Source organism: Rattus norvegicus, chromosome 14 (assembly GCF_036323735.1).
Source record: "Rattus norvegicus strain BN/NHsdMcwi chromosome 14, GRCr8, whole genome shotgun sequence".
NCBI classification, from domain to species: Eukaryota; Metazoa; Chordata; class Mammalia; order Rodentia; family Muridae; genus Rattus; species Rattus norvegicus.
In genome coordinates this window covers 82673292-82795338 of record NC_086032.1, presented here as the reverse complement: position 1 = coordinate 82795338, position 122047 = coordinate 82673292, and the positions used below count along the sequence as shown (strand labels likewise).

Sequence of the window (122047 nt, the reverse complement as noted above, 5' to 3'; positions counted from 1 at the left end):
TTAGGAATCAGGTAGTAGAGAGACTTATTTTTCATGTTCAGCCTTTTATAGTATTTGAATTCTTACCATGTCCACTGTTACTTAGCATCTTAAACCCCATCCTCCTCCTTTAGGGCCAGTGAACACCTTATCATCAACAAGTTCCAGGTCAGCTATTCCCCCAGGAAAGACCCCACACTCAGAAAAGGTGAGGGTGGATTTAGCACATCCAGGGAAGCTAAAGCTAAAACATCTAGGAAATGCAGTTTTTCTGTGTCTGTGAGTATTAAGCAAGTGAGGCCAAAAACAAAGAGTGGAGATGTAACAGAATGAAGAGAAAGGTCTTGTGTCTCACATAAGAATGTACTGAACGCAGGAGTCTCACCAGTAGAAATTTATAGTAATACATTTTGATTACATGTGTAAGTAAAAAAAATCAAAGTGAGTATTACCTGCCAATAAAAATGCAGGGCCAATTTCCTTTTAAACAGTGGGTTTACGGACAAAAATGGACCACACCCTGCCTGGATAGGGTCAACAGAAAGTTGGATGGGGGCGATGCGGGGGTGAGTGCACCAACTCAGAAAACCCATCTATTGGAGAATGTTTCAGAGAACTATTCTGAATGCTACCCCCTAAACATGATGGCAGAGCTCAAGCAGGCACTTCCAGCCACGTGTGCAGTTCCCTCACCACCACTCCCCCATCTTCTGCAGAGACCACGGGACACAAGGTGGCAGCCTCGCTTTGATGGATACAAATCCCAAGGTGGTTTGGGTCAAGAGTACAAAATCAGTCTTGAACAGAGGTGTGAAGAGTTGGGACTGGAACCAGAATTCTTCCAGCAGCCTTCAGATGAAGCTCTTGCCTTTCTGGCTCTGAGTAGTTGTCTGAAGCACATGGTCCCTCCTCCTCACTTCCAGAGCATGGGAGGTGCAGGGCTCTCTGGAGCCCAGAGAGTACATAGTAGAAAAGCAGCAGCAAAGGCTCTCCAGGAACTAGCACCACTGAGGAAGCCGTCTCCTCCAGAGAGCTCTCTCACACCTTGCACACCCTGAGAATCTTTGGAGTTCAACATTCAGAGCCATCTAGCCCAGGGTCTGACCAGTCAGAGCTGTCTATGCTTGAGCTTGGATAATGTGGTTGACTCAGGAAATGGCTCTTCCAGTACAAAGTAGGTGGTGTATTGGGAAATTTGAGCATTAACAAACATCTCCAAGCTGTCTGGATACTGCCACATCCAGGATGACTGACAGCTGCTCAGGTAGCCTACAGACCTTCACAGCCCTGACTGGACACCAGGAGATCTGTTACAGGGAAAGTCTTTCTGATACTGGGCCTGTTTTGATTACCCCTGGAGGGTCTTGCAGAGCTGAGTCCCTGGGGCCATATATCTTTCATATCCCATTGTTGATGCCCTTGGAGCCTCTCCAACTTCAGGATGGCGCTTTCTTCATCCTATCTTGAGGTGCCAGGAGCTGAATGGCTCAGACTCTGTGCCCTTTCAAGAGTCACACAAAAAAAGTACGGTCTCACAGCAGGCATTAACATCTTCTCTTTTAAAAAATAAATATTTATGTAAACTTAGGGAAGAAGATTCAAAGAATCTCCTTCCCAAAGCACAAATGTCTCACATGACTCAAACCAAGATTAAGTCCACCAACTCACAAATGAAATTCCCCTCCCCAGAAGCTGCTGTGTTGAGGGGTGGGTGTGCGAAGGAGTTGATCTTACTCCCAGCTCCTCAGTCCCCTTTGGTGATGAGGTCTTCAATGTAGGCATCCAGCTCATCATCTGTGTTGATGTCTATGTCCTGGAACAGAGTGGGGCGGGAGTCAGATGGGGCAGGAAAACAGGTTGAAGAATAGGGCTGAGCTGGAATCCTGTTATCTTCTCCCCCTTGCTGTCAGCTTCTGTTTCTTGCTCCTGCCCTGCTTCTAAATCTCAGTTAAATCTGCATGCCCAAAAGTATGGGAGCTTTCTCATCAGGTTCCCTGGTTCTAACCGGCACACCTTCAAACTAATTAGTGTCTTATATTAAAAATTGGACTATGCCACATCCCTTGTGGTTTTCTACTCTTGGGCTCAAACCACATACTTAGGTCTCCAAGCTCTCCTACTGTCCACAATTCCCTACTATAGCTTAGTGAACTCCCAGTCTCAGTGCAAGTATCCCTACCCTGAGAAACCTAGTCAAGTGGCTCCCCCAGGATTCGGCCTCTCATTATTTATTTCACAGCACCACCCCATTAATAGCTCCAGCTCCTTCACCAGCCTGTCCGTCCCCAGAGATCAATCAGGTTCTCAGTGTCTACTGTGGAGAAAATATATACCAGATCCCTAAGGGGCAATGTCCCACTTCTACTCAGGCACATCTGGGGTATCATTTAGATAAGGATTTTGCTGTGGCTTAAAGGGCTCTCACACAAACTACACTGCCGGGGGGTCTGGTTGGGACAAGGCCCGGCAGCTCCATCACCCTAAGGCCTCTGGTCAGGGCTTTGAGCAGCCAGGATTGGAAGCAAAGATTCCTGTGAGTGGTTGAGTCCTAAGAGACGTCCAGTCCTTCCCTGAGACCAGTTGTTCTAGCTCCTGAGGGGGCTCCTGGCTCACCTCCTGCACTTTTTGCAGGAGAGCTACAATGTTGGTCCTCAACTTCTGTAACTTCTCCTCTGTCTCACGAAGCTTTTTCTCCGATGTGCGTAGGCTCTCCTCGGAGGCTTTTGCCCGTGAATCAGCACGGCTCTGGTAGGAATGGCACAGATTCTGGAGCCCTACCTCATACTGCTTGAAGTATTCTTTCTGTGGAAGGAAACAAGATATGGGGTACGAGAAGAGGAGGGGAGGGCAAAGAGTTCATAGGATGCTTGGTTTTATTTCACTATAAGGGGAAAGCAGTCTTCTAGAATCATGGTAAAGTGACCTCAGTGGCAGTCCTTTGGGGATACGATGAGGATGAAGACACGTGCATTCAGCCAAGTGCTCAATACAGGAAGGAAGTCTTACCTTTTACACATGACAAAAAAAAAAAAAAAAAAAAAAAAAGACGGTGGGATCATTCTAGTTCAAGCACACCTATCTAACTCCAAAATAGGACAGACTTACCTAACAGTGTTAGAACCAAAGAGCTACCAAGCACCAACCAACAGCAACTATCCCCAGCTTTATACAGTAAATAGCTGCACAGCAACAGAACCTTCACTACGAAGTAGTTAAAACAATTCACGTAGTACCCCTGTGCGTCTGCTCAGAAACACCCACTGACAAAGGGAATCATCTTCAATGACAGACCCACCACAGGCCCCGCTGCCCACTGAAGTCTAAACTCTAGTACTCATCTGCTTCTGTGGAAGTTAGATAAGCTGCTGCATTGAGGGGTTTCTGACTGTTGTGTTGTGTGTCAAGACAACATGATAGCAAGAGCAACTTCACATTCTACATAAAAAATACCTTGGTTGCACAAAATAAATTTTAAGTCAAATTTAAATGAATCTCCCCCCCCCCCCCCGAAGCTGCGGACCGAACCCAGGGCCTTGCACTTGCTAGGCAAGCGCTCTACCACTGAGCTAAATAAATCCCCAACCCCTGAATATCTTTTTTTTTTAAAGATTTATTTATTATATATAAGTACACTGTAGCTGTCTTCAGACACACTAGAAGAAGGCATCATATCTCATTACAGTTGGTTGAGAGCCACTATGTGTTTCCTGGGAATTGAACTCAGGACCTCCGGAAGTGCAGTCAGTGCTTTTAACCACTGAGCCACCTCTCAGCCCCCAAGTGAATATCTTGAAGGCAATTATATTAAACGTTTAATTGTGAAAATACTAGCGGACACCATTCACACACCGGTAAGGACAAAAATTAATGCAACTAGAAGACAAAGTTGTGCCTTAGTACTGGTATGCACTTTTACAAAAACAAGCTAGATATTATTTTCAGACGTGGACAGTGCCTACTCCTAAGGTTCTGCTGGGTCATGGCTTTTGCTTTGTATTTCACAATTTGATGCCAAAAGTAACAAATCAAACTGCAAGAAGATGTCTGTTCTCCTAGAACGTCTGGAGAACCTGGTCTAAACAAGGGCAAAAGCCAAAGCCAGGCTGGGCTTACTGTGTGACAAGAATGTGGTGGGTCTTGTGCCCCCATAAAGGCAAGGGCAACAGACAAAATCAGCTGAATGCACATTTCTATAAAGCAAGCCATTTGCCAACTGCCTCTGGCTACTTTCATGCTGTGATTACAGAGCAGATTAGACACTAGGCAGCCTACAAACCCATTCCTTGCTATCTGGCCCTCAGCATTAGTTCAGATCAACAATTCCTTCAGCACCATTTCCTACATAAAACTGAGCTAAGACTGATACTCAAGATGTACCATTACCTCCAACTCCTTCAGCCTATTGATGCTCACAAGTCTCCTGCCCCACTTCAGAGTCCCCTGCACTTGAAGCCCTGGTTGAGTTTTGTTTGGCTGGTTAGGTTTTTAGACAAGGGTTTTTCTTCTCGACCCAAGCCGCCAAGACGCTCTGGACACTGCCTCTCAGCAACGTTTCCCTCAGTCCCGTGGCCAGCTACCTAGAAGCAGCAACTTCACCTCTAGCAGGTTTCTAAGTCGGTGAAGCAGAAAGCCAGCAGGAGGTGCGCTGGGCTACCAGGCCCTCATGCTCATCTCTACCTGCCACTAGTCTCACTTTACCTCTCTGCGATCTCACATTCTAGCACAGTGAGTCTAATCCCATCAATGTTACCTAGGACGGGTTTGACAAAGAAGAGGGAGGGGGAAGTGCATCTGTCCTAAATCCGAGGTGGAGCTGCCTTCCTTTTTTGCACAGCAGTCCTGTCTACTCAGATCTTCCCAGCGAGAGGGAAGCTGGTGACAGTAAGCACGCACGGGCACGGTGTAAACAGCAAGAGTTAGGCCTGACTCACCAGAGGAAAGGATATTAGTTCTTCTGAGTTCATAACACTCAGCTCCTTCTTGGAGATCGGGAAACTTGGAGGCAAGAAGTACCGCAGGCAATTCCTAAGTAGGAGAGGAGGACGGAACTCAGAACAGCATGGAAAGAGTACAGAATTATTGTTAGCCCAAGGAGAAGGATAGAGAAACACAAACCGAAGAATCTGGACAAGGAGGTCAATAGTCTCATGGCTGGTACTGGTGGCAGTGGTGTCAGGCTCAATGGGAAGACCATCAGAGGTGGAAGGCTCTGGCAAGGCCACAGCCTGCTGGGCCACCATAGCCTCCTCCTCCTCTCCACCTTCTTGCTGCGTGTCAGGGCTCTGATGCTCTGGGGAAGGTGGCTTCATCAGTCGTACATCTTCACTGCCTTTCTCCACCCTATGGGGGACACAGAGCTCCTAAGAGGGTGCCAGGAGGGGACGTGGGGGTACCTCCTCTCTTTGCCCTAGCTGGCTTCTGCTATTTTGATCTCCCAGAAGAGGGCATTACCAGCGGTCTCTTGGTGTTGTGTCTGTGGGCACATAGTCAAACTTCACTTTCCATCGAACCACATTCTTGCCCATCTCCACAGCTGTGACACGGCCTGTATACCACTCCCGGTTCACACGGACCTCTACATGCAGTCCTTTATCTAAGAATTCAGACACAAGTGAGAATCAGAGAACTGTATCCGTGTTCCCACCCCAGCCAGGGCTGTATGTGTAAAGGTAGTCCACAGGTGGACCCTAGGTATACACCTAGGGTTAGCAATGCTGGTTCTTCCAGCTGTCATGGAGCCAAGGCATAGGATGAACGATTTGCCAAGGGCAAACACCAAAGAAAAACTATTAAAAAGGGCAAAAGCATAAAACAAACAAAAAAATAAGCCAGGCAGGGTGGCACATGCCTTCAATCTCAGCACTTGGACAGTGTTCCAGAAGACTACAAGTTCAAGGCCAAACTCTAAACTATACAATCAGTGTCTGCTCAAAAACTTCTAGGACCATGAATGAAACATAAAAAACCAAGAAGGGGCAACTGGACCAATGATGGAACAGAGCCCAAACCCAGGAAGCTGATAACTTTCAGGAGAAAGCTGCGACAGTGAAGGTTCCATTTCCATCTCCATCACAGCCTGACAGGGATCGCCCCAAACTTGCCTTTCTGAGCCTTCTTGAGTTCAGCCGGGTCATCTTCCCCAGCACTGTCTGAGAGCTGCAAGGAGAATAGTCTATCAGAGGCTTCTTCAATGGCCCCTAAAACATAGCCTTTTGTATACCTGGCTACCCATAGTCATCAACTATAACATTCATGCCATGTCTTATCTACTCTCTGCCACCTTTATAAACAAAACAGCAGGCAAGTGGCACGTTTGAGGTGATTCTGGGCGCCGAGATGCACACAAGTGTATGCTGGCCTGTAATTAGGACGTCTTAGGATCCTACCTGGCCCGTATTTCTAATCATCTGGGTAACAAGAGTCCTTGAGAGGTCCCACTAGGCTCAAAGCCTCAGTCATTAACTCAGTGGGAGCTGGCACAGGCCCAGGGAGGCAATCCCTGTGAACTGCATGTGACTACCCACCTCGTTTGCCTCCTTCTTCTCCTCCTTCACAGCAAGTTTGCCCCGCTTGCATCTCTCTTTCCTCTTCTCAGCTTCTTCTTCAGCCTCTTCCTCATCTGAGACTACGAGACTCCGCTTCCGACCTGAGGATGCCTAGAGCAGAAGAGCAGAAGCATGAACTGACCATGCTCAGTTCCCAAGATGCAGAAGATTTTATGCATCCTCAAGGAACTATTCCGAGCAGCTATGCCAGTCCCCCTTGGGATTCCTCAGTACACACATACGCAGCCTCCTGGTCTGACCACAGGAGAAGTTCTCAGCTTACTTTCTGCTTAACCTGCTTGTCGGCCAGTGGAAACCTCCTTGACGCTCAATGACTATGACCATAACCTACCAAAGCCATCTGTCATCAAGTTAACAAACTATGCCCACACCATGAGAAGCCAACTCAAGTTTTCTGCAGACCAAGGCTGGGTGTGCTGAGTGAAAACAAAAAGTTCCCTGGGTAAAGATCTTGCTGTGTTAGTCCTGAGCAAGGCTCTTCAGCTACGTAGCCTTCTTTTCTTCAGGCGCATCAGAAAAGCTTTAAGATTCAGTAATCCTGGATTCCCCCAGGATAACTTTTCCTATGGTCCTGCTAATGAGCTGGAACATGGAGGAGGGAAAGCATCTATCTCACCATGGACTGTTTAGCAGGCGGCTCCGGCTTCTTGACCATTGGAGTTTTGATGGCTTTTTGAGCAGGGACCTCCCGGAGGTTCTTGGAATTGGGGATTAGAGATGGTGAGGGAGTCTGGACAGTAGGGGTGGGTCGGGGTACGGTCTTGATGGGAAGGTTTGCAGGCTTTCGGGGTGCCTCAGCTGGCTGGAGTATCCTGGAAGTACTAGTTTCTCCTCGGGCTGCTGTAGCAGGTGGTTTTGGAGAGCTGATAACAGACGTCTTTCGGAGCTGGGTAGCTGGTCTGGGAGTCTGAATAGAAGGGGGTCTGCTAGGAGCATTCTTGATCACTGCAGGTAAAGGAGGTGACCGAGGACGCTGAGGTCTCCGTACAGGTTCCTGAAAAAGCCCACAGTGAGAACATTGACCTGAGCTTAGACACCAGCAGAGCCCTGCTTCCCTTATGTCCCGGGGCTTTACTTCAGTAGAAGGTCTTGTAGTCACTTCTAAGGGCAGTTTCTTCAGGTCAGCTTGTGAGCGGATGGGCGTGGTTTTCTGCAAAAACAAATATAACAATGAAATTGTATATCTTGGTATAATGAAATAGTATCTTTCTGAATCTTCACTATGTGCCTGGGACAGTGATCAGTTCTATTTCTGAAAACTTTTATTATCGCTAGAAAGGCATTACACACAGACACACACACACGAAGGGTACCTATGTGATTGATTCAACAACTGAGAGACTGGGGAAGTCTTTAAATTTCCTAAACAGAAAAACCAAAAAGGTGGGAAAGGACTGGTAAAGAAAAGTTGTCATGAGGCCAGAAAACTGGATAGGATCAACATGCTTAAGACATTTACAGATTGTAAGTTTAGTACATTGTACAGACAGAGAAGAAGGAAAAATGCTTTTGTAACAAATATGAAATTGGGGGCTGTAGAGATGCTCATTGGTTAAGAGTATAGATTAGTCTTGTAGGACTCGCAACAAGGATCTGATGCCCTCTTCTGGAATATACAGGTATCTGACTCAAATTCCTTATGCATGTGCACATGAGCACACACACATATGACTTTAAAATAATAAAAAAAATCATTAAAAAAACATGAAATCATGAAACACTGGAAACATTAAATACACATAAAAATTTGATCAACCTTAAAAATAAAAATTAGTCAGATGATGGTGCTCACCTTATCCCAGCAATTAGGAGGCAGGGGCAGGTGGATCTCTGTGAGTTAAAGGCCAGTCTCATCTAAAAAGTTCCTAGACAGCCAAGGCTATTACACAGAGAAACCCATCTTAAAAAAACAAAAATAAACAAATGGACATTAAAATTAATCTTTGCTTACTTTTCTCAACACTGGTAAAAAGTGCAAAATAATACAAAATAATACATCTTTTGCAACGCAAAGATTTTTCTTGTTTGGTTGGCTTTTGTCTTTTCAAGACAGGGTTTTTCTGTGTAGCCCTGGCTGTCTTCAAACTCAAAGATCTGCCTGCCTCTCAAGTACTGGGTTAAATGAGCATGCCTTGAGAAAGATCTTGTAAAGAGACTTAATATTTTGCGAATTCTTTTCCAATTTTACAAATTACCAGGAAATTATATACTAAAAATAACATGTGCATGTATTAAATGCGAGTGCTTCCCTATGACTATTACACATTAGACTTTTTTTTTTTTTTTTTTTTTTGGTTCTTTTTTTCAGAGCCGAGGACCGAACCCAGGGCCTTGCGCTTCCTAGGCAAGCGCTCTACCACTGAGCTAAATCCCCAAGCCCCTAGAGAGACTTTTATGTGTAGGTATTTATGCAAAACTGGAAACAGCTACTTCTGCTGATCTTAGCTACCAGAGAAACTTAAGTTCTTCAGATTTAAGTTGATCTCAGTGAGACACTGTACCAAGAAAAAAATACAATAAAATGCAAGAGCAGGTTAGGGCTACAACACAGTGGCAGTGCCTGACCGATACATACAGAGCCCTAGGCTAATGCCTGCTCTTGGGGGTGAGGATGGAGGTGGGGGTTGAGGAGGAGAGGGGGGAGGAAAAGTTTTAAAACTCTTGAGTGAGTTAATGGTGATTTCTTTACGATAGGATATTTATTTTCTAGAATGCTTATATATTCTAAATACATTGTATAAACTTTGGATACACAAACAAAATAGTTTGTTATCTAAATAATTAATAAGGTGTACTGGAAGTTTTTGGACTAAGAATTCAGGGCTGAAAAATCTTGGTGGGAACACATGGGGAATGGAAGGGACAGGAAAACCACCAAAGGTTCCTGCCTGGACAAACGCTGCCACAGGCTGGCTGTGCTCACTTGCCCATGACCTCATACCTGAAGAGCTTCTAGCTTTTCCTGCTGCTGGCGAATTTTCTCTGTCAGCTGCTTCTGCTTTTCTTCCTGGGACTTTGGGTCCTTTTTTAATGTCCCCAAGGGAACCTTTTGCTTCTGTTCAGAAGCTTCACAGCTGTGAAAAGAGAGACTGGTAGCAAAACAAGGCTCCAACAGGGAAGAGACTCGTTGTCCTGCAACCACCACAGAGCTGGAGGGAACACTGGCAGGCACAGTGAATGTCCAAGTTAGCTTTAACTATAGACTTGATTGAGGAATTGCCTAGATCACATTGGCCTGTGGGCATCCCATGCCCATGGGGGACTGCCTTGTTAGACTGATGTAGGAGGGTCTGGCCCACCGTGGACAGTCATATGCCTAGGCAGGTGGTCGGGATGTATAAGCATACATAGCTCTAAGCATGAGCCAGAGTTACTGACCTAGTATATAGAATTTCTTTATGGTTCTACTTCAAGGTCCTGCTTCAACTCCTGTCTGACTTCTCTAAATGATGGACTATGCTTGGAAATGTAGCTAAATTGCTTTTGTTCCTGATGTCTTGGACAGTAAGAGAAAGAAAACTACCACAGGGAGGGAAGAGTACCCACAATCCTTGTTAAAGAAAGGCTCACCGGTCCTGCTCAGGATCAGGGTTCATGGAGCAAACCCAAGTATCAGGGTAATCTTTTTCTACTGAACTCAGCTGGAAGGGAAGAGTCCTCCATTTCAAACACAAATCTGCAAGAGAAAAATATCCTTCAACAGGTCACACACACCTATCAACAATTACTGGAATCCTGGCTCCTTATATCTAGGCTCATAGCAAGGATGTCCTTGATTTTCAACCTCTTTATTATTACAAAACAGTGATTTACCTTATAGACAGTGATTTTAGCAAGGATTAAAAATATCACGGGATCTTGATGCTATCAAGTCCTATCTAGGGCTGGAGAGATGGCTCAGCGGTTAAGAGCACCGACTGCTCTTCCACATGGTGGTTCACAACCATCTGTAATGGGATGCGATGCCCTCTTCTGGTGTGTCTGAAGACAGCTACAGTGTACTTGTATATGATAAATAAATAAATCTTTAAAAAAAAGTCCTATCTACCAGCCCTTCCCATCTATCAGGATCTAGCAGTCCTTCCTTCCTCTGGGCTCAGTCCGTCATTCTAAACCCTACATGGTACCAAACCTACTGAGCCTGGCCCAACTGGTATGAAGTGTCTCTGAGTCGTGGTGACTGTCTACCTAACTAAGAGAAACAGGAGGAACTAGCAGGCCACAAGACTGTGCTCACACAGCCACTGCCAAACAGATCCTGTCCCTTGTGGAACCCGAGTTCATGAATATTAGTCAAGTCAGAAGGCCAGCTGAGACTAAAGACAAGAATATCATGACAGGAGTCTGGAGACCACTCAACTCACCACACTGGATGGTGGTTGGAATTTCCATAGCCCTCCGGCGTTTGAAACGCAGCTCACTGGACGGGGGTTGGTTCCAGTTGGCGGAAAGATAGCCAAATTCATCCCAAAACTTGATGATCCCACGCTGGGCTAGAAGACAATGCCCACACATTAGGAGGGAAGCAGCTGTACATGTGACAATGTGAAACCCTCGTCCTAACTAAATCACCCTCTCAAGCCACATAAGCACCTTAAGGCTCATAAAGATAGGCTGAGGCCTGGTGGCCTGGTCACATTACCGATGGCGATGTCCTTCCAGTACTGTGCCAAGTGCTCCCCCATTGCTCGCAGCAGGTGCCGGTACTCCTTGGCATCAGCAAAGTCCTGCTTGTTATGCGTAGGCTCCAGAACCAGGTAGGGCACATCGACAACCCCGACAACCCCACCGCATGCCCTGCAAAGACAGAGCGGTCACAGCTATGTCACCAAAACACTCCCGCCACTCAGCAGGGCTGGCAGACTCTGCTAGAGCACTCACATGCCCCCTTCCAGCTGTGGGCCCACTTTCTCATACATCTTGATCAGGCGGCTACAGTTGTAGATAAACATGCCATCTAAGTCCCGGTGTTCAATATTGACCCCAAAAACAAAATTCAGTTCCTTGGGTTCTTTGAGTGCTCTAATAAAGGAGAAGGAAAAAAAACAAAACAAAACAAAACAAGCATATCAACTCACTAGCAGAAAAACATCATGGTGACAATGGTATGTTAAGTTTAGTTTGAGACATGTTAAAGTTCACATCTCTATTCAATATGTGATGTTAGACTTGATAAGGATCGGCACAGCTCATGACCCTCTGTGTATACATAGAACTTCATGTAGCAAAACAGGGATAGATTTAACTGTGACACTGCTGCAAATCTCTGCAGAGTTACATGGTAGAATAAATATAACATCACAGTCTTACATTCCGCAAAATCCCAGTTACATATATAACAGTAATAGTTCAGCCTGGTTTGTTTTTCAACATAGAGTCCTAGACAAACTACTCTGTAGCCTAGGATAGCCTGTCTCTGCCTCCCAAGTGCTGGGATTAAAGGTGTGAACCACTGCACCTAGCTTATATAATAGCTTTAAAGGCAAAAAAGTAACAAAAATACAGAAGATACTCATGACATGTCAAGAAGATCTCGGGACAAATTGGAGTGAAGTAAGCTGAAACTGTGTGAGGAAACCACCGGAGTCTAGCTAGGAACTCATGCCCCAGAGGCTGAGCCACACAATACACAGCTAGTGGGATGATGATTTATACCACACAGTACCTTCTAAATAAAACTGCACAAACCATAGTATCATTCTCTATAGCCAGTAGGGAGAATGAACTATGAGCATAGAAAAAATTCAAATGCATATTTTCAGAAGAATAAGGGAGTTTCACACTTTTTTACTTAAACAGTTTACACTTTTCAAGTTTTATTACAACGGGCATTCTTGGCAACCTTAACAGAAAAAAGTAAGAGAAGTACAACAGTGTGAAGGAAGTGAGTTTAGGACTTCAAGTGTCAACCTGCCTGCCTTCCACAAGTCAGTAGAAGCCCTTCAGTGCATCCGCAGGAACAGCACAGACTGCTTTCTCTAAGTACACTTGGGCCAAATGGCAGCCTGTCTGTACGAATGCTACATAATTTTAAAAGACTAACGGGCTGTCCAAGTGCTCACCGCTGCTTGGCATCCTTGATCCTTTTCTTGACATCGGCTTCTCTACGCAGGGTGATAGCTGCATTCTGCACCTGCCGCAACATCACCTGCAAATGTGTGACATCAGGTGAGTGGAAGAGGTTTGCTCTGCCACAGGAAACAATATGACATTTTTACACTGCTATTACCTGGATGCTAAAACTCACCTCCAGATTACTTCTTTCCACAGAAAAGTGACCTGACGGGGACACTTCATCTTATTAAGCTAAGGGTAGTGGATCCTAGTACCACATAAGCCATAGAAGAGAGTTTGAGTGTAAAGACTTACCCTGGAGTCCCGTGTCAGGTCCCCACCCATGCGTACTTCTAAAGTCCGAGCTTTGCTCTCTGCCTCCCGGGCCTTCTCTTCAGCTGAAACCGAAAAGCAATCAAAGGTTCAGAACTCCACCATCTTTCCTTTCTTCACAGAATGGTCCCTGCTGCACAAGGAATATATGCTAACAGGGAAAAGGCTACCTAGAGGAGTGATGGCCACATGGGCATCTCTAGGCTTGGACTAGAGAACTGCTTCAGAACAAAACAAAAACAGACAACCATCACAACAAAACCTGACATTCAAAACTGTCATGGTCAAGATATACACGCCTGTAATTCTAGTACTTGGCAGGCTAAGGCAGGAGGGTCACCCAGTTTGAGGCCAACACGGGACAGAGATAAGTCTATTAAATAAAAATTATAACCCCGAGGAAAGCATTATTTATACCCTGACATGCTTTTCAAGCTTTACAAATTAATTATAAGAGTCGATGGGAATTCAGCCATCAGCATGAGTTGGAGCCTGAAGAATGCTGTAGACAATCACCCTCATCAAACAGCCAAGAGAACTATGGTTATTCTGGGAGAGAAACCTTGTGATTTCTGCTTCAGGACAAGCAGTATGCACTATAAGGTATTTCAACCAGTCAAGCCAAAGAGTTGGTTTGTTAAAGAAAGACTCTATAGGTGTGTTTAATTCCACTGCCGCCCTTCGTAAAGTCCTAGAAACAGTGGGAGGAGGAGTCAAGTGTGGAGAAAAGTACTGGGAAGGTTAGATAGGGGGGACCTGGAGAGGAACTGACTTATGGTAGGAGAACAGCCTTGTGCCCAGGCTTCAGATAGAAGCAGTGCCCCCAGCTCCATCCCTCCTCCTAACACAGGGAGTAGCATTACCAATCCGGGCTACATGCTCTGCTTTCTTCACTTCCTGTTCTGCCCGAGTCTTGAAACGACTTGATGTATACTTGTACATCCTGAAGAGTGGAAAAAGCAACCTGAAGGCCAAGCAGCAGTGGGGCAGGCAGCCAACTTGAGCAGCTCAGGAAGCACCCTGCCTCCTCCCATGTGGTTACCCTGGTTCCTTGTGATGGAACAAATCCAGGCTCAATTCCTTACTTAATCTGTCTTTGGTGTTCAGCAGGATAAGGAGATTAAAGATGATCACCAGTGTTCCTGAGAAGAGGAATTCTCCCTCTCTGCCAGCCAACCCTGGCTCACCCTCCACATTACCACAAGCTCCATCTAGAGCGCCCAGATCCTCTCACCACTGTTCCCAGGAATCGCCATCTAATCTCACAGCAGGAACAAGTCTCCTTTCCTTTCCTGTAAAGAGTCTACAGGCTCCTGAACTTGAGACAAGACAGCTCCCTGTGCCACTCTCCACATCTCAGAAGGCCCTTCCCTTAAATGGCCTGGTCAATTAACCCAACAGCCTGTCAATCACTTCTGTCCTCCAGAGAGAAGTGTCTCTGGTAAACAGGTACAGTCAGCAGTCTTAGATGTTTCGCATTGCACCACCCTCACAATACCCCAGAGAAATGTGGCCAGGCTCCCTTTCCCAGTCCAGACCATGGTAGCTAGGCCCTTACCTGGGCTTATACAGGCAGCAGGAGAGTCTCTTGGTCTGCACCTTGTGTCCATGGATGAAGATCCTCATCCGGGGGTCAATATAAAGTACAGCAGCATAGGCTCGGAAGGAGCGTCGCTCTGGTTTCCTGGAGAAAGCAGGAACTGAGACATCCTGTGCCCACACCACAGTAAGCCCAAAGATAGGTATAGACTTCCTCTCATTCTGGCTCATGCCACTTTGACATGGTCCCTCACCACAGGTACTCCATCCTGCCGTGTCATGTCCCTAGCACAGGTGCCCCACAGACACCTCACCTGGCCGTTACAGGAACCCCAGTGCAATTTCGCTGTCCCTAGACCCAGACCTCAGTCTCTTCTGTCAATGAAAGAGTTAGAAAAGGAAACCACTAATCTTTGCTTTAGCCTGGCTGAGGAATCACTGCCTGTGATTAAACAGGCAGGAAATCTCAGACTTCCAGATCAATACTGCTACTACCAAGAGAAAGCCAGGAAAGGTCTCTTCCAGCTTTCCCTAGAGTCATCTAAGGAAGTGAAGACCAGTCCCAGGTCCTGCCACCCTTCCCAGCCATACTCACGTGCCCTCTGGGGAGGTTTCTGCCATCTGGATATCTTTTGGATTTGAGATTATGTCTAGTTCTGGCTCTCCATTATCCATAAGCTTGAGATTAAAGATGATCACCAGTGTTCCTGGGGAAGAGAAATCCTTTCTCTCTGCCAGCCAACCCTGGCCCACCCTCCACATTACCACAAGCTCTATCTAGAGCTCCCAGATTCTCTGGGCTGCAGGGCCAAAGCCCACTCACCACTATTCCCCGGAATCTTCATGAACTGGTTCATCACTTGCTCCTCAGTGTGGAAGGGGGAGTACTTGTACACAAGTTCTGTCTCAATGGCAAACTTCTCCACATTGTCTGTGATAGGTTCCCGTGTTCGAGCATTCCAGGTAGGCAATGGGACAATCACCTGTGTTTGGGGTTAGCACAGAAACACACTGTGACTGGGGCTCCAGAGCCACCTCCTCCAAACATGCTGCTTTCTTGTCCCTGCAGCTATGTAGGATGGCATTAGGTTTGTAGCTTTAGGTCCTTCCCCAAACTCCTGTCACTATGCTGGTTTGTGTCTTTAAAGTCTGTGTGCCTGTCTGAGTTGTCTTTGGACATTTCATTAATTTGGTAAAAATTCTAACTTTTACCATTAGGGAAAAATATATTTGCAATTATCCAGTGAATCTAGAGATATAAACTACACTCTACAATTTAGCAATTCTACTTCTGAGTAAATACATCCAGAGGAACTTTTGCACGTACATACCAGCAAACATAGGAATAACCCAAATACCCACTACAGATGACTACACTGAAACAGTCTATGGTAATAAAAGCAAGTAAAGGCACAGTCACAAATATGAATGGATCTCACAAACACAGTAGTATTATCTGAAAGAGATACAAATGAATTTCTATATTGTCAGTCCACATGAACAGATACAAAACCAAATTAATACACAAACATCAATGAACCAAATTAATACACAAACACCAATGACAGACAATGCCCCCAGCCCACATAAAGGAAGTGATCATCCTAAAAATTACCAGTGGTGATTTCTCCCAGGGGTATGCTGAGGACAATATGGGTCCGGTGTTCATAGGGGACTTCTAACTTTGGGTTATAATTGTGGCTACATGGATGTATACTTTATTACAACAATTCCTCAACATATCTGGAATTTGATTTTATGTCTAATTAGAAAAGAATCCCTTTTCTTCAAGTCTTCCTTAGTGGCTTCATCATCCCTTGTTGGCTAAAGGGATCCTCTCTGTGCAGAAACCAAATGAAGCACCTCATGGACTCAAGCCACACGGCACACACATCAGACAAAGGGGAAATTCAGTACCTCGCACAGGCCTGGGTGAAAACTCCTTAGGAGTTCTAACACTCTAGTTTCTGAAAAGCTTCATGCTGAAGTCATATCAACCACAGCCCTGGCTTGGACGAAATTCCTCCTGGACTGAAAATGATCCTATTTTGAAATCTTGGCAGAGTTTTTGCACTAGAGTACGATCCAAAACAGTGACCTTCTAGCACCAAGTAAGGGAACAGTCTCGATCCAGCCTTTCCCTCAAGGGAAGCAAGTCACATGTGCATTCTGTGAGCTTGTCTCTACACCTTCCCAGGTGAGAACAACACCTCTCTAATCTGTAGGCACTAATTTTCACTGTCACTCCTGCTTGAGCTCTTATGTCACCAATCTCCCAGTTTTCCTCCTAGACTTTCTCCGGATCCACACCTTTTAAAGTTGGCCTGCTTAGGTCTCAAGTTCTTTTTTTGTTCCATTTTCTTTTTTAAGTGATGTTATCTGCTACTAACTATTCCAGAGTCTAGGACTAGGGATGTAGGAAGAAAAGGGAGAGAGAGGGGAGGAGGAAAGGCAGAGGCAGGCAGGCAGGCAGGCAGGCAGGCAGGCAGGCAGCCAGTCAGCCAGCCAGTCAGTCAGCCAGCCTAGAGCTAATATTGACTCTAAACTCCAGACAGACTTCACTTTACATGTCCCAAACTAATTTACACTGTACAATGTCCTCCCTCCTCATTACCTCTCTTCCTTTTTTCCAGCCCCAGAAGGCCCACTAGTTCCAACCACCAGACCAGAGTCTACAAGTCTCTCTAATCCCTTTCTTTTCCCCCTTCAATAATCATCAAATAATGTATCAGTCTCACTCTAAAAGTAACTTCATTTCTCTTAGCTCCCAGCTTGCTACTATAGACAGGACCTCTTGGCTGGTCCACCCCAAATCTTTCTAATCCAATCACTGCAAAGTAACCACATGGACTTTCTAAAGAGAATCTGATACTAGGAACTGCTTTATTAAAATTCCATTCACTCAAATAAGGCCCCAAGCATTGGCCCAACCTGGCCTTGTTCTCCCAAGACTCTCTCCCCAGCACCGACCTCGAGGTTTAAGGATGTTTTTACTGACTGACGCCAAGACTCCTTCCACCAGGTGACATTGCTGAGTACCACAGCCCAGGCTGTCTATCTTCTCTAACAGGTTTGCTCTCACTGCATCTCTCTCCAATATGCTGAATAAGGTGACAAACCTCATCCAGTAGGTGAGTGAAAAAAAATCCATTCATTGGATAACTAAAAATGGTAGAAAAAGGTTCCCATTTTAACATCATCTAGTTTGCCACAAATTTATGCTCAGATCTCAACAGGACTAGTACAAATTCGATCACTGCTAACCAACAGAGGAACAAACTGAAATTCTCAACTGGACTATCTACCTAAGTGACAACTATGAATTTCTTTCTACACAGGTCTCTCTCAAGCCTCTATCACTCAGACCTGAAAGGACACTGGACAGACTTTCCCTACTCTGTGTTTGTCCCGCTCTTGACAAACACAGTGGTATATGTTCTTAAATGCTACATTCAGGAGGCAGAGGCAAGTGGATCTCTGTGAGTTCGAGGCCATCCTGGTATATACGTAACAAGTTCTAGCCAACCAGAACCACAGAGTTAAACCCTGTCTCGAAAGAGAAAAACTGCTCTTTAGTCTGAGCCACTAGACCACAAAGAGAATCAGGTAGGTTTTTGTTTAGCTCACGCATTTTTTTTTCTTTCTTTTTTTCGGAGCTGAGGACCGAACCCAGGGCCTTGCGCTTGCTAGGCAAGTGCTCTACCACTGAGCTAAATCCCCAACCCCGCATTTTTTTTTTTTTTAATGTATAAGGATGTTTTGCTTGACTGTATGTCTATGCACCAGAGAGGCCAGAAGGGGATATTAGATCCTCTGGAACTGGAGTTATAGACGGTAAGTAGTAAGTTGACACATGGTGCTAGGAACTGAATCCTGGTCCTCTGGGACCAGTTCTCTTAACTGCCAAACCATCTTGCTAGTCCCTATTACCAATATATTCTAGGAAGTTAAGATTTATTACTAAGCCTGTCTTCCAGGACAGTAATAATTACGGGGGCAAGGAAGCATCTGTTAATAACACCAGGTGGAAAGCGCTATTAACAAAGATCATGCTGATGTCTTCCTACCTGCTTTACCACCCGGTTAGGGTCTGACTCATGGTTTCTGATATAAGTTAGATCAACACACTTCCTCAATAAGAAAATGTGTTCACAACATACTCCATAAAATAATCATCATTGGGGAAAGACTCTGATGTTCTATTATTACCACCAGCTATAATTTCCCATCAGTTAGGGAAGCCCAAAATGAATGCTCTGGTAACAGTTCTCCATGGAGACACCCTCCACAGAAGTGGAGTATCCTGAAGATATGGAAAAGCTTCAAATCCAACTCTTATTTCTTACCACTTCGCAGTCTCAGAAGCAGAATAGACATTGTCTGAAGTACCTGGAGATTTTACTTCCTCTCACATAAAGGTATTATCTGCCTTACCACCTTCCAACCAACCAATGCATCCACCCATCTCATCCTGTAATAGCAGGCACTGCTCTAATTCTACAGCTCCAAGGAGCCCAGAACCACAGACAAACCCAGTAAAAGTCAAGTAGCAACTCAGGCCACAAGGATAAAACTTACTTCATCAATGCCTTCTTCCTCATGAAAGGTTCGAGACAGGAAGAGGCAAGTCATGGTATCTTCCTTCTTAGTGAAGAGGATAAAATCCTTCCCAATCCGCATTGAGCCCCTGAAAGGGAAACAGAAAACAATTATTCCCCAAGGACTTGAAGCTCATCTGAAAAGGGAGCACACCTTCCAGGCATAACTGAAGCTGATCAGAGAGCTCTTCTCAAGAGCGCCAATACCCCAGAGTCCCAACAGCCCTTGTTCCCTGCCACTCAGCAAGCACTCCAGGCCGTGCCTTCTTTTTTTTTTTTTTTTTTTTTTGGTTCTTTTTTTCGGAGCTGGGGACCGAACCCAGGGCCTTGCGCTTCCTAGGCAAGCGCTCTACCACTGAGCTAAATCCCCAGCCCCCAGGCCGTGCCTTCTTAAGGGTCTCTAATTCCTTAGTCTATAACCTATAACCCCCTTGAGCAAACTTCCCTCATTCAGGATTTTGGGTTACTCACAATCCCTCTAGAATATACTTACAAAGGCCCCAAGCCCTGGCTTAGCGACCCTCCCAGCTTACTGCCACAACCCTAACAAATGAACATGCCTGATCTCTGGGCCCATGTGGTCTTCTGTGACGTTATCAAATTTCACTCCTGCAGCTGACACCTTCAATTCATCATCATCTTTTGGGGCCACACCCTCTTCCTATCCTGTCCTTCCTTCACTAACACAAAATCCCTTCCTGTCCACTCATCAAATACCAACACTGTCCAGAGAAGTGTCAGAAGTCTTTCAAAACTTGACTGAGACACTTACCAAATACAAATGCTAATTTGATCTTTGAAGAGCATGGCCTATATCCACGTCTAGTAACTCTAGCCATTCTCTGTCTCAGAACTGCTTTGCTATTTTGAGCTTACTCTATAGCCCTGAGTTTGTCTTCAACAAGGCAGAAATTTAAAAAGCTTGGCATAGAGCAGAGTGGTGGAACCTTTGCCTAGCATGTGCAAGAGCCTGGATTCAATCCCCAAAATCAATGGAAAACAAAATTCATCTGGCAAAAGTCTAAATGGAACCAATGGCTTCCTTCCTGTTAGGCCATGTTAATCCTTCTACAGAACAGGTAGAGACAGGCTTTTCCTGGCCGCACAGGGCAGGGCAGAAGTATGAAGCAGCAGTAGAAAGACTATCTACTCAACAATGAGGCTATTTAGTTCCATATTTTTCTGAACAGCTTCTAAGTTTTATGGCTATTATCTCATTAGTCCTTACAATGCCCCTGAGAAAAGACAATGGTAGAAGCCTCATTAATCTCTACATACAATCCAGCCTGGCATGTCAGGCATACAAATGAATGTCACATCCCATTTCCCAGGCACTCTTGAAAACTCCCAAGACACTCCATAGATACCCTCAGGGCTGTCAATTCTCTTTCCTGATGACAGGACTCATTTTCCTTAAACCTCAGTATGCTCCTTCCTTCCCCACAGCTTGTGGACAGCACTGCCCTCACACAAATTTGGCAAAACTTTCTTCATACCTTTTTTTTGTTTGTTTGTGGTTTTGATCCTGATTATAGAGTCTGATTACCAGAAACTCTAAAACATCACCTTCCTTGCTCAATCGATCCCATGCTTTCCATAAATCACCTCACCTAACTTCTGAACTTTGAACACTAGATGGCTCCAATTCAACGAGACCTTCATAAAAACCTCCTAAACATGTGACAACTGCATTCTAACTCTGTACAAGTCCCTTCTCCGTCTTCTAAGCACTTCTCAGTCACGTTTTACTGGCCCCTGAGGGAGAATTTCAGAAGTTAGAACCTCATTTTTTAGGTTAGGAAACATCAGAAAGTTAAAGCTAAGTCTGCGAAGGACTATCAAGACCCCAGGTTCATAGGAATTAGATAACTTTTTCAGAATCCTCTGGGGAAAGCTCCCACTGTGATCACAGATTAGGAACTCTCAAAGCAGTAAGAGCACTTGATCCTTAACTCTTGATAAGTCTGATCATATACAAGAAGTCACAACTTTAGTGACTAAATGGATAGATTAAGATCTGAACCTTTGTCTGACCAAAGTGAAATGGACAACCACTTCCATTTTCTAATCAGAAAGAGCTGGCTCATATCTCCACTCTCATAGGAACACCTGTACACTCAGGCAAGTCAGTTCCTATACATCTCAACTTTTTTATTTGAGAATGTTAATAAAGCCCACCCAACATGGGCTAAAGTGGTATCATCCATATGAAGTTTAGCACAGTGCCTCCTCGTACATGAGTAAGTGCTTATTATTAGCATTTGGTTCCTGTGCTGAGAAATCAAAGCCCAGGAACCAAGCACCTGGACTCTTTGGAAGCACTCTCTCCTCCACACCCAAAGCACAATGCACTTGAGGCCCAATCAAGGTTGTTGACAGATCAAACCACGACCTTTTCCAAAATAAACAACATGTTTCCACAGCAGGACAGGAACACAACTCAATTCCATCTGCACAAACTCCAACTCCACTAACCCTCACTCCACCAAAAGGCTCTGTGCAGATGGAGATAGCGACTTCAGAATAGAAACCCCTTCTCTCAGGGCTCCACTCCAAAACAGAACAACACACTCTAAGCACTAAACAATGGAAACCAAGGTCTGAGGGATCAACAGATTAAAGGTATCAGATGGATCTCCTGCTATATGGCTTTGCAAGATGTCCACATAAGACAGTTTGCTCCAGGAAGCCTGTATTTCTGGCACAAGCATACTGATAAGATTGTGAAGTGATTCCCTTGACATCTCGGATATGCCCCAACCCCAGAAGAAAACCACCCATACCTTCAACCACAGATATAAATAATATTCAGTAATAGGAGAAAGAGAGAGAGCTCTAGAGAATAATGTTTTAGATATTCGTACTAATCAATATACTGAGCAAATTCAGCTACGGTTGGTTAATTACCCGCATTACTACTCCTTTCTGACTCGCCTATTGCTTCAGATTTTATAGTCCTAGAGGGACAAAAAGAAGGACAGCGAGAACGCACCATGTGATTTTGTGCCTAGCCCTATGCCAAGCTTCCAATATACGTACGATTTTAATCCATTGCCATACTGCCCAATTTGGGTGGACTCGGGAGTTCTTTTGGCTGACTTCCCAAACTGGATCACACTAGCAGCATCACCTCAAATGGTAGACAAGAGAAAATAAAAAGTTAGCATTAGTTTCTCGGACCTCTCAAAGTTAGCAACATGAGTCAGGTTAAATACAAGCATGGCTATATGCCAGCAAAACCTCTCTCCAAGGAAATTTAGTCATGAGGCATAAGAAGGACATCCTTGCTTGGCCCATCAATACCACCAGTGTCCTGTGTTGTTACCAAAACATGGGAAACAATCTCAGGGGAAGAAGCCTCAGTAGTTATGGCTCTAGGATGTTGGACAAGCTGATTAATGTATTGTCAAGAGAACAGTAATCTAACTGATTTCAGGTTGACACTCATGTTATCTGAACACCTCCCCTGTTAGGACAAGACCCGGCAAACACACAGTGTAATTAAGCTGAGATGTTGCAACAGGCTTTTCATTCCCCAGGTGGATCCTCTAGCCACAACAGTGAGGTCACAAAAAAACTTTAATAATAAATTGTTATGCTCCACAAAACAATCATCATATAACCACTTACTCGGATCCATTCCTGCTCCATCATCCAAAAAGCAAAGCATAAATCCTCCTCGAAGGTCTTCCCGCCTCTCTATAAAAGAAGCGGCTGCCATTATTCAGCTGTTACCACTTACAGGGCGACAGCCTGGGTATGAACAGAAGGTGAACCAAAGTGAAGCCTGGTAAAAAGAGTTAGGTCAAATCTAGTTTCTTCCAAAAGTACTAAGCTAGTATGAATTAAACATCAGGGCACTTGAGGATGTGAAGCTTCTCTGGGGCTTTCTAACTTACAACAAAACTCCCAAAAATCTATTGGAAGGGGCCAGTACTGAACCACACTCGACTACTGAATATGCCTATCTTTTATATATGCACGTCTCCTCTCTTTACAGCTCTTACATCTGCCCAATGCCATGTACCTCAAGTCATCTGAGTAGTCTACTCTGTACTATCCTCACCAACTGTTCAAACTCAACAGTTTCTTCCTGTGTGGTTTAAGTCTGAGGTAATATTCAAAATGATGCCAGATGGGGATGAGTACAATGGTGGCAGCTGCCACCTAAACAATGAATTACTATGTTTACATATGATCACTACTAGATTAAATGCAGATTGTGTCATATCCTCTCCTAGATATAGGCCCTTGAAAGGAAGAGATGATGTAAGACGCAGCAAGAGGGGTTGGGGATTTAGCTCAGTGGTAGAGCGCTTGCCTAGGAAGCGCAAGGCCCTGGGTTCGGTCCCCAGCTCCAAAAAAAAAAAAATCAAAAAAAAAAAAAAAAAGACGCAGCAAGAGATTCTTGGTTCTGGGCAGGACCTGCCGATCAGAACTACAGTCCTCTAGTGAGAAGATACAGAGCTGCTGTGGCAGGGCTTCCTGGCTAACGGGAAAGAGACACAACAGGCTGTGGCTACCAGTAAGCAGATGAGCAATGTGCTTAGTGACTGTCTTATGCAGCGTCGAGTGGCAACTCAGAGCAGGTCGTGACAATGGAGAAGACTCTTAAATAAGGGGAAAGACCATACCAAGTATCAAGGTGCCCTTTAACTCAATGAAGCCTACCTAATCAGTGGGAATCAGATCTGTAGATATAAAATAGAGAAGGGAGTGAGGCAGAAGTGGAAGCAGGGAACGCAAACAAACCATGTAAAGAACACTAACATCAACCTCTCAGTAGACATGTTGCTCATGGTCCACTGCTCAGCACAAGAGTAAAAGTTGACAAGAACAAATCTAATAAAAAGGAGGAAGTCTGTGTAAGACAGTCAAGCCCAAGGCTACTTTGGAGCCTACTCCCTAAAGAAGAGCCCAAGCTTCAGTTCACGTTGTACAATTATCTATCCTGACAAATCTGTTTTAAATGGTTTTTGTCCTCCCCTCAGGGTAAAACTAAATGAGTCATGACTACCCTCTGCTAAATGAACAAACTAATGTGAATTAAAATACTGTTTTAGATGGACCATAAAGCACAGAGATTTTCAAGTATCACTCAATGTTCAGGAGGCTGAACCTTCATTAAAATGCCTCTTAAAAGTTCAAGAAGGAGGGGCTGGGGATTTAGCTCAGTGGTAGAGCGCTTACCTAGGAAGCGCAAGGCCCTGGGTTCGGTCCCCAGCTCCGAAAAAAAGAACCAAAAAAAAAAAAAAAAAAAAAAGTTCAAGAAGGAGGCTCTTCCTGGAAGATCCTGTAGACGAGAACATTTCTCCCTAAGGTAGTACCTCTTATCAAAACCTAGGTAAGCCAGTGAAACGTGGCAAGTAGGAACACGGATTTTTATTGCTCCTGTCTTTAAAGTATTAAAAGTCTTCCAATTTTCCATCTATAAAAAGCAGTGTCTAATGAAGCCTCAAACTGGGTAAAGTACAGAGCATGATGGTAGCACTGTCTCAGACCCGTCCAGAGATGGACACTACACAGACTAATGTAAACTATGCTATAATTATGTGAAGACTGATTTGGGGTTTAAAAACTGGAGCCATATAAATTTGAAAAGTCCCAAGACCACTGAAATTCCTTGAATAATACCTAAGAAGTTACTTTCTAGACCCTTGTGTTAGGGTAACTGCCAAACTATTTTAGCAGAGGTATAACTTCAACTGTGGTTTCAAGTTCTCCCAGTTCAAAGATTTATCTCAATTTTTTTTTCTATGGGGCTAGAGGGATAATTCAATGGTTAAGAGCATATAGTGTCGGGGTTGGGGATTTAGCTCAGTGGTAGAGCGCTTGCCTAGCAAACGCAAGGCCCTGGGTTCAGTCCCCAGCTCCGAAAACAAGAAAAAAGAAAAAAAGAAAAAGCATATAGTGTCTTATAGAAGGCCCAATTCTAGTTCCCAGGAACCACAATGGTGGTTCACCAACCACCTAAAACTCTAAAACTCCAACTCTAGACGATCTAATGCTCTCTTCTGCCCTCCATATGTCCCCATGCTGTGTGCATATGTGTGTGTGCACATGTGTGTGTGTGCGCGCGCGCGCGTGTGTGTGTGTGTGTGTGTGTGTGTGAGAGAGAGAGAGAGAGAAAGACAGAGGAGAGAGAGAATTTTTTTTACAAGTTTCTTCATGCAGCTTACAAGTGCTGTATGACCACAGAGTCAGAGTTGGCCTGGAACTCTCCATGTAGCAGAGACAATTGAAGTGATCCTCCTGTCTACCCCCAGAGAGCTGGGATTAATGGCATGAACCACAATGCCCAGATTCTTTATTGGGTTTCTTTTTTTTTTCTTTCTTTCTTTTTTTTTTTTCAGAGCTGGGGACCGCTGAACTAAATCCCCAACCCCCCAATGCCCAGATTCTTACTGTCATGATTGCTCCCTAGAGGTCTAGTTATCTGTCTGTAACCATTTGTAATGTGCTGTTTCTTCAATTGGATATTAGGTTCTTAGAGCAAAGGCTTCATCTCACCCTCTGGACTTTTCCAAAGGCAAATAGGAAGCACACTGAGCACTCTATTTATAATCTAATTTTTCTGGATTTCCTTCTAAAATTTACCCAAAGAAGGTGGTCGAAGGGAACAAAGATGATCTTTTCTTTATAAGAACTCAAGCTATGAGGATGTGTCCCTTCAGTAACACTTGAAGTAGAGGCTCATTTTTCTTAATCCTCAGGACAATAGTTTGAATATTCGCTGTTTCTTTGAGAGCTAACTGCCAACATTCCTACAAGCAAACTCAGCTATAGCTTGGGAAGATGGCACCATGTAGGAGATTTGGCAATCATTATCCTGAAGTCTCTTACTGTACTACTTTTTCTGTTACTTTCATCTAAGAGTAAAAAACTAATTAGTGTGTCCCTGTCTAAAACCAAAAACAAGTAACAATAACAAAACCAATTTGGCACTCTTTAACAGAAGGCTTTCAGAATTTGGGCAGGATAGCTGTTATGTAGGTATTCTGAATGCTTTGTTTTCTCCAAATAACTTAGTCCAAATGCCTCATCTTTTCTAGAAAGTCTTCCTAATAATACAACTCTAATGGTTCTGGGCTTTATTCCCACTATCAAGTGATTCCATAAAGAGGGCTATCTGATAACTATGTTCCACATAAACACAGATTTCCAAAAGCTAAGCATTGCTCAAAACATGACCAAAAACCTTCCAGATTTCAGAAAAGAATATCAATAAAATATATCACATTAACCAAATTGGATTTAAGAATGGATTCGAGGTTGGGGATTTAGCTCAGTGGTAGAGCGCTTGCCTAGCAAGCCCAAGGCCCTGGGTTCGGTCCCCAGCTCCGAAAAAAAGAAAAATGAAAAGAAGAAGAAGAAGAAAAAAAGAATGGATTCAATTCTATTTTTCAAGGTTTTAGTATTAAAATGACCAAAAAGGGTATTGCTATAAATACTGAATAGGCAGAACACAAACTATTTAAAAATAAAAGGAGAATGATAATGCCTATAAGCCCTTTCACTGTTGCCATCACTCTGGGAGAAAGATGACCTTAAAATATAACAGCAGAGCCAACTAAGCAAAATAGCAGAGGCTGCCACAGTGTCCAGTTTTAAGCCCAACACTTCAAAGAGGTGGTCTATGATTTCTATTCCAGTTACTTCCAAATATATTCAAGTTGAATGCAGAAATGAAGAGCATACTTGTGAGGGATTTCCTGCTTGGTTTAAAGTGGGTAGATCTACTTCTAGTCTAGACCTTTGAGGTAGAAAGGCATCTGACTTTGATCTGAATCTTGAAGCAGGGACACATACCTTCAACCTGGGCCACACCTTCTATCTGGAAGCCTATATAAGGACATGGAAGACAGAGCTTTTGATGTCTTTTGCCCTGACTAATACAAGTTTTGGTACCAGAAGTAGCTCCAGAACAACAGAAGTATAAGGATGAAGTAAAGCTTCTCCAACGGTCCTGTCTCCTAGGGGGGTGAAGGGCACTAAAAGCCCATGGTATGAACTATTTATGAACTTAAGGAGATAAATGCATTTGACTATACTGACCTTCCAATTGTGAGTAGTAATAGATTTGGTGACCCTGTATCTAAAACTGTGACAGTTTGGGGAAAGTAAGGAACAGGATAATGCTGGTTGTTATGCAATTTATCTACGGGTAACTAACAAAGGATAGGGCTGCTCCATGATAAAATCAACCAGCTTCTAGATCTCAGAATACGGTGAAGGGCAAAAAAGAACTCAGTGATAAACTGACCAGTTCCAGATGTGCATAAACAGCCTAGAAGTTTCTAAGTGTGCCTAGAAGAAAGTTTTCTCTCCAGAAGCCACAGAGCTCAAGTTAGGGAAAATCAAACTGAAGCCCTCATTATAAAGTTGGCAAGCCAACAATGAAAATTTAAGTCCCAGAGTCAGAGGGTCCATAGTTAAAGGGCATTACTTAGTAGAGAATGGGATCCTTTAACTTCGGATTGGGATGTGTGGGAGGACCCTATTGAACCTTCTGATTCTCAAGGGTTTTTTTCACTTAAGTGGTACTCTTAGCCTCACTCCTTAAAATACTGCCTTTTCACCCTAGACTGAGAAAATTAAACCCTCATTGTCTACTAAACCAGCAATGACTTTCTCTGAAGGAGAAATAGAAAATGTATAGTTGCTCATTGTAGCCAATGGACTGGCTGGATGATCAGGGACCTGAAAAGAGCATGATTAGAAAATTGGTGAGAAAGACATCTGGGGAAGAAGTATATGGCTAGATCTCTCCAAATGACAAATTATATGAAGATACTTCTGTTCCATGTAAATGCTCACCAAAAGGTGAGTTCTACAGAGAAGAAGCTCAATAATCAAGTAGACAGAATGACTGTCCAAGTCAGCTTCTTTCTCTAGCCATTCCTGTCATTGATGAATAGGCCCACAAACAAAACGGCCTTGGTGGCAGGGATGGGGTTACGCATGGGCTTGACAGTATCAATTACCATTCAACAAGTGACCTTGCTACAGCCACTGCTGAGTGCCAGATCTGCCAACCACAGAGATCAACACTGAGCCCCAGATATGGAATCATTCCTGGGGTGACCAGAGACAGTGACCTGGTGGCAGGTTGACTACATTGGACCCCTTCCTCTGAAAAAGACAACTTTGTCCTTACTAAAGTAGATACTTATTCTGGTTATGGATTTGCCTTTCCTGCACATAATGGTTCTGCCAAAACCACCGTACATGGACTTAGAGAAAGGCCTTAACCACCATCATAGTATTCCACACAGTATTGCTTCTGATCAAGCAATTCACTTCACAGCCAGAGAGGGCAACAATGGGCCCACAACCATGGAATCCACTGGTCTTACCATGTTCCCTACAATACTGATGGAATGGCCTTGGAAGAATTGCACTGTCAATTAAGTGGCTACAGCCTGGAGGGCTGTGGCAAGGTTTCCAGAAGGCGGTATATGCTTTGAATCAGTATCCAATACAATATATGGTACAGTTTCTCGCACTGCCAGAATTCATGGGTCCAGGAATCAAGGGGTGAAAAGAGAGTAATAGTTCCACTCACTATCACCACTAGTGACCCCATTACAAAAATTTGTCTACTCTTCTTGCAACCCTAAGTTCTGCTGTCCTGGAAGTTTTGGTTTCAGAATGGGGAATGTTTCTACTGGGAGATAAAACAAACACGTCATTGAACTAGAAGCTCATTCTTCCTCCTGGCCACTTTGGGCTTCTAATGCCTTTAAACCAACAAGCTAAAAAAAAAAGAGTAACATTGTTAGGAGAGGTGACTGATCCAAATCACCATGGGGGAAATTGGAATGCTTCTGCACAATGGAGGTCACAAGAATTGTGTCTGGAATGCAGAAGATCTTTTAGGGTGTCTCTTGGTGCTACCAGGTCCTGTGATTAAGTCAATGGGGAATAACAACAGCTTAATGCAGGCACAGATCCTTCAGGAATGAAGATATGAGTCACTTCTTCCTTCAAGAGGGAAAAAAAAAAGCAAGACCCAATGAGATGCTTGATAGGGGTGGAACAGAATGGGTAGTAGAAAAAGGTAGTTATAAATACCAGGTAAGGCCACATGGCCAATTATGGAAACAAGGGTTATAATTGACATAAGTGTTTTTATCATATTTTGTTAAGAATGTGTTCATTCAGATATTTGTGTTTTCTTTCAATTTTCTTATCCTGCAATGACTTCAATTAAGAAATACTAATGGTTATTATATTTAAGTTTGAGATACTAAAACAATGTCCCCCAAGGGACATCTCCACCTATTCTAAATTTATAATCAGTTTGAGGTTTTACAAAGGATAGTTATATCATTTTAGGTGTAATTATGACCTTGTTAAATATATAATATGCTTGCAATTATATGTGGGATAGTTATGATTTAGGCTATTATGACCTGGTTATTGTTTTCACTTGGAAATTAATCACAACATAAAGAGAGATGAATGTGTGACAAGTTGACAAGGGTGGACTTGTGATGGCTGTTCTTGGTTGTCAACTTGACTACATCTAGAATTAACTGGAATTCGAAATTAGAGGTCACACCTGTGAGGGATTTTCTGCTTGGTTTGAAGTGGGTGGATCCACTTCTAGTCTGAACCTTTGAGACATAAAGGCACATGAATTTGATCTGAATCTTGAGGCAGGAATATACACCTTTAATCTGAGTCATGCCTTCTGCTGGAAGCTTATATAAAGACATGGAAGACAGAAGAAACTTTTGCTCTTTGCCTGTTTGTCCTCATCTTGCTAGCACATCCATTCCTTCACTGCCATTAGAACCTACCTCTTTGGGATTCCAGTGTACACTGAAAACTAGCGAAGACATCCAGTCTTGTGAACTGAGAGACTACTAGATTCTTGGATCCTCCTTCCATTCACAGTCAGCCATTGTTGGATTGGGATTGTTGGACTGGGGGAATCCCAAAGAGGATTGTAGCCTCTATATCATTTTATCATTTTAATAAATCCCCCATATATATATATATATGTGTGTGTGTGTGTGTGTGTGTGTGTGTGTGTGTGTATTCCTTCTATTAATTACTATCACTCTAGAGCATCCTGACTAATACATGGTCTCGACATCTCTATAAACCAATTACAAGTTATTGCTGCTACATCGGCAACTTTTCAGGGAGGGACCTCTGCTACCAAGAGTAGTGAGGGATTAATTCCAACAATATCTTGCCTTCTAGGAAGATGAGAAATACTGGGTCATTTTACTTCCCACTATTTTGTTCCACTATCCTCATAAATCTTCTAGGTTCTAAGACATATATGATCAGAAATGCGCCATTTCCACCTATAACACGAAGAAATTCTGCCATCTCCAGGCTCCAGAAACCTTAACCACAGTAAAAAAAAACAAAACAAGTACATTAAAAAAAGAAAGCTTAGCAATGTAAGGTCTAAAGTCTGGCTTACCAGCATAAATGTCTATTCTGGTGGCATCAGCATCTCTGCAAAATTAAAGGGGGAAAAAAACCCTTGAAATACAAATGAGAATATGAACTATCAATCAGCAAATGCACAGTGCAATGCATACTATTTTGAATTATTCAAGCTATAAAAGACTTTTTTTTTACATGATTACATAATTTCCCTGACATATGCATGAACTATTTCAAGCACTCCAAATTATTTAGGATACATGACACATAGGACCTGGATACATTATTAACAGTTTCATACATCCTAGCAGCTCCGTGTTCACTATATAGCCAGGAATGGCCTTGAATTTCAAATCCTCCCGCTTCAGCCTCCTAAGCACTGAGAACACAAGTGTGCACTACCATGCTCCATAGATACACTGCTAGAGATAAAACATAGGATTTGTGCGTGTTAGTGCACATTCTATAACTTGTACTATGTCAACCTCCCTAGATATATTTAATGTTGATTTCACTATAAAAATCGTTCATTATTATATATGTATATGTACACAGCATGTATATGTTCATGTATGTGTGAATGTACCTGGGCAAGTATACATGTGAAGACTGAAGGTTGATACCGAGTGTCCCCCTTACATGTGCTCTCCCTTTTCCTTCTGTCTACATTTACTTGTTGTGTTGTGTGCTACTGTGCATGGTCCTGGAGCACAGAAGTCAGACAGCAATTTGGAAGAGTGGTTCTCTCCTTCTACCGTGTGTATTCAAAATGGTCATCAGCTTAGCGGCAGACTGAGCCATCTTACTGAACCTTCTACCTTATTTTTACTGGATCTTGAAGACTCAACTAAAGTGGCTAGCCAGCAAGTACCAGAGGGTTTCTTTTCTCCTTTCCTCATCCTCAAGCATTGGAGTTACAAGCATGCACTCTCAGGCCAGGCTTTTATGAGTGCTGGGACTCAGGTCTCATTCTTGAACAGCAGTCACACACATCACACCCCTGTGCACGCACACACGCGCAAGCACACACACCAAGATCAAATATTTGTTTCTTTCACTCATTTTACTACAATCATAAAAAGATGTTCCAACATGTGTTTTTCCTTCTTCTCAACATTTGAAGAAGTATAACCCACCAGAGAACCTTGATCTGTGACAAATATTGTAATGAACAAATCAGTCCTGAGACCACAATTTTATCTTCCCTAATCTTGAAAGAAATCTCATTAGATTCCAGCAATCAGTTGAAGTATGCAAACTTGTCATAAATAATAACCTCTTTAAAGGCCTGGAATTACAGTTCTATTAAGTACAGACAAAAAGGCAGGCATACTTTTATTGGTTTTAAATGGAAAAAAAAAATTCCACTAAAACTTCACATAGCTCTGGAGATGTAGATCAGTGGTAGACTACATGCTTAGCACATGTAAGGTCTGGGTTCAATCCTAGCACCAAAAACATAAAACAAAGAAGATACGCATACCTGCATATGTACCTATTCTCAAAGGCATAAACATATTTTAACATACGAGGCTGAGGAAGTGAGAATGTAGTTCAGTTGGTACAGTGCTTGCTTATCATGCACAAAACACTGGGCTGGATCCCTAACCTGACATTGGACATAGCGACGCGGGCCTGGGAACTGAGTAACCCCAGTGCTCAGAAAGGAGCAGGAGAATTGGAAGCTTAAGGCCATCCCTAACAACACACGAAGTTTGACACCAGTCTGGGTTACATGAGACCCTATCTCAAAAAAATTACCTGCCACAGCAGCACATCATAGTTCCACTAAAGTAATAAGCAGCAAATGCAAACATAATTCTATGAAGCTACATTTTTTAACTGAATGGTAAAATTATGAACTAATCAGAATTAAAACAAAATGGGAATTTTGTAGTTGTACAATGTGTCATCTAGTACATCTCCATAAGCAGGTGTCAAACAGTAGTAAAAGCAAAATTAAAAAAGTATAACACATATCTGTAATGCTAACACTCAAGAGACTGAGGCAGGAGGGTCTATGCTATACAGTAAGGCCTGTTTCAAAAAACAAAAAGTACTAACAGTATATGTCTGCTGAAAAGACATTAAGAATTAATTCATCAGTTCACTAACTGAGGATGTTCCAAATTATACAATCGACCATTACCTCCTCTTCCTTCACTAGTTATCAACACTAGTCAATAAATAATACATCTGAGTGTTAGTTTACATTCAATAAAACTAATATTATATTTTTATAATATAACTATAAATAGAATCTTTATTTGAACTAGTCTTTGTGAACAAACCCCAACTTTTATTTGGTCTTATACAGTAATATGTATATTCGTTTAACACTAAGAATACAATATATGAATGCTGAAACATGATTCCTTCCAAACACTGCTGCTAACAATGGAAGATACAAGACCAGGCATAATAGCACACAGCACAAGCACATGAGAAGAAGAGGTCAGTGGAGCACTGTAAATTCAGTCACCCTGCTCTGTCTTCACAGTGAGTACCAGGCCAGCCAGAGTTATACAGTGAGGTCCTATTTCAAAATGACCAACAAACAACCCACAATGGAAGATTAAAGCTACCTGCAATGAAACCATGTATTTGGGAGATGTAAAACTCTGGCCTAGTTTTAAAGGCATTCAGTGGTATAACATCTTAGCAGCACAAATATAATGTGTCCCATCAGTTTGAATCTCCTAACTTAACTCCCTACTTTTCACAATTATCACACTCTAATCACAAGGGAGGGTGGTTTAGAAGTGGATAGTTTCCTATTTTTAGGTTAGATCACAAAGAGCAATGAATGAATTTAAGGTAATCAAGAAAAGTATCAATTACTGTGCTAATAAAAATACTTCTTGCTAACAAGTCTCTTAGGAGTTACAACAAATAGAACAAAAATGTCTTTCTCTCAAGTCATCTGAGAGCAAAAGTATTGATGATACATAAAGTCCCACTCTAAGCAATTATAGGTTAGAAGACTACGTACCTTGCATTATCAACCAGTTCAGCAAGAGCACCAAATAAGAATTCATGAGTGGTTCTGAAATAATAAATGTTAAGAGTCAACAAAAGTATTATGAACTGAACATGAGTTTTAAAGTTATAAAACATTTAAGAGGCTTTAGAAAAAAATTCCAAATCCCCACGTGTATTAATGATGCATAGTACTAAATTTAAACTTCTCCATAACACAAGCCTTGCTAGAGCTAATTCCTCTCAAATTATCAAGTCCTGCCATTTGCTAGAAATGTTCTTTCTTCCTGTGTTTAATTGAAAAACCCACCTTAAGGAATCTTTGAATTTCTATATGCACTGTTAAAAGTAGTGATAGTCTTCCTACGGGGGAAAATGCCTGTATTTTATCTTTCATTGCTTTAAGCACCTGTCAGTTTCTACATAGAAGGAATTATAAACATATAATCCCAGAAGTAAATAAGTATCTTGAATTCTGAAAAGATATGATTACTAAACCCAAACTTTCAGAAGCTTCCAGGAGATAACCACTGAAGTCTCTATTTAAAAAGCTAATTTCCTCCTAGATACCCAAAAGACATCAAATTCCAGAAGGATTTAAAAAAAAAAAAAAGGATCTAGACATAGACTTGGTTTTTACCCAACATCTGAGAAAGTCAAAAATAAGTATTTTTGCTTATAAGCTGCCCAAGAGGATGAGTTTTCTCTTTTCACTGGTACAGATCACACTCAGGTATTTATAACACAAACTGCTAAAAGAGATGATCAGTTTAACCCTGTCTTAATTCATGTATTTTCTTATAACAGTCTTCATTAATCATAAAGTAGAACAGGTCCAGGAAGAACCACCCAGAAAACCAGCTTGACTTTTAAAGGAAATAGAGAGTAACAGACACAAACCATAATCAATTTTCATAAATTATTCTTGCTTTTTTGTTTCAGTCAATAGTCAAGATGATATTTTCTAAAAATTTAGATTGAAATATAACACTAATACCTAGCATTTAAGATCTTAAACCACTTATTATATTGGTCTAAGCAAACTATAAACCATTGGTGTTTAACTTCTCCTAACTGAACTATCCAGAAAAACTGATTTTTGTCAATTACTCTTCATTTTTCCACTGTGAATTTTTAGTAAGTAAAATTATCACTTCCTAGAATTTTAGTAAGAAATTTTCTCCCATGAGATCAGTAAATATATCTGTTGTTAATCCAAAGGTAGTAGAACCAAGAGATACATTGTAGCAAGACACAGATTCAGACTTTTTTTTTTTTTTTTGATCACCATTTCACTTACGGAATGAAGTTCAAATTATTCTTTTGGCTAAAATCCAAATGTTAAGTATTTGACCTGGAAACATTAAATTTCTAAAAGAAACCTTGCCTTTAAAAATCATCTCTTTACAAATAAGTGTCTACAAGTTATGGCAGCAATGCCCATATTTCTATCTCCTTGTATCATTGAAGAGAGAGTAAGATGAAGAACTCAAGGCCAGACTATGTGGCAAAATACTGTGCAAAAAAATAAATAAATACATTTCAAATTTCAAACCTATGGGTTGAAACCCCCCCTAAATTACTGGAAAACACAAATATTTATGATTCATAACAGTAGCAAAATAACAGTTGTGAAGTAGCTTTAAGAATAATTTTATGGTTGGGAGAACTGTATCTAAGGAAAAAACTGAGGATATAAGCATGTGTGGTATTTGTCGAACATGCTTAGGCCCTATACTTAATCCTCACCAAAAAGAGAGGCAGGCAGGCAGGCAGGCAGACAGGTTGGAAAATTAAAGTGAATTGTTAAAGATAATGTAAATTAAAAGTCAACCCAGAGACCCAGACTGTAGCTCAGTGTCTGAGCACTTGCCTTGGTTAGATCCCTACTCTAAAAAAACAAAAAAGCCAATCAATACGCATTATGGCACAAACTGTAATTCCATAGTGCCAAGGGAGGACAAAGAAAAGTTTTAGGCAAGTCCAGGTTGCATAGCTAGATCCTATCTCTAAAACAAAATTAAGAGGGGAATCTAGGTTTGAACAGTGGCTATATCCTAAGTTTTCTCTGAGGTGTAATTACTGCTAACTGAATTATCCCAATACCTCACCATGAAGACTTAAAATATAGTCAGCATTGGCAATTCCTGATGATCTCTATAGAGACTCAAATTATTTTTTTAAAAAACAGGATTCAAATATTTGTTCTCAAGTTTTCAGTCATCTATCTTCCTGTTAGATGTAAGCCAGATAATTATATCAAATTAGTTTCCTATACAATCTAGAATGTGTATTAGAAATATAAAATAGCCAACTCTATTTTTAATAATTTTCATTTATTTAAACACAAACATCTTTAATATACGTCAATGAATCTCAAAAAATTAGCCTTTGGAGTACAACAATAAGACATATCAAAATATAGTACCAATTCACTTATAAAATAGAGCTCAAATTCTTCTGTCTTAAAAAAATGATGTTTCTAGGTTGGGGAATGTAGCTCAGTTGGTAGGGTACGTGACTAACATGTACAAGATAAAACTAGGTATGGTGGTACATGGCCATAACTCAGATGTAAAGACAAGAAGATCGGAAGGTCAAAGTCATCCTTGGTGATTTACCAAGTTCCAGGTCAATCTGGACTATGTGAGACCTTATCTCAAAAAAAGAAAATGTTTCTGGTCTTTGATTGTAAAACTGTAAGTAAGAATTATGGGGAAGGGATTGGAGATTTAGCTCAGTGGTAGAGCACTTGCCTAGCAAGCGCAAGGCCCTGAGTTCAGTCCCCAGCTCTGAAAAAAAGAAAAAAAAAAAAAAGAATTATGGGGAAAATTACAATACTGTTTTCCATAAGAACAAAAAATACCATAAGCACTACATCCAATCGTTTCATATAATCCTCAAATTTTGCTGCTACCAGTGAGAGTGGTATTTTATACATACGTATTTCAGATAAGCTGATCAACATTAAAATGTTGCTAAGGAGTATTTTTGGATAGTAGTACGTATCATTAAAGGGCCTTTGTGTTCTTGGTAAAATCAGAAACAATACTCAGAATCTCAAATGATAGGAACCTATAAATGCTGAAGCCATTGTTCTAAATATTTCTTAAAAATCATAACAACACACAAAAATGCAAGTTTCTTTTTTTGCCAAATATTTCAAAGGGCACACTGTACATATTAGACATAACAAATAAGTATTTTTAAAAATATTTCTCGGGGTTGGGGATTTAGCTCAGTGGTAGAGCGCTTGCCTAGCAAGCGCAAGGCCCTGGGTTCGGTCCCCAGCTCCAAAAAAAAGAAAAGGAAAAAAAAAATTTCTCAAGTCAAGTCTGGTTGTAGACATTTTAGTCCCAGCACTGAGGAGGCAGAGGCAGATGGATCTCTGAGTTTGATGCCAGCCTGGTTTATATACTGAGTTCCAGGACAGCTGGGGTTACCCTGTCTCAAAAATCACCTGACACCAAACCCCCTTCTTCACAGACCTGTTTCATTTGCACATTATCCAAAGTCAACTAATAGGTACACAAAGGCTTTTTACAAACTGATACTTTCAATCCTGATTTTACACTTGTGACCCAGAAGAAACAGTTTTCCAGCTCAGCATTTCCAGCAACAAACTAATATTTTGCTCGTTATGTAAAGAAAATGGTTTCTCTAGTTAGTCAACCTGAATTTAAAGAGTTGTCCACAAGCTCAAAGCTATTAAAATTTCTGCCGAGCTTTTTTTTTTCACCCCCGGAGCTGAGGACCGAAACCAGGACCTTTCGCTTGCTAGGCAAGCCCTCTACACTGAGCTAAATCCCCAACCCCATCTGCCAAGTTTTTTAATTTGTTGACAATAGTTAATTGCCTTGATTAGTAGAAAATAAAGCTAGTGGCACAAACCTTTAATCTCAGCACTAGGGAGGTAAAGAAAATCGCAAATCTCTATGAGTTCCATCCAAGACAACCAGAACTACATAGTGAGACCTTGTCTCAAAAGAAAAAGAAAAGAGGAGGAAGAGGAGGAAGGAGTGGCAGCTGAGAAATTCTGGAATCATTTTATATTCAAATAGTGTGTGTGCACATGCATACATACATACATACATACATACATGGGTATATACACACACAAATATATAGTCAACCTATATTTCAGCAGGCTTATAAGTCATACGAAATACAGAAGTCATATGGAATACAGAAGTCTTTGATTTGACAGGTCCCTGTACATTTCTCACATTGATAAAACTACCCCAAAATACTATATGCCAAAGGCAAGTCACAGAATGTTCCAAGAGTAACAGACATAAAAAAAAAAGTTATCTTATATTAAACATTATGCTCACTTGACTACATAAAAGTATAACAAATCAAATGACTTAAGATCTGCATCTTATGTCAAAGGAACATTACTACTACCACTATACCGAAGATGGCAGGCACAAAGCCTACCACCAAAGAGTTTAAGATTCCTTTAATTGGAAAACCCTAACTTGTATAATCTCATAAAACAAATGTGTAGCAAAAGAAACTAGGTTTCTCAGGCTGAGAACTTGCACCTGTTTCCAGCCTTAATACAGATATAACCTAGAATAACCATCAATAGTTAGGTATCATAGGACTTAATTTTCATGAAAATTGAAACCTGTTTACTCTTTCCAACATATCTTTCTGAATGTACCTGCTTAGGTACTGGAAATGGCTCAGTGCATTAGAATACATACTGCTCTTACACAGGACTCAGGTTCAGTTCCCAGTTCCCACGTGGTGGCTCACAAACATCCCTAGCTCCAGTTCCAGGGGCTCTGAAGCCCTTTTCTGAACTCTGTAGGTATCAGGCAGGAATGTCCTACATATTCAGACATGCAGATATACACATAAAACAAAAAATATTTTTAAAACTTATCTAATGTCTAACACCAATGACAGGCTCCATTACTCTACATAAACAATATAAAGAAAGTAATAAACACCATTTGACTGTTATATAGCATAATCTTCAAACACTAACATATTAATTAGCTCCATCTTACAAATGAAGACAGAGATGGCTCAGTGGTTAAGAGCACTGACTGCTCTTCCAGAGATCCTGAGTTCAATTCCCAGCAACCACATGGTGGCTCACAACCATCTGTAATGGGATCTGATGCCCTCTTCTGGTGTGTCTGAAGATAGCAACAGTGTACTCAAAAAAAAAAAAAAAAAGCTGCCCCGTGTATAGGCATGGAAAAGCAGCATTCAAATATAGGGTTGTCAGATTTCTAAGCACAGGCTTTTCACAAAACCACAAAAATTTCTACCCTCTAACCAGGGCCCTGCTTGCAAGTCTACATAAAAAGAAAAATAAAATGCTGTTAATTTTATAATTCAAAATATGGTTAATTATAACATCTGAAATTGGCATTTTACAATTTTTAACAGAACAAAGAAGGTACCATCAGACCAATCTTTCCTTCTCTGGAGTTGACTTGTTGAACCATTCTACTATTCTACTATTACAACATATACAAAATTTTAAAGTGTTACCCTTCTCTAAGAATGAACTTCCGGGGTTGGGGATTTAGCTCAGTGGTAGAGCGCTTGCCTAGCAACCGCAAGGCCCTGGGTTCAGTCCCCAGCTCCGAAAAAAAGAAAAAGAAAAAAAAAAAAAGAAAAAAGAAAAAAAAGAATGAACTTCCAATCAAGTCATAATGACAAAAACAAAACAAACAACAACCAAAAAACTTGACCAAGGCCCACACTAGAAATCCCAGCACTTAAGAGGCGGAGGGTATGAGGATCCAAACCAGCCTGAGCTACATACACAGTTATGCCTTGACTAAAAGAAAAACACCCTCGGGGTTGGGGATTTGGCTCAGCGCCAAGGCCCTGGGTTCGGTCCCCAGCTCCAAAAAAAAGAATAGAAAAAAAAAAAAAAGAAAAGAAAAGAAAAGGAAAACACCCTCATTGTGGTGTTCTACATTTAAATGTTTTCTTCAAATAAAACAAGACACATTCAAAGTAGAATCATTTCAAATATCAAATTTGTGGTCCAGGTAAGAAACTTTTGGAGTTTCCAAAATGATATGCCAATCCTTCTATGTTGAAGCAAGCACTAATTTCAATTCAACATGGATAAAATTCACAGAAATTTTTCAACATCACCTTATTCAAGTAACTCAGTTTACTTCCTTGCTTTGGGAGTGTTCACATACTACTAATAATGTATACAATAACAAAGGAGAGATAATCCTCAAAAGTTTAATGAAATAAACCAAAATGGAAGACTAATAAATCAGGAAATTAAATTCTCTGCCTTATAGACAGAAAAACCTTCAAGGTAACAGTCAATATTGGGTTAAAAATATTAAGTACTATAGTCAATTCATACTATCTTAAATCTGGGTACCTTTAATTTGCCTTTCCAGCTGCCTCTCTGTAAGCCTTTAATTATTTTGAACCTTAGTTTTCTCAAATGCAAGGCAAGAATAATTCTAAACCTATAGATTTGTCTTAGAAATTACTTTATAACTAAAACAGTAAGAAGCTGGAGGCAATGAATTGCTGGTACTACTGTTATTGCAGAAAGTCTATAGTGATGCTGGAATAAGACAGATTCTGAAGGCCAGTTTAGGGTCTTCCAAGTTTCAGAATATTTATAATTCCAAATTTGTTTTGTCACTTCAAAATTCAAATCTGACCCCTTTATAGAACACGCTCAGCCATGAACAGTTAAGTGCTTTCACCTGCTTATTCTTACTATGTAGCTCAAATATAAAGGCCGTGCTAACATCTTTGATCAGTGACCTAGGTTCCAAATTCATAATCTGTATCCAATGTACTATCTCTAAATTGATCTGCCTCAATCAAAAGAAACAAGCCTTCCTAAATAATACAAAATAAAACCTCTCAGCATTACAAATCACCGCTCAGAAAAATTTTCTATTCAGAAGTTTGTTTTGTTTTGTTTTTTTAAGTATTATGGAATCACAAAAGACTAGAAAATTATTGTACTATTATGATACGTGAAGTCTAATGGTCCTACTCTGCAGATGGCCCTTCTAACTAGACTGTTTAGGGTTTTCATTACGTCCTCATCCAAGTACTCTAATACTTACCTTGAGCCCAAAAGTAACAGGTAAATGGAAAGATTAGATTTTGACAAGATAACTTAATGAAAGGCTTGGTGGCACACACCTATAATCCCAGCATTTAGGAGGCAGAGGCAGGCAGACCTCTGGTCAGTAACAGTAAGTTTGCAGCCAGCCAGGGCTAGGTAAAAAGATCCTGCTTCCAAACTAAAAAAAATAAACCCTAAAATATTCCACACCATATGATGTTATCTCTTCACTTAAGAACCATGAACACACGCTTCCATGATTTCACATATTTGGGAACAGACTACCTAAATCAAGGCCTTTAAAGAAATTTCAACTCCTCCTTAGCATATATAAACTACATTGGATGTACTGCCAATTTGCCAAAAAAGATAAAACAAATCATTTGCTGAATGTTAACAAACGCTTTCTTCTTCCAAGTTGGTCATTTATATGTCATCATTATCTTGGTTGTTGCTGTTGTTAGAAACACTTGTTATAAACCCAGTTGTCTAGGTTGTTACTAAAGATGTGCAACAGTTGATGCTAGATGGTCCAAATTTTGGTGATCCAAAGAGCAGTTCTGTTGAATTCCTATTAAACGCTTGGATGAAACAACTCAATATATCACTTTGATCCAGTAAGTGAAAACAATTTTCTTCTAGATTACAAACAAATATTTCACTGATCTCAGTTCTTCAATACAGAGCTCAAGACATCCAGTGATACATCTTACTCCAATGACACATGCCAAAGAAAAAAAGCCAAATTTTCTGGAGACAGGATTTCCTTATTAACATCAAGGAGTTGTTACTGGTTACCTCAGTGTCACCTGCAAGATACTTACGAATTTGTGTGGAGATATTCAAAGGTTAGTTGGGCTCGGTTGAGACTGCTGTAATTGGTGAAGGCCATGACTGCGATGAGTCTTCAGTCTTTGTCCGTAAACAGGAAAGTACATATAGTGAAATAGATTTCCCCAGGATTCTGTCCAGTAAAGGGTAAGTTTGTCCTTTCTTAGTGACACATGAAACAAAATTTCCCAAATATCTATCCAAAATATTGGATATTAGTCAGATATTTGAAACTGCGAGTGATTTACGTACTTCGATGACTCTGATGTATTACTTTGGAAAGTACTATATTCTAAACTACAGTCGTTAAAGTGCTCTGGGGATCAAGCTTCCTTCACACAATTCCGACGTACATCAAAAGTGAACGGTTCTGAATGGTCTTCAAACTTGGCGGTTTATTACAGCTTCAACTTCACGTTCTTCAAGTCCTTTTCTGTTCTCCTAAATTCAGGAAATTGACCTACTTCTGTCATAAAGCTGACGGTCCATCTACATCATTACCACCGAAGACTTTGTCACCACCGAAGACATCAGGCTCCTCAAAAAAAGTGCTCTACTGGACAGTGCAATGGAGAGGATGCTACTTCTGGCTTCACGGCTTCTCAACAGAAAGGTCCTTGGTGCTGACTGACAGATTTCTTTTCCCAAACCCCGCCCCAACACAGCTTGCTATTATGCCACAATCACCACAGGTAGCAGGTGAAATTACTCACAGTGGCCCACAGAAACACCTCACAATGTACCCTCCAGAATCACCTCAGGCGCGCCCTTCCCCCACCCCCTTCAGAAGATGGCCTCGGGCCCTCAGGCCTTCCCAAGCCTGGGTCCTGTGGCCACCTCCTCGCTACTGACAGAGAGGAGTTAGTCCCAGATCCTGGGAGAACAGAGGACAGTGGCGAGTGCACCACCAGATCGGATCGGGCGTTGCCTGCAGCTCGCAGATGCCTTTGTCCCTCCCCGCGGAATTGGAACTCAACCACCGCAGCGCGCTCTTGGAACCATGTGCTGTCGCTGCCTCCGCCGCCGCTGCCGCCACCACCGCCCGTGCCGCGACACGCCGCGCCAGAAAAGACGATGACAGGACGAGCGTCACGAGATTCAGCGTTTAGAACGTCTCAGAGTCCCGTGCTGCGGCCGCCACCGCTACCTCAGGCACCGCTTTGTCTCCGTAAGCGCACGCAGCGCGAATCACCTCGCTCACTCCCGACGGCCCTGCCGCCGAGGCCTCCACCGCACCTTCGGCCAATCACAGACCTCGAAGTCTTCCCGCCCCCGCCCTGAGACTCCACCTTCTGATTGGCGGGCAACGTTGATCCACGTGACCGGATCTTGTTTAGCCGGTCCGCCCCCATCACGTGAGGGCACACGCCTCTCTTCCTGCTTGCCTGACCCTCTCCGCCATTTAAAGGCACAGTACCGGGGGCGGGCCGAGCAACGCAGCCGGGACGGTAGCTGCATCGCAGAGCGGAGGAGCCATCTTGTCTTGTCGCCGGGGAGTCAGGCCCCTAACTCGAAGAAGCCCTGGCGCGCCCTCCCCCCCTCCCCGGTCTGGTAGGGCGAAGGAGCGGGCGTGCGGTCGATCGAGCGATCGGTTGGCGGCTCTTTCTCCTGCTCTGGCATCCAGCTCTTGGGGCGCAGGCCCGGCCGCCGCGGCGCGCGCCCGGTGGCCGTTGGCGCTCGCGCCGTGTCTTTCTTCTCGTACGCAGAACTCGGGCGGCGGCCTATGCCTTTGCGATCCGACGAGGGGTCGTCCGGGTGGTTGGCGGCGGCGGGCAACTGCTCCGCCCCGCTCCCGGGGAGGCGGCGGGGGAGGCTGGGGTGGCCGGGACCGGCCTGGAGGCCTGGCGCCACCCTTCAGGGCCTGCTAGGACCCAGTTGGAGGGTCAGGAGGGAGCTGGAGGATGGTTGGTGGTGGGCTTTCTCCTTTGCCTTTTCCTACTTATGCCACCTTAGTAGGGAGCGAGAGCTCTGGCGGCAGCTCCGGGGTGGGGATTCGAGCCCCGGAGTCGGAAGATCTGGGTTTGCTTCCGGGCCTAGCCACTCGCTGGCCGAGTGACCTTAGGCAAGTCACTCTGTAATTTGTCTGCGCCTCAGTTTCCTCCTCTGCCTATCAGTGTGTGTATGGAATTGGAAGCTCTCTTCAAAAGCGTCGGTTTACATAAAGATGATTATTGTTTTTATTTTTCTTTGAGTTGCAAGAAGACATAGCAATTGCTCATTCCCTGAAATTAAATCCGGAAACCTTTTATTGAAGTTGGAGATCGGAAGGTTCCCTGAACTTCTGTACAGAAACACATGGGAAAATGTTTTCCAGGGGAATGAGTAGATCCTTCAGTAGCAAGTTTTGAAAGGGGGCTATGACCCAGAAGAGTTTAGAACATTTTTTGCCACCAGGAGGAAACTGAGGCCTACATGTCATTTGGGACCCTTCACAACCAATATGAAGCCCCCATTTGAGTCCCTGGTATATGTGAGCTGCTTCTTAATGCATAATGGCTGTTTCGGGTAACATCACTTCACTGCTTGGCTTTTATTCTAAGCCCTTTCCTCTCACCATAGGGTGCCTGAAGGGTCGCTGAGGCATATGGTACAATGGCACCCAATATAAAGCAGCTACAATTAGGAGTGAATGTGTTCTCTAGTAACAAGAAGTGTAATCTTTGGCCCAGCGATTGTTTTCTGCTGCTCGTACTGGTGCCTGACTACTTTTCTTTCATTGTTTTTTACAACCATGATTGACATCCATTATTTGCTCCTATTTTGTATCCCTGGTTTGCGTGATTGGTAGTGAACAGGCTTATTTTTAAACGGTGCTGCCAAAACTAGCTAATGGTGCACATGGATTTTTAGCAAGCAGGCTCCTTGGAACAGACTGAACCAGGCGTTGGATTCCTGAAGATGTTTGGGTTTTTGTTTTTGTTTTTTTAATTGAAGGTTAAAGTTACCCAAAAAGTTTTGTTGGACTCTGGCTGAACCACAAAATCAGTATATTCGGAATCATTTTGAAGCTTAACTTTTTCCTAGCCAGCCTTGTATTCTAGTTGCTTGCAAATGTGAGACTGAATGGCCAAAATGCCGTTTCTTTCTTTGTTGTTTGTTTGTTGTCAGCTGCTTTTATCAAATTCCAGGCCATTATCCAGCAAACACTATTAAAATGTTTGAACAGTTGGGTTTCAAACATTTTCGTTTTGTGGAGTGGTGCTTATCAAGTGGTACAGCTCTCTAAGCAAGTGAACACAAACATATTTAAGTGTATTTTGTATGATTAGATGTTACCAATTCTGATATTTTATTCAAATGTCTAAAAAATAAGTTGACTATTCCCTTTACCAAAGGGCCAGACACAACTGATTTCCTTTCAAGAGAAATGACTGTTTTGAAGAAAAACTGTGTTGGTCTTAGCTCTTTTGTAATTAAATCTGGATGTACCTCAAAAGACTCTATAAGACTGTGGTGTTAAAAGGCTTTCCTCTGGAGAAAGAGAAACAAATCAACTGGAACTTAAAAGCTTGAAATTCCATGACAAAACACAGATGTCCAGGATTGGAGTTCGTGAAGTATCTGCAGTAATTGGAGTGGATACGCTTTTCACTGGAGCTACCACCATGAACTCCAGGGTCCCAGATTTTCAAGAAGTGGACCTGTGACCCAGAAGAGCTTGTCAAGATATGACAGAACTCTGGAGGTGGACGTTTTGTATTCGATTTTGGAACTGCTGATCTTGCCGTGAGTAAAGAGGCAACAACTCACCCAGCACTGCCACCAGCACTGTCACTGGGAACTTGAAGACCCAAGCTTCTGTCCAGACCCTCAGTGCAAACTGACAACACTCCATCCAAAGTGAACTACGGTACTTGCCATTTCCCAAATGCCTTACTTTTCATTTCTGCACTTCTACTGTTCATACTCTTTACCCTGGAAATACACTTTTGTGGTTCTTCACCTGGCAGATCTCTGCCATTTTCATACAACTAAGATGCTCTCTTCCCTGTAACTCTCTTAATATTAAAAAGAACATCTTTAGGATAACTTTAATCTCTTATATGCAAAGTCTGGTTCCTTGCATGCATTTATTCTCTTTCCATATAGCAAACACTGAAAGTAAGAGTCTTGGTTTTATGTATCTTTGCCCAAACATACCACCATTTCTAATGAAGCCTTTTTAAAAGCAGGGATCCTTAATCTTCAGTGAGTGTATAATTGCTACATTATAATTAACATTACTCTAGATAAAAAGAATTGGTTGGATTTCATGTTTTATTTCTTAGTCCTAGATTTTAAAAAAATCTAGGGAACCATATGACCTAAAAAGGAACTGAGATTCAAATTAGGTGTGTTATAACAAGAATGGGGACCAAACAAGGCCTTACACCGTCTTGCTCAAGATAGAACTTGTTGGATGGCATTGACTGCCCTTCCAAAGGTCCTGAGTTCAATTCCCAGCAACCACATGGTGGTTCACAACCATCTGTAATGGGATCTGATGCCCCCTTCTGGTGTCTGAAGACAGCGACAATGTACTCACATACATAAAATAAAAATATCTTTAAAAAGAAAAAGAATTTGTTAATGTAAAGTTAGGGCAGTGTTTAAAGGACAAGAGCATAAGACAGCATTAGGACAGCACCAGGAAAGTTAAGGGTACTTTTTTCATTGTTCATTCAGCTTTTATTTTTTTGCTGACCCTCTAGCAATTTCTCTATCATCATCTAAGCCAGGCCTAGGAATACCCATCAGACAGTAGATATGCTGACAGTGGACCCCCACCCTAGTGTTAAGACTCCTCTGTTTATAATTCCATGTGTTTGTTACCTGTTTTTTCCCTGCCCCTTCTAGTCCCGTGCCTCCTGATTGCTGAATGTTCATTCACCTGGACCGTCCAATGACCTTCCTTCTGCTACTCCATCAGCCTACAGACCTGGTACTTGGATTTTTGTCCATGGTGATTCCTACCACCTTACTACTGAAGAAGACACCATTCCAGTGGACCACTGTGACCCAAGAAGCATTCAGCCATCATGATGTGGCCTTTACCTCCACTCCTGTCTACTCTGCCCAGATTCAGCACAGCCCTTTATAGTGCAGTCAAGAGTCTTCAAGCCAAATAACTGAAGCTATTTTATCACAACAAAGGCCAAGTTTATTCCATAAATGTACAGTTCATTTCTGCAGTTTATTCTTCAGAGACACATAGTAAACTTGGACCAGGGGATTTTGTTTTGTTTATATTGTCAACACTGAAGAAAGGCATCATCTCTGAGAACTCCACAATCTCAAATGACTGAAGTTTCATGAACTGCCTAGGATCCTGTCAAGGTCACTGGACTCTTAATTTTCCTACTTCAAATCTATAGCTGTCTACTGAATGAGAAAGCAGATATTCTGACCCATTGGGATTGAAACCAAGGCATATTGAATTCCTCATAGTATCATCTGTGGGTTACTCAGGAACCAAAACTTTTAACACCAATTTAAGAAATTCTACTGAGGAATCCCTTTATCTAACCATCTCACAAGGCTTCAACCAGATTCCTGAAAAGACCTCTTGATATATCAAGATAGAACTTACATGGTAATCTCCTCTGTTTATATAGCACTTTACAGGTTTAAAGCACTTTCATATACATTTATACCAATTACCAACATAGTCACACTACTTTTTGAAATGAGGGAACAGAAGTTTAAGTACTTCAGCAATTCTAAGGTGGCACTGTGGTAGAAGTTAGTCCTTCTGACTCCCAGTCCAGTATTACTCTTGGCATTATCTTAGCCTTCACTTTATCCACAGTATTAAAATGGCTAGAGACTGAAAAATGCATCTGCTTCCGATTTATATGGTGCCCTTATTAGGGCACAATGTTTGAAGTGCAATTGTGATAACTACAGCTAGACCAGAATCCCTTGATAACATCCCTAAAGTGCAGGAATAAGCAGTCTCCATGGTGGTTGGTTTTTAGATTTTTCTTGTTCATTTTCATGGTCTCCCCAAGAACTATTTAACTACAGATCTGCACTTGTTTCTCTTAATTTTTATTAATCTTCTTGGACACAGAAAGTTTACTTGTAGTCTTCTGTTTCCAAATTAATAGGTAGAATGAGCCATTTGCTTTTATATGTGTGTATAATTTATAGTTTTTGTTGTCCAATGAGGTGATAAGATATGTAGTATGTGTAGTGTATTTAGGTCTCAAGATGTGCAGCAAGACTTCATTTAACCCAGTGTGTATACATCATTCAAACACATGGAGTGCTGCGTGGTTTTTTTTTTTCTTTCTTTCTTTTTTTTTCCTTCCCTACATTCTTTTTAACAGAATGGGAGACTCAGCTGTATAACCAGTGAGTCTTAATTATTGACAGATTGGCCTGGAGACCCCATAATAAATTCATTGTCTTTGAAACACCCTTTCTCATACTTTGTCGTTAACTGATTGAATTAGTGTGTTACATCTGAGGATTACACATTTTAATTATTACCTTTTTTTCAAGGGAACCTCTAAAATATTTGTGGGATAATAGGAAAGAATAGGGGGGAAATGACTTTTGTCTTAGTTGAATTAGCAATAACTTCCCACTGAGTCCTGTAACTTTTAAGGGGATTGCTCCTCAGGTATCTAAGAAGAAAAGAGATTTTTCATAGAAGTAGAGTTGTGGCCCTCTGAAATCTTACTGCTTAAGTGAAGTTATCCAACTATGGACTTCTCAAAAGTAATGTTTGCAAAGAAATGGATATATTTCCCAGTGTTAGAACTTAAAAAACCAACAATCTTGTTCCCTAGTAATCATTTTTTAAAAAAAAATACATTGGGAATTTCATGCAATGTATTTATATTCCCCTAACTTCCCCAAAACTGTCCCCTACCCTCTTTCAATTTCATATCTTTTTCTTTTTTTTTAAATCCCCCAGTTTGTGCTGATCAGATACTTAATGAGACATCCACTAGGTCATGGTTCACTCTTCATTTTTAAACCCAACTTTAATCAGAATTTATAATAAAGCTTGTTGATCTGTAACATGATCCACATTAGAGAAAGACTAGAAAAACTTTTGTCTACTTTGTCTTAGCATTGAGCTTGCTTACCCACATTCTGGTTTGCATGACCTATTTTTTGTATTTCAGCATTTTGTGAACAACTTATCACTGATTTAACAAAGGCTTTGTGCTCATGAAGTTCTTTGAAGGGGCGCTCTATGGAAGTCCAGAGTAACGTGAAGCTGCTCTGGATGAAGAAGTGAAGTGGGAATTGAGGACTGCAACCTGCCACAACCATCTTTACCACCATGGTGATGCCTAAAGGGACTTCCTTATGTAAAATTCTTCAGAAAATACTGCTTGAAACCACTGCCCTAGAAAAACGTGTTTGACATGAATGGCATTCTCTTCTTTTATGTACTTCTAACTCAGAACAGTTCATATTCAGTTGAAGATGCTTTATCCAGAGAATGATAACTACAGCATTGTCTAATGAAGTTTTAATAGCATTCCATCCAAGGTGGACTTCCTGGAGTTGGATATAACCAGAGAACAATTCATATGTATCCTACACTGAAGAACCCCATTAACTTTCAGAAACCTATAACTAGTGGTACTGGAAGTACGTGACTTGGAAGTCTGTGTAAATTGCCTGAGAGCTGGTATTGAAGCTGATGCCTCCTCGAGGCCATCTTAGACCAAGTTGTTCGGTTGTTAACTATGGTACTCCATGTACAAAGGATAACCATTAACTATGAAGCAGAATTGAAATACAATTTTTCCTAAAGGGACTTGCAACCTGGTTATTCATTGTCTCGAGTTTCAAGTCATTTTGATGCAACTAGTAGTTATTAAACTGCTCCATGTCTTTTTGTTATTTAATAAATACTCTTTCCAGGGCTTAAAAAACCAAAACTAAATTTCTCCAACACGTCTGTACTTGTCTATTCAAAATTAACTACTCACCACTACATGGAAGAGATGATTCTGAAGACACGCTCTTTGAGCATCTTTTATCATACATGTGACTTAAAATGTAGCTGGACAGTTTCCCTCTACCCAGTGAAATATTTAATGATTAGCCTTCATTCATGCCTGATACCATCGATATATGTATGTGGTGGGCAAAGTTTGACATAGGCATTTGACTCTAGGATGTGATAGCTTGTTAGTCGCTTCAAGTAGCATATTGTCAACCTGTTTGCTGGAAAAATAGACTAACTTGGAAAAATCTATAAATGGCAGCTAAGAATTTTTTTCAGTATTCCTGAGTTTCTGTCCTTGGGATATTTCAATGGAATTTCACCTGTCCCTTCACTGAACAGACTGACTTTATTCCTTACTATGAAGTATTCTTAAGACATTAAGATTACTTTTATAGAAAGGATAAAATTCCTGACTATCCAATCATCATAGTGAACAAGACTTCAATTTGTGACCTGTGAAAAATCTCATTTCTCTACTTCATAGTCAATTTAAGGGCCAAACGCCATCAGCTACTCTGAGTGCACTGGGTAAACGTTGGAACTGCCTTCTTTATATCCTTGTTTCTTCTCTAAACTAATCATGATTACATGATTCTTACCACAAATCAAATCACTCAGATCTGGTTAGACTGCTCACAGTTAACAAATCAAACTCTGGATGACTTCTGCTTGTATATGCAACTACTATTTGTAAAGAAATTAGAGGTTCACTTTTTGATTCCTCTACATTGCTAGCTCTTTGTGTTTGTATTCAAAACAAAACTAAGCTACACTGCCAATTATTCCCTCCTGCCATACCCAGTTAAAATGAAGAATCGGGAATCTAATCAGTAAGCGGATAAGTAGAAAAAACCAAAACTTAAGGCAAAAAAAAAAAGCCTTAATCTAGGGCCTTTTCTACTATCTTCATGTCTTGGATTTCATCTAAATCAACAGTATCACCCAACCAGTCTGAGGTCTTGACTTGCTTTTCAGATGATTCTTAGAGATGGGCTGTATTACAGAAGGTGAAGACTTGATTACCAAAGAAAGTAGAGCCAACTATGACAAAACCTGGCTCTACGATCCTATTGCTCCCAGATGTAGCATAGACTCAACTAGAACCTCAAGTCTGCGTTGAGGATATAGCCTTCTAAGCTGACAGTTCTTGCAAAGATGAGCAAGAAAATGAAAGCTGCTATACCCAACTGGCCCTTTAAGATCCAAAAATAATGTCTGGAGTAAACCCTGTGGAGTACCCAGGACAAAAACTAATTTACAGAGCTTCATTATTAATCTGCCTGTTCTTCTAGATTATAGTTTAACTATTGGTGTGGCTGGCCCTGCTGAAGTTGTTTGCCTGCTTACCTGTCTTCAGCTCCTAACCTACCTTTTTTGACATGCTACTGCGATCAGACTGACTGACTTTGAGAAAACTACACTTTCAGCCTCTCGTGCCCAATTCCACCAAGGAAGTTTGACTAGAAGGAACTCATACCTTACCCCCACCAGAACTAATGTTCGTAACAGAAAGGAACATGCTACATATTCCTTGACCAGCAACTCTAGAGAACAACCCTGCTTATTTTCAACACCTGATACATCTATTTGATCTAATAGGCGTATAGAAGGTTGGCAGCAGAATACATTGCTTCTCTCTTTGGTAACTCAGAAATGAATATAATAAGTTCAACTTGACAAGAATCAGAAACACCAGAAGTTTACTGCTGAACTTCATTTGCCACTAACTCAAATAGCATCACAGACCTGCTTGCCAAGTAGGCGGCTAGTTTTCCTGCTTCATATCACCACTGCAGTGGGGCTTTGATGAAACTGACTTGGAAGGGAACCTTATGTTGAATCCTAGACTATGATGCTAAGGAAATTGTTTATTCAAGTGAATTGTAGGTTTCCTGAGGACAGAACAGACATCACTCCTGGTGATTTTTAGAATTTGATTAACCAAGGAAGAAATACCAGCTGCTAAAAGTCAACTTTATGGGCAAAGATTAAGCTCTCTATATCTGATCTTATCCTGGATGCCAGTTTTTTATTGCCCAACGACCATTTCCATCTCACTCTTAACAACCTCCTGGTGTTTTTTGGAACCATCTCTTCCAATTTTCAGTCCTTGTGGTTTAAACATTCTTTTCTGTGCTGGACATTTTGTTGCAACCTCACCAATCACAGTAAAGTCTATCTTGACTCTGGTGATTAGTTCAGGAATGGATGCATGATTCAAGTTTGTCCAATGATAATCAACCCTAGGTGTTCTCAGTTGTGGAGAAGTTCTCTTAGATGCTTTAGCTTTGTAGGAGAGAACTCAAACCATCAGGGCCTACTATGTTGAGTAAGCCAGGCAGAAAATGAAGCCAATACAGAGGGAAATGGAGCCAAAAGAGGAAGAGACTTGAGTTCTGATGACCACATTTATGCCCCTGTATCCAACTGTGCCTGAAGCTAATAGTACATCACCTGGACTTTTCAGTTATGTGAACCAATAAATTCCCTTTTTTGTTTAAATTACTTTGAGTTGTGTTTCTATTACTCAAAATTGAGGGCTAACGGTAATTAGCAGCAATGAAATCTTGCTTGGAACGTTCAAGATATTAAACTAGAGGTCAAGGCCACATTGAAATTATTTTCTAAAGGCAAAACAATACAATACAGAAACATAAAACTTACAGGTAAATAAGTTCAAGCAAAACTTGGTGAATACACTGACTCAGTGATAAAATCTACATAGTTAACATAAGGTACACTTATTGTGATTGCACATAGAAAAATGACCACAGTGGGCTAAGTGAAACAGTTGGTAGAGGTGTGTCTGGTGTGAATTCATTTAAAGGTGTGTGCTTATCTTTGTAAATGCAGAGAAAGGTTTTGTTACTGGCTCGAGCAGTGTAAATTACATGAGATTCAACTTCTATATGACTATTTTAGACTACATCTTAAATTTTATTTAAAAATAAATAATTTTAAAAATAAATGCCCACTGTTTGACATTGGCAAGTTACTCAACCCTGAATTTATCAAATGATTAAAAAATACCCCCTAAGTGAATCTAATACATATATTCTTACATTATGTGAGCTGACTACTTCACATTAGGAAGCTTAAAATTTAGGAATTGTTCCTTAGTTTTTAAAGCATCCAATTTAAAAAATCAAGATTCAACACTTGATAGCTTCATCGTACATGAAAATTTACCCCAGATTTTAAAGTGACGGCTACTAAATCCTGATTGCATTGCAAACGTTAGACAAAGAAATGAGTCACTTTTTAAAATCACAGAAATATCACAGAAATAAAGGTCAGAAAGGCCTTTTGGGTTGCTAAATCTTACACATGTACCTTGAATTTTCAACTTAGACAAACTTCCATATCTTAAAACACTCTTGACTGCTGTGACAGTATACATTTACATCCTGGTTACTGGTCCACTGAAGAGTGTCTTCTCCATTTAAACATTGGGCTAATGGACATCTATTGCTTTGACCTGTCCCGAATCACTTTTGTCACTAACAGAGCTCTCTTCTTTGGAAAGCTACCCCTTTGCTTCCCAATGCTGTGGCTTTAGTGGAACAGTTGATGGCAATACACTGACCTCGCACTCCTGGCGAAGATTCAAGCAGTCTAAGCATATACTATCAAAATTACTGTTACACTAGGATTTCAGATTTGTTTTTGATATTTTGAGACCATTTGTGTAGCCCTGGCAAGTTTTCCTGAAACTTGCTTGTAGACCAGGCTGGTCTCAAGATCTATCTACCCCTGGCTTTCAAGTGCCACCACTGTTTGGCAGTGGTGATTTTAAAGATTTATTTATTATACATAAGTACACCATAGCTGTCTTCAGACACCCCAGAAGAGGGCATCAGATCCCATTACAGATGGTTGTGAGCCACCATGTGGTTGCTGGGATTTGAACTCAGGACCTCTGGAAGAGCAGTCAGTGCTCTTAACCACTGAGCCATCTCTCCAGTCCAGAACTTCTGATTTAAAGAGAAATTACAGAGGCAAAAGTGACAGGAATTGAATAGTTCTGATGAAACTGTCCCAAAGAAATGATATGAACAATGATGTAAAATTCCCTGGAGAGCCCATTTTCAAGGGCTGTTACTCAGATTTTCCTTTAATTGTAGATTATCACACATCTTTATAAATTCACCTTAAAACAAAACAAAATAGGTTCTAAGATGGCTCAGCAGATGTACGTACTTGGTGCCAAACCTGACTACCTGGGCGGAGTACCCGGTATCTACTACTAGGAGAAACCGAACTCCAGCAAAGTGTCCTCGGACTTCCACATTTGTGCCAAACATACATACAAATAAATGTAATTTTTTTTTTTTGGAGCTGGGGAACGAACCCAGGACCTTGCGGTTGCTAGGCAAGTGCTCTACCACTGAGCCAAATCCCCAACCCATAAATGTAATTTTTAAGTGAGTTTCTATTGGTGGTAACTAAATGACTTGAAGGAACCAGAGAATAAAATATTAAACTTTAGACCATCATGAAAGCAATAACAATATTATTATTATTATTATTATTATTATTATTATTATTATTATTATTATTATTATTGCCCTGAAACTGAATTAAAAGTAGGGAGACCCTTGTAGAAGTCTTGGAGGGAAAGCTTTATTATTTTATGTTTCCATTCAGGGGAATAGTGTACAAAAAGAGCAAATGTGAATGGGGGATGTGAAACTAAAACCATTAGTTTGGGAAACAGAGATAGTTACTTCCAGAGACATGGCTTTAGGCAAAAAAATAAAATCCTGGTCCTTTGTGCAAACTAGCATTTAAAGAATTTCCAAATTTCTAAAAGACTGAGCTAAATTTATAGTATAGCTAAAATCTTCAAAAGTAACATTAACCGAAAGAAAACCAGTAGGCATTCATAAAATAGGGTCCCTAGAAGCCAAAGAGTGGGATAGATATGTCTGTCTATAAAACAAACCTGTAAAAGATTTGTTAAAGACACATCTCCAACATAAGTAAAAGACTTATGATTACTGTCCCCATACACAGGATTCCTATAAATTAACCACACTAGCAATTGTGTGTCCTGTAACAACAGGCATATATCCTGAGAAATGCTTTGTTAGATAGTTTTATTATAGGGTTGGGGATTTGGCTCAGTGGTAGAGCGCTTGCCTAGCAAGTGCAAGGCCCTGGGTTCGGTCCCCAGCTCCGGAAAAAAAAAATAAAAGATAGTTTTATTATGTCAACATAAGAGTAGACAACAAACTAAAACACCCGGTGCCACTAGCCTAAGTCTATCAAGGGACTACTGTAGAATGGGTGGCTCATCAGAGCACGGCACATTCATTGCTGGTCACTTAGTGCTGACTTATGCTAGGTGTTGTTTCAGTCTTTCACAGTCTGCTTTAAGAGAGGAAATACTCCTGCAAAAGAGACAGCCTTTAAAGGAATAAAGTAACTTGCCCATGTTAAAGTGAGTGGTAGAGCCGTGACTCCCTCCAGTGGCCCAATTCAATCTGTGCATGAGCCGGTGTGCTCTTCAGCAGTTCTAGAAATATGAAAATAGCCAAAGCCATCAGTGAAATAAATCAACCACCAAAAATGTACTATTCACATCAATCAGATGGCAAAAGCTTACAACAGCAATCACTGCGGTGCTAACAAAAGAAAATGCTGTTTCTAAATAAAATAATTTGAATATAATTTGAATTTTGTTACAATGAACCTGGAATTTTTCTAATCAAAATATAATGTTCAAATAGGCAGCACAGCACTAAAACTACAGAGGAGGAAGAGTGCTGCATGTAAAAAGCCAGCCTGGGGCTGGAGAGATGGCTCAGTGGTTAAGAGCACCGACTGCTCTTCCTGAGGTCCTGAGTTCAAATCCCAGCAACCACATGGTGGCTCACAACCATTTGTAATGAGATCCAATACCCTCTTCTGGTGTGTCTAAAGACAGCTACAGTGGGCTCATATAAAATGGGAATAATAAAGTTAAGCATACCTTTAAAAAAAAAAAAAAAGCCAGCCTGATGCATGGCTAGTTCCAGAAGGTTTTAGGGTTTTTTTTGTTTGTTTGTTTTGTTTTGTTTTGTTTTGTTTTGTTTTTAAAGATGAATTGCACAACTACCCTTTGAAGATGCTTGCATTCCAGATGACTGAAGCTCAACCTTTGGATAGACTTCTTCCTACAGAAGAGAAAGGGCTGACCATTAGATAGCCACGTTCTGAAAGATCGGTCATCCTTTCATTCAGTGGTTTTCAACCAGGGAGTCTGTATCCCACAGGGTCACATATTAGATATTTACATTACAAGTCATAGTCATAGAAAAGTTATTAAGTAGCGACAAAATAATTTGTGGTTGAGGGTCACCACAACTTGGGTAACTGTATTAGAGAGTCACAGCATTAGGAAGGTTAAGAACCATTGCATCTGTTCGTCAAATAAACACACTTCTTATCCTGTTAGGCGAGTATAACCACACTAAATTCAGGTTCTTAAAGAGGCAGAACCAACAGGATACTGGGAAAATGGTTCAATCTAGATACAAAGGTTCTTTCTCTTTACCTGCATTGGAAGTAGATCTTCCGCTGCTTAGTCTTGACACACTAAATATATTGCTTTCCTTGGTTTCTTTGTTCCCCCTCATCCAATGACACAAGATTAGCAATCATACCTACCAGGTTTTTGTAGCCAAAGGCATAAGCAACTTTTGAGACTTGCCTTAAAAGTCTACCCTCTTCTTTCACTTGCCAGTTAGAAAGAAGGTAAACCCAATATCTGCATCCAAGCCATGTTGTTGCCGGACTATGAGGAAGAAAGACCTCTGTATGGGTGCTTGTAGAGCCACAGAGCCATGGTCCTAAACCTTTTACCTTTGGGCTTCATTTCTAGAATACATGTTGGGCTTCTTTATATTGCATTTGAGATTGTTCCTTCCTTCAGACCTAAATAGTTTGATGGAAACATTTTTAGGAACATCTCATTCAATTTGTACTACTGATTCGACCGCCGTTGGGCTTATAGAAAAGGCAGCACAGCACCCTAAGTAGATGAACAATTGAGTCATGAATCAAGCATTTATCTCCCATTGAAAATTAACAAATTAGACTGTTTATCAGCTAGGTGGCCCTCTTCTATTCCAGGAGACCTCTGCATTGGATATCTGTCACTCTCATCTGCCCACTATCTATTCCTTCCTCATTTGGATGAGAATATTTGAATTGGCTTTGTCTTTTCCAATGCTCTTCCACTATCTGAACATATCCTAACCATCATCTCTGAGTCTGTTTAGTTAAATATTATAAAAAAAAATAGTACTCCATCCCTCAAACTGCCAGTTAGAAAGTCACACATACTGTGACTTGTACACAGTAAGCCCTCAGCAAATGTCACCTGTTGGTAATGACATTAAGGTGACACCCTGTAAGGCTCAGGATAGCCAGTAGCTGTTCCTTGTCTTTTGTTTAAGATTTGTGTGTGGGAGGGACCTGCATATATCCATTGCACCATGTTCACGCCTGGTGCTCTCAGATGCCAGAAAAAAAGCATCATTCAGGATTTTCCGGAAACTAGACACACGTGCTCATAAACACATGTAGGCATAACATTCATACTCATACTTTTTTAATTAAAGAGGATTGAATTCAAAGCAAACCTAAGCAACATATTAAGAGCCCATCTCCAAGAAAAAAATCCTGTACTTGTACAGCAACGAGAATCAAGTTATAATTCTAAACTATTAGAATAGCTCTATGTCTATCTACAGCTTTACCTCTAGCTGTCATCCTGATCCATCAGGCCTTCAACTTTAGACACAATAGATGAAATTAGATCTATCATTGATCCAGGAAATGGAATAAAGGCAGACCATTGATCTCATCAATTGTTGAACATAGATCGCTTGGGGACCCATAGGCTCATTCTCTCCATGCTGAGGCCACAGGAAATTGACTTCAGTCACAAGTACTCGCTGACATGCTCAAAAGATGATGATGGTCTTTAGAACCACATCTGAAGTGCACTGAATTAGTATTTAAAGTCAGATTACCTTGTGCCAGCAGAATTACATTCTGTATAGACCGTACATTATTCATTTCCAATGTACTCATTTAAAGTATATTATATAAACATGCTCACATGTGCATGCACATGTCACACACCACTAATCTAAGCCACAAGGTCTGCATGGAGTACTGAAGAAGACAGACTGTGGTGAGAGGAAGAGACCATGCCCACACTGTGGAGAAAACAAGTCTCAAGTCACATGGCCTCTCAGTTTTTCCTACCCACTCCTAACCCCCAGCCACTTTGGGATTCTCCAATGCATCTAACTATGGGAAATGTAATGATACAAACTGAATGTGAAAAGGTCTCAAAAACCTCAAGGCTGTAATAGCAGACATCTTTGGCTTCTGCTGAAATGTAAATTGATACAAAGTTGTTCTTAGCTCTTCGCCAAGTGCATTGCTGTGTGCTCATGCCTGGGGCGCCCAGAAAGGAAACAAGGACTCAGGCTGTGTTTATATATCTGCCTGGAAATTAGAGACCTCTCCCTGTTCCATCTTTTAAGGCAAAGAACCCTAGTCAAATAGCATTCTGTCCCAACAGCTTCCCAGAGCCTCATCTCATCTGTGTGTACATATTTCATGATAACTGGACTCTTGCTTCCCTTTCAGAAGCAGAGTGTGATGGGCCGGCCTATAATCTCAGTGACTGGGGAGGCTAAGGCTGGATGATAATGAGTTTGAGGGCAGCTTGGGCAGGCAATATAGAGAGACCCTGCTACAAAATAAAAGTTATAAAAGGGTGAGGATACAGCTCAGGAGAACACTTGCCTAACGTATGTAAGGTCTAGCGTATGTGAGAGCCTGTGTCTGACGTACAATACATATACTTCAAGAGCGAGAAGACAGGAGGCAAGAGTCACAGTCTATCTGTACTTCTGCGTCAGCTTCCTGCCCATGTGACAAAATATATAAGAAAAGCAATCTAAAGGAAGAAATGCTTTAGTCCATAGGCCCTTGACCCTGTCACAGAGCCTGAGGCAAGAAGATACTGCCAGTGTCTTTCTGCCAAACTCCAATCTCCCAATAGCCCATTTAGCTATGAATTCATCAATGGTGTTGCAATCTTCATGATCAAATCACCTCTCAAAAACACTATAGCTGGCCATCAAGCTTTCAACATATGAGCTTTGGGGCCCATTTATATCCAAACCATAATGCATGCTTATTTTTCTCATTCCCTATATTTCTTCCACTTAGAAACTGGAGCCAAGCATATGTGAGCTTCCAACATGGGAAAAGAAACCATTTCTATATTTCTATGTGCTAGGTCTACATAGAGGGGAAATTCCTGTGTTGGCTCTGTTCTCAAATCCTATAGTGCTCATTGTTTCATACCCATACCCGGTGAAACGTCATGTGAAGAAAAAACATCCAACATCTGTGATGACTCAAAAGATAGATGGCTCTGCAGACGAAAGCCCCTGTTCCACAAACTTAAGGCCTGAACTTGATTACTAGAACCCATATTAAAAAAGTCAAATGTGGTGGCACACATCTGTAAATCCTGGCACTTCTACTATAGGATGGGAAGCAGAAATAGGAGAATCTCTTGGAAGCTCATTAGCCAGCTAGCCTGGAATACGCAATACAGCAAAAATGAGAATCCTTGCCTAAACAAGATAGAAGAAACCTGACTCCCAAAAGTTGTCCTCTGACTTACATGCATATGTCTTGGCATTCAAACCCATGCATATGTCAGCAAAATGACAGCCTAAACATGAGCTGAACAAGAGTGATTCCAGTAGACCTGCCAACGTGGATGGCGAAAGCCGTTGAGGCTTCCGCCCTACACAAAGAACTACAAGCAACGTAAAAATGCTAAGAGGAGGGGGTTGGGGATTTAGCTCAGTGGTAGAGCGCTTGCCTAGGAAGCGCAAGGCCCTGGGTTCAGTCCCCAGCTTCAGGAAAAAAGAACCAAAAAAAAAAAAAAAATGCTAAGAGGAGGAGAGATATTCTTCCTGAGGAAGAGCACACAATTGTTTATCCAATTCCAACTGATCAGCCCAGAAAGCATACATACATGGACCATTATACAGACTGAGTAGGTTATATTTAGAAATGTACATCTATACATATATGCATGTAATAATAGTGAAAAAAGAGGCCATGAATTTGAAAAGAAGCAAGAAGAAATATATAAGAGGATTTCGAGGGAGGAAAGGGGGGGAATGATATAATATCAAAATTAAAAAGGAAAAATGTATTGCTGGAAAAAAGATGAGATAGATAGATAGATAGATAGATAGATAGATAGATAGATAGATAGATAGATAGATAGATAGATAATAGATTGGTTCCCTTGACTCTCTTATATTTTGTCTAACCAGGATTCTAACCAAACATTTCCCAAAGAGCCATTAATTATTTTCAACCTTTAAGTTGATGAACCCATCAAGCTGGATGCATAAGAACAATGCATTTTTGCCCCCCAGTGTAGGGAATTCTGATAACTATAACAGTAGCTTCCATTTATGGAACTTCAATGCAGACACTATGCTCTGCACTTTCTATGCAGTACCTCATTCTGTTTATCTCTGGGGTAGATTTTCTTCCACAGCATAGGAAGTTTCTTATATTTATAGATCATTTAATTCTACTCAGAGTCAGCTTACTCACATACTGTCTTAGTTAGGGTCTTATTGCTGTGAACAGACACCATGACCAATGTAAGTTTTATAAAGGACAACATTTAGTTGGGGCTGGCTTACAGGTTCAGAGGTTCAGTCCAGTATCATGAAGGCAGGAGCATAGCAGCATCCAGGCAGGCATGGTGCAGGGGGAGCTGAGTTCTACATCTTCACCCGAAGGAAACCAGGAACAGACTGAGCATCCTCAGGCAGCTAGGAGGAGGGTCTCCAAGCCCACCTCCACAGTGACACACTTCCTCCAACAAGACCACACCTCCTAATAGTGCCACTCCCTGGGCACAGCATATGCAAACCATCACATTTGTCTTAGTCAGGGTTCTCTACTGTCACAGAACTTATGAATAGTCTCTATATAGTAAGAGGATTACTATAGTCTGTAGTCCAGCTCTCCAACAATGGTCAGCAGCAGCTGTGAATGGCAGTCCAAGGATTTAGCAGTGGCTCTGTCCCACAAGGCAGGCAGGCAGGTGAAAGAGAGCCTCTTCCTTCTTCCAATGTCATTATATAATCTCCACCAGAAGGTGTGTCCCAGATTAAAGGTGTGTACCACCACGCCTAGGTCTGGGACTTGCTTTGTCCCAGGTGACCTTGAACTCAGAGATCTCCCTGCCTTAAACTCCTTGGGATTCATAGCCACTTTGCCTCAAGATGTCCATACCAAGATCCGGGTCAGAAACTTGTATCTCCCCGCCTCCAGATCAGGATCACAGGTGAGCCTTCCAATTCTGGGTTGTAGTTCATTCCAGATACAGTCAAGATAACAACCAGAAACAGCCACCACACATACCGTCCTTCACACACACATCCCAACCTCAGTAATTGTGACTTCAGAAAACTGAGAGGCCTTGCCGTGAGGGTCACCACATGAAGGCTTCTCTGCACATTATTGGACACCATCTGCTTTTCCTTTTGGTATCAATAGCCCTCGATATCTGTCTTCTTATTTAAAACTCTTCCAGGGTTGGGGATTTAGCTCAGTGGTAGGCCCTGGGTTCAGTCCTCAGCTCCAGGGGTGGGGGTGGGGGGGACGACAAAAAAAAAAAAAAAAAACCAAAAAACTCTTCCACATCCTGGAAACACTTCAAGACTTGGTCTGGATATGAAGCAGCAATATTGACCTCCTGCTGGGACCAGAAACAAAGGTTGCTGGTGCCCGAAGATGTTTAGTATTTCCTTTTTTTTTTTTTTTTTAAGATATGTTCTCACTGTGTAGCCAAGACTGGCCTGAATATAGTAACATGGACCAGACTGGTCTTGAACTCCCAGAGACCTGCCTCAGTTTCCTGAGTGCTGGAAATTAAAAGCATGCACCACCTTGCCTACCTTATATTTGCCTTTAATAATTTGCTATGCTATATTAGATAAACAAATTCTGCTGGGAAAAAGGAGGCATAAGTCTAAAGTCCTATAGCTAGGAAATGGCCTGGTTAGAATTCAGGGGTGCTTGATCTAACCTGATATTCCTTACTCATGGGTCATCAAATACCATTATTGGAATAACTTTAGAATACATTAAAAAAGGGGGAGGGACTTGGGGGGGGACTAGAAGAAGAGAGGGGAGGGCCGTGATCAGGATATAAAGTAAATAATAAAGAAAAAGAACACATTATACATTCCCCCAGGCCCACATTGGGGGACAGAATGATAAAAAGTACAAAGCATCTGTACACTTTAAATATTTCTAGAAGCTTCTAGAACTTCTGTTTGGAATTCCAACAACCTCATAATATTGAATGTTACAGAAAGGCCCTGTCTCCTCTCTGGGTATCTGTGTCTTCTATTGCTCTTACTTGCCATGGCACAGATTATTCACACTGTGTGGTGTAAACAACAAATTTCATTTCTCAAACTTCTGAAGCATAAAATCCTGTGATGATGATGACAAAACCACTTTGGTTTCTGGTGAAATTTTCTTCCTGGCTTGTGAGTGACTGCCATCTCAGCAATGCCCGGGTGTGACTTTCCTTGGTATATGTAAATGAAGAAAAATGACATTAATTCTATTGTGTTAGGATGTCCCCCTTTCTTCCTCAGTTAACCTTCATTTATTCCTTGAAGCTCCGTCTTCAAATACAGTCCTTCTGGATTCATCTTCAACATGAATGTTGAAAAACATTCAGTTTATAATATTATTGTTCCATTGAAGTGGTACTTACACCACTAGTTTTAACCAATAATATCTGGCAAAGATAATCAGATGGCACTATATGAATAAGTCAGATTATATAAAATATTATTGTGATACTGTATAACCATAATATGTTACCATATTCCATTTCTACAGTATATCTTGCTAGCATATTTGTTCTAAAAGTTTACTTTGATGGTTTATTAAAGAAAGTTGCCATGTTGGAAAAGAAGTGAGTGACCTCAAGTAGCTTACACTACCCTCCAACCAAAGGATATCAATAAACTGGAGCTCTTTCATACAGCGACAGGGAACTTAATTCTGCCAATAGCATGACTGAACATGAAAGTGGATGGAAGTAGATCCTTCCCATTTATCTTAGTCTGTTTCTTAATGCTATGACAAGATACCTGAGACTAAGTAATCTATAAGGAAAAGAAATCGATTTCTTTCATTTCTGGAGGCAGTGGAGTCCCAAGAGCAGGGTGCTATCTGGGGAAAGATTTGCTATCATAATATGACAGAGAGTATTAGAGAGTGTACTGTCTCATCTTATAAAACCACTAATACCACCATAGACTCCCCACCTTTATAACCTCATATAATTTTAATTATCTTACAAAGACATGAGCTCTAAATAGCTTGTGGATTAAGTTTTTAGTGTGTGAAGATTTGGGGGAATACACAGAACCTGACTTAGTCACTATTCTATTGCTGTGAAGAGATACCATGACCACAGCAGCTCTTATAAAGGAACGCACATACCTGGGGCTTGCTTACACTTTCAAAAAATTTTAATCCATTATCATCATGGAGGGAAGCATAGTGGTGTGCAGGTAGACATGGTGTTGAAAGGAGCGGAGAGTTCTACATGTGTATCCGCAGGCAACAGGGAGAGAGAATCATTGGGCCTGGCTTGGGCTTTTGGAACTACAAAGCCCACCCTCAGTGACACACTTCCTCCAACAAGGCCACACCTACTCCATCCAGGCCACACTTACTGCAATAAAGCCTACTAATTTTTCCTACTTCCTAGTCCTTCTCAAGTAGTGCCACTCCCTGATGACTAAGCATTCAAGTATATGCACCTCTGTGCCATTCTCAGTCAAACCACTACATTCTACTCTCTAGTCCCCAATAGTCATTTTACAATGCAAAAATTACAACTTTAAAAGGGACAGTTTCATCAGAACTATTCAATTCCTGTCACTTTTGCCTCTGTAATTTCTCTTTAAATCAGAAGTTCTGGACTGGAGAGATGGCTCAGCGGTTAGGAGCACTGACTGCTCTTCCAGAGGTCCTGAGTTCAAATCCCAGCAACCACATGGTGGCTCACAACCATCTGTAATGAGATCTGATGCCCTCTCCTGGTGTGTCTGAAGACAGCTACAGTGTACTTATAAATAAATAAATCTTTAAAAAAAAAAAAAAGTCCCCATAGACTTTCACAGTTTCAGACAACTTCAAAATCCAAAGTTCAAAATCTCTTCTGAGAGTCAAGGCCTTCTCTTAACCCCCTATAAACTAAACAGATCACATACTTTCAACATACAATGGTACAGGATATACATTCTCGTTCCAGGAAGGAGGAAATGGAACATAGTGAGGAAATCCTGAACACCAAGGCAAGACCGAAAATCAGCTGGGAAAACTCCAAATGCTGAAGTCAAAACACTCTTAGATCCCCAACTCCTTTCAGCTTTGTTAACTGCAACACGCACTTTTCTCTCTTGGGTTGGTTCCACACTCAGTCTACAGCTCTTCTTGGAAAGTACCCCACAACTCAAGCATTTCCAACGCCTTTGTGTGTCCACTGAAATCCAGGCTCCAGCTTCACAGCTTCACACAATGGCCTCTCTAAGCCACCATTTAGGGACACATTTGACACACACCTGACCTCAGTGGTTTTCCTTAGCCACAGAGAAAGATTTCACAACTCATGTTTTGATTCCTTAACTCTAAAGCCAGAAGCACATGGCCAAAGCTACCAAGTTTTCCTGCTTGCTGGGCCTGGAACTTGGCCCCCTTATTCAAATACATTTTCATCAGCTTTCTGGTTTTGATGGTCATATTCACTGCTTAAGCTTTTTACTCCTTTTCCCAAGTTGGATGACTAGCAGGGTGGAGTATTGCCACTCCCTTTATTCTATTCAGCATTGGACTTTAACATTTTATTTCCTTGAGCACTAGTCCTAGCTCCATTATACTTCCCAGTGCTCCTTTTTCTCCTCAAACTGTACATTCTATATTTTTTCCTTCCTCAGCTTGCTCCTTTTCATTATAGATCTGTATAAGAGTAGCCACTAAACCATCTGACTAGACAAAACTAGGCTGTCTTGAAATCTCCCCAACCAATACCTTTAATCCAAAGCTCTTCAATTTGCCTCAGGCAGTTTTTGTTTTGTTTTGTTTGATAATGAAAAGGCTGGCATATTCTTTACCAAAATATTCCAAGAATTATCTCTAGGCCACTAATATTCTTCCCCATCTGAAACTTCTTAAACTCTGCTGTCAGAATCAGTGTTACTCTCAACACCATTGGATTCCACACTCCTATTTGTGTGACCCATTAAATCCGGCTTAAAGTGTTCAACAGCTTTCCTGATCCAAATTCTGCCAACAGTCATGTTAAGGCCTATCACAGCAATACCCCACCACCTGTACCAACTTCTGTATTAATGTTCTATTACTCTTAAGAGACACCCTACCACAACAACTCTTATTTAAAAAAAAAAAGAAGCATTTAGCTGGGGTTTGTTTATTGTTTCAGAGGTTTAGTCTATTATCATGGCAGAAAAGAAGCAGGAATTGTGCTATGTCCAGAGTTCTATGTCCAGATCCACAGGCATCAGGAATAGACACTGGGCCTGGCATAGGTTTTTGAAACCTCAACCCCCACTCTTAAAGACACATTTAATCCAAAAAGCCAAACCTACTTCATCGAGGCCACACTTACTCAAAAAAGGGCACACCTACTCTAAGAAGATCAAGTTTACTCCAACAAGGCCACACCTCCTAATCCTCCTCAAGTAGTGCCACTCCCTGTTGACTAAGTATTCAAATATATGAGCCAGTGAGGCCCATTCTTAATTCAAACCATCACAGAAACCAAAATACTATAGAAATCCAGATATGAATACGTTCTGGCCAACACCTTGACAGACCCTGTGAGGTTTCGAGCAGAAGCTTCAGCTGAGCCTGTGAGATAATATGTACTGACTTAAGCTAATAAATTTGTGATTTGTTCTACAACCCCACAGCCTCCATTTACAGAACTTCATGGACGAGTTCTTATTCTATCTAGAAATAACTTACATGCTTACCAACCGTGACGAGGGGCATGTGTCAAACTGCCTGCTTTTAAAAAAAGGTTTCTCCATTTCTTGCTCATAAAAAGTAATAGATGTCCATTGTAGAAAATCTGGAAACACACCAGAAAGAAAATTAAAATCACTGGGAATAATTTCTTCCTGCCCCCCTCAGATAACCACAGATAACACATTGGCAAACAGCCTTCCCCAGCTTGGTTTTATGCAGAGAGGCAGGATAAGGTTACAAACAGGGAACACTCTGTACGGACTGTTTTGTAACCTGCTCTTTCCATAATGTCAGCCCACATTTTCTAAAGAATCTAAAGCATCTGGAGGGGGGTGCATTTGATCCTGACATTTTGAGGCACTGCCAGACCTCACTTTTGAGGATCTCAGGTTTTCCCACTTCGGGCTTTGGCTGAAGAGACTCATAAGGAGGAGTCTCATGAGAGGGAGAACATGCCCAAAGCTAGATAACCTGTTGGTACCCCAAGATTTCTCCCTCTCCAAATTCCTCATCATGCTCTTGTTTAACTGCTGTTTTCCCACAGTGTCCTGAAGCTGTTAACCTTGGAGTTACTATTATAAAGCTACTGCCTTACTTCACTCAAGGGAGCTATTCAGAGAGACTTAAGGTCAAAGGAAGCCAATTCCCTTTTGCCCGAGACCTGCCTAGCTCTCCATCCACGAAGCCCTGGGTTCTCCCAGGCCTCCAGAAAAGTAAAAGTTGGCTGACTAATAATAGCATCATTACAGTAGTTTTAGGGTTGAAATGTGAATGGATAATCAGGAAAGGGGAATAAAGGAAGCAGAAATCAATTATTCAATACGTTTTCATTAAGCTTAGGAACAGTTGTACTAGTTAAGGGAGCTATATAAACAGGCCATGCTGGTTTATACCTATGATCCCAGCACTCTGAGGCTGAGGCACCATAGGATATAGAGTGAGATGAGAGAGACAGGCGCACACACACACATACACATACACTACACATGCAGAGAGAGAGAGAGAGACACAGAGAGAGAGGAGAGAGAGAGAGAGAGAGAGAGAGAGAGAGAGAGAGAGAGAGAGAGAATATGATAATAAAAGAATGGAAAAGGAAGGGAAGAGAGAACCAACATCGAAAAGTTGTCCTCTGACCTCCACATACAACAGCATAGTATATGCAAAGGCATGCATCTATATACAGGTACATGTTAATAAAACTTTTGAAAGGAAGTTTTGAGGTAAACATTTATGAACTGTGTTATGTGACTGCTCTTTACTGCTACCCCCAAAATAGCATAAAGTAACAACCATTTAATGTACTGTGTAAGATCTTTTATAAACTGCGGCAGATGACTGGGATAAATCACATTAAACACAGGAAAGGGTCACCATTCTGAAGCTTCAGTCCATAACCAAATGGTTTTGTTGCTTGGATCTGTGGTGGCATAACATTCCATGGCAGGAGCAGCGGGAGTAGAGGTCTGTTCACCTCACAGACAGGAACAGGAGAAAGAGAGAGAGGACATGTGAGAGAGAGACAGAGACTGAGACTAGAGTCCCATTTTCCACATCAAGGGCATACCCCCCTAGTTGGCCTAAGATCTCCCATGGGGCCCCATCTCTTAAGGATTTCCACCACATCTTCTTTTGCCATGTTAGGTACTAAGCCTTTAACGCAAGCCTTTGGATGACAGTCAAGATATAAACTGTAGCATATACTTATGATTCTGTGAATCAGACGTTGGTTAGGGCACAGCATGGATTAGTCATCTCTGTGCTTAGACAAATAAGACATTAACTAGAGAGCCTAGGATAGCTACGGATGACTTGGGGAGCTCCACTGGAGCCATAGATCTTCACAATATGAATCCAGGGACAGAATGTCCAAGCCAAGATCGTTCTTTCACTTCTTTGTCTGGCTGGCCCTTTGTCTCTGAATAGTTGGATATTGTTGGCTACAGATACAGGTTGAGCATGTCTGATTCTGTCTTTCTACACAGCTGACTTGGGCTACCTAGTAACATGGTAGCCTCAAGAAAAGTCAGGCAGTGGAGCTGGAGAGATGGTCAAGGTTTGAGTCTGTGTTGCTCTTACAGAGGACTTGAGCTTGGTTCAGGTTCCCAGCACCCATGGTCACCTTTAATGACAGCTCTAGAGGACCCAATGCCTGGCCTCCACAGCAACTGTACTCAAATGCAAATACCCCACACACAAGCACACATATTTGCTTTTTTTTTTTTTTTTGGTTCTTTTTTTCGGAGCTGGGGACCGAACCCAGGGCCTTGCGCTTCCTAGGTAAGCGCTCTACCACTGAGCTAAATCCCCAGCCCCACATATTTGCTTTTAAGTTCAAACTTAAAAGTCAGACTTCTACCTGGCGCTAGCTTCCCTCGAGGCAAACATCTCTAGAAACAGAAAATGGAAACCATCGGCCCTCTTGTCTTTCTTAGGGATTCTCTCGCTGCAATGAAACACCATGACCGAAGCAACTTGGAGAGAAACATGTTTATTCCGCTCATGTTTCCACGTTGTTGTTCATCAAAGGAAGTCAGGACAGGAGCTCAAGCAGGGAGGAACCTGGACCTAGGAGGTGATGCCGAGATCACGGAGGGTTGATGCATACCTGCTTGGTCCCCGTGGTTTGCTCATCCTGCTTTCTTATAGAACCCAGGACCACCAGCCCAGGGATGGCCCCACCCACAACGGGCTGGACCCTCCCCCATAAATGACTGATTAAGAAAATACCCTACCTACATGCCCTGGGTTCGGTCCCCAGCTCCGAAAAAAAGAACCAAAAAAAAAAAAAAAAAAAAAAAAGAAAAGAAAAAAAGAAAATACCCTACAGGTATGCCCGCCTGCAGCCTGATCTTGTGGAGGCTTCTTAATTGAGGTTCATTTCTTCTCAGATGACTTAGCTTGTGTCAAAAGGACATAAAACTAGTTAATTCAACTGGCCCCTTGTCACCTTGACACATAAACACATCAATTTCCAGCTAGAACCTTTCCTTTCACATTTATCCCCAAGATGACATGTTAATTATCACTACCACAACATAATATGTAACTTTAAAAGTCCCACAGTCTTTTATAAATGCAAACGCATTAAAAGTTCAGTCTTGGGGGGGGAGGGGGGAAATTCAGTCTTTGAAAAAATGTCCAGTCTCTTTTTTGTTTGTTTTTGTTGTTTTTTTCAAGACAGGGTTTCTTTGTGTAGCCTTGGCTGTCCTGGAACTAGCTCTGTAGACCAGACTAGCCATCTGACTCACAGAAGGCTACCTCCCTCTGCCTCCTGAGTGCTAGGATTAAAGGTGTGTGCCACCACAGCCTAGCAAAATATCCAGTCTCTTTAAAAATCCAAAGTCTCTTTTGAAAGTTCAAAGTCTCTTCACTGTGGGCTCCTATACAAACCAACATTAAGGTAAATAATTTCTTACTTCAAGAGGAAAGAACCGGGCTGGAGAGATGGCTCAGTGGTTTAGACCACCGACTGCTCTTCCAGAGGTCCTGAGTTCAATTCCCCGAAACCACATGGTGGCTCACAACCATCTGTAATGAGATCTGATGCCCTCCTCTGGTGTCTCTGAAGACAGCTACAGTGTACATATATAATAAAAAATCTTAAAAAAAAAAAAAAGAGGAAAGAACCAGTGTATAGTCACAATCTGAACATAGCAAAACCAAACTTCGACAGTGTAAATAATTCAATACCCAGTATCTGGAATTCACTCACGATCTGTGCTTCCCCATAGGCCACTTCTCTGGCTCGCCCTCTGCAGCACAACACAGTTCATAATCTAAGCTGGGCTGGCTCCTCTCCACTTCTGTTGCTGGGCATCAGCAACAGATGGCATCAGATCTCTTTACAGATGGTTGTGAGCCACCATGTGGTTGCTGGGAATTGAACTCAAGACCTCTGGAAGAGCAGTCGGGGCTCTTAACCACTGAGCCATGTCTCCAGCCCTGCTGTTGCTGTTCTTAGTGGTCATCCTACAGCACGAGCATCTCCAAAATGCTGAGAGTTTCTGCCACTGGGCTGTACTTTCAGCTGTAGCTGCTCTCCATGACTCCCGAATGTCTTCAAAACCAGCACCCTGGGCAACTCTTACACTATTAAGTTCAGCTGCCAGCAGGAGGTACAACCTTGACTCCCTCTTAAACACAGCCTCTGTGTGCCTGCAGGAAACACTTCCCAGAAGATTTCACCTCAAGTGTCCTGGTCGCCTCTTCATCACCACCAATCTCTCACCTTCAGCTGGCCAGCCCCGAATATCTCAGCAGGCAAACAAAGGTTTCTCTGCAGTGGTTCTGGTACCTTGTTAATCACAGTTGATTCTTCAACCCCAGCTGACTAGAAACAGACTCTTAACTCAAAACGAACGGTCCCAGTACATTCTTTACGTTTACCTCTGGAACTTCACAAGCCAGGCCTCCGACATTTGCGCTTCCCTCAACATTCTTATCTTCTAAGCTCAAACAGAACATTCCACTGATGTCTCAGCCCTCCATGGCTCTTCTAGCCCAAAGTTCCAAAGTCCTTTACAAGCTTCCCTAAAACACATAGTCAGGTCTCTCACAGCAAATACTCCAGTCCTGGTATCAACTTGTCTTAGTTAGGGTTTCTGTTGCCGAAACAAAGCAACCTGGCGGGGAGAGGGTTTATTCAACTTATACTTCCACACCACAGTCCATTACCCAAGGAAGTCAGGACAGAGACTCAAGCAAGGCGGCAACCTGGAAGCAGAGCTAATGCGGAGGCCATGAAGGTGCTCCTTACTGGCTTGCTTCCCATGGCTTGCTCAGACTACTTTCGTATAGAACCCAGAACTACCAGCCCAGGGATGGCCCCACCACAATGGGCTGATCCTCCTACATCAATCACTAATTAAGAAAATGCCTACAGCCTGATCTACGGAGGCAATTTCTTTTTTTTTTTAATTTTTTAAAGATTTTTTTATTTATTATTATATATGAGTACACTGTAGCTGTCTTCAGACACACCAGAAGAGGGCATCGGATCCCATTACAGATGGTTGTGAGCCACCATGTGGTTGCTGGGATTTGAACTCAGGACCTCTGGAAGAGCAGTCGTTGCTCTTAACCGCTGAGCCATCTCTCCGGTCCTGGAGGCAATTTCTTAATTGAGGTTCCCTCTCCTCAGATGGCGTAGCTTGTTTCAAACTGACATAAAACTAGCCAGTATACGAAGGGAGAAGCAGCCATGGTGCTTTGTGTGACCTTGTCCCCAAAGTCATACACTATTACCTCTGCTTTGTTCTCTTCATTAGAAATAGGTCACTGAGTCTATCAAAAGGATAAGGAATTCAGCTCTAGGTCGAAGAGTAGTAGTAGAGAATTTGGGAACTTTTTTTTTCCCCAAAAGCATTGTTCAAACAATATACCTCCTGTGGAACATTAGCTGTCCCTCCATCTCCTTGAAAATCCTATGATTCCCCCTTGGTCTTCTCCCTGTCCTTCTGCCCATGAGAGCAAATCCAGGCATTTCCCACATCTTATAAACAAACCCCTAGTTTTGACCAGTCACACAAACTCTTGTGCAGACAAAATGAGTTTGAATGAAAATTCCATCTCCAGTCATACTGCCAAGAGGCAAAGGAAGACATTTGAAGGCAAGCAGGGACCCTGGATTCTCTCTCTGCATCCTCTGTATAAAAGGGGGTGGGGTAGGGAGGATAAACTCCAACATAGTGATAAGGGCAGCCAGGAAAAAAAGATGTGGGGAATATGAAGCAGTGTAACTAAGTCAGGGTGAGGAGAGGTGGCACAGTGCTGTGTGCCTATGACCTCAGAAATCTGGAAAGAGAGAAGGGAGAGGTTTGGGAGTTCAAGGCTAACCTGGGCAGGACAGCAAGACCCTTTGTTAAAATGGAGATCCTGACAGTGCTATCGTAGTCTAACAATAAAATCTGTCAAAACTGCAGCTGGATATTAGAAGGGTCCAGGACCAAAACCTCAAGGAAGTATATAGAATTATTCAAATTGTACAAATCCAGCCATTCTTTAAAAGCGCATACAGATGAAATTTTTATTACCAAAGAGCAAAGTTGAAAAGTCTGGGGGAGAAAACTCCGATAGAAAGTCAGGGTCATGCTGACGTGCACGTGATTGGAAACAGCCGGTGGAAGGAGCAAAGATAACCAAGGGTGGTCTAAACCAAAGCAGAATGCACTGTCTTCTTTGCAAGGGAGAGCTGTGTCTGAACAAAAATAGAAGTCCATAGATAACAACCAAAAAAAGGGGAACGACCGAGGGAGTGAAGAAGTAAACTGACTTAGGCACAGTCTGCTTACGGTGCCCAGAGGACTTGTGAAGCAGAGTCTGATTCTGTGTCTGACACCAGGGACCTGACTGTGTGTCTGAGATGGCTCCTAAAGAGCCTGCCAGGCCCAGGTCATTGCCAGAAGTGATGGTGTATGCATGTTCAAAGCTTTCAAGGGTTTTGTTGTTGTTTGAGTAAACATGAAATGGTGCCCTGTTTCTATTGGACCAAAAAACAATTTAAAGGAAGAACATCATTGTTCTAAATTTCATTAAATTTATATTTTAAAAAATAGGCTTGTTTTCTAAGGATCTTTTTTTTTCTCTCCTGGAAGAAATTCATCAGTTTTGTGGGATGTTTTTCTTGGAGATTGGCCCTTTCCTATTACTTTCTCCTGGAGAAAGTGCAGCCAGGTGTTAGGCTTTGAAGGGGCTTGGTTTGTTTTCATTTCGTTTTATTTTGTTTTGGGGATGTGGAGCTTAAAACCAGAGCCTCATACATTAAGGGCCAGCACTCTGCCTCTGAGCCTGTCACCAGCCTTCAAACTCTGTCAGTAATAAGTGTGTGTGTGTGTGTGTATGTCTGTGTGTCTGTGTGTTTGTGTGTGTGTCTGTGTGTTTGTGTGTGTGTCTGTGTGTGTCTGTGTGGTGTGTGTGTGTGTGTGTACGTCTGTGTGTGTTTATATGAGTGGCATGTGTATATCATTGTTTGAATGGATATAATATGTGTGTATGTGTGTGTCCATGATTGTGAATGTGTAAGCATATATTTGCTTTATGTGTATGTGGTGTGTGTAAGTGTATAAGTGTGTATATGACTGTGTGTGTGCAAAACTATGTGTGTATGTGAGTGTGTCAGTGTGTGTTGTCTGCTTGGTTGTAATAAGTGTTGTCTAACTTTCATTTGGCAAGTGATAAAGTTTTATTACATGAAAAGTTAAATATATACCAATTACCAAAAAAAATCTTATAACACAAAAATAGTAATTTTTTTAAGATTTATTTATTTATTTTATGTATGTGAGTACACTGTAGCTGTCTTCAGACACACCAGAAGCGGGCATCAGATCTTATTACAGATGCTTGTGAGCCACCATGTGGTTGCTGGGATTTGAACTCAGGACCTCTGGAAGAGCAGTCAGTGCTCTTAACCACTGAGCCATCTCTCCAGCCCAAAACATAGTATTTTTTATTAGTTCACAATTTCTCTTTAAATTTTGAAAAATTGAGGCTGTTCTATTTGAATCTGATAAATGATTTTTAGTAGCCATACTTTTGGTTTAAATGAATGAATTTATTACGTTTATAACAAGCTAAAGTCAAAGAATAACCAGCAAGTGACAGATGAGTGGGTAGGAAGGTGGAATAAGTGAATCACCATCGAATTGAGGCTCACCCGAAGCCCGTGGAAGTCCACTTGGAAAGACCCGTTATGACAGGTCTTCAGTGGAAGTTCTAGGCCTCAGTAAGGCTTCCAGAGGAAAGAACAAACTGCAGAAAGATTATGTCATCAAATCTGGAACTTAAAACATCCAACAGAAACCAACTGGGAAAACTGAGGGAATGAAACTAGAGTTCCCAGTTGAGCTTTCTCCCCACAGCCAGGCTTCCAGCCTGTCTTTTCCACTGCGGCAGCTCTGTGTCACGGCTATTGCAGATGGTTTGCCTTCTCTGATGCTCTGGGGAGGGCAGTGTTCTCACTCTCGGCTTGCTCTGTCCTCCTCACAAAGGGACTTGAGGGACACTTTGGGACAAACATGCTTAGGTCTGAAATTGGAGGACAGGGAGGGGTAACCCTGCTTTCAAATCCAACTTCTCAGTGAACTCAAACAGCACACACCAGTTTGCCAGCACACGTGCAGAGGAAGAGCTCAGGGCAGGAATGGCTGCTTTAAGGTCCCGGTGGTGCTCCCCTTGCTTGTGTGACCCTTCTAGGTCCTTTACTTTGCCTACTTGGTTTTGGTGTTTTTGTTTGTTTGTTTAGAATTTTAAGATTTATTTATTTGTTTGATATAAGTACACTGTGCACTGTTATTGTCTTCAGACACACCAGAAGAGGGTGTGGGACTCCATTACAGATGGTTGTGAGCCACCATGTAGTTGCTGGGAATTGAACTCAGGACCTCTGGAAGAGCAGTCAATGCTCTTAACCACTGAGCCATCTCTCCAGCCCATCCTACTTTTTTTTTTTTTTTTTTTTTTTTGGTTCTTTTTTCGGAGCTGGGGACCAAACCCAGGGCCTTGCGCTTCCTAGGCAAGCGCTCTACCACTGAGCTAAATCCCCAACCCCCTTAAGACAGGATTTTGTGTAGCCGAGACTGGCCTCAAACTTGCTGTGTAACCAAGACTGATTGTGAACTGCTCATCGTCCTTCCTCTGTCTCCTGAGTGCTGGGGTTGCATGCAGGCACCACCAGGCTTAGCCACCGTTTCTTTCCTTTAGTCCCAACTCCAAGTGGGAAACTACAAGCACCATTTTTTAAAAAAAAATCAAGATGTAGCTCTTCCTACCTCCTTTTTGTTTATTGTTTGTTTGTTTGTTTGTTTGTTTGAGACAGTATCTCATGTAGACTATGCTAGCTTCAAATTCATTCTGCAGCCATTTGCTGGGCTCCTGCATCCAGCTCCTGACACTGCTGATTCTGCCTCAAGTGCTGGGACTACAGGCACATGCCACTTTGTTGGATGTACTTCCTTCCTTTCATGCCTTAGCACTGGCAATTGAACCCAGAGCCTCATTGGTTTAGGCCATTGTATCATCATAGCAGAAAGCATGACGGCGTTCGGACAGCCATGGTCCTGGAGAGTAGCTAAGAGTTCGATATAGGGGTTGGGGATTTAGCTCAGTGGTAGAGCACTTGCCTAGGAAGCGCAAGGCCCTGGGTTCGGTCCCCAGCTCCGAAAAAAAAAAAAAAAGAACCAAAAAAAAAAAAAAAAAAAAGAGTTCGATATCAGATCTGTAAGCAGCAGGAAGAAAGAGTGCCACTAAGTCTGGCTTGGGCATTTGAAACCCCAAAACCAGCCCATCCCCAAGGATACACTTCCTCCCAAAAGACCACACCTACTCCAAAAGGCCACACCCACTCCAACAAGGCCACACCTACTCCAACAAGGCCACACCTACTCCAACAAGACCACACCTCCTAATGCTGTTTACTGAGCATTCACTTATGAGTCTATGGAGGCCATTCTTATTCAAACCAGCACAAAAGGCCTCAAGAAGCAGCTGGCAGAATGAAGCATGAATTCCTGCTGCACAGTGACAGAAAACCAGGCAGTAACAGGGTCTGCTCCCCAGGTTGCAAGCCTCTGTGAGCCACCTTCAACTCCCTGCCTGGAGCACCTGGCAGCCCCAGCCCTGTGCTTAGGTGTCCCAGACTGCCTCTTTCCTGCAGGATCAGAGGGGCTGAGGTGATCTCAGCAGGAGGGAGGTCATTCCTTCACCCCAATTGCCAACCATCTTCCTGCTTTATGGACTATTCCCTCCCTCCATTCTTCCCTGATTAGGTAGGTCTCCCCAAGCTGGTTTTGATCTTCTGATTCCTCTTAGATGGATCCGAAAGCAGATCAAGCTCCCCCAGACATCAGACATCGTTCTGTAGCTGGTTCTTCTGACATAAAAACCTCCCCTCTAAGGGGGATGCTCTTTAAGATACAGGATATTTACCAGGGAGGTCAAACAGCAAGATGTCTAAGGGAGATGAAAGATTCCAGCTTGTAGAGAAGCTTAAGGGCCAGAAGCAAACAACCAAGAGCAGCTTGAGGAAGTCCCTAAAGCTGACCAGATTCTCTAGGTCCCTCCCTCTCCTAGCTCAGTGACCTAGAAAAAAGAAGAGACCAGTGGAGCAGCCTCAAGGGAACAAAGATAATCCTAGCTGCCTGGGAGAGGCTCAGACAAACCTCACTACCTACAAGGACACCGTCCAGCCTGTAGCGCTGCCTCCCTGCTCCAGGGTTCCAGCTTTTAGGAGCAGTCACTCAGTGTGATGGCTTGTATATGCTCGGCCCAGGGAGTGGCACTATCCTTACTTTGGTCTGTCATCAGTTCTCTATCCGGAGTGAATGGGAATAGTGTTGCCCATATTTGGATCCTAATCAAGGTCTAACAGAACGGAAGATGAGTTGTAGAGATGTGGCTTCACGGTCCTGGTTATGGGTACAGAACCGAAGGCATGAAACTAAGGGTGAAGCATGTCCAAAGAGAACCATAATGGCTACCTTTCCCCATGTGTTATGGAAATGTGTGCCTTCCTATTGTGTCAGCATTTGCTTGGCCCCTACAGGGGATGCTGAAACAGGCAATGGTGGCTAAGTGCTTTTCCCAGAGGAAGGCCTGGGGTTGGAGTCTAAGGTTGGGAGGAATTCCAGTGAGGCTGTCTGTCTTTCTCTGTATGATATAGGTGGCATGCCTGTTCGATGAGTGTGACCCAGGGTGAGTCCAGAGACGCACTTAAAGGGCTGAAGGTTTAGAACGAGTTTGCAGCCTGAAGGGTAAAACTGTGAAACTCTGTCAGGGTTGTCAGAGTTTCTGTAGCCACTATTATATATAATTAAAATATGTCTTACACTGAGAAGACTGTTCAGTGGGAATTTGCTTGTATAAGAGAGCATGAGACAATGTCTCGCTGTTTCTCCTGCTTGACAGGATACGAGGAAATGAGAGTAAAGTTAGACCTGCTGACACACCCTTCCTGGAATCCAAAACACTTGGAACCCACCGGAAGTGTTGGATAGTAAAGAAAAGGTGAGATTCGAGCAATAGTAAAACTGTTAAAGAGATTCGAAATCAACGTTTGACACCCAGTTCATATAAAGCTGTGTTCATTCAAGAGTTGAAAAAAAGAGATCAAAGGACTTTAAACTTGGGAATGGGATGACACAGTAGTGGCTTTGGTGGGACATAATCTTAGTAAAGTCAGAGAGACTTTAAAGATGTAAAATGTTGGGGTTGGGGATTTAGCTCAGTGGTAGAGCGCTTGCCTAGGAAGGGCAAGGCCCTGGGTTCGGTTCCCAGCTCCAAAAAAAAGAACCAAAAGAAAAAAAAAAAGATGTAAAATGTTGTAGGCCAAAATGTAGAGTGGGTCCTATCCAAGTTACAGAAAACAGGGAGACAGAGAAAGAGAAAGAAGCGGGGTTGGAGAAAGGAGGACCTTAGAGTTAGAAAGCCTCCTTACCACTTCCCTAACAGAGTGCCCAAGGCACCTGCAAGTGAGGGCTATGCAGTCACCATGCAGAAGGCCCCCTGTAAAGTCACAGACTTATTGATAGTCTACTACTGTTAAAGAAAAATATGTGTTCTTTGGCAGAAGCTGGAAGGAGCAGTGCCTTGGTAACCGGTGGCCCTGGAGCGTCAAGGGTAACAAGCATGGGTAATACTCAAGACCTAACACAAGGTAAATGAGAGGGATTGAGCGTGACTGAGGGCGTGTATCTGTCCCTCTACTGGGTATAGAGACTGTCCACCTAGCCAAGGAGGCAAGTGACTATTCCCCCATTGGCCCTAGGCTAAACAATTCAGCTAAAGGTAGCCCCACTGAATTTATCAAGCGTTAGGTAACCAAACCAAAGCCCTTATGTGAAAGTGCCCAGGGCTGGAGAGATGGCTCAGCGGATAAGAGCACTGACTGCTCTTCCAGAGGTCCTGAGTTCAAATCCCAGCAACCACATGGTGGCTCACAACCATCTGTGATGAGATCTGATGCCCTCTTCTGGTGTGTCTGAAGACAGCACAGTATACTCACATAACATGAAATAAATAAATCTTTTAAAAAAAAAATGAAAGTGCCCAGGATGGGAAGACCAGAAAGTTAATATAAATGAAGAGACACTTGAAGGCTGTGTTAGACATGGATTGTAGCTTATGTTAATATCGGCATACTTATGAACTTCTGTAACCACCTGACACTAGGATCAGAACAGAAGACAACAGAACTCAGAGTTCTCTCCTAAGCTTGTCTCCACAGTGCTACCATTTGTTATGGGGTGGTGGCTAGGGACTTTGCACTCTTGTCATCCTCTGTTTAAAAAAAAGCATATATATATATATATATATATATATATATATATATATATATATATATAGACACACACATACACACACGTGCGTGCACACACACATATTTAATCATAAAGTGCTTTTACAGATTTAGAGACCCATTTGAGAAACACATGAATAAACCTTAAGGGATAAAGTTAAAAAAAAAATCCCAAAGAGTGAAGGGACGTTAAGATCCCAAGGGTATCCTGTAAAAGTAAAAAAAGTCATAAGATTATTAAAAAAAAATCACAGTACTAAGGGAGGGTTACCTCCCTAGGAGCTGCTGATCAGAGAGCTCTGAGAGCAGTGGTTCTCAACCCTTTAATACACTCCCCAACCATAAAATTATTTCATTACTACTTGATAATTGAGGTTTTGCTACTGTTATGAATCTCTATACAAATACCTTATATGCGACCCCTGTGGGGGTCAGGACCCATAGATTGAGAGCCACTGTCCTAGAGGTCCCTAAAACAATAAAGGCTTTTGCCATTCCAGAATGAATGAAGTCCCTATTGCTGAAGATGGCTTATACTTGGGTTACAGGATGTGGAGCAAGAAGCTAGGGTTGAACTGAAGTGTCCCTCCCTGTGGTCGAGCTCCTAGCTGCCGAGGAGAATTGCAGCCTAGTCCTGCTTGACTGGGATCTAACCCGGTTCATGATGGAAATACATATCGGCTATTTCTATAAAGTCACGAGTGGTTATGGACAAAGCCAGCTTCCTGATTGGACTTAAGGCCCCGCTGCATAGTAAGAAGTCACAGCTGGAACTGAGAACTTAAGCTCAGTGGCCGGGAAGTTCTGGGCCCCAGTGCGGGGCCAGACAGATAGCGATCGCTTTAGTAATGCGCACAGTACGCTGAGTGAGGTGCGTCCCAGCATGGGTTTCCTCACGGGGTTTACTGCTGTGGATGTTTCTCGGTGTCTCGTGTTCCGCCTTTTCCTCGGTAGCGGTTTACGGCCAAAGAAGTACTAAGGACTCATGACCAGCTGCACTCTGGAAACACAGAGATAAGTAAAAAGGCACAAAGGTCTGACACCCTACTAGAGTTAGAGGGCCACAGTCACACTTCCATGTCGCCCCCTCCAAGGTCCATGCACCGCTGTGGAAGAGCAGGCGGGAAGAACGTAAGAGCCAAAGGGAGGAATGGAGTGTTGTGCTGCGGCTTCCTGGAAGGTTTAACCCTCCAACCTAAGGGAAGGGCATCAAGACGCTGGGTGTTTACCGGGAGGAGGAAAAATGGGATGCTCTAAGGGGACTTAAAACATTGATCCGGTAAGGAAGCCCCTTCATATTGGGTGGTAAATAACCCAATGCCTCCAGGAAGTCTCTGATACTGGCAGGTTTCACTAGGCGTCTGTACTGGATAGTTTTATGTCTACTTGACACCAGCCAAACTCATCTGAGAGGAGAGAGCCTCAATTAAGAAAATGCCTCAACAGGGGGAGCTCTGAGTTTGAGGCCAGCCTGGTCTACAGAGCAAGTTCCAGGATGGCCAGGGATACTCAGAGAAACCCTGTTTCAAAATATTAAAAACTTAAACACAAACCTCACACCCAGGAGGCAGAGGCAGAGGCAGGGGCAGGGGCAGAGGGGCAGAGGGGCAGAGGGGCAGAGGGGCAGAGGGGCAGAGGGGCAGAGGGACAGAGGGATGGAGGGACGGAGGGGCAGAGGGGCAGAGGCAGGCGTCTGTGAGTGTGAGGCCAGCTTGGTCTACAGAACTAGTTCCAGGATAGCCAGGGCTACACAGAGAAACGAGGTCTCAACATCCCTTCACCCTCCAAAAAAGGAAAAAAAGAAAAGAAAATGCCCCCATAAGACCTAGCTTCCAGCAAGTCTGTAGGGCATTTTCTTAATTAGGGGAGAGTCCACCCATCCAATTGTGGGTGGTGCCATCTCTGGGCCTACGGTCCTGGGTCCTATAAGAAAGCATGCTGAGGGGTTGGGGATTTAGCTCAGTGGTAGAGCGCTTGCCTAGCAAGTGCAAGGCCCTGGGTTCGGTCCTCAGCTCCGAAAAAAAATTAAAAAAAAAAAAAAAAAAGCATGCTGAGCAAGCCTGGAGAAGCAAGTCAGCGGGCAGCATCCTCCAAGACTTCTGCATCGGCTCCTGCCTCCAGGAGCTGTTCTGTTTGAGTTCTTGTCCTGACTTCGGTTGATGATGCACAGTGATGTGGGAGTGTAAGACAAATGAACCCTTCCTGCTTCCCTAATTTGCTTTTGGTCATGGTGTTTCATCACAGCAAAAGAAACCCTAGACAGCCTCCCTCTTCCTCTCTCCCTCTCTCATTCTTTTCACACACACACACCCCCCCCCCCGTCTCCTCCTCTCCCCTCCTTCCCCTCCCTCTCCCTCTCCTTTCCCTTCCCTCCCTCTCCTTTCCCTCCCCTTTCTAGATGCACATAGCAGTGAGGACTATACCGTGAGTCAGTCTAAGACAGGCTGAGCTGTCTGGACAAAGTAGAGACCAGGCAAACAGCCTGGAGAAGCAGAGACCAGCTGAACTGCACAGGAGAAACAAAGACGCACAGTGGTGCCTTGAGGAGGCTCAAACCAGCTGAGCCACCTGCAAAGGACCACATGGAGCTGCCTCAGCGTGCTCCAGGCTCCCAGCTGTATGAGCTGCCCTGCATCTGGGGGTGGGCTGTGAGTTATTTCCCTCTCGTTCCCTCACCCCCACCCATCTCCTATAGTAACTTTCCCCAATAAGACTCATTGGTTTACCAAGGCAGACTTTGGAGATATCCTTGCTTGGTCTGTCATCGGTCCCTCATCTGAGGCCAGTAGACGTTGTTCACGTCTCCCCAGGAACAGTGTCCCACAACATGCCTACTGTGGATTAGGGGAGGTGTAACTAGTTTTTCTTTGTTTTGGTTGAAACAGGGTCTATTGCTATGTGCCCCCTGCCTTTGTCTCTGGAATGCTGACATTAAAGGCAGTTACCTCCAGGCCTGGTTGTAGGTTTTTTAGTGATACTCCCACTTCCTCTCTGTCTCTCCCTGTTCTATGCTGCCAACTACCAACCGTAGCTGCCTCAGCCTCCTGAGGGCTGGGATTAAAGGCTTGCACCGCCACCACCTGACTAATTACAAACATCTTCGTACCTGTACTTTTTCTCTCATCTGATTCTTATCAGAATCTATCAGAGTGCACTGGAGATAAACATTATTAGCAGTATCTTGGACAGGTGGGGAAGTGAGACAGGTCAAGGCACTTGACACCAAGCCTGAGCACCCACCTGAGTTAGTTCAGAGGCTCACACAGTGGAGAGAACCAACTCCCACAAGCCTCCACGCATCCACTGTGGCTTCTCATCACCCACCATGACCACCACGCTCACGAAGTAAAATAAATAAAAATAAATTTTGAAAAACGTTTAAAAAAAAACTAAACAAACTCTCTATATGGATAATGTAAAAATAAGATTTTTTAAAAGAACCTCCCTGAGACGGACTTGATGAAGCATGCCTGTAATTTGAGTACTCAGAAAGCTGAGGCAAGCAGAGTTTAAGATCGGCTGGACTAACAAAAAAACCAAAACCCCACCAGGTGTGGTGGCACGCACTTTCAATCACAGAATTTAAGAAGCAGAAACCGGTGAGTCTCTGAGTCTAAGGCCAGCCTGTTCCACTAGTGAGACTCTCTCTGACTTAAGCCTGCTTGGGGCGGGGGGGGGGGGGGGGGGTGTTCAAGGCCAGTCAGAGCTACACAGAGAAACCCTGTCTCTGTGTGTGTTGGGGGTGGGAGCACCTCGGTATCCAAAAATAAAACACAAAATGTACAAAAGAAAGCAAAAGCCAAAGAAAGCCAGGGGTAAAGGAAAAGAAGGGAGGGAGGGAGGGAGGGAGGGAGGAGTTTTCCTCCTGTGACTTTTCTCCTTGATCTTGGCCCTAACTCCAAGACCGAAGAACCCTGGGGCTAAGTACGTGAACTCTGTTCTGGCTGACACAGCCCTTAGCATCCACCAAGATCCTGGCGCACAGAGGTAAACTGCAAAACAACTCGGTTCGGTCTTACGGTGGAAACGGTGTCTCCCAAACTTGAACTACACAGGAATCTTTCAAAATGAAGGTCTTGAGCACGGTCCAGGGACATACGCCCACGATCCCAGCACTTGGGAGGCAGAGGCAGGAGGGGCAAGAATTCACAGTCATGCTCAGCTACAGTGAGCTCAGGGCCCGCCGGGACTGCAGGAGAGCCCACTCTAATTAACTGATAAGATGCTGTACCCACAGGACGAGTCCGATGTGGGGCTGCAAACTGCATCTCTAACCGCGTCTGTGATAATAGAGGGGGTGGAGACGCAGCTGAATCCGGACTACGTGACTAACTAGATTTGGAAGGCTGGAAATGACGTCATGGCCCTAGGCAAACAATGAGGTAAAGGACCTAGTGCTGAGCGTGGAGACCTGGCTCCACTGTTAAAAGCACGACCTGCCCTTGCAGACAGCCAGAGCTGGATTCCCAGTGTCCGCATCACGGTAGTTCCAGGGTATCTAATGTCCTCTTCTGGTGTCGGGAATAATTTCAAGACAGGGTTTCTCTGTGTAGCCCTGGCTGTCCTGGAACTCGCGCTGTAGACCGGACTGGCCTCGAACTCAGAGATCTGCCTGCCTCTGCCTCCAGAGTGCTGAATTAAAGGCATGTGCCACATGGCCCGGTCACAGCCTATTTTCTTATATTTGCCCAGGGTTGGCCCTACCTAGAGTACGGTAGGCTCTGCCAGGGTCTCAATCACTAACAAAATGGCCCGACAGGCCATCTTACAGAGAGGTATTTCCTTGAGTGCCTCTCTTCCTAGATGACTCTAGCTTATATCAAGTTGGCAAAAAAAAAAAAAAAAAAAAAAAAAAAATAGCTAGCACAGAGTCTCTGAGCCATCCTGTGACCCTGGGAAAAGAACATTGAAAATCTGCAAGCCTGGCATGGTGTCACACCTGTAATCCTAACATAACACTTCTGAAACAGAAGTAGGAAGACCTCAGAAAGGCAGAGTCTCACAATGTAGCCTGAGCCTCCAACCATGGAAGATAAAAGCCTGAAGCCTGTGCTCGATGCTTCTTATGCAGATGGACGTGTATATCAGCACCTAAGACCAGGCCCCCAGACCTGGCCACACACCTCACACTAACACCTGTAGCCAAATGTTCATAGACGTTTCACTTATCACTGACAGAGCCCAGAAGCATTCTAGCTGAGGCCAAAGAAGCAAAGAGGGCAGAGCTATACAGAAGAAGAATAGTAATGTAAAAAGTTAGCTACCTCTAAGAAGGAAGGGGCTAAATGTCTCATTGCTAAATAAGAGAAGCCAGTGTGAAAAAAGGAAAAACACAAAAATATAGAGATGCTAAAATGGCTAATAGATGCCAGGAGTTCCAGGGGAGGAAGAAGCATAGCAGATTTTTAGATTAAGAGTTGTAGGGCTGGAGAGATGGCTCAGTGGTTAAGAGCACTGACTGCTCTTCCAGAGGTCCTGAGTTCAATTCCCAGCAACCACATGGTGGCTCACAACCATCTGTAATAAGATCTGGTGCCCTCTTCTAGCCTGCAGTCACATATGCAGGCAGAATGCTGTACATAAAAATAAATAAATAAATCTTTAAAAAAAAAAGAGTTGTAGAACACTGCAGTGGCAGATAAAATTCATTATTGCACTTATCAAAGCTCATAAAACTATACAAAGAGTCAACCTTAACTCTTTACACAAGTTTAAAGAATCATCTAGAACTTGGGGGAAATCCTATGAAGGGACTCAGATTGCCACAAAAGAATTCCTATGAATATGTGAACCACTCCACTGAAGGGGCCTGGGCTGAGGGCAGGGCGCAGACCTAAGGAAAACTTTTTTTTTTTTGAGTGAATAGCATCTCTAGAGGACATATGCAGGCCTCTGGAAGTGATGGAGTTGTTTCCTATGTGGGTACAGACACTGCTATGCACATGTAATGGGGTGGGAGAGAACATTCTTAGTGTTGGAGTAGAAGTTCTCCGTTACCAAGGTGACAAGGCCAGGATGAACCACGTTAAGGACTAGAGTTGTTGAATGAGTACGGACCAGTATGAACACGGGTCTAGCTTAACACAGGTGTGGATGGTTACACACAGAAATATTTTCAGGTACATTATGTGTAGGGGTTAGGAAAACATTTTCATTTGCATGCTGAGGTAGATTTTTGAAAAGCTAAGCGGTGGTGGTGCACAACTTTTATCCCAACACCCAGGAGGCAGAGGCAGGAGGATCTCTGAGTCTGAGGCCAACCTGGTCTACAGAATGAGTTCCAGGACAGCCAGGGCTACACAGAGAAACTCTGTCTCCGACAAAACAAAAAGCAGACCAGTAACCATGACCATTTCCATGCTATTCCTAGTCATTTCTGTTGCTGTCCTTCAGAAAGCCATGATTCTCTTAGGAGTAGTGGCTGATTTCTAAGACTGAGGCAGGCGACAGATAATGTGAATCTGAAGTATCTTATAGAGCAAGAAAGTAACAAAAGGCCTTTTTAAAAGCCAGGGGCTGGGGGGCTGGTCAGATGTGATGGCACACCTTTAATCACAGCACTCTGGAGACAGAGGCAGGCCGAGGTCTGTGAGTTTGAAGTCAACCTGGTCTACACAGTAAGTTTTAGGACAGCCAGTGATATGAAGAGACCCTCTCTCAAAAGAAACAGGACCTGGAGCGATGGATCAGTAGCTGAGAGCAGTCTCTGCTCTTGTAGGGCACCCAGGTTTAATTCCCAGCATCTACAAGGCAGTTTGTCATCGCCTATAACTTCAGTTCCAGGGGATCTAATGCCATCTTCTGACCTCTGAAGGCACTGGGCACACACGTAGTACACAGACATACATACAAGAAAGTACCTATACATGGAGACAAATTTTAAAATTAAATAATTAAATAACAGATGTGTGCTTTGTGCTACTTTATTGGGTTCTATTATCCACCCAACTCCCAAACACCAGGTAGGAGAGAAAGGTTAGAGGGGAAAGGGAGTGTAGACCTCTTTAGACTAACTCCTGCCGATTAGGAGGAAGTCCAGTCTCCATCATTAGGATATCTCCAACCAGCAGAACAGCAAACAGCAAAAGCAGTCAACACGACAGCAGGAAACAGCGGGAGCAGCAGGGGGAGCAGCAGCAGCAGGGGAGCAGCAGCAGGGGGAGCAGCAGCAGGGGGAGCAGCAGCAGGGGGAGCAGCAGCAGCAGGGGAGCAGCAGCAGGAGGAGCAGCAGCAGCAGGGGGAGCAGCAGCCACCACAGCCTTCATGGAGCTCTCTCTCCCGAGTCCTCAGAAGGCCAAACAGAAACTCTCAGCAGCTGGAGAAAATCACGCCCCTCCTGGAGCAGGGGATGATCTCAGTCAGTGGCAACCCCATGTCCCAACCTGGGATTAAAACAAAGACATACTCATAGAACATAACTGGGTTTTTAAAGAAACCAAAATTCTCACTACAAACTGATCACAGATATGTAATAAGTATAAGTAATAATTATACATTAATAATATAAATAAATTTTTAAAAATCCTTAAAAACCTTTTTAAAATGTATGAGCTTGGCCATGGTGGCACAAACTCATAATTCAACGCTGAGGAGGCCAAAATCCAAGGGCCTTTTAGGTTACAGGGCAACTTTGAGGCTAGTCTGAGCTACACAGTAAGACCCTACCTGAAAACAAAGACTAAAATAGAATTAAACACTTTATGGAAACATGTTACAAGGTCCAACAGAAAAAGCTCCAATATTTAAACAGAAACAAGGTTAACAGCAACAACAAAAGAAGCAGTGGTAGAGTTGCTGCCCAGGGTAGAGCACCTACCCAGCATGCAAGAGACTGCACCTAATTCCCAGAACCTAGAAAAATAAAGCAAGTGTTGGACTATGAGATAAAATCTAAAATAAAGGACTGGAGAGAGGGCTCAGCGGTTAAGAGCACCGACTGCTCTTCCAGAGGTCCTGAGTTCAATTCCCAGCAACCACATGGTGGCTCACAACCATCTGTAATGGGATCTGATGCCCTCTTCTGGTGTGTCTGAAGACAGCTACAGTGCACTTATATATAATAAATGAATAAATCTTTTAAAAAAATCTAAAATAAAACCCATTTGTGCCCCATATGAACAAAAATGCCAACCAACCAGGGTTTCCAGGGACTAAGCCACTAACCAAAGACTATACAGGGGCTGACTCTGGGCTCCAACTGCATAGGTAGCAATGAATAGCCTAGTAAGGGCACCAGTGGAAGGGTCCTGCCAAAACTGAACCCCCAGTGAACGGGATTGTTGGGGGGAGGGTGGTAATGGGGGGAGGATGGAGAGGGGAACACCCAAATAGAAAGAGGGGGAGGGCTAGGGCTAGGGGGGATGTTGGCCTGGAAACCAGGAAAGGGAATAACAATTGTAATGTAAATAAGAAATAACCAAGTTAATAAAGATGGAGAAAAAAAACCCATTTGTGAGTGGCAGTTGTAAATGAAGAGAGAACAAACAAATCACTCAGGTAGAGGAGAGAGGAATGAAGAGTCTACCCCAAATTTATACCCATGGAGACTTTGGACATGTAATTAGTTAAGGGTCTTAAGGTACCAAACTGGACCTAGAACAGAGAGCTAATGATTGGTGGTGGTGTGCAGAGAGAAGGACAGAGAATGAAGCAGGCAGCCATATGTATGGAGGTCGTATGACGCTGTCACAAGCCCAGGGATAACTAGGGCCACAGCAACTATCTGGAAAGAGTGATGGAGTGCTCCCGCAACTCGAGGGAGTACAGCACTCCCGATGCCTTGACTTCAGACTTCTAGCTTCCAAAATTGTCGGGGGCAGGGGGGTAATTTCTGATGTTTCAAGTCTCTTGCCAATGTGTTACAATTGTCCCAGGGAAGGATCACCAAGAGAAATCTAAAAAAAAATGTGAAAATACCTTGATCTCAAGGAAGGGAGCACAATGCCCTGTTCAGGGGTGTAGACGGTGCATAGTGGCTTCCTTCCAAAGCATACAGTAGGGAAAATGAAGGGGAATGGGGAGGTTACAGCAGAGCCCCTGACAAGCACTACATCAGTCTTAGAGCAGGGATGAAGCATTGCCTCAAAGGGAGCATGTATTAAGAACTCAGTCCCTGGGGTTGGGGATTTAGCTCAGCAGTAGAGCGCTTGCCTAGTGAGAGCGCAAGGCCCTGGGTTCGGTCCCCAGCTCCAAAAAAAAAAAAAAAAAAAAAAAAAAAAAAAAAAGAAAGAAAGAAAAAGAAAAAGAAAAAAAGAACTCAGTCCGCAATGGATGGGGTTATTTTGAGAGGTTCTGGGAAGTTTAGGAGGCAAAGCCAGCTGAGGAACTAATCACTGGGTGTGTGTTCTTGGGGCCTATATCATATCTCAGGTACCTCTCTCTCCTCCCTGTCGGCCATGAAGTGAGTAGATTCCCACTGCCATGATGTTCTGCCCCACAGCAAGCCTAGAGTCAAGGACTGTGGACCTTTGAAACCATGAACTACACAAATCTACCCCCACTCCTTAGTTGTTTTACTCAGGTACATTTTCACAGTGGCAGTTCATTTAACTGACATGGCAGGGGGTCAAGGCCAGGCAACACCAATAGTCAGAAATCATGGTACTAGCTGGGGATCTTGTTCATGAGTAGATCATTTACCAGGGATAAGCAGAGCCCTAGGTTCTAACCACAGCACTAAATGCTCTCTCTCTCTCTCTCTCTCTCTCTCTCTCTCTCTCTCTCTCTCCACACACACACACACACACACACACACACACACAGGAGAGAGAGAGAGACAGAGATAGAAGGAAATTCGTGTGCTTGATACAACATGATAGAAATGGCAATTTTGTGACCACCATTCCAACAACTGAATATAGCCACGAGGAAAACATCAAAGCATTCTACCAAAGATTATACCAGTGCTTCTCAAAACAGTCATAGTCAGGCCTGGAAAAATGGCTGAGCACTTTAGAGCACGTGTTATTCTTACAGGGGACCCAGGTTGGATTCCCAGCACCCACACAGTGACTCACAAACCCTCTGCTTCTCAGTTTCTAAGGCTCCTTCTGGCCTACACAGTGACCACACATGCCCATGGTGCACAGACATAAATGGAGGCACAACGCTCATACATTTAAAATAAATCTAAAAATAAAAAGATAACTGTCAAAAGTTGAGCTGTGTGTGGCACACGTTCACAACTTCAACAGGAGAAGCAGGAATTTGAGGCCACCCTGGGCTATATGAAACTACACCTCAAACGAAGCAAACAAACCTTGTAACAATAACCTTAGCCAAAGGGAAGCACAGGCAAGATGGCAGTTAAATGCAATGAAGTAGCTTGGAAGGCCCTTGGAACAGGATAGGGATGTTGGGGCAACTAAGGAAGTCCCAAGAGATCATGGACTTCAACCAACAACGCTGCATTGGTGTTGGATCCTCTACTGTTGAGAACAACAAAGATCAAAGATGGGGGGGGGCTGGGTTCAGACCTTGCAGGGCCTGCACCTCAATTTCTGCATCAGCTAAGGGTAGTTCTAGAGGATAAAGCACATTCTGAAAAATTAAGAAATGCAAAGATGGAGAAACTGAAAAGTTTTATCTTCTAATGTCCCAATCCCCAAAGGGAACCATTAACACACCTGGCAGATGGCCAAACAGGAAAATATTTCTGAGGTGCACTGTGGTGGCTTATGCCTGTGACCCCAGCACTTGGGAAATGTATTCAGGAGGATCCGCTACAAGGCATCTGGATCTTCCTAGGCTAGTTCCATAAAGCTACCTGGTAAAACAGGGTTGGGAGACACAAAGACAAAGGGAGAGAAACAGCGGTGTTTTATAGTCTCCCAGTCCCTAACTACATTGTTGCATTCACAGGCCACGGGTCTTTGAACCCAGGTCCTCAGGTCATGGATAAGGGATCCATTATCTGCCCGGCCTTCCAGAGAATGAAGTATGGATGCTCCCATGTCACAGATGTAAAGAAAGTCAAAGCCCAGAGTTTGGGTATTTTACCCAAAGTCACACGGTATTTAACTTGAAAGATAAAATTTAATAGCTATCTACAGGGTTCTAGATCTATGCTTTTGTTACTTGGTTGGTTGTTCAATCACGTGGTTGTGGTTGGGGAGGGGATGTGTGCCCACGTGTTCATCTGGGTTTAAAAGACAGAGATAGGACCCAGAGTCAGGTGGGTGCCTATGTGTACCTGTGCATGTAGAAAAAGATGACTTCTGGTGAAGTCTCGGGAGCCACCCCCCTTATGGAGACAGGGTCTCTCATTGGCCTGGAGATGGTGGATTATGTGGAGCTGTCCAGCCCACGAGCCACAGAGATTGTCTTGTCTCTGTCTTCCCAGCACTGGGATTACAAGTACTTGCCCAACGCACCCAGCTTTTATGCAAGCTCTGGGGATTGAACCCAGGTCCTCAGACTTGTTCAGCAAAGACCCAGCTATTGCTCCAGCCATGTTTTTTCCTTCCTTCCTTTCTTCCTTCCTTCCTTCCTTCCTTCCTCCCTCTGTCCTTCCCTCCCTCCCTCCCTCCCTTCTTCCCTTCATTCCTTCCTTCCTTTTCTTCCTTATTTTAATGTTGTGTTTTTGTGGGGGGAGGTGGAAGGTGGTTTTGATTAGGTGTATATGTTTCTATCCCCCATTCTGGTCCTCCGGGCTGAATTCAGGTCTTCAGGCTTGCTTACAGGCACCTTTAATGTAATGTACCATGTCACCAAGACCCTTTTGCATCCTGTTCCCATGTGCTAAGAATACAAGTGCACTAGACTTAGCTTTAAGTCCATCCTTGTGGCCAGTATAAACCTGCAGAAACAACTCGTAGGTTATGCTGGAAACCAAACTTACAAGTACCTTGCCTCCATCTCCTCATGTATGAAAAAATCCTCATGATGATTTAGAGTCCCATAAAAACTTTTGAAGTGCAAATCGCGTCTATACAAATAGGCAGGGGAGTAGCCCATATTTACGGAGTTCATTGAGAGTCATATCCTGACAAAAGGCTCTTGGCTGACCGGCACAAGGCTGTACATGTTGAGGGGAGTTTTTGTCCTCCTCTTACTTTAACGAGGGGGTTTAAACAAAGAATATGCATATTCCATGTTCTTGCTGACAGAAAAGTTACAAAGCTGATAATTTTGTATTTTTAAATTTTGTCTGTATGTCAGTGCTCCGAGTACATGCAGTGCCCACAGAGGCCAGAAGAGGGCATCAGATTCCCTGAGACTGGAGTTACAGATGGTTGTGAGCTGCCATGGGAGGCTGGGAATGGAACCTAGGGCCCTTAAAAAGAGTAGCCAGCTCTTAACTGATGAACCATCTCTCCTGTCCCCAAGATGGTTTTCTAATTCAAGACACCTCCAATTAAAAATATGTGTCCCCACCCAGTCTTAGGACACACTGGAGACTTTGATACCATTGAGTACATGTCCCCCTGTCCCATAGTCGCCTGAGTTGAGAGACCCTTTAGAACACAGCCCTCTGAGGAGACTCCACCACTCCTCACTAGGCCCCAGTATGAAGGCAAGGTGACTGACATGATTATTGTTGTCTTAACTTTTTATTATGAAAATTTTCAAATTATACAAAAAAGCAAAAGTGTGCACACATGAACCCTGTATTTATTTGTCCCTTGAAAAATATTTTTTTTTAGATTTTTTTATATGTGTGGTTGTTTTGCTCATCCATATGTCGGTGCACTGTGTGTATGCATGAGATCTACCAGGAAAGGGCGTCAGATTCCCAGGAACTAAAGTCACAGATGCCTGTGAGCGGACTCTTCTGCCCTGTGTTATCTTCATGGAACATCTGCACCAGATTACCCCAGAGCAAGCCTTCGTCCACTCGTGGTTCAATAAGAAGATATCATTAGCAGCACACTCTGAAAAGAATCCTTCCTTGCTTCTGGTCATAGAAGCATAAATGGGCTGGAGAGATGGCTCAGTGGTTAAGAAGCACTGGCTGCTCTTCCAGAGGTCCTGAGTTCAATTCACAGCAACCACATGGCAGCTCACAACTGTCTGTAGTCCCAGGACATCTGACACCCTCACACAGAAATGCATTCAAGCAAAACACCAATGCACACAAGATAAAAATAAGTTACTTTTTAAAAGAAGAAAAGGCGGGGCTGGGGATTTAGCTCAGTGGTAGAGCGCTTACCTAGGAAGCGCAAGGCCCTGGGTTCAGTCCCCAGCTCCGAAAAAAAAGAACCAAAAAAAAAAAAAAAAAAAAAAAGAAGAAGAAGAAGAAGAAAAGGCTGGAGAGATGGGTCGATGGTTAAGAGTGCTGACTGGTCTTCCATAGGTCCTGAGTTCACTTCCCCAGCAACCACATGGTGGCTCACAACCATCCGTAATAGGATTCAATGCCCTCTCCTGGTGTATGTGAAGACAGCTACAGTTTACTTATACATTAAATAAATAAATCTCTTTTAAAAATTTAAAAGAATTGTGTGTGTATGTGTGTAATATTTTCTCTCTGTAGGTTATCACTTCAATTAAACAGTATTGTGGTTTTTGTTTGTTTGTTGTTGCTGTTTTAAACAAGTTCTTGCTATGTAGACCAGTCTGGCCTGGAACTCAGAGTCTCACCTGCCCCTGCCCCTGCCCCTGCCCCTGCCCCTGCCCCTGCCCCTGCCCCTGCCCCTGCCCCTGCCCCTGCCCCTGCCCCTGCCCCTGCCCCTGCCCCTGCCCCTGCCTCTGCCCCTGCCCCTGCCCCTGCCCTTGCCCCTGCCTCTGCCCTGGCCCCCGCCTCCATGTACTTGCCTCTGATCTCTATTTTGCTTTCGGGATGGTTCTTGTTCTTAGCATTTCCAACCCAGCATTCTGTCTCCCATGGATGTTTACTGGTCTTGCTCTTATGTAGAAGAAAGGATGGCAATCCTCTGCCGTGGCCCCAGAATGCCAGTGCCCATTACTCTGTAATCTGTCAGCATCTCCTGGGCGTTGCTTTTGGTGAGAAGCCTGGCCCTAGAGTGCTAGAGCCTGGTTCAACACTAAGCAGTCATCAAAGGCTGTGAATGAGGTGCCCAGGCCTGCATGGCCAGAGCCTGGTCGGCAAATGTCTCTGGATTCGGAACCATTCTCCAGTGCGCAAAACGTGCCTGTGGGCCAGGCTGCCATCCCAGCTGCCCTTTCCCTCCTCTTATAGCTCCTTAAATATATGAAGGAGTGGGCTGTAGAGATGGCTCGGTGGTTAAGAGCACTGGCTGCTCTTCTAGAAGATGGTAGGTCTGATACTGGCCTCTTTGGACCCTGCACACATATGGTGTCCGGGCATGTGTGCAGGCAAAGCATACATACACGTAAAATAAAAACAAAATAAAGTAAAATAAAACACCCCCTCATAAGCCAAAATAGCACCCCCACCCCCACCCCCACCCAAAAGAAAAATAGCCAATGCACCCAGGTTCAGGGGGGAGAGCTTGCTTCAAAGGCACAGAGGGATAGTGAGGAAGGACATACAGCAGCTCTTCTGACCTTCATGTGGGTGCTCAGGCACAAACACTCCTGCATTCACAGACACCTGCACACATATACAAATAAGTAAACAAACCTCTAAAGTGTGTTTTGTGTATGTGCACATACATGTATGCCACACACATCAGAAGAAAGTGTTGGAAGTTCAGAGCTGGACTTTGTCCTCTGGAAGAGCAGTGAGTGCTCAGAACCACCGGGCCATTTCTCCACGTTCTAGATAAATCTCTTAAAAGAAAAGTTTGCACCAGTGGTGATGGCACACACCTTTAATCCCAGCCCTCAGGATGCAGACACAGGTGGGTGTCTATGAGTTCTTGGTCAGCCAAGGCTACACAGTGAGATCCTGTCTCCAAAAAAATAAAGGGGCAGAGGCGGGGTGGATAATTCATTTTTTAAAAAATTTCTTTATTATGTATATGAATACACTGTAGCTATATCTTCAGACACCAGAAGAAGGCATCGGATCCCGTTACAGATGGTTGTGAGACACCATGTGATTGCTGGGAATTGAACTCAGGACCTCTGGAAGAACAGTCAGTGCTCTTAACCGCTGAGCCATCTCTCCAGCCTGGGGTGGATAATTCAAATATCTCTGCTTTCACACTCTCCTGTGCACAACTGTATTCATATGTGTGTATGTAATTTTATGGCATGTGCGGCTTCATGTAACTTCAGTCAATATACTTAACTAGAGACCACAGAGCACTCCTGTGTGACTCTTTTTAGCCACACCCACCCTACCTCCATCCCATAAGCCCTGGCAACCACTAATTTTCTCTCCACCTCTGTAATTACAAAAATCACATAAATAGACTCATGGAGATGTACACTTTAAAAGTTGCCCTTTTCTTTATTACTCAGCATACTTTTTCTAAGGCTCATCCAAATTACTATGTATATATGACTGGGGTTTATATTTTTTTATATTTCATTTGTTTGTTATTTTTGCTATAGTGAGTCGTAGTCCATAGTTTTGATGTATCGTATACATTGGAAGGGTATCAGTTTGAGTCTGTTATAAATAAAGCCGCGGGGTTGGGGATTTAGCTCAGCGGTAGAGCGCTTGCCTAGAAAGCACAAGGCCCTGGGTTCGGGCCTTGAACACTCTGCCCATACCTTTAGATGAAGTTTGTGCGGTTTTCTATTGTGGTGTTTGGTTTTAGGCGCTCAGTCGTTTGTTTTAATTATGTGCATTTGTGTTTGGGGAATGGAGGTTCGTGTGCATAAGTGCAGGTGCTCAGTGAGGCCGGAGGAGGACATAGGCTCCATGGAGCTGGAGTTACAGGTAGGCAGTAAGGAGCTGCTGAGAGCTGCACTGTGGTCCTCGGAAAAGCACTTTGTGCTCTTAAGAGATGCTAACCGGGCGTTGGGGACTTAGCTCAGTGGTAGAGCGCTTGCCTAGAAAGCACAAGGCCCCCGGGTTCGGTCCTCAGCTCAGACAAAAAAAAAAAAAAAAAAAAAAAAAAAAAAAAAAAAAAAAAGATGCTAACCCATCTTTCCAGCCATTTACATGGACGATTCTGAAAATAATTTTTTTTTGTCTTGAAGAAGGGGTGACCTTGTGCATGCGGACAGAGACCAGAGAGCAGGTGGGGTTTATCACACACCCTTATTCCTTTGAGACAGGGTTCTCACTGGACATAAAGCCTTTTCCACCAGGCCATCAGCCAGCAAGCTCTGAGGAACTCTCTGCTGCTGCCCACGAGTGCCGCGATCACAAGTTTGCACAAACCATGCCCAGCCCTTTATACCTGAGACTCTAATTCAGGCCCTCATCTCACAGAGGCACACTCTTGCCCTCTGTGGCGATTTGAATAGGTTTGGCCCCCATAGATTGATGTGTTTAATTGCTTAGCCCTAGGTGGTGACATAGTTAGGAGGTGTGACCTTACTGGAGGGGGTATGGTCTTACTGAAGGAGGTACGGCCTTACTGGAGGAAGTGCGTCACCATGTAGACAGGCTTTGAGGTAGCCATGATCAGGTTCCGCCCTGTGTGGAAGTTTCCTCCTGGCCGCCTGTGGAAGGCAGTTTCCCTTGCCGCCTGCAGATCAAGATGTAGAACTCTCACTGTCTCCAGCACCACGGCTGCGGGCATGCTGCCATGCTTCCCGCCATGATAATGGATTAAACCTCTGAACCTGTAAGCCAGCCCCAATGAAATGTTTTCCTTTTTAAGAGTTGCCTTGAGGGGCTGGGGATTTAGCTCAGTGGTAGAGCGCTTGCCTAGGAAGCGCAAGGCCCTGGGTTCGGTCCCCAGCTCCGAAAAAAAGAACCAAAAAAAAAAAAAAAAAAAAGAGTTGCCTTGGTCGGGGTTGGGAATTTAGCTCAGTGGTAGAGCGCTTGCCTAGCAAGCGCAAGGCCCTGGGTTCGGTCCCCAGCTCCGAAAAAAAAAAAAAAAAGCGTTGCCTTGGTCATGGTGTCTCTTCACAGCAATCAAACCCTAAGACAACCTCTGAGCCACGTCCCAGCCCCTGAAAATTCTATTACAGATACCACTCCTCTGCCAGATATGTGACTTACAAATCATTTCCCCCAGCCCACAATTCTTTCTTTTCATTCCTTCAACAGTCATACATACATTATTTTAAAATTCCGGTGAGTGGGGGCTGGAGAGATGGCTCAGCGGTTAAGAGCACCCGACTGCTCTTTCAGAGGTCATGAGTTCAATTCCCAGCAACCACATGGTGGCTCACAACCATCTGTAAAGAGGTCCGATGCCCTCTTCTGGTGTATCTGAAGACAGCTACAGTGTACTTATATATAATAAATAAATAAATCTTTAAAAAAAAAAAATTCCGGTGAGTTCAACCTCCCAGTGTCTCCTGGTAAGGGCCATACACTCCTGGTGTCACACCAAGTCCCTCATCCCAAGATGTCCTTCACATTTACCCAGAGGTTTTATGGTTTTCCCTGGCCCATGATCCTTTTAACAATATATGGGCTCTTAACTTTAGGGTCTGATTCTTCTTTTTCGTTTTGGTTGGCAACATTTCTGGGCGGGGGGGGGGGGGTAACCTCCCTTGTGGGCTTGGTTTTGTTCCTTTCTTTAAAACAAAACAAAACAAAACAAAACAAAACAAAACAAAAAAAACTGGCCACAAGGTGGAGAGGTGGTCCAATGAGCAAAGCACTTACTGTGCAAATCTGACAACTAAGGGTCAAACCCTGAAACCTACATAAAGGTGGAAGGAGGGGGTTAAGGTCATGAAATTGTCTTCTCATCTTTTACTTGCTCTACGGCATGGGTGTACCACACACACACACACACACACACACACCACCCCAAGCATCACACACACACACACACACACACACACACACACCACCCCAAGCATCTCTCACACACACACACACACACACCACCCCAAGCATCACACACACACACACACACACACACACACACACACACACACACAGAGCTCAATTGTAGAGTGCTTGCCTTTCATGGATTTTCTCTCTAGGAGCACCAAAGAGGAGGGGACAGGAGCTGGAGCTGGGCTGGGGTTCCGTGGAAAGTGCATGCTTAACTAACATGGAAATTCCAGGACCGCCAAAGTGTCCACCAGGCGTATTTGTATAGGTGGCTCCCAGATCTCCCTTGTCCCATTGTCTCATCAGGTCCTGCAGGGCCATATGGTCAGCCCCGACTCCTCCTATTGGGCAGAAACCTTCAGTTCCTACAGTGCCCCGAACCTTACAGGTAAGTTAGCCAGTGCTTTAACAATGAGAGAAAACTTACCAGGTTTGATTAGAACTTTTGCTAGAGATGTGAAGGTACAGAGAAGGGAGCGCTGCCTTGAGTCTTCCAATTCATGAACATGGAATGTCTATCCATCTTTGACCGTTTTCCTCAAAAGGCTGTAATTTTCACCAGAGGAATAGTGATTTTTTTGCAAGGCTTATATAAACTATATCGTGTGTGTGTGTGTGTGTGTGTGTGTGTGTGTGTGTATGTGTACATGTGTGCACACATGATCGAGGGTGTGCATGTGTGTGTGTGTAAGCCAGGAGTCTATGCCTCAATTGCCTTTCATCTTATTTAAAGGACAGATTAAAGAGCTGTCCTTTAAAACAATTAACTGTTTTACTTTATGTATAACAATAAGTTTGCATATTAAATAACACTATAATAGAGTGACTTGTATAATTTTAGAAGATAAAGGGGAAATCATTTCTTGATTGATTTTTTTTCTTTTTTTTTTCAAGACTTACTTATTTAATGTGTGTGAATACACTATTGCTGTCTTCAGACACACTAGAAGAGGGCATCGGATCCCCTTACCAATGGTTGTGAGCCACCATGTGGTTGCTGGGAATTAAACTCAGAACCTCTGGAAGAGCAGTTGGAGCCATCTCCCCAGCCCGACCTATGCAGCCCAACCTGTTCTGGAACTGGCTGTGTAGAGCAGGCCAGCTTCGAACTCACAGAGACCTTCTTGACTTTGCCTCCTAAGTGCTGGGGATTAAGAATATGTGCTGCCACCTCCCAGCTTGCGCGCTCTCTCTCTCTCTCTCTCTCTCTCTCTCTCTCTCTCTCTCTCCCCCTCCCTCCCTCCCTCTCCCCCTCCCTCCCTCTCTCCCTCCCTCCCTCCCTCCCTCCTTATCTCCTTAAGATAAAGTCTCGCTATATAGCCTTGCCTGGTCTGGAACTCTCCATATACACCAGGCTGGACTTGAACTCAGAAAGGTCTACCTGCCTCAGCCTCCTGAGTCCTGGGGTTAAAGTCCTGTGCCACCACACCTGGCTCTGGCTCATTTTTAAAGACAATAGTGTGCAGGATAGTTGTATGTCAACTTGACACAAGCTAAAGTCATCAGAGAGGACAGCGCCTCAATTAAGAAAAGGCCTCCATAAATTCAGGTTGTAGGTAAGTCTGTAGGGTATTTTCTTAATTAGTGATTGTTGGGGAAGGCCCAGCCCATTGTGGGTGGCGCCATTCCTGGGCTTTTGTTCCTGCCCTAACTCTAACTCAGACAGTGAAGCCTGTTGACTCTCAACTAATCAACTTACAGACCTAAATTAAACCTCAGATGGTCTTCCTATGCTTAGTTGTATTCGATTTGGCAAAGTTCTGAGGAATTTTGAATATTTTTTATGTTTATTTAGTGTGGGTGTGGACTGGGTGTCACAGCACATGTGTGGAGGTCAGGAGACAGCTATGAGAATCAGTTTTCTCTTTCTACTGTGTGGATTCTGGGGATCAAACTCAAGTCACCAGACCTGACAGCAAGAACCTTACCATGTGGGTTCTGGGAATCGAACCCAGGTCCTCTAGAAGAGCAGCCAGTGCCTTTAACTACTGAGCCATCTTTCCAGCCCTCACTGAGGCTTTGGTTAACATACTTCTCAATTTTATATATGCTATTTTATTCTTTTTAATAATTTGTGTTTCTTTGCTGAATTTTTATATTCATTCATAATTACTCCTTAACATCTTTATGATGGGACCTTTGGCATCCGTGTCAGACCCAGCTGTGGTGATGCACTCTTTTAATCCCAGGACTTGGAAGGAAAGGCAGGAGAATCTCTGTGAGTTCCAGGCCAGCCAGTGAGACCTTGTGTCCAAAATGGGGGAGAGACGGGGGTATATAGTTCAATGGGTAGAGTGCTTGCCAAGGATGCACAAGGCCATAGTTTTGAGCCCTAGCACTGCATATGTTAGCATGGTGACACATGCCTATAAGTCCAGAAGCAAGAGGATAGAAGCTGGAGGAGACTAAGGTCATTTTCAACTTATGATGAGGCTAGCCTGGACTACATGAAACCCTGTCTAAAACAAACCAAAACGCCCAAACAAACTAACAAGATGTAAGTGCTGGCCATACTGGGATAGGTCTTCAGTGCTGTTAATTTTCCATACAGTAGGTGAAAATCTTGAAAAGCTCACCGTTAAAATCAGCCCATTCCCACCCTTTCATCAGGTAAGTTCCTGAGCTGCTATGCCTCCATATTGACCACGAAGTCAATGGTTTTTCAACCTGTGAGTCACAACCCCTTTGTGTGTGTGTGTGTGGAGGGGGGGGGTGACATACCAAATATCTTGTATATCAGATTCTTTTCATTACGATTCACAGCAAAATTACAGTTATGAAATAGCAACAAGAAAATTTTATGGTCGGGGGGTCACCCTGACACGAGGAACTGCATCAAAGGTTTGCAGCGTCGGGAAGGTTGAGAACCTCTGCTCTAGCTTGTTTAGGAGCGCTCTGACTGATGATGACACCTGGTGCAGGCATCCGGGGACACGTGACACCCCCATCTACCTCAGTCCCTGTTTATTGCTCTGCCCACTTTCTTACACCTAGATCTGCTGCGTGTTACACACCCACGGGCCAGCACCTGCTTACCTGCTGCCCTAGCGTGTTTGCTCATCTGTTACCTGTCCCATCCTTTATACAATTGACGTGGAGTATCTGTGTGTGTGCATGTTTGTGTGAGTGCAGGTGCATGTGTGGAGGCCAGAAAACAACCTCTGGTATCACTTTTCAGGCACCATATTTTTTTTTTTTTTTGAGGCAGTGTCTCTCCATGGGACCCTGTAAACTTGTCGTATCAGCTAGGCTGGCTGGCTAGTGAGTCCCGGGAGCTGCTTGTCTTTCTCTCCACAGCACTGGACTATAAGCACAGACCACCACTCAAGTTCTGGGGATCAAACTCCAGTCCCGTGTCTATATGGCAAGCACTTTATCAGCTGGGCTGTCTAACCCCCAACCTCCTTTTTGAGAAAGGGTCTCACTTCGTAGCCCTGGCTGACTTCACATTCACTACCCTCCACACAGTTGTGTGTCACAGTTAATTGCCACTAATACAAACGCCACACTTCAATGACTCTCAGTTTCCTCGGTTCCAGGCTTACCTGTGTATGCAGCTCCATCAGACTGAGACAGTCTGACGGGGTCCACTGGTCAGGGGAGGGGGATTCTGAGACTCCCGTTTCTGGTCACATGACCAGCAGTCAGCTCTCCTCTCCTTTCTGGCTTCTGCCTCATGCCTGCTTGTCTGGCAAGAGGCCCTGGCCACATCTCCGACCGTTGCCAGCATATTTCTGATGCTCTGCACATTTTTGTGGAATTTTCCCCCTTCATTTCCACGTCACCCTGGAAGGAAAATAGGTTAGAGAATGTGTACGTTCACAGCCTAAGTGTGGTGTTCTGTACAGGGTCCTCTGCCGCCATATTGGCAGGAGCGTGAGGCAAAAATGTCTTCCTTTTTTTCTTTGCTTTTCTTTCCTTTTTTTTTTTTTTTTTTAGCATTTACTTTATTTTAGTGTGGTGTGAGTGTGTCTGTGTGGTGGGTCTGTATGGGGTGTGTTTGGTGTGGGGTGTGATGATATGTGGTGGGTGTGAGTGTGCCTGTGTGTGTGCATACATGAGTCTGTGTAGGTAGTGTGGGATGTGGGCGGGTTCACACGGTCCACAGTCCATCTGTGAAGGTGGAGGACGACTTGGGGGAGCCTCTCCATCCACCATGTAGGTTACAGAGATTGAGCTCAGGTCTTCAGTACTAGCCCCAGATACCTCTCTACTCGCTGGGCCATCTTGCCATCCCTTTTGCTGATTTTTAGACTAGTAGATGCTGGCTGTGTGGGTAGCATGTTCAAGAACTTCTGGGGGAGGGGGGCAGCCTGAGTCTGGTGCTGAGGAAAGAGGAAGAGCTGAGCTGAGGGTCCTCAACTTAAATTCAGTGTCCAGATAAGCCTCTCCCCCCCCCCATGCCTGCCCTTCCCCATGTCACAGTCCTACAGGGAGCCACACAGAGGCAGGATCCTTCTTCTGCCTACACACTGGAAGCTCACACTCTCACTGCATGCTCCCAACTGATCTCCCTCCCCCCTCCCTTTCTCCGTTGCTCCCCCCAAGTAGAATAAGATCAGTAAACACACACACATACTCTCCACCCCCCACCCCCACCCCCAGTGCTTCCTAACTGAGCTAAGATCTGTGGAGGCATACATACCTCACTGGAGACATCTCATAAAAGCTGCTGAGCCCATTCTCAGAGTGGGGGTTCCTCCTATTGCATCAGTATCATTCCAGTGTCGGTTAAAGTTATTGGGCTGTAGCCCAATTCTAGGCAAGGCCTAGGGAGTCAACAACCTAGCAGTTTACACAGAGTCACCCACACATGGGTGGTGGAAGGCAATTTCCCCCACGATCTGGGCTCCTCATAATGGATTCTTGTTTCTCCTCCAATGTGGACTCCAGCATCACCTCTGTCATGAAGCTTCCTTGATTCACTCACAAAGAATCCATTGTCTCATTTCACATTCCTCAGTGCCCAGCCCCAGACTCTGCATGTGGTTAGATGCTTGTGTTTAAAAATAAAAGCGAGGGGCAGGGGAGATGGCTTAGCTGGCAGAGTACCTGCCAAGCAAGCGCAAGAATGGAGTTCAGAAAACCACACCCACATCAAAAGCCAGGCGTGGCTTGTAACCCCAGCTGGGGACAGGGGTGGCTGATGGGCAGATGTCTGGAACTCATCAGTCAGCCAGCCTAGCCTAGTAGATAAGCTTTGGGGTTTAACGAGAGACACTTGCCCATCCGTGTTCGTTGCTGCTCTGTTTGTAGTAGTCAGAAATTGGAACTGGCCAAGACATCGCTCAACAGATGACTACATGGTGAAAAGGATGAATGTCTACACAGTTGAGTGTTGTTCCCGCTGTTAAGGAAAGCAAGATTAGGACATTTGCAAGCAAATGAATGGAGATAGAAAAAAAAAATAATCCTGAGTGAGGGGACCCAGAGCCCCCAAAACAAATGTCATGTGTTTTCTCTTACGCGTGGATGCTATCATTCAAGCCTTTGATATGTGTCCTACAATTCAAATAACCACAGGGGTTAGGTACCTAGTAAGGGACCAGACAGGATGAGAGGACCTCCTAAGGAAGAAGAAATAGAGTTCGTGCTGTGGAGAAACAAAGGAGAAAACTAAAACAAGAGTTAAGTAGAGAGGGAGAAATGGAAGAGAAGGGTAGAGAGGGAATAAAGGGAGGGGCAAAAGAACACTGAAGGCCATTTGAAAAACCATATGGAAACCCGCTGCTACAGACGCTTCCTAAAATATATACATATGCGAAAGGAATCTAAATAATTACCAACTAATAAGGGAGACAGTGCCCTGACTAGACATGTTATGCCTCCAAATAAAACCTCCAGAGCCAGGAATGGGTAACGTATTATTGAGTCCTTGGCCAAGGGGGGCGTTATGGAAAGCCCCAAATATCACAAGCTATTGACAAGAGTGTTGATTGCTCCCATAACCTGGTGGTAAGGCCCTAGTGCTGAAGATCGCACTTAAATACGTCATCAGACACAGAAGAGACAAGCTGGTGCCTAACTAGAGGTTTCACCCTACTGAGCAGTATTCATGGTGCTGAAAGGTACTTTGTACATTACTGGAGGAGACAGGAAATCATCGATATTACCCAGCTACAAACCCTGAGACCTTCAATACTGACACACCAGGAAGATAGACCATCGCAATAGTGGCACAGACGTATTGAAAGTTACCAACCACTTTTTGCTTGGATTTTAAGGCCCATTCCATGAGATGGAATTCATGCCTGATATGCTAAAGTGGCCATGAACCTGAGACTAAACAGACCATGGGCCTAGGGGGAAACCTAATGCTATTCTGCTAAAGGAACATAGAAATAAAGTGACCCTTCATGACATACTGCTATACCCATCCAATCAGTACCTCAGTCAGCCTTCCCGAGAAAGGCTTCGTCTTAATGTAGATGGTGGTTAACACAGAGACCCACAACTGCACGATACACAGAGGGAGAAACATTGTATCCCTCAGTCTTAAATGGAATGTCTCTAACAAAGCCCTTCCCTCAAGCCCTAAAGATCTATTCTGAAGAGAAGACAGAAAGGTTGTAGGAGCCAGAGGTGATGATGGATGATCCCAAAGAAACTGTCTTCCAGACACAACAGGACGGACACAGCGGCTATGGCAGCATGCATGGCACCTGCACAGGTCCAAACCTGATAGGATCCCAGCATGAGAGAGAGAGGGAAGTGGATGAGTGGATGGGGGAGCTGGTCCCAGGGTCCCACCCCTAACCAAGAAGCTAACTGCAACTGACACCTGCTGGCAAAGGGAAATTAGTGTTATCCAATGGAGTCTCAGTGGACATATTAACCACAGCTCAGGGCAAGCCCCATGCCGAGGAGTAGTTACTCAATAAAGAACAAAACTCAATTGTATTTTGTAGACACTTGATCTCAATTATTTGCTTTGTTTGTGCTCTCTCTCTGTGTGTGTGTGTGTGTGTGTGTGTGTGTGTGTGTGTTATCAGTCTTTTGCTCTTATATTTTTGTTTTTCTTGTTTTGTTCTGTTTCTGTTTTAGAGAGAGAGAAGGAACATAAAGCTGGGTGGGGAGGATCTGAGAGGAACTGGGGAGGGAAAACATGATCACAATATATTTCTTCAATTTAAAAAAAAAAAAAAAAACAAAACCTCCAGAAAGTCAGAGAAAGACATCCAGTGATCCAGTGTCGACCTCCGGCCCCCACAAGCTCACCAACATGTGCATGCACACCCATCCTGCATATAACCACCCACACAACACAGCGTACACACAAATCAGTAAACCCAAATCTACCTGGCTTCTGGCCTCAGATGACCCTGGGCGACCTGACTGTCACTTTGCTGTCCTCTGGGTACCCAGCAGCTTCCCTGTGAGTTCTCGGTGACCTTCCAAACACACCCTTCCCTCTTCCACTGAAGATCCTCACAGACTTATTTATTTATTTATTTATTTATTTACTTACTTACTTACTTACTTACTTACTTACTTACTTATTTATTGAGACTTTCTATGTAGCCCTGGTTGTTCTGGAACTTGCTGTATAGATCAGGCTGGCCTTGAACTCACAGAGATCCTCCTGCCTCTGCCTCCTTCCCCCACCCCCACCCCAGCACTGGGATTAGAGGCATGAACTCCTCGATTTATTTTTATTACACACGTATCATGTATCAGTTCCAGGCTTTTTTTTTTCTTTAATACTGAGGATCAAGTTTCTAATCACTTAACCCACACCCCACACCTCCCCTACTCTTAATCTATTTGCTTTTGGCTTCTCCTCTGGAAAGGTAACAGTCAGAGATAACAGACCTTGTTTTGTAGTCTAGGTCAGCGGGTCTTAACCAGGGTTGATTTTCCCTTGTAGGGAGTATTTGATAACGTGTGGAGATGTTTGGAATTGTTGCCGCTGGGGAGGGGCTAATAGCATTAGCTGGCAGAGGCCTGGAGTGTCACGACAAACCTCAGAACATAGAAAGATCCAGCCCTAAATGACAGTAGCAACTCGACAGCCCACCCTGGCCTAGGCTGTGGCCTGGACAGTTAGGTGAGCCTCAAAAACAAACGCATTTGCAACATGAACCAAAGAAACGCTGGGTTGAACATTAAAGCTCGAAAGAGTGTAAGTCTTCACACCGTACTTCCTGAAGCCTCAGGCTACAGGGCAGAGTCTCAAGAATTCTGTACTCCACGAGGAATTTCCAGATAAACTCGGATGTAAACTGTGGGCCTAGAATTTATGTTTTATACAGTGAGGCTCTAGTTAAATGGGCTGACAAATCCTACTTCTTTAAAAAAGTTTTTTATTTAAAAAAAAAAAAAAAAGCAAAAAAAGCACCAGTCTGCTTTTTTTTTTTTTTTTTTAATGTCCAAAAAAGCCAAGGCCTTTTGATACCACAGAAAGCCAGACCTGGGTCTCCCGGGTATGTAGTGAGGTCATGGCCTTTGGCTCTGTGATTCGCTAAAGACAGAACTTAGAAGCAAGATGACACGACATGGCTTTGACCAGCCCAGACCCACAGCCAGGCTTCTGTAGTTCCCCTCAGTTCTGCATCTGGCCAGCTGTGTGGCCCTGGAAAGCCACTTAGCCCCTGCGAGCCTCACATCCCCCAAAGGATCTATAAAATGAAGATAATAATAGTGCTAACCTCGCAGCGCTGTGATGTAAATGAAAGAGTCAGTATTTAAAAAATGTTTGGAACACTGTCGGGCAGCGTAGCAAGCGCTATATATAGGGTGGCGGCCATCTCACTCCGGTTTGCTGGAACCCCCTTGGCTTGAGACTGGAAGTCCAGCATCTCCAGGAATCTCCCTGTGCTTGGTATGGCTCCACAGCACTAGGGAGGAAGAGAGGCCATCTCTGTGGGTCTCTAAGTTGAGGTCAGCAGGGTCTACATGGCAGATTCCTGGCCAGTCAGGGCTACACAGTGAGTCCCAGTACCAAAAACACACAAATAACAACAAAATCAGAAAACCTTGCAGTCTGTGAAGAGCAGAACCAGGGTTCACTTTAGTTACGTGTGTGTGTGATTTTTCTAAAACAAAACAGAAACCTTTTAGGCCTGGGTTGTTGTTCAGTGGTAGAATCTTTGACCTAGCATCCATGGAGTTCTGTGCCAGCACCAAAATGCTAACAGTACTGAGGTTGTGTGTGTGTGTGTGTGTACACATGTATGCGAGGATATGTGTATATACACAAACATACATACACACATACATGCACACACACACACATTTTTGCTGTTGTTTTGAGGCAGGGTCTTGCTATGTAGCTCTGGCCTTGAATTCACTCTGTAGACCCAACTGACCTCAAACTCACAGAGATCTACCTGCCTCTGGCCCTGAGTGCTGGGATTAACCATTTCCAGTCCACATGAATTTAAAACGAAAACAAAACCTTAGGTGTTTGGCTAACACAGTAGGTACTACGTTAGTCTCATAAAAATGTATCTTATTTGAGGGGTTAGTTAGTCTTTAGGGGAATTGAAAGTGACTTATCAGTGAAGCCTGGAGCTCTGGATTTCCATTCCTCGGTTTTGCCCTCAGAACCACAAAAATATATAAACAAAATATTGGAAATATTACACTTGTTCTTGACCTGTACAGACTTGGCTCTTGTCATTTTCAGTACAATTTGACAACTATTTGCATGTCACCTGAACTGTCTTCGGTGGAATCAGAAATGATCCCAGTGTTCAGAGCAGTGTGCATAGGCAATTTTCAAATGCCCATCGCTGTACTCGAGGGACCTCAGCGCCCACAGATCTTGTTATCCATGTAGTTTGTGGGGATCCTGGAACTAGTCTTCCATGGACAAAGGACACAACCATACTTGTTGTTCAACTTCCCTCTGGGAAAACTGAAGCTCAGAGAGACCCTCTGACTCCTGAGGCCATATGTAAGTAGAGGTGTCCCTGGAACTCAAGCCCAGGATTCTGACTCAGAAGCCTCAGTTTGCCCGTAGATTTTCAAATGGGTCCTTCTCCCGAAGGCAGCTTCTTAGAGAGCTGGGTAGCATAGCCCTAGCCCTCGGTGGATAAAAGGCCACTGGGGGATGCCCTGTCCTCTTAGCTGCCTCCTGTGACCTCCTACAGTTTGGCCAGGGCCTTGAGCAGCCTTCACAAATCAGCCCAGCCATAGGAAAAGGTTGGTTTGTTGTTGCTCTTCTTCAGCCGTTATTTGTCTCTGTTGCTTTTGAGCAGCAGTTAGATCTCAGGATTGACGTATTTTCTTCCCTAGAAATTTTTTTACCATGAAAAAAAAAAAAGGGCCCTTTCTCCTGAGCCATATTCCCCACGTATTAAGCTCATACATGTCTGAAAAATTTGAGGGAGGGGCCCTTTAAGAGCCAACGGTCCTACTGAAAGGCCCATTCACCCAGAGGAGTAGACTAGGTGACTCAGGACTAAGTAAGCTCCTACTTGTGGCTTAGAAAGTGTCACTTAAAAAGATGCCATCATCGGGTCCTGTGATAGCCGAGCAGAGCGTCTAGGACAGCCTTAAGGAAGGAAGCCCCCAGGGAACTGAGGGTAGTGAGAAAAGGGACAGGACCCAAGTCCATGCCTGGGACAAGAGGGAGAGAGGGCCTGCTTTTGGATCTCTCACCTTCCTCCACATGTCCACATGTCTGATTTTAAACTGAGGCAGATCAAAAAAAAAAAAAAAAAAAAAAAAAAAACCTCAAGGAAAAAACCTGGTTCAGTCTGCACGTGTAAAAATAAAAACCAGCAAGCAGCAGAGGGAGAGCAAGGCCTTTGTCTGTGGTGTTGTGGGTTTCCCTTCAAAGCAGTGCCAGGAGACCTGAGTCCAGTCCTCCCACACAGGGAAGGTTTAGATTTGATTCTCAGAACACTTGAATCCCATCTCAGCCACTCACAGGCTGTGTGGGCTTCAAGAGAATTCCCAAATCTCTCTGAATAAACATCGTTATAGGAGCAGTGAAGGCTTGGGGAAAAAAAGTGCTTTTACCCTTCCATTGCTCCTATGACTAGAAATGGCTGTGGGCTCACTTGTTAAAGACTAAGCATTCATCTGGAGACTCCAGTATTGATCCCTGTTTGTCCCACCCCTGTCTACAAACAATACTATCTAATACCACATAGAAGTTGTCTTCGGGTACTATTTTTTTGACCGTTTAACCGATTTTAGTAGCATGACATAAAGTTCCTAAAATTGATACACTCAGTATGTAAGATACATACATGAATACTGTCTTCTTTTAGAAATATAAAATAAATAAGCAAGGCGTGAAAATAGGCGTTTCCATTAAGTAAATGAAAATTTTTAAAAAGAAAGTTTTCCTTTTGTTTCATTTGGAGAAGGAAAATTATCATTTAAGATAATATTCAAGGGCTGGAGAGATGGCTCAGTGGTTAAGAGCACCGACTGCTCTTCCAGAGGTCCTGAGTTCAATTCCCAGCAACCACATGGTGGCTCACAACCATCTGTAAAGAGGTCTGATGCCCTCTTCTGGTGTATCTGAAGACAGCTACAGTGTACTTACATATAATAAATGAATAAATCTTTTAAAAAAAAAGTTTAAAAAAAAAGATAATATTCAAGTTTATTAAAATGAGGGGGGAAATGTTATAAAATGTTTAGCTTCCATCTGCCTCAAGGTTTGTGTTACTGTCAAATTACGCGTATAACTGCACTTTCAGGTCGGCCAACATCCAATGGATGGACGTCATCTGGACTCTAAGGCATTGATCTCTTTTTGCAAAGCTTTCTTTGCATCTTCTAACGTTTCCTGTGTTTCTTCTTGAGAGTGACTAATAAAAAACGTCTCTGATCTGGTACGGAATCATTAAGCAGTCGTTGGCTGCCAGCATGACGTCATCACAAGAATGCTCGAAATTCCGGAGTTGTTTCTTCTTCACTTCTATTTCCTCCTTTAGCTCTGTGATTCGACTGGCATTCCGAGTAAGTCTGTTTATTTTTTGTTGATCTTCCAAAGTAACGTTGACATCTTCTGCAGCCACCTTCTTCATGGTGGCTGCCATCTTGGACTCCTCCATTACTATTTAAACGTTTGATTAAATTTAGAACAAGAAGAGATGCCAAACAGTGGTGGCTCATGCCTTTAATCCCAGCACTCAGGACGCAGAGGCAGGTGGATCTCTGAGTTTGAAGCCAGCATAGTTTACAGAGCAAGTTCCAGGACAGCCAAGACTACACAGAAAACCCTGTCTCAAAAAAAATTAATTTTAACTAGTATTAACATTAATTGGTTAGTTAGTCAATTATTAATTAATACAAAAAAAAAGAGGAGATTGCTTTGGCTGCCCTGTGGTAGCTGGTGTTGCCAACTTGCCAGGGTCTAGACAGCAAGCCTCCAGACACACCCATAAGGGGTTAATCTAGATTAAAACTAGGCTCTGAGAAGGTCTGTGAAGGGATTATCTTGATTATAACAGTTGATACAGTAAGACTCGTCTAAGGCACAGGCAGGGCCGTTCCCTGGGCAGCAGATCCTGCACTGTGTAAAATGGAGAAAGCAAAGGGCACAGGCATGCACTGCTTTCTGCTTCCAAACTGGCTACAATGTGACCAGCTACTACAAGCTCTTGCCTCTTCCCCCTTAAGTGGCTTTTGCCAGACTGTTTTATCACTGCAACAAAAGAGCAACTGTCCTTGTTAGTTGTTTGTCAACCTGATACAAACAAGTAGAACCATCTCAGAAGCGGAGCTCCATCCGATTGGCCAATCTGCAGGTAAGTCTGTGGGACAATTTCTTGGCTGACAATTAATGTAGAAGGGCTCAGCTCACCATACGCGGGGCCACTCCTGGGCAGGTGGTCCTGGGTTCTATAAGAAACCAGGCTGAGCAAGCCATGGCAGTAAGCAGCTCCCTTCCATGGTCTCTGCTTCGGTTCCTGCCTCCAGGTTCCTCTCCTGCTTGAGCTCCTGCCTAGGCCCCTCTCAATGATGGATCAGTGTGGGTAAGGCAGACGAACCCTTTCCTTCCCCAAATGCTTCTGGTTATGTTGGTTTGTTTTCAGTTGTGTTCATTTTCGCAGTAATAAAAAGTGAACCCAGACGGTAACCAAGCCTCATTGCACTGGTCTCAGCAGCCCATAGTGGCAAGGGCCAGTGCTACATAAAATCAACTGCCTCTCGGCTAGGAAGCACAAAGAAGAAATGAAGAATGGACCAGGGACTATAGTCCCCTTCAAGGGCACTTCCGCAATGGCCCAAACACCTCCCAATAGCCCCACTTATTTTTTTTTTTAATTTTTATTGCTTCTTTGTGAGATTCACATCATGTACCCCCATCGCACTCATGCCCCCCGTCCCCTCATTTCAGCCCTCTGCCCTTGCACCCTCCCCCCAAAAGAAAACAAAAAAATTAAATATAAAAATTTAAAAAATAAATCCAAACAAAACAGTGACCATGCTGGGCACAGGGAGTAGCATGATTAGGAGGTGTGGCCCTATTGGAGTGGGTGTGGCCCTGTTGGAGTAGGTGTGGCTTTATTGGAGTGGGTGTGTCCCTGTGGGTGTGGGTGTTAAGACCCTCATCCTGCTGCCCAGAAGTCAGTATTCTGCTAGCAGCCTTCAGATGAAGATGTAGAACTCTCAACTCCTGCACCATGCCTGCCTGGATGCTGCCATGTTCCTGCCTTGATGATAAGGGGCTAAACCTCTGAACCTATAAGCCAGCCCCAGTTAAATGTTGTCCTTATAAGAGCTGCCTTGGTCATGGTGTCTCTTCACAGCAGTAAAACCCTAACACAGAAACAAACAAACCCATCTCACCATGGAAGCTGCAGTGTGTCACAGAGTATTCCATTTTGCTCAGACATCTTTTCTTGCAAATGTTCATTGCAATGAGTCCTTGGTCTGGCTGGAGGCCTCTGGTTTCTGCTATACTATCAATACTGGATCCTCCCCAGGACTCTTCTGGGACATCCTGTTGTTGCCCTGTGTCATGGAGATCTTGCAGCTTTGGATCTGCAGGACCAGCTCCTTCACGCACTCCAGGAGTTCATAGATGGGGTAGATGTTGGGGTGAACCTGAGAAGCCTGAGAACCCTGAATCTGGACCTGGGTCAAGGCTGAGTTGGTCAGTATTGCAGCTCTCCTGTGCCCACGTCACCAGGGCCAGCTCTACTATGCTGCCTAGGCAAGGGGTGGGGCTAGGTCCCTGGCTCTTAACCTGCTCAACATGCTGGGAAGACACACTATGACCAAGGCAATTCTTATAAGGACAACATTTAATTGAGGCTGGCTTATAGGTGCGGGTGGATGGGGCATCGCTCCTGCACCCATGCCATTGCGTGACAGATGGGGGGTGATAACCCCCCCACTACTTAAAGGTGACCACAGCCTCCCAATTGTGCCGTGGGACCAAGTCCTTATCACACAGGCCTTTAGAGAATGTGTGCCATCCAAACCCAAGTCCTGGGACATTCTCAGAGTAAAATGCAGCTCAGTGGTACTCTTTGCTCAACACATATGAGTTGGCTTCAATCTCTGGCCACCCTGCATACCCACCATGGAGAGACCTGGCCTAAACCCCAGCTCTGCCTTTTCCTAGTCTCTGACACTGGACAAGTGAGTTCATTGTCTCAGCCTCAGATCTCTCAGGTGTAGGAAGGAAGGAGCTATAACTTTATCTCCCATTTTTTTTTACAGCCGCCCTCTTTAGTGCTGGGGAGGGAAACTAGCCCAAGGGAGTCCACATGCTAGACAAGTGTTCTACTTCTCATAGAACTTCTCAGCCCCACTTCTCATGGTCTCTGGGAGAGGTTAATGATACCCTATCAGTAGGGCCTCAGTGGTTGGACCATGACTGTGACTCCTTTAGTTTCAAAGACTTTGCTGTCTGGGGAGCCCAGGTACTTGGCACTGACAATCAGTGATGTTCCCCAATGCCCTCCCCTATGGTTCATAGGCTGCCCTGGGTTTCCTGCAGTACTCATATCCAACAGTCATAGTACTGACCTCACAGGACTGTGAGGCTTCAATGAGCAACCTCAGTTGCATAATAATAGTGGCTCACCTCCAGGGACTCACCTCCAGGGACTCACCTCCAGGGACTCACTCACCTCCAGGGACTCACCTCCAGGACTCACTCACCACCAGGGACTCACCTCCAGGGACTCACCTCCAGGGACTCACCTCCAGGGACTCACTCACCTCCAGGGACTCACTCACCTCCAGGGACTCACCTCCAGGGACTCACTCACCTCCAGGGACTCACCTCCAGGGACTCACTCACCTCCAGGGGCTCACCTCCAGGGACTCACCTCCAGGGACTCACCTCCAGTGGCTCAGCTCACCTCTGGTGGATCTCCTACAGTGGATCTCCTGCAGTGGATCTCTTACAGTGGTTCTTCTACACTGGCTCACCTAAAGGACATTTCTTTTTTTTTTCTCCAGTAAGAGAAGCTCAGGCAGGGCTGGGGGTGGTGGTTCACATCTACATCCCTCATACTCTGCAGAAGGAATGAGAGTGTTGTATATGTGGTGCCTCGATTCTGTCATCTCAGTAATCTGGAGGCTGAGACAAAAGGATGCCATGGGTTTGAGGCCAGCCTGGGATATGGTTCAAGGTCCTGTCTTAAAAGGAACTAGGATGGCCGTAATGGCTACACCAGGTTACTAACTTGTCAAACAGTCATTGGACTCTACTCTCATCGTGTGCTTTATAACATTTGGCGTGTACCTTAAGGCATTTTCTATGAAAAGATGAAGTTGGTATGAAAAAAACAGAAAAATTAAAAAAATAAAATGAGATAATAATGAAAAGCCCTTCACATGGACCTGAACATACAATGATAGAAATGCACAGGTTTCCCCACACACACACACTCCCACATTCTTTTTTTTTTTTTTTTCCGGAGCTGGGGACCGAACACAGGGACTTGCACTTGCTAGGCAAGTGCTCTACCACTGAGCCAAATCCCCAACCCCACACTCCCACATTCTTGACACCTGATAATTATGTTTTTAAAGTCAGGGTCTTAGGCTATCTAAAAAAATCAAGTCTCAAAAACTTTTAGGCTTTGGTGATGTAGGACAGAACCAGAGCTCTCGTCTAACAGAGGCAAAGACCCCAGTTCCATTCCTGGCAGCTCAGGACAAAATACAAACTATGGGTGAGTCACAGCAACCTGTGGAGGTCAGAAGACAACTTTGTGGAGTTGGGTTTTTTTTTTTTTCCTCATCAGCACCCGGGTTCCAGGGTGGCCAAGCTGGAGGAGAAGCACCGTCAACCACTGAGCCATCCCACCACCCACTCCCTATCCTCTTACAGTTATTAGATCAGTGGGTTTAGGGAATTGGCATTTACAGCAGCAAAGTGAATCTGTCTAAATTTGAAAGATTTAGGAAATGATCCAATCTCTTTGCTCTTATGATTGGGGAAACTGAGGCCCTGGGAGGGGCTGGAGCTCAATGGACCCCAGGCCTGAGGCTGAAGTCCAGGCCTAGCTGAGGCTCCCAGCTCCACCCCCACGCTGTGCTCTGAACAAATTGTTTCATGTCTCCAGGAAGGGGAGTTTATAAATTTGGCCACATTTTGGAACAACAGAGCCATAAATGGCCATGACTGAGGGAGTCTGGGACGTACCTGACCTTTGAGGCTGGGGAGTGGGGGGCAGGGAGAACTGCAGGCAAGGCTCCACCACAGCCCGATTCCACCAAGGGAAAAGAAAACCAGAGAAAGGAACTGATGGAGGAGGGGGGGGCTGTGTGGAGTCAGAAGCACAGAGGAACCAAGGAGAGTTCCAGAGCTCTCTCTGCTGCTTCTTAGAGCCTCCACGGTCCCCAAACCAACAGGGGAAGAAAACATAGGCAGCAGACATGGCTAAGCTCACAACCAATATACTTCGAGTTACAATCAGACTCGTCCAAGAAATGCTTCGAATAGCTGTAATTTCCAGAAGCAACCAGGACTAGCCTGGAGAGCGGTGGTCAGAAATGCAGAACTACAACAGGCTCCCAAGAATCAGGACTTGCTGCTCTGACCTGGGACAGCAAGCGCAGGCTGCCCAGCATGGCATCTAGGTCCTCCATCCACACAACCTTGAACAGCTCTACCTGTAGCTGTTGCTCACGTCCGTCCTTCCCTTCCTACAGACACGGAGTGTCCTTCCTGAGCCCCACTGCAGAGCAGACCCTGAGTTCTACTCTGCAGTTCTCTTCCAGTCTCAAAAGCAGTCACGTTAATGCACCCTAGACACACTTGTGTCTCTTTATGAAGCTCCTGGGCGTCTGCCCACCCAGACTGCATCAACGTTTCCTCTGAGATTCGCAACCCTGACTACCTGAACTTCGGCCCTGACACTCAGTTTATAGTTCACTTTTACTGACATGCAGGGAAGCCTGGATTTTCTGAGACAACTTGGTTTGGGTTTCAGTTGTGGTTTTCTTGTTGTTGGTCATGATGGTGCTAATAGTGGAATGTTGTGTTTGTTTTGAGGTCTTTTTTTGTTTGTTTGTTTGTTTGTTTGTTTGGGTTTTGTTGTTGTTATTGTTTGCTTTGATGGTGTTTTCAAGACAGGTTCTAACTCTGAAACTCAGGCTAGCCTTGAGCGCTCTAAATAGTACAGGCTGGCCTCTAACTCCGAATTCTCCTGCCTCTGTCTCTCAAGTGTTAATATTACATGTATGCACTGCCTGGCTCTTGTTTAGAGACAGAGTCTCATCCTGTAGTTCAGACTAGCCTCAAGCTAGTAATCCTCCTGCCTCAGCCTTCTGAGTGCTGGGTATATTACAGGCATATACCACCACCCCTGGTCTGAATGTAAATATTGAGCAAGTCAGCTGACAAACATATACTGAGAACCTATTATGTGTGGGCACACACACCAGATCTCTCCATATGTAAGGGCTATGAGCACTAAAGGAGCATTCATATGGATGAAGTGGTCGTGTTAGCCCCTTGTAGGAGGTGGCATTTGAGCTGGGACCGGCCGCTTGCCAAGTCCAGAGAGGGGTGAGTTGATTTGGATTTAAGAAGCTCTGTGGCCCAGAGACGAGAGGAAGAGCGTAATCTGAAGGCCTGGTAGAGAGTCCCAGGCCATCAGAGCTGTATACCAAGGCTCTGTCTCAACAAAAGGAGGCTTCTCCGTGGCAAGTGGCATGGCGGTTGCAGCACAGAGAACAATAACCAAAGCAGGTGACAGGATCAGGAAGAGCAGCCGGAGAGGTGAAACCACCATGGGGGGCTTCCACCAGAGCCAGACGTTAGACTCTGATTCTCTGCATCGTACCTGTTCACACGTGTGCGCACGCGCACGTACACACACACACACACACACACACACACACACACACACACACACACACACACAACCTTCAGAGCCCCAGAGTTTGGCTAACACCCAAAGAATGTTTATTTATCTTCTTAAAAGATATGTTTTCCCACTGACTCTTCAATCTTATATTTCTAGCAGCTGGAATCCACCCAAGGGAGCAAGTTAGCTGGGACAAACGGCCTTCCGGCCCTTGTCATTGTCCTCTAGATCACAGCTCGTGGCTGCTGGAGGCTCATTTCCTGTGGCCTCAGCTGGGGCAGTCAGGCCGAGGTGTGGGGGCTAGATCTTCCCACGGATGCAGCTGGGTCAGCCCACTTCCCGGGAGGCCACTTCACTGGGGGAGGGAAGTGAGGGAGAAGCCATCCCTCCCACAGCTTAGGCCAGCAGTTGGCCCAGCAGGCTTGTTCCTCGCTGCACTGAGAAGGCATGGTTTGCCTGGCATAACAGCCACATAGCCCACCAAAAGCCTAGGGTGCGTGGTTTCAAAACTTACCGAGTTCAGGCCGCCTGACCTGAGAATGAGACAAGGCTAGGCTGTAGCTGAGGGGGAAATGTCCTTCTCACATCAGATAAATGTGGTAGCCTGACCTCTAAGACAGAAGGCTCCAGGCATGAGGACCAAAAACCCATATATTTATGACATACACACACTTTCTGTTGTCTCTAGACTTGGCCCCTTCTGCTTCCAGTCTGGTTCCTCTCACTGATGTTACTGATGGCTCCCTCAACTCCCAGGGCAAATTTATTACCTTCCCATCAGGATTCTGTGCACCAGACAACTCTTCTTTACTGACTCCTTCCAGACAGCTTTGAATCCTTCTCTCTGCTCCAGGACCTTGGCCTACAACATTCGCTCCCTGGGTCACAAAGGCAAAGTGCCCAAGGTTTCTGTGCTGCCCTGTTCATCCCAGTGGTAACAGCAATGACAGTCTGCATGGTAATCTGTGTGGTGGTGTCTTCTATCAGCGATCTGTCAGAGATGCTTCACCAGGCATAGCTTCGAGACTGCCGTAGAACTGGAAGAGCCAAGCCGGGGAGCACTACACACCCTTTCAAATTTCATTTCATTTTGACGTCTGCAATCAGTGATGAGACCTTTCCTAACTGCAAGGGATGTTGGGAAGGGTCACCTAGATGCAGCCTTGGCAGGGAAAAAATATTCTTGCCTTACACTGCACATGACCTCTATGCCCGAGTAGGAGGCATTTTCCCTGAGCCTGGAACCTCCATTTCCTGTAAATGTAAAATGAATTAGTGGCCAGGCCCCTGGAGCCAGATGGCCTTTATCTCCCTGATAATCACCTCTACCTATCAGAAGCTGTCTGCCAAGAACTCACAGGATGACTTGACTGCCCCACAATCTGGAAGTGTTGGGATGAAGGATGAGGACCTCTACAGATGCTCTGGCCTCCTTGGCCACCTCATGTCTCTGATAGCTCCCTAGGGAAGGTGAGCGCAGGGGCCTGAGCAATGGCCCCCTTATGTTTACTTTATCTCTGTTTGTTTTGGGAGTTTCTGTTCATTTGGTTTGGTTTGGTTTGGTTTTGGTTTTGGTGGGTTTCTCCCTGTAGCCCTGACTGTTCTGGAACTCACTTTGTAGGCCAGGCTAGCCTGCAGCTCAGAGATCCCCCTGCCTCTGCCTCCTCAGTGCTGGGATTAAAAGCGTGCACCATCACACCCTGCTCGATGTGCTTCTTACATGGAGCCCACTTCCTTATAAGGAACGCCTCTGGTTCCTCCAGGAGATGACTTGCCCATACAGACCCTTGAGTACTAGGATTGCAGGGGTGGACCTCAGTACAGCTCGATCATCTCCCTCTCTGAGAGTGTGATATGAGGTATAGGCTGGTCTCCCAACTCCCAGTGTAATCAAAGATGACCTTGACTTTGTGGGCGTGTGCCTGCGTGTGCCACTGCACACTTGTGGAGGTCAGCGAGTACATAGAGACATGCCTGAGCACAATTAGGTGTGGGCTCTCTCTTTCCACCATGCGGGTTCCAGGAATCAAACTTGGGTCATCAGGTTTGGAGAGGGTCAGCGCCCTCTGCAGTTTATGTTTTAAGGTTTTATTTAATTGTGTGTATATGAGTGTATTTGTGTGTGGGTATGTGCACGAGAGTGCAGGTGCCCATGGAGGCCAGAAGAGGGCATCAGATTCCCCAGGAGCTGGAGTTATTGTGGTCAAACCAAACTTGGGTCCTCTGGTATTGGAGGTTGGTCTGATTCTGCTATGTATGCAAATGCAAAATACTGGCCCCCAAGATCTGGTTGCCCCCCTACACTTGCAGATCCTTGTATACATCAAGTGATGCTATATAAACCTTGCTCCCCAATTTAAAACTACTGGTTGCAGGGCTGGGGAAATGGCTCAGAGGTTAAGAGCACTAACTGCTCTTCCAGAGGACTGGAGTTCAATTCCCAGCACCCACATGCCAGCTTGCTACTGTCTGTAACTCCATGATCTGACACCATCACACAAGCATGCATGTAGGCAAAACACCAATGCACATAAAAATATAAATAAATAAATAAATTTTAAAAACTACTGGTTGCATAAAACTGGCAACAGACAATTACTGGAATAGAGAGAGATGGAGTTTGAGTTACAGGGCTAGGGGGCACAGGTAAGAATCATAAGAGGAAGAAGAGAGGGGGGACACAGCGGAGGAGAAGACAGAACAAGAAGTCTCCATCAGTCATAATGGAGCAGCTGCAGTGGCAGGAGAAAGCGACTAACAAGGCACATGTGGCTGGGAAGTAAGTTAAAATAGCTCTAAGACCTGCCCACTAGGCTTACAGCTTGTAAATAAAATACCTGGACTGTGTGTCCTCTATGGGATCACTAGAATTCATAATTCCTTTTTCACTCTGGAGGAGCAGTACTCTTAATCACACTGAGCCATCTCTCCAGTCTGTTTTTTTTTTTTTTTTTTTTTTTTTCAGAGCTGGGGACTGAACCCAGGGCCTTGCGCTTGCTAGGCAAGCGCTCTACCACTGAGCTAAATCCCCAACCCCTCTCCAGTCTATTCTTAACTTTCTGAGACGCGGTTTCTCTCTTAGCCTAGACTGGCCAGCTAGTAAGACCCGGGGATTTGTCTGTCCACCCAGCACTGGGGTTAGGTAGAAGCCACTGTTCTTGGTGTATTTTATGTGGGCACTGGGGATCCAGACTCTGACTCTCATGATTTTGCCTCCTAAGTGTTGAGGTCAGGGGCGTGACCTTGTGTGCGCTGCTGGGGATAGAACTTGAGTCCTGTGCATGCTAGACAAGCACTCCAGCGTGTGAGCTACATCTCTAGCCTCAGCCATCCCTAGACATTTCTGAACATCAGTGGCTATTCAGAAACACCATAAAACATGTGTCCGTGGTGGAAGCTCATGCCAAGGCTTCTGCCAACTCACCAGGGAGAAAGCTTCACACACTTGGGAAAAGGCCCTGGAGGATGTATTTGCTCCTCCAGTCTTTCCCCCACACAGGAAATCCTGGACAGGTCCTGAGCATGAGGAGCTCACAGCAGCCGTGCATTGGGAACTACCTCCATGTGAAATGAGACATCCGGGCACTTTGAAGGAGCTATGAAGCAATTCTCACTGTCTAGAGTCTGGGAAGGCTCAGTGTTCAGTTCCTGTCCCTTCCCACCCTCACCCCAGTTCATAGGCCATGCTGAGCTGGCCTGTCTTAGGTTCCCTCCATTATCCCAGATGGAGTAAATGTGCTTTGGGGGTAACCCTCTGTTAAGTTTCAAATCCCAGACAGGCAGCTACAGTGGCTATTTACCATACCAAATCGGACCTGATGACATGGTTCTCCCGGAATCCCTTAGTCCCTACCTGTTACAAGGTATGGCTTGCATACCGCAATACCACCCTGAACCCTCCCTCCCAGGGACTGGGCTGCCCTTCCCCCAGAGGCTCTTCTCTATGTAACCCAGACATTTTGGTTATGGACCCCTTTTGGTATCTTTGGCCCCTTGGCTGTTGCTCCCCTCTCTCTTTTCTCCCTTGCCCTCCCCATCTACTCCACATGACCCAGCTCAGTCTGGTCATGTTCACTCTGGACTCTCCAGGTGTGTCTGCCTCTGGCTGTGCTCTCCCACACATCTACAATAAACTTTCTCCTCCACCATACCCAGGAGCAGTCATGTCATGTCCTTTCATTTTTATTTCTTGGGTTTTTTTTTTTTAATTGACCCTTGAATCCCCCACTCAACATCACATAGCAGACAATTTCACTTGTGAAAACTTTCAAGGGATTCAGGAAACCAGTCATCTAAGCACATGGGAAGCCAGTGCTCATAGCTGTTAGTATCTGGGAACTGTTTTCTGCCTCCAGCTGTGACATCACCCGTTGCCATGGCAATGGCCATACATTCCCAGCATACCTTTGGTTCAGCTCCCACCTTCACCTGGGGGCAGTTACGTCACATTTGAAATAAAAGGCACACCCTTACTGTTTCCCCCCTCTCCCTTTCCCTCTCTTCCTCTCTTACCCCACCTTGTCTCCGCCATCCCAATAAACCTCCTCCTTGTGAGACCGTGTTGGCCTGGTGTGGTTTGTGCAGACCTGAGCCTCGATTTCCATCCCAACAGTAGCCAATTAAGAACCATCCTATGGTTCAAGACTCAGCACCACAGAATCTGACCGCTGAAAACAACAGTGAACATTTCACTTTTCTCAAGCCTCTTTCAGGTCTGATAACCAGGGATGGCTTGGTATTTCTGGGTCCTACCATCTATTAGTTGATTTGGGCCCAGATATTAACTTAGAAATCTAACTGGGTAACAATACAGAGAGGCCAAGTGTCATTGAAAGACAAGTTCACTGTAGGCCTGGCATGGCATGCAGGGAACAGAGAGAAGTGCTGGTACCAATTATGAAACAGAAAGAGCCCCAGGAGGTATAGGTCCCCAGGAAATGTAGGCCCCAGGAAGTGTAGGCCCCAGGAGGCTTAGGCCTCAGGAGGTGTAGGCCCCAGCCCTGTTGAGGGACTGTTGGGAAGGCTGTGCAGGGTAAATAGTTTAGGACTAATCCAACTGGATCATTTCTCAGTGGGTTTGGGGCATGAGAGCCTTCCTAGTTGTTGGGACTAATAGAGGGCAGAAATGTAATAAGGTGTAAAAGAGATGGGGGAAGGTGGGCATGGCATCACAGGCCTGCAGTCTGGTGTTCCGATGGCAGAGACAGAAGCTACATGGATTTGAGACTGGTGGCTCATGCTTATAATTCCAACAGCGGAGAGTCTGAGGCAGGAGGATTGCTGTGAGTTCAAAGATACTCTGAGCTAACAGATCGAGACTGAGGAAGAAGAAAGAAAGGGAGGAGGAAAGAAGGAAGGGTAGGTGGGTACTCTCATCCATAAGGATTGGTTTATTACCAGCCTGAGAAACTCAGCAGCACTCTTAAAAATTAAGTTTAAGGGGGCTGGAGAGATGGCTCAGCGGTTAAGAGCATCCGACTGCTCTTCCAGAGGTCCTGAGTTCAATTCCCAGCAACCACATGGTGGCTCACAACCGTCTATAAAGAGATCCAATGCGGGGTTGGGGATTTGGCTCAGTGGCAGAGCGCTTGCCTAGGAAGCGCAAGGCCCTGGGTTCGGTCCCCAGCTCTGAAAAAAAGAACCAAAAAAAAAAAAAAAGAGAGATCCAATGCCCTCTTCTGGTGTATCTGAAGACAGCTACAGTGTACTTATATATATATAATAAAATGAATAAATCTTTAAAAAAAATTAAGTTTAAAAAAGGAAGTATAATTAGAAGACTGATGTACTCAAATCCAACACATGGCCATACATTTAAGACTAGCCTGGGCTACATAGCACATTCCAGGCAAGCCTGGGCTATGTAGTATGGCTATATCTCAAGAAAGAAAAAGGAAAAGACAGAAAGAAGGGAGGGAGGAGGGCTGGGGATTTAGCTCAGTGGTAGAGCGCTTACCTAGGAAGCGCAAGGCCCTGGGTTCGGTCCCCAGTTCCGAAAAAAAGAACCAAAAAAAAAAAAAAAGGGAGGGAGGAAAGGAAGGGAGGGAAGGAGATAGAGGGGGGAAGGAGGGAGGGAAGAAGAGAGAGAAGAAGGGGGAAGCAGCAGTAGAAACAAATGACAGATGGCCAGCTCATGGTAAAGCCAGAATGTTGGTCCATGACACAGTCACCCAAAAGTCACTTCTGTGGTGGCCCAACTCTTATGCTAGGCAAGTCAGGGCTGGTTGTTTGTGGGTGGTTCCTTCCCCTGTGGGCCTCATTCAGTATCCTTACACCATGGCGGATGGCAACCAGCTTGCAGGCCTCCCCTAGTGTGAGTAAGAGAGTGAGATGGTGGCAGCAGTGTGGTGTGGGCCACTGTCAGAAGTCACTCTATGAAGTGAGTCAGAGAACAGCCTACATCCAAGGGAAGGATGACTCTCTGTCGTGTCTGAAAGGAAGATGTCAACGAACTTTAAAACCACTAGATCCTCCCTGATGACAGGGAGTATGCGAAGGCCAAGGAGACAGAATTGTAGCTTAAGCTTCTCATGAGTCAACACCTGGGGCACAGCAGCCAGTCAGAAAGAAGGAGGAAGGCTGACTGGGAGGTGGGCGAGAATGTCCCTCACTGGCAGTGACCAACAGGAAAGAGAACTGATTGCCAGACAAGTGTTCACCTGATTTCCACCAGATTTATAATCCATGATTGTATATCTGAAGCCACATTTAACTGCATTTTTGAAATGCAGAACTTTTATTATTTTTAGACACATGTACATATGTGACTGGGTGAGGGTATGTGCACTTGAGTACAGGTGACCTCAGAGACTAGGGACACCAGATCTCTTGGATCCAGGGTTACAGGCAGCTGTGAGCTCCTGACATGGGTGCTGGGAATCAAACTAAAGTCTTCTGCAAGAGCAGTACTTGCTCTCACCCACTGAGCCATCTCTCCAGTCCCTTAATTCTTATCTTTATTAGCTAAGTCCACCACCCTGAGTAGAATATTGTCCTTCAGTGGTCATGACTGGGTTTCTTAGGAAAGAGACAAAAAAAAAGTCTTGGAGAGATCGAGAGAGGAACAATCTCAAAGTCTGAAGTGAGTCTAGGGTCAGAGAAGAAAAGGTGATGTCATGGTTAGTCAACTGAGATTTTTTTTTTTTTTGTACCATTCACTTTTCTTTGCTACCACATCCACTCAAGATCTATCCATGCCACCCCTGATAAAATGACCATCTGGTCTACCTCCATTCACTGCCGCTGTTATTGCCCAATGGTAGAGTGTGTGGCTAGGAGTCTCTAGGTTTCATCCCAGTACTGCAAATATATACATAATTAAAAACAAGCAGACAAGGCTAGAAATGTAGCTGAGTAGGTAGAGTGCTTTCCCTGCACACTTGAAACCCTGGGTTTGATTCCCAGTTACATAAAGCAGACGTGATACCACATACCTATAATCCCTTACTCAATAGGCCCAAGGATGAGCACTTGGGTGGATCAGAAGTGCTAGGTTAGGGGTTGGGGATTTAGCTCAGTGGTAGAGTGCTTGCCTAGGAAGCGCAAGGCCCTGGGTTCGGTCCCCAGCTCCGGAAAAAAAAAAAAAAAAAAAAAAGAAGTGCTAGGTTATACCTGCTAAGGTATTTAAAGCCAGCCTGAGCGACATGAAACTTTCAAAAAGAAGAAGCTTTTTCCTTAATCTGTTTACTCTGCTTTAAAAGAAATTAATAATTGCATGGGGGTTGGGGATTTAGCTCAGTGGTAGAGTGCTTGCCTAGCAAGCGCAAGGCCCTAGGTTCGGTCCCCAGCTCTGAAAAAAAAGAAAAAAGAAAAAAAATAATAATTGCATGGCCAAGATATTGTAAACAGAGACATCTCTCTTCAATACCCTGAAAAATAACTTCTACAGACACAGTGGGGGCTGTGGTAATGTGTGTACCCTGGTGGGGGTGGGGGGTCCTTCTCTCTGAGCCTCTCATTCCTCACCAGCTAAGCAAAGATTTATCTAAGCTGTGGACAAGAGCACTTTTACTTGAGCTACATGTTTTTCTCCCAAAAGGGGAAAAAAGAGGGAATATAAAGGCCTGGGTGATCCCCCTCATCCCGTCTCCAAGCCAAACCCAGATGAAAATGTCCAGTGTGACACAGATTTAATATAAACAGTGGTGCATTAATACTTACAAATACCCCAAAAGGAGTCCTAGATGGGTTATTTTTAGCCTTTAAAACACACACACACTTGAGCACACACTCCACATCACCCTCACTGGCTAAGTTTCTCCA

At 43.8% G+C, this 122047-nt stretch overlaps 2 protein-coding genes, 2 long non-coding RNA genes and 1 pseudogene across 5 annotated transcripts; 2 read left to right on the top strand and 3 right to left on the bottom strand.

Moving 5' to 3' along the window:
• Window positions 1-358: 358 nt before the first annotated feature.
• On the bottom strand, window positions 359-42895 carry Morc2 (MORC family CW-type zinc finger 2). Of its 2 annotated transcripts, XR_005492921.2 has the most exons (27): window positions 41369-42895; window positions 33471-33524; window positions 30513-30547; window positions 22700-22768; window positions 22109-22199; window positions 19050-19158; window positions 15295-15454; window positions 15067-15178; window positions 14491-14616; window positions 13796-13875; window positions 12915-12997; window positions 12608-12693; window positions 11427-11567; window positions 11188-11342; window positions 10910-11038; window positions 10116-10221; window positions 9487-9619; window positions 7621-7695; window positions 7162-7539; window positions 6504-6635; window positions 6081-6135; window positions 5431-5572; window positions 5095-5319; window positions 4911-5004; window positions 2593-2781; window positions 1648-1792; window positions 359-1480 (listed from the first exon to the last, which is right to left on the bottom strand). XR_005492921.2 is itself a non-coding variant. In NM_001415108.1 (26 exons), exons 1-26 carry the CDS (start codon window positions 41434-41436, stop codon window positions 1724-1726), a joined length of 3096 nt encoding a protein of 1031 aa, NP_001402037.1. In that variant the 5' UTR covers window positions 41437-42129; the 3' UTR covers window positions 359-1723. The 2 variants fall into 2 exon arrangements, 1 of the variants encoding a protein (NP_001402037.1); NM_001415108.1 differs by having other exon boundaries at window positions 359-1792; window positions 41369-42129.
• LOC134481691 (taurine up-regulated 1) lies at window positions 42885-51837 on the top strand (the record flags this gene model as incomplete). Its single annotated transcript, XM_063273719.1, has 3 exons — window positions 42885-45225; window positions 46212-46947; window positions 48494-51837. A coding segment is annotated over one exon (444 nt), but the record flags the coding sequence as incomplete, so codon positions are not given.
• Window positions 44805-51838, top strand: Tug1 (taurine up-regulated 1). Its single transcript, NR_130147.2, has 3 exons — window positions 44805-45225; window positions 46212-46947; window positions 48494-51838. It is a non-coding gene; the product is annotated as a taurine up-regulated 1 (long non-coding RNA).
• A 40792-nt stretch (window positions 51839-92630) lies between these two features.
• LOC108352784 (uncharacterized) lies at window positions 92631-101240 on the bottom strand. The gene is made up of 4 exons (XR_001841177.3): window positions 100186-101240; window positions 99086-99326; window positions 95968-96086; window positions 92631-92795 (listed from the first exon to the last, which is right to left on the bottom strand). It is a non-coding gene; the product is annotated as an uncharacterized LOC108352784 (long non-coding RNA).
• A 5837-nt stretch (window positions 101241-107077) lies between these two features.
• On the bottom strand, window positions 107078-108922 carry LOC134481779 (prefoldin subunit 4-like; annotated as a pseudogene).
• Window positions 108923-122047: the final 13125 nt, after the last annotated feature.

Bases quoted from the DNA above. Each gene is read 5' to 3' on its own strand.
- Morc2 (NM_001415108.1), bottom strand. From the start codon at position 41,436: ATGGCCTTCACCAATTACAGCAGTCTCAACCGAGCCCAACTAACCTTT. The intron at 11,568-12,607 runs GTGAGCACTTGG...CTCCTTTATTAG, and splicing joins ATCAAGGATGCCAAGCAGCG to AGCACTCAAAGAACCCAAGG. The intron at 1,793-2,592 runs GTGAGCCAGGAG...ACTCTGTTCCAG, and splicing joins TCCTGCAAAAAGTGCAGGAG to GACATAGACATCAACACAGA.